We start from the raw sequence: 144,179 nt of genomic DNA, 5'->3' as shown, positions 1-144,179 counted from the left end.
AGTATTCTGGCCTGGAGAATTCCATGGACTATACAGTCCATGGGGTCACAAAGAGTAGGGCATGACTGAGAAACTTACACTTTCTCTCTGTCCATAGATTGTCTTTTCATCTTGTTTATAGTTTCCTTTGCTGTTTGAAAGCTTATAAGTTTGTTTAGGTCCCATTTATTTATTTTTGTTTTTATTTCTACTTAAGAAAACATTGGTATAATTTATGTCAGAGACTGTTTTGTCTAAGAGATTTTTACAGAATTTTAACACTAGGAAAAATAGTCACTATTTTGAGCCAAATTTTTTTAAAAATATTTAAAAATAAGTAATCAATCTCTTTTTACCCCTTAAACAAACACATTTCAGGACACAAGACCAAAGAGTCATAGAATATTCCAACTAAAAGCCCTTGAATTACCAGTTTCAGTCTTTTCCTTATTTTGTGAAGATCCTCTCTACCATCTTAACAGAGAGACCACTTAGCTTCAGCTATGTCTACTCTTGTAAACATTTTCATTATTTTTGGCCAAATCTGTGTCTCTCTGGCAGTCAGTAAACTATAGCCCTCTAGTCAAATTCTGTATATGCTTATGGCCTGCAAGCTAAGAATGGAAATCACGCTTTTGAATGGTTGAGAAAAATGAAAAGTAATATTTAATGACACAAGACAATTAACAATAGTTAAATTTGTGCCTTTAAATAAAATTCAGCAGAACACAGCCATACTCACTGCCTATTTATTCACTATGGCTGCTTACAGGCTACAGTGGCTCTTTCATTCTCTTACTTTAAAATTGGAGAGTATTTTACTTTGCCTTCACAATTTTTTCTGAATTGAGATAATTACAGATTTGCATTCAATTGTGTGAAATAATATGAGATCCCTTGTATATTTTTCCCAGTTTTCTCCAGTGGTTATATTTTGCAGTACTGTAGTTTAACATGGCTCATTATATTGACAGTGATACTGTCCACCGATAATATTTAGATTTCCTCAGTTTTATTTGTTCTCATTTGTGTGTGTGTATAAATTCTATATAACTATTGTCACTTGTAATCACAAGTTCAGAAAACTTATTATTCCTGTGTTTTTTTCTGAAAAAAAAAATTATATGTCAGTACTAAATGACTAATGATTCAAAATAAACAGAAAAAATCCAAAATTAGATTATATATTATAAAGGCTGTGTGGTCCTTGTCCATATTACTTTGTTTTCCTCAATTAATTACTTCTATTTTGGTGGACAAAACCAACAGTTGTGACTTTTGCTAAGTCTACACCTCAAATTAATAAGAAACATAATAATATTCAATAAGATTTTAAAAATATAATCTAAACATTTTCTAGCATCTCATTTATTAAGCCTTTTGCTTTCCATTAATCACAGTCTTTGTACTACTCATCATTATTTTTCTAATTTTTCCTACACTTTATTACATTCAATTTTTAAATTTTTTATTTTGAAATAGTTGTAGATATTAAACAATATATGGACATTCAGATTTTGCTAGTTTTTCCACTAATGTTTATATTTCTGTTCCAAGATTATATCCAGGCTCCACATTATATTTAGTTATTATTTAATTTGTCCTTAATTCCAGTTAGAAGAACAGAACACTTACTCAGTTTAAAAAAGCATATTTTAAAAATTATTGTTATTCAAGAAGAGTACTTTTGAAAAGAACTGGTTTGGTATTATTTTCTAACTCAACAGGCAGCTCTGTGAAGTCAACCAAAATGAATACATAAAAAATTGTCTTATTTTTAAAAATATGAAAGTGAGACCCATCTAGTGGACAAAATATTGTATCACACAATAACCAGATGCAACTCTAACTTTCTGCATGTACATATAAATCATACGGGTACACATGTAAGTCAGTCAAATATTTTCTTCTTGGATTTTCTCCTGAAACAAAAATTTTTATAAATCAGTTCATAATCCAGTATTATCTCTCTTATGAAAGGATGCATCCAGAAACTTCTACACATTGTCTTGAAAATACTAATCTCAACTCTCATTTACATATTTTTCAAACACAGCAGAAATAATTAATTGAAAAAAATTTACTTATTTACACGTGTTCTATTTTCTTCCAGGTAATGGACTTTTACAATTTTGGAAATTACACTGAGTAAAGGTCTTGGGGTTTTGTGTATATTTTCATAACTTTACATCACTCTGTGACAAATAGGATTAATTTCTGCCTGATGGCCAATCTCAAACAATGAAGTGAAAGCTACCAGCAATAAATCAAACTATTTTTACTACAGATAACTAGCCTTCCAAGTGAAATGGAACATATTCATAATTTGTTTGATAAAATGATTTGAATTCCTCTATTTAAGGGGGCAAGTAGAATGAGCTAATTATAATATATTATAATATATACTAATATATTTCCTTCTTTTGAATTGAGCACTTTTTGGCAGACAAGTAATGGACAAAAGGAAGAGAATATTTCATCTAAGACACAGGTTCTGAAAATTTTCAATAGATGCAACCACCTTAGTGATGGGTTAAGGGAAGGAACTCATGAAGCCTAAACAAAGAAGGCAAATGAAATTGGAAGCTGTTCAAGTCAAAATCAGAGGAGAATAAAATATAATTTTGTAAAAAGATAAAATTTTCCCTTAAGGTAAACGATGGAGTGCACCTTCTGGTTTCATTTACATTTATATTTATCCAGAGTAGTTTTCTCTCAGGGAAAACAATTTTTTCCTCTTTCAGTAAAATCTGTAAAATGTAAACTGTTAGATATCTGTAGACTCTTCTAGAATGCACAGCTGGAAAAACAAGGATATTTAAACCCTCAAATGGTTTGGGTCCATTTCAAGGTTTTGTTCTTGGCCTTATGAACGAACCAAAAAGTTGCCCTTGGCCTCTAAATTTGGGAATAACAATTTAAAACCCTTGAATAATGTGTTTCGTTGGTGTGTATTTTATATAAAATTTGTCCATTTAAAACATTTAGTATTTAGCAACTTTAATAAGGGACTAAAACATATATATGGATATTAATAATATTTGGTTTCTTTTCTATGAAAATGACACCTTTTCTAAGCTTACACATGAACTACAATCATATCTTTAGGCATATTGTTTTATCTGAAAGTTGATAATTTTCAATTTAATATTCCAAATGTGGTTGAAAATTAATGTTTCAATATATTTAACATATTTCATTGTACAAGATGGTTTAAAAAAAGAATCTTTATGCATAAGCACTCATACAGTAATAATAAAAAAATGATATTATCTTTTTTAACAATGTAAATCAAACCTGGCAGCTGGTGCTTGGCAGTTTAAAGAAGACCCACAAAATTATTCTTATGAATTATGATGAACAACTAAACCCAAAGCGACCCCTGGCACAACTGGCTAATAAGTTAGTCAAAGAAAGAATTACTAGCAATTATGTTTTCTGATTGCTTACCAGCTGGCAACAAAATCTGTGGTTGATGTAGTCCTATGTATGTCTGTTTTCTTTGCTAGCTTCTTGTTTTGGTGCTTAAAGCACCAATGACAAAACTTTTTACTTTTTACTTCAGAATCAGAGTCTATGTTCAGCCTTAAATATCTTCTGCTTCTGCCTTGTTAGCTCATGACTATAACTACTATAATGTGTATAAGGTTAATGTGTAAGAATCAGCTGTTGTGAAGTTTCTGTGAGCCTTTCTGGAAGCATACTTTCATGGATTTGGGAGGAAACTGGAAACTGGCAAACCAGAAGGAGAGAGGAAGACTTGATGAGATAAGAGAAAAGATATAATGTCCAAGTCCAACTTCTTTCCACCTCACCATTTGGCCTGTAGCCGCATTGGGCTTCCCTTGTGGCTCAGCTGGTAAAGAATCCACCTACAATGGGGGAGACCTGGGTTTGATCCCAGGGTTGGGAAGATCCCTTGAAGAAGGTAAAGGCTACCCACTCAGTATTCTGGCCTAGAGAATCCCATGGACTGTATAGTCCATGGGGTCACAAACAGTCAGACACGACTGAGCAACTTTTACTTTCAGCATCAGTTGAAGTAGTGGTTTTAGATCCTGCCACTTGTCTCTGCCTCATATCCTGTTTGTAACATGGGACAGAATAATATTATTAAGATATTAACTATGTCTCCTTTTCTTTCTCCCACCTGGATTTATTATTTCCCTTCCTCCCAACTCCAGTAAATAGACCTTGCCATGTTCATCTCTTCCAGGAGGGAAGCATCAAAACAAAAACAAATGCCCACAACAGCAACAAAAACAATAACAATTCTTTTAAAAGAGACTATTTGAGATTCTTCTTGGCCTTGGTTTTCAGATATTTAAGGCCTTGGGAGAATGAAGAAGATTTAAGATATAAAGATACATGAAAGAAAGATAATTATCTATCCCACCAACTCTCCCAATAGTAAGGACAAGAAATGGAGAAGACAGTATAAGAACAGAGGCTAGGAGGGATGTGAGGAATGGAGAGCGATTGATTGGGGTGCCCTCCATCTGTGGGTAGTTTCCTGAGAGGTTGACATCAAGACCCAACATAGACATCATTACAGCAAGTTCTCTAACATGTCATAGGGGCATGTATGTTAAGTCACTTCAGTCATGTCCAACTCTGTGCAACCCCATGGACTGTAGCACACCAGGCTCCTCTCTCGATGGGGTTCTCCAAAAGAAGCACCATATTAATAGCAAATAACAAACCCACTAGAAGGGGCCATGGGGGTAGGAATTTCAGTACTGAGCTTAATAGTCTGATGTCCAGTGACCACAGGCAGAAAGACAGGAATGAAATTGTTAAAGATGTGGTTTACCACCTCTTAAGCACTTGGAATTATTTAATTCTCCCAAAACTTAAACCCAAGCCCAGGGAAAGGGGTAAGGGACTAAATTGACTTACAACAATTTTATCCTACACTTATAAGATGAATGCTCAAAATAAGATTAATTTTGTTATAAAAAAGTAAAGTGTATTTCTTATACACTGAGTTCTTGCATACTTACCGATTGATATTTGCATCTACTATCAACATAGGACACAAACTCCTTGCAGTGAAGAAAGGTGAAAGTGAATGTGTCACTGCTCAGTCATGTTTGACTCTTTGCGACTCCATGACTATAGCCCACCAGGCTCCTCTGTCCATGGACTTCTCCAGACAGAAATATGGGAGTGGGTAGCCATTCCCTTCTCCAGGGGATCTTCCCAAGCCAAGGATCACACCTGGGTCTCCTGCATGGCAGGCAGATTCTTTACCATCTGAGCCACCAGTAAAGGAAGGCTTTGCACTGTTGGCAAAGGTAGCAACATTAGAGCAAAGTTGGAAAGATAAGTAGGAACACTCCAGATGAATAATGCATGAGGGGCATTTAGGGAAAAGGAGACTACACACAACACTGAGAAAGGAAAAGGGAGAATTGTATGTCTGAGTAAGATCAAGAGGTAACACATGGAACTCAGTCACCTAGATATTAGTAAGCAGAGAGCCCTGAGGATGCAAAAACAAACACAGCTGGAACATTCAAGTCCCTGTGAAGAAGTGTTTGTTTAGTTCTATACTGACAAGGATCTATGAAAATATTTTAAACAGAGGCATGGCATGAACCAATCTGATCTGTACAAAATTAATTCAGGTGGCGTGTGTAGGATTCTTTGAAAGGCAAACAGATCTGTTAGGAAGCTGATGAGAAATCATTATGGTTTAAACTGTAGGAGTGGAGATAGAAGACAGCTCAGATTTACTTGGCATGTATAATTGATGGGATTTAGAAAATTAGACATTAGTTATGAGGGAGAGGTTGATGATAGCTCCCAATTTCTGAATGGAATGTTAGTATAATTAATCAAGCAAGATAAGGAATATAAGAAAGAAATATGTAGAGATGACCAGTTGATTGTTGGAAATAGATTTTTGGATTTCTGGACTAAAAGCAGATTAGAGAAATTCCATAACCACAAAGCATGGTTTGAGTAAAATTCTACAGATTTTCCAATATTTGTGGTTTTTACCATGCTTTCGCTATTTTGCTGTCACTTTCCCTCTTCAACCTTGAATCAGCCAATGCATCTGGTATGTTCAGTGGTGCTCAAATTTGACATTCCTTGTGCCTCTCTTTGACTTCAAATTTGATCCCAATCTGCCTTCCATAGCATTGTTCCTCTGCTGATTAAACTGTGGAATCTTGACCATAATTCCCTTGCTTGAAGATTATTTGAAATTACCTTCTCCATCTTTATGGCAAGAAATAGGCCATGAACCATTTCAACAAAACAAAAAAATAACAGATTAGGAGACATTATAATTCCAGACACTATACTTGGAAAATCACCTTGTCAACAGATCAAGTTGGCATTCACTCATCATCTGAAGTGAGACACCCTGGTGGCTCAGATGGTAAGCATCTGCCTACAGTGCTGGAGATCCGGGTTCAACCCCCGGTTTGGGAAGATCTCCTGGAGAAGGAAATGGCAACCCACTCCAGTATGGTTGCCTGGATAATCCCATGGATGGAGGAACCTGGTTGGCTATAGTCCATGGGGTCGCAAAGAGTCGGACACAGCTGACTGACTTCACTTTCACTGTCTGAAGAGGCAGCAGCCACAAAGGATCAGCGAATTGCCAGATATATCAATTGCTCCCACCCTTATAGTAAGGGATAATACATATGTAGTGATGTTTTTATTCCAGGCTCATACTTTAAGTGCTTTACATATATTAATTCATTTAGTCCTTTGCCTCAACCCTGTGAAATAATTACTATTATTATCCCTATTCTATAGATGAAGAAGCTGAGATATAGAAAAATAAAACTGATTAGAATGCACAGTAATGTGGATTCAAACCGGTAGTCTAGCTTCAGAGACTTTACACTTGCTCAATATACAGTACCCATTTGCATTAGCTTTCTATTGCTACTGCAACACATTACTACAAACCAGCCTTGTCTAACTTAATGAAACTAAGCCATGCCGTGTGGGGCCACCCAAGATGGACCAGCCATGGTGGAAAGGTCTGACACAATGTAGTCCACTTGAGAAAAGAATGGCAAACCACTTCAGTATTCTTGCCTTGGGAACCTCATGAACAGTATGAAAAGGCAAAAGATAAGACACTGAAAGATGAACTCCCCAGGTCAGTAGGTGCCCAATATGCTAGTGGAGATCAGTGGAGAAATGACTCCAGAAAGAATGAAGGGATGGAGCCAAAGCACAAACAACACCCAGTTGTGGATGGGACTGAGGATAGAAGCAAGGTTTGATGCTGTAAAGAGCAATATTGCATAGGAACCTGGAATGTCAGGTCCATGAATCAAGGCAAATTCGAAGTGATCAGACAGGAGATGGCAAGAGTGTACATTGACATTCTAGGAATCAGCGAGCTAAGATGTACTGGAATGGGTGAATTTAACTCAGATGACCATTATATCTACTACTGTGGGCAGGAATCCCTCAGAAGAAATGGAGTAGCCATCATAGTCAACAAAAGAGTCCGAAATGCAGTACTTGGATACAATCTCAAAAATGACAGAATGATCTCTGTTTGTTTCCAAGGCAAACCATTCAATATCACAGTAACCCAAGTCTATGGCCCAACTAGTAATGCTGCAGAAGCGAAGTTGAATTGTTCTATGAAGACCTATAAGACCTTCTAGAACTACCCCCCCCCCCCGCCCCCCCGCCAAAGATGTCTTTTTCATTATAGGGGACTGGAATGCAAAAGTAGGAATTCAAGAAACACCTGGAGTAACAGACAAATTTGGCCTTGGAGTACAGAATGAAGCAGGGCAAAGACTAATAGAGTTCTGCCAAGAGAATACACTGGTCATAGCAAACACACTCTTTCAACAACACAAGAGAAGACTCTACACATGGACATCACCCGATTGTCAACAATGAAATCAGACTGATGATATTTCTGCATTATTGACTATGCCAAAACCTTTGACTGTGTGGATCACAATAAACTGTGGAAAATTCTGAAAGAGATGGGAATACCAGACCACCTGATCTGCCTCTTGAGAAACCTGTAGGCAGGTCAGGAAGCAACAGTTAGAAATGGACATGGAACAGCAAACTGGTTCCACATAGGAAAAGGAGTACGTCAAGGCTGTATATTGTCACCCTGCTTATTTAACTTCTATGCAGTGTACATCATGAGAAACCCTGGGCTGGAGGAAGCACAAGCTGGAATCAAGATTGCCAGGAGAAATATCAATAACCTCAGATATGCAGATAACACCACCCTTATGGCAGATAGTGAAGAAGAACTAATGGCCTCTTGATGAAAGTGAAAGAGGAGAGTGCAGAAGTTGGCTTAAAGCTCAACATTCAGAAAACAAAGATCATGGCATCTGGTCCTATCACTTCATGGCAAACAGATGGGGAAACAGTGGAAACAGTGTCAGACTTTATTTTGGGGGGCTCCAAAATCACTGCAGATGGTGATTGCAGCCATGAAATTAAAAGACGGTTACTCCTTGGAAGGAAAGTTATGACCAACCTAGATAGCATATTAAAAAGCAGAGACATTACTTAGTGAACAAAGGTCCATCTAGTCAAGGCTATGGTTTTTCCAGTAGTCATGTATGGATGTGAAAGTTGGACTGTGAAGAAAGCTGAGTGCTGAAGAATTGATGCTTTTGAACTGTGGTGTTGGAGAAGACTCTTGAGAGTCCCTTGGACTGCACAGAGATCCACCCAGTCCATCCTAAAGGAGATCAGTCCTGGGTGTTCATTGGAAGTACTGATGTTGAAGATGAAACTCCAATACTTTGCCACCTGATGTGAAGCACTAACTCATTTGAAAAGACCGTGAAGCTGGGAAAGATTGAGGGCAGGAAGAGAAGGAGACAATAGAGGATGAGATGATTGGATGGCATCACTGACTCAATGGACATGGGTTTGTGTGGACTCCAGGGGTTGGTGATGGACAGGGAGTCCTGGTGTGGTGTGGTTCATGGGGTTGCAAAGAGTCGGACACTACTGAGCAACTGAACTTACTGAATAGCCAATCTGTTATCCAGTTCTTGAGGCCAGAAGTTCAAATGGATCATAGCAGACCTCTGGAGGTCAGCCTTCCAAAAGGGTCTAAAGTCAAGTTCTGTACTCATTCTGGAGACTCTAGGGAAGAATCTCTTACATTTTCTAGCTTGCAGAAACAATCTGCCTTCTTTGGCTTGTAACCCTTTTCTTCATCTTCGAAGTCAACATAAGCATCTTTAAATTTCTTTTAAAATCTGCTTCCATGGTTATGCCTCCTTTTCTTCCTTAGATCCTCCCAAATCCCTATTACAAAGATGTGTGTGTATGCTCAGTCACTTTAGTCATGTCTGACTCTTTGTGACCCCATAAACTGTAGCCCTTCAGGCTCCTCTGTTTATGGGACTTTTCAGGCAAGAATACTGGAATGGGTTGCCATTTCCTCCTCCAGAGGATCTTCCCAACCTGGGGGTAAAGCCCACATGTCCTGCATCTCTTGCATTGCAGGGGGATTCTTTACCACCGAGACACCTGGGAAGTATCTTACAGGAACACTTGTGATCAAATTGGGCCCACCCAGATAATCCAGCATAATCTTTTTACCTGAGATTTTAAATTTTATAATATCCGCAGAGCCTTTTTTCTACATAGGCAACATGTTCCCAAGTTTCACAGATTAGTATCTGGACATCTTTGGGGAGCACTATTCTTTCTACTGTACCATCACTGACATTTTGTAGATAATGCAGATATTTCCTCCCTCAGAGACCTCAGTATAAGCCTTCTAATTTTATGAAATTATTTGGCATAAAAATAACATCCTTCTTTCTCATAGACAAACACACATATACACCCATGCATACATACTTACGTATTCATACCACATAAGTTTCCAATGTGGAGCAAGAAGTTTACCTTAAACACATGAAAAAATATTATGGATGAGAACTGGTACCCCATGATGGTCAACACTTATATTCTTACCTAGATACTCAAGGAGCACCAGAAAATTTAGTCAGCAACCAGTATGGAGAACCAACTTCTTCCATTGTTTATGTGCATGCATTTATATCACACCAGAACCCTGACAGATGCTTTGGGTAATGTATTCACCTTACACTACTATTTTTTTCCCAAAGAATTTAAAGTGATAAATTGCCATTGAAATGGAATCATAATTATAATTCTCAATTCTTCTGTTGTTAATATATTCTTACCAAAAATGGAGGGGGATACCCAAAAATTAATGGTTCATAGTTACCTGTGTTTCATTCCAGAATAGTTACACTTGAGTCACAGGTAAAAAGATACATCAGGAATCACCTCATAGTCTTTTTGGGTGGCATAAAGGTACAGTCTTTTGTGGGAGAACTGATGACAGAAGACCAAGGTCATGGATTCCTTGGACTTTTATAGCAGACTAAGCAGTTAGCTTAGAACTTCCCAGGTGATGCAGTTGTAAAGAATCCACCTGGAATGCAGGAGACACGAGAGATGCAGATTCAATCCCTAGGTTGGAAAGACCCCCTGGAGGAGGAAATGGCAACTTGCTCCAGTATTTATGCCTGGAAAATTCCATGGATAGAGGAGCCTGGTTATAGTCCATAGGCTTGCAAAGGGTCATAAATGACTGAGGACACACACACACACACACGCACACATGCAGCGAGCCGCCATTTTCTTTAATAAATCCTTCATATGCTGTGCTTAGTCACACAGTTGTGTCCAACTCTTTGCGACCCCATGGACTATAACCCGCTAGGCTCCCCTGTCCTTGGGGATTCTTCAGGCAAGAATACTGGAGTGGGTTTCAATGCCCTTCTCCATGGGATCTTCCCAACCCAGGGACAGAACCCAGGTCTCCCTCATTGCAGGCGGATTCTTTACCATCTGAGCCACCAGGGAAGCCCAAGAATACTAGAGTGAGTAGCCTAACCCTTCTCCAGGAGAACTGTCTGAACCAGGAATTGAACTGTGGTCTCCTGCATTACAAGCAGATTCTTTAACAGCTGAGCTACCAGGGAAGCCCAATAAATCCTTCATAGCCTTATTATATTCCCAGATGGCTTATAATACAGAATTACACATTTAAATAAAGTGAATAAATCTCAGACATTTTAGTGAGAATTATTTTAACTTTAGCCTCTATTTTTAGAATATTTACAGAAGATTAAAGTGCTAAACATTTTTTTCTTTTTCAAATGAAGAGGATGAATATACTTTTGAGTCATTGTTCTAGTTGGGGCCAGTCCTAGGTTAAAGCTCTTGAATGGTTTTATACCAAACTTTCCATGAATCACTCCTTAAGATTTTCATTCTTCCCATGTGTATATTCCCTGTAGTCTCCAGAAACAAGTAGAAACAATCTCCTTTCACCCTTTGTGTGTTCTTTGTGCTGTTAGAATAAAAGTAGGGGTTTTGTAAATGAGTTATATCTTGCTCATGTTACTTACACTGGCAAATTGGTACAACTCCATGTTATTTTTGACTCTGCTTCCTAGAAGCTACCTATCTATTTTAAAATATTTATACAATTATTCTTTTTTATGGATTGACAATTCCTATATACATTCATTGCTACTTAAAGAAACAAACTGTCAAATGTTAAACTTTTATATTGTTACGGTGCAGCCAGTTTTCCACATTCCTGCGAGAAACAGGTAATGCATATTAACTAAACAAAGACCCGCTTCCCTCAACTTCCATTTGATGTAAAACACTTGGATAATAGGCAAAGTAACTTTTCTCTTTTTTCTAGAACTTAAAGTTATATCTTAAATCCAACTAAGAAAATATGTTAAATTTCTTTCCTTTGAGGAAAAGAATGTACTGGGCACCGTATTGACTCTTTACGTCTGGATTTAAAAAGTGAGGCAAGTTGACTACCAATCGGCAGAAATGACTCACTTAAGTTCTTGCTCTTCTTCCAAGAGGTAACAAAACCCAATCTTAGAAATACAGCATATTTGTTTTAGCTGAAGGGGCGGTCTAGGGGTTCCCAGCGTTTTATAAACTTCCTAGTTCTACTTGCCCAAACTCAGATGTGTGAACAGGAAGGATTGTGAGCAATGCAAATTATTGCACACATGACCAGATTCTCATTAGATGCCTGTTGACTGAGTTGCTAGCTGGGGTAAGACCTGACACTGAGAATGTGGTCTGGGAAGTTCCAAGGATCGGGGATGGTTAGGGAAGCAACACAGGTAGCCAATGGAAAGTATGCTGTTTAGAGCAGAACAAAACACCAGATTGATTCTGGATTTATGTTTCAAGTATGAGGAAGAACAGGAGAGAGTTGTGATATATGTATATATATACATATATCTATATTTTATTTTTATATAAAATATAAAAAAATAAATACACTTAAATTAAAATATATATATTTAATTTAAATTTATTTATTTTAATTGGAGGCTAGTTACTTTACAATATTGTATTGGTTTTGCCATACATCAACATGAATCCGCCATGGGTATACACGTGTTCCCATCCTGAACCCCCCTCCCACCTTCCTCCCCATACCATCCCTCTGGGTTACCCCAGTGGACCAGCCCCAAGCATCCTGTATCCTGCATCGAACTTGGACTGGCGATTCATTTCTTATATGATATTATACATGTTTCAATGCCATTCTCCCAAATCATCCCACCCTCTCCCTCTCCCACAGAGTCCAAAAGACTGTCCTATACATCTGTGTCTCTTTGGCTGTCTCACATACAGGGTTAAAATACAAAAAAAAAATTATAAAAAAATATTTTATTTTTATATATTTTATTTATATTTTATATATAAAATATATATATACGTATATTTTTTTCTCAGAAGTGGAATTTCTCATTGCAAAACTGGATCACAATTGGCACTAAAAGAAAAGAAGTGGACTTGAGCATCCAAAGAATAGGATTTTAACAAATCTGAAACCTGCTCTGATACCAGCTGGAGTGTAGCTGCTCACCAGCATTGCGAATGGCTCTTCCTTTGTACAGTGCTGCGTGTGTACCAGTTCCCGGGAAGAACATTCCCAAGGTCCTCAGGACCATGTTGTTGCCTGTCCACTTGAGAATAAGTACCTGGCATCACAAAATTCAGAACATCAAATTCTCCACTATTTTTAAAGTGAAAATTTTGAATTGGGTCTAAAGTTGTTCGCGAACTGCTTGTTGAGAAACTGAATAAACATGAATTAATCCTGAAACCCTATTTAATCAGTAGTTTACTAGAGAATGTTTTCTTTCAGTCATTCACTCCACACAGATTGATTAAGCAGCTGTCCCACAGCAGACAGGTTAGCGGAGAAACACTGATGGCCCCAAACAAAGAGATCGTTTCAATTATTATTATTAATTAAAATCTTATAATAATGTGTTTTGGAAGGAGCCTTATGAAGAATTTTAGCAAACATGAGGTGTGTAACATCTCTTCTCCTGTTTGAAGAGTCAGACTCCAGACACTCCCCCCATCCCAAAGACATAGTTCATTGCTTTTGGGCCAAGTAACCTAGAACAATAAAGCTGGCAATAATTTAGAAGTATGGATCTGTTAAAACAATTTATAAGTTTGTCCCTAAAGAAATCTTGGACTAGAATAAACTGAAATCTTTTATTCTTCTTACCTGCATTTCTCCAGTGTGTGGCTATGTTGTTTTGCTAGTTTATTTACAGAAAATAAATATATTTCTTCCCATGATTTGTAAAAGTCCTTTTATAGGACTATTTTTCAAGGGAGCTGTTGTGCCACAGCTGGGACTTAGCTCTATTTTAAAAGGAAATGAGAGTTTGCTGTGTGCAGTAGTAAAACAAAGACACCTAGGTGCTACCACCCTGGCAGATTTTCCTGGAATAGCATAAAATGATGAAATAATAACATACAAGTATGGAATATTTGAGGAGATATCTGTGGCAACAACAAATGCACTCATTGTCTGGTTTCTTAACCTTTCCTCTGATATTTTTAAGCATAGTTTCTCTCATCATTTGGGATTTAGTAGGGATTTTACCATAGATGCAGGCTTCAGGATTTGTCTTGTATCCCAGAGTGTTGCCTTTGCTCTGCTATCCTCATTTAACAAACCAGCAGGGATTTTAAAGGGCTGCTCATTACTTTTTTGTCTCATCATGGAACTTCAGAGGGAATAGCAACACTCCTGAGCTAAGGAGCCCAGCCTACACAAAGAGTCAACCTCAACACATCCAGGAGGGGTGTGATGTCCGCTATTTCAGTCTTTATAGTCCACAAGTGAATGGCCAACACTCTGAGGCAAGGAACAAGTATGACTGTATGCTGATGCTTTTTCCATTGTGTGATCTTCTCAAATAATTCCCTAGTCTCTCCTTTTAAGAGGGTAGAGGGAGAGAGTAAGAGAGAGAGACTCTCTATGTCTTCATGTGGTGAGTGTTTGGTGAAGTATTTGGGGAGCATTTAGTAAGTGCTAAAAGAGTATGACTGAAGAAACGACATCTGGAGAGTACATGTCTTAATACAACTTAAGCAAAATGAATTCTGTCAGTCCTTATATTTTCATTAAAATCATTTGAATGAATGTATCTTAAGTGAATTAATATGAAAAATCAAGATAATTTACCATCTCTGTGGACTGATATAGAATACTGAATTGAATGAATCAGATCAGATCAGATCAGATCAGTCGCTCAGTCGTGTCCGACTCTTTGCAACCCCATGAATCACAGCACACCAGGCCTCCCTGTCCATCACTAACTCCGGAGTTCACTGAAACTCATGTCCATCAAGTCAGTGATGCCATCCAGCCATCTCATCCTCTGTCATCCCCTTCTCCTCCTGCCCCCAATCCCTCCCAGCATCAAAGTCTTTTCCAATGAGTCAACTCTTTGCATGAGGTAGCCAAAGTACTGGAGTTTCAGCTTTAGCATCATTACTTCCAAAGAAATCCCAGGGTTGATCTCCTTCAGAATGGACTGGTTGGATCTCCTTGCAGTCCAAGGGACTCTCAAGAGTCTTCTCCAACACCACAGTTCAAAAGCATCAATTCTTTGGTGCTCAGCTTTCTTCACAGTACAACTCTCACATCCATACATGACTACTGGAAAAACCATAGCCTTGACTAGACGAACCTTTGTTGGCAAAGTAATGTCTTTGCTTTTGAATATGCTATCTAGGTTGGTCATAACTTTCCTTCCAAGGAGTAAGCGTCTTTTAATTTCATGGCTGCAGTCACCATCTGCAGTGATTTTGGAGCCCAGAAAAATAAAGTCTGACACTGTTTCCACTGTTTCCCCATCTATTTCCCATGAAGTGATGGACCAGATGCCATGATCTTCATTTTCTGAATGTTGAGCTTTAAGCTAAATTTTTCACTCCCCACTTTCATTTTCATCAAGAGGCTTTTGAGTTCCTCTTCACTTTCTGCCATAAGGGTGGTGTCATCTGCATATCTGAGGTTATTGATACTTCTCCTGGCAATCTTGATTCCAGCTTGTGTTTCTTCCAGTCCAGCGTTTCTCATGATGTACTCTGCATATAAGTTAAATAAGCAGGGTGACAATATACAGCCTTGACGAACTCCTTTTCCTATTTGGAACCAGTCTGCTGTTCCATGTCCAGTTCCAACTGTTGCTTCCTTACCTGCATACACATTTCTCAAGAGGCAGATCAGGTGGTCTGGTATTCCGATCTCTTTCAGAATTTTCCACAGTTTATTGTGATCCACACAGTCAAAGGCTTTGGCATAGTCAATAAAGCAGAAATAGATGCTTTTCTGGAATTCTCTTGCTTTTTCCATGATCCAGCAGATGTTGGCAATTTGATCTCTGGTTCCTCTGCCTTTTCTAAAACCAGCTTGAACATCAGGAAGTTCACGGTTCACATATTGCTGAAGCCTGGCTTGGAGAATTTTGAGCATTACTTTACTAGCGTGTGAGATGAGTGCAATTGTGTGGTAGTTTGAGCATTCTTTGGCATTGCCTTTCTTTGGGATTGGAAGGAAAACTGACCTTTTCCAGTCCTGTGGCCACTGCTGAGTTTTCCAAATTTTCTGGCATATTGAGTACAGCACTTTCACAGCATCATCTTTCAGAATTTGGAATAGCTCAAGTGGAATTCCATCACCTCCACTAGCTTTGTTCGTAGTGATGCTTTCTAAGGCCCACTTGACTTCACATTCCAGGATGTCTGGCTCTAGGTCAGTGATCACACCATCGTGATTATCTGGGTTGGGGAGATCTTTTTTGTACAGTTCGTCTGTGTATTCTTGCCATCTCTTTTTAATATCTTCTGCTTCTGTTAGGTCCATACCATCTGTCCTTTATCGAGCCCATCTTTGCATGAAATGTTCCTTTGGTATCTCTGATTTTCTTGAAGAGATCTCTAGTCTTTCCCATTCTGTTGTTTTCCTCTATTTCTTTGCATTGATCGCTGAAGAAGGCTTTCTTATCTCTTCTTGCTATTCTTTGGAACTCTGCATTCAGATGTTTATATATTTCCTTTTCTCCTTTGCTTTTCGCTTCTTTTCTTTTCACAGCTGTTTGTAAGGCCTCCCCAGACAGCCATTTTGCTTTTTTGCATTTCTTTTCCATGGGGATGGTCTTGATCCCTGTCTCCTGTACAGTGTCACGAACCTCATTCCATAGTTCATCAGGCACTCTATCTATCAGATCTAGGCCCTTAAATCTATTTCTCACTTCCACTATATAATCATAAGGGATTTGATTTAGGTCATACCTGAATGGTCTAGTGGTTTTCCCTACTTTCTTCAATTTAAGTCTGAATTGGGCAATAAGGAGTTCATTGTCTGAGCCACGGTCAGCTCTTGGTCTTTTTTTGCTACTGTATGGAGCTTCTCCATCTTTGGCTGCAAAGAATATAATCAATCTGATTTCGGTGTTGACCATCTGGTGATGTCCATGTGTAGAGTCTTCTCTTGTGTTGTTGGAAGAGATTGTTTTTTATGACCAGTGCATTTTCTTGGCAAAACTCTATTAGTCTTTTCCCTGCTTCATTCCGTATTCCAAGGCCAAATTTGCCTGTTACTCCAGGTGTTTCTTGACTTCCTACTTTGGCATTCCAGTCCCCTATAATGAAAAGGACATCGTTTTGGGTATTAGTTCTAAAAGGTCTTGTAGATCTTCATATAACCATTCAACTTCAGCTTCTTCAGCATTACTGGTTGGAGCATAGACTTGGATTACTGTGATATTGAATGGTTTGCCTTGGAAACGAACAGAGATCATTCTGTCGTTTTTGAGATTGCATCCAAGTACTGCATTTTGCACTCTTTTGTTGACCATGATGGCTACTCCATTTCTTCTGAGGGATTCCTGCCTGCAGTAATAGATATAATGGTCATCTGAGTTAAATTCACCCATTCCAGTCCATTTCAGTTAGCTGATTCCTAGAATGTCGACATTCACTCTTGCCATCTCTTGTTTGACCACTTCCAATTTGCTTTGATTCATGGACCTGACATTCCAGGTTCCTATGCAATATTGCTCTTTACAGCATTGGACCTTGCTTCTATCACCAGTCACATCCACAGCTGGGTATTGTTTTTGCTTTGGCTCCATCCCTTCATTCTTTCTGGAGTTATTTCTCCACTGATCTCCAGTAGCATATTGGGCACCTACTGACCTGGAGAGTTCCTCTTTCAGTATCCTATCATTTTGCCTTTTCATACTGTTCATGGGGTTCTCAAGGCAAGAATACTGAAGTGGTTTGCCATTCCCTTCTCCAGTGGACCACATTCTGTCAGACTTCTCCACCATGACCCTCCCATCTTGGGGTGCCCCACGGACATGGTTAGTTTCATTGAGTTAGACAAGGTAACCTCGTCCAAGGTAAGCAGTAATGGCTGCGCTTTGCTGGAGCACCCTTGAAGAGATACCCCACACCCAAGGTAAGAGAAACCCAAGTAAGACGGTTACCTCATCCAAGGTAAGGAGCAATAGCTGCGCTTTGCTGGAGCACCCGTGAAGAGATACCCCACGCCCAAGGTAAGAGAAACCCAAGTAAGATGGTAGGTGTTGCAAGAGGGCATCAGAGGGCAAACACACTGAAACCATATTCACAGAAAACTAGTCAATCTAATCACACTAGGACCACAGCCTTGTCTAACTCAATGTCTAACTCTAACTCAATAGAATGAATAGCTTTTAATAAATGCTGTATAATGTTTTTCTTTCTATTAGTCCAGGATCTTGGGCTATAGCAGTTTGATTTATCACAATTAGGAAATTTGATCAAAACATTTTTTAAAAGAATCAAATTACAAAATATTAGGTGAGTTTAAAGGTAAAAATAGATAGAGTATCATGAAATAAAAATGATAGAAATATTGATAGTTATTGTTAATTAACTGAAGTTTCAGTTTTCAGTTTAATATTGATAATTATAATTTATATGACAATATATTATATAAAGCTCTTTACCCAATCTTTGGCCCATTTTATTTATTAAATTTTTATCCAATCATTGGCTCAATAAACATTAAACTAGTCCTTTCTGTGTAAATCAGGGTGGGCACTGGAACTGCAGAAAGAACAAAACAGCAAAATGCCTTTATGGAACTTGTAGTTCTAGAATTAAATGTCACATCCATTTTTCTCTCACGGTGAATGTATGAGAAGATAACTATCAGTGCCCACATTTGTCAACATGGAACTGGAAATCTCAAAAGATAAATAATTCTCTGAGGATACCCAGCTGTTAAGCTGACTACCGGGAGTTTGAACTGTTTGTTGAATGACAACACCATTCTTAGGATCTCAGGACTCCTTAAGTAGTCTGTGAAAAACCAGTGTGACTCAGATTTAAGATGAAAATAAGATTGCTTTATCACTAGTTAGCATGAACAAAAGTGGAAATATGAAGTGTTTTGAAGTACTGACAATCAAGAAATAATAGTAATTTCATTCTCTGACTATAAAGAGTCTAGTCACAAAAAGCAAAAGTTTTACGATAAATGATAAGAGAGGACATGACTAACACATAAAATACTAAAGAATTTTCCTCTTGAAGAAAAAAGGTGCATTTTCAAATAAAATTTAAACTGCAAGTTAATTTGATGTCGTCATAAATTTCATGCATAAAATTGAAAGATATCAGCCATCTTTTGATTGTCAGTCTATTCAATGACTGGTCTCTAAAATTAGAAACATATGGATGCCTGAATTTTTTAAATATTTATTTGGATTATTTTGACATTGGTCTAAATTTCTGGTGAAAGCTTTAAAGTTGGAAAAACATATTTGAAAAATTTCTCTAATATTAAAAAAACATTACCATATAACTTATGAAATTGTGAGAATGTATCATAGCAGAAATGGGGGAAAAATGGCCATTTTCATGGAAAGAGGAATGACTTGGAAAATAATATATACAAACACTGCATTTTTAGTAAAATTAAGTCCATGTGCAATGCTGTTTTCCAAAATATGGAAACTAAACCATCTTTTCTGAATATAAATTAAATGCAGAAGAGGAAAATAGTTCCCATTCTATCCCACTTCTCTTTATGGTTTGTATAAAACCAATTTTGAAGTCTTTTTATTTTATTGTAATTGCTTACTGACATTAAATAGAAGCACATTTTAATGCTTCAAGTGTTGTTGATAGTTTTAAAATAACCTTTATACAGTACATATTAACATAACAGAATTTTTGAAACCAGAACTTTTATGGCCTGACATTAGACTTGTAATTGAAGTTTGTATATTTTCTTAAATGAGCTAGAATCGTGAAATATAAGGGTTGAACTCAGTCAGGAAGGGGTATTCTATACTGTGGTTGTTGTTTTTGCTAACAGCTCCCCAATCTGAGAAACAGCAACAGTTTTTCACTCATGCTATCTGTCCAACACAGGCCATCATGGTGCATGGTTCCATTTCAACCTCCAGTCATTACAAGTGAAGAAGGGAGAAGTACAAATCATGCATTGCAGTATCTTAAATGGGCAAGGAGCATATGTCTTTTCCTGAAGAAGGGAAAGGCAACCCACTCCAATATTCTTGCCTGGAGAATCCCATGGACAGAGGAGCCTGGCAGGCTACAATCCATGGGGTTGCAAAAAGAGGGACACTACTGAGAGACTAACACATACGTACATACATATGTCTTTTCCACTAAAGTCAGTTGATATGCCACACTTCAGCCTAAAATGGGCCGGCTAGGCAGGAGAGGAGAATAGTTATAAACAGACCTAATGACTGTAATGAAAGATCTATAGAGGGAATCTTTGAGATCATCTAGGTTTTACCCATTTTACAGATACAGAAAGTTATTTCTAGCAAAAGAAAGAAGATAACTCAAAACCATAAACTAATTAATTCAGATACTGGTTATAAGCAAGGGCTTGTTTTATTTTTCTAAAGATATATTTAAAGATACATTTTGTAAAGATATATTTCATGCAAAAATTGGGCACAATAAAGGACAGAAACAGCAAGGACCTAACAGAAGCTGAAGAGATTAAGAGCTGGCAAGAATACACAGAACTATACAAAAAAGGTCTTAACGACTTGGATAACCATGATGGTCACTCAGGGAGAGCCAGATATCCTGGAGTGAGAAGTCAAGTGGGCCTTAAGAAGCATTACTGCAAACAAAGCTAGTGGAAGTGATGGAATTCCAGTTGAGCTATTTCAGAACGTAAAAGATGATGCTGTTAAAGTGCTGCATTCAGTATGCCAGCAAATTTGGAAAAATCAGCAGTGGCCACAGAACTGGAAAAGGTCAGTCTAGAGTCCAATCCTAAAGAAGGGCAATGCCAAAGAATGTTCAAACTACCATACAATTATGCCCATTTCACATGCTGGCAAGTTAATGCTCAAAATCCTTCAAGCTAGGCTTCAACAGTACATGAATTGAGAACTTACAGATGTACAAGCTGTATTTAGAAAAGGCAGAGAAACTAGCAATCAAATTGCCAACATCCGCTGGATCATAGAAAAAGCAAGAGAATTCCAGTAAAACATCTATTTCTGTTTCACTTACTACACTAAAGTCTTTGACTTTGTGAATTACAGCAAACTGTAGAAAATTCTTAAAAGAGATAAAAATATCATCACTTTAAGAATTACCTATCTCCTGAGAAACTATGCAGGTCCAGAAGCAACAATTAGAATTGGACATGGAACAACAGACTGGTTCAAAATTGGGAAAGGAGTATGTCGAGGCTGTATATTGTCACTCTGCTTATACTTCTATGCAGAGTATATCATGCGAAATTCTGGGCTTCATGAAGCTCAAGCTGGAATCAAGATTGCCAGGGGAAATATCAGCAACCTCAGATACGCAGATGATACCACTCCAATGGCAAAAAGTGAAGAGGAACTAAAGAGCCTTTTGATGTGGGTGAAAGAGAAGAGTGAAAAAGCTAGCTTAAAACTCAGTTTTCAGAAAACTAAGGTCATGGCATCTGACTCCATCACTTCATGGCAAACAGATGGGCAAAAAGTAGAAACAGTGACAGATTTTATTTTCTTGCACTCTGAAATCACTGCAGAAGGTGACTGCAGCCATGGAATTAAAAGACACTTGCTACTTGGAAGGAAAGCTATGACAAACTTAAACAGCATATTAAAAAACACAGACACTCTGCTGACAATGGTCCACATAGTCAAAGCTCTGTTTTTTCCTGTAGTCATGTGTGGATGTGAGAGTTGGACCATAAATAAAGCTGAGCACTGAGGAGTAGATGCTTTGAAATTATGGTCCTGGAGAAGACTTTTGAGAGCCCCTTGGACAGTAAGGAAGTCAAACCAGTCAATCCTAGAGGAAATCAACCCTGAATATTCATTGGAAGGAATGATGCTGAAGCTGAAGCTCCAATACTTTGGCCACCTGATGTGAAGAACTGACTCACTGGAAAAGACCCTGATGCTGGGAAAGACTGAGGACAGGAGGAGAAGGGGATGACAGAGCATGAGATTGTTGTATGGCATCACTGATTCAATGGACATGAGTTTGAGCAAACCCTTGGAGGTTGTGAAGGACAGGGAAGCCTGGCGTACTGCAGATCATGGGTCACAAAGAGTCAGACATGACTTAACAACTGGACAACAACAGCAACAAAGATATGTATGTATTGAATAGCTTCTTTGTGCCAGTTTTGAGTTAGGTAGGATCTTGAAATTAAAAGAAATAAGGATAAGTTATTGAAATAATTTTCACAAGAGAGGGACTTCAGAGTAACATCTTAGATTAAAAGTAAAGATTCATAAAAACAAGAGAGAAAAAAACCTTTAGGTGGACAGAAGAGAATCAGAAGAGAAGCATGAAATATTAATATGATAGCACTGTGTTTTCATTGAGCCACAAATAAGTTAGTTTGACTAGGTAATAAGGTACAAATGAGGGTGTGGTCAACCACAAATTCAAAAGAGACCTGATATGAGGGCAGTAGAAAGAAAGGAGTTTGAATGTTTTCTGTTATCTACTATAAGGGAAGGGATCTTCTGACTTCCAATCCAACATTATTTCAAAACTGTTTTACTACAAAATATAGCATATGAATTCATTACTCAGTTCTTTCCAAGGGAGAGGAGATTTCAGGGGCTGTATTCAGGGGTCATTTGCATGTGTTTGAGACAAGTGTGGCTGAATCCCCATCTTTTACGACTAGATTTTCTGATGTTTCACAGCCTGGGAGAACTAATAAGTGATTCAGAAAGTCAACAAGGATAGGTTCCAGATTCCCAGTCTCCAGACAGGATTCAGCAGAGTGAGAGTGGATACCCCCGAGATTATTCTACTGCCTTTGCAGGCTCTGCTGTATCCCAGAGCCAGAGGGACCAGGACCAGGCATGCACTTTTACGTGCTTAGAGGCTTCTCTCTCCCAACAACAGTCAGTGGTTGATGACAAAGGGGGAGTTGGGCCTTCATTTTCCTCAGCAGAGTCTGAGCTCTGCTGGGTTAAAGACTCTCCTCATTCCACCTTGTATTCCACCCAACCCCATGCCTGGGAAGATATCGTTGATTTTCTTGACAAGTGTGGGAAATAACCACACAGAAAAATGTTAAAATTCAGAGAAACCAGAAACTTGTTTCAAAGCCAGTGAATCTGACTCTCTACACAGATCAATATTCAAAAAAGTATGGCTCTTTTCTTTTTTTAGACTTGTAACTTTCCTTATGGTAGGCAATTCTATGTATTTGATGAAAAACCATGAATAAGCACGATTGAAAATGTAAAACAAAACAAATAGACAAACAAAAAACAAGTCCAAAATGAAACACTTCTTCAGCAACCAAAATGCCTAGACTACAACAAACTTTAACTCTGACCACATGCAAAGCACGTTGCTTAGAAACCCAGAGCAGTGGGTTTGCCCAGCAACTTCAGATCCCACCAGTTACTCCTGGGAAGAAGCTGACACGGTGACAACAGCATTAAAGAAATACAGAAATGCAAGTCATCTGTAAAGGATAAGGAAAGGAACATAAGTGGATCTAAACATTTTAGTTGTTATATGATGTTTAAGAAACTGTATAAAAATGAAGCCCTGACTCTCATTGTTTTGGTCTAAGATTCATACTGTTCATGAGGGTTATACCCCGTGTGTTATGGCTTCCACCCTTTCTGGGCAAAATCTGTTCAAACATGATGTTAGCTTTTAGTAATCAAATGGTATTAGGCTTGCTACTGGTGCTAAGTCACTTCAGTCATGTCCGACTCTGTGTGACCCCATAGACGGCAGCCCACCAGGCTCCCCCGTCCCTGGGATTCTCCAGGCAAGAACACTGGAGTGGGTTGCCATTTCCTTTTCCAATGCATGAAAGTGAAAATCGAAAGTGAAGTCGCTCAGTCGTGTCCGACCCTCAGCGACCCCATGGACTGCAGCCCACCAGGCTCCTCCGTCCATGGGATTTTCCAGGCAGGAGTACTGGAGTGGGGTGCCATTGCCTTCTCCAGGTATTAGACTTAAATATGTTCTATTGGCCTATATGTTTTATTGATCTCACAACCCTATATGTATTAAACTCCCCTTTGATTTCTCATTAGGAATAACTAGACAGATATAATAATTCCAGATTATAGAATGGATAGAGTGAGATCACCTCTTAGCTGGATTATTGCTATGTTGTACATCTGTTTCAGTGTGGGCTGGCCAGTCCTCAGATCATAGTTTACACTAATAGAAAAAAAAAATTTATAAAAAGTAGATCTGGTCTTGTCACTCTGCTGCTTAAATGTTACTGATGGTTCATCCCTAAAATCATATTAAAATCTAAATTAGTATATTATTGCTTTCTGGTAATTTGTTATATTTCCTCAGTATTCTGAACATGCAAAGCCATTTTAAACCTCCACGAGTTTGTCCCAGCTCTTGCATAGCCCTGGAATAATCATTCATCTCCTCTCAATCTGATAAGCATCCATGCTGTGCTGTGCTGTGCTTAGTTGCTCAGTTGTGTCCAACTCTTTGCAACACCATGGACTACAGACCACCAGACTTCTCTGTCCATGGGGATTCTCCAGGCAAGAATACTGGAGTGGGTTGCCATGTACTCCTTCATGGGATCTTCCCCACCCAGTGATCCAACCCAGGTCTCCTGCATTGCAGGCAGATTCTTTACCAGCTGAGCTACCAGGAAGCCTGATAAGCATCTACTCACACTTAAAAATCCAGCAATAATATTTGAGGAAAGCCCTCCTGATTTCTTCCAAACTAAAGTAACTATCAGGAGGGCTTTCTTCAAATATTATTGCTGGATTTTTAAGTGTGAGTAGATGCTTAACAGACTTCCTGGTAGCTCAGCGGTTATAGTAACTATTCGGAGAAAGCAATGGCGCCCCACTCCGGTCCTCTTGCCTGGAAACTCCCATGGGCGGAGGAGCCTGGTAGGCTACAGTCCATGGGGTCGCTAAGAGTCGGACAGGACTGAGCGACTTCACTTTCACTTTTCACTTTCAGGCATTGGAGAAGGAAATGGCAACCCACTCCAGTGTTCTTGCCTGGAGAATCCCAGGGACGGGGGAGCCTGGTAGGTTGCCGTCTATGCGGTCCAACAGAGTCCGACACGACTGAAGCGACTTAGCAGCAGCAGCAGCAAAGTAACTATTACAAATCCAATGTTCTAGATCTGGCCAAAGGAGGAGTTTAATAAATTTTGTTAACTTATGAATTAGAGTCCTTTTCCAGGACATACTTGAATCTCTGATATAAGTAATCTTCTGGTTATAATTTTAACTTCATTACATGTGAGTTACAGTCCTAAAGTAGGGGTAGTCAAAGAAATTTGCCATTTTATCATTATATAAAATCATATCTATTTGTCAACTTACATTTAAGTTTTGGAACCATCTTCCTCTTAAAGAATTTATGTCCTATCCCCAAACTGTTTCATGAAAACAGATTTCAGAATACAAATTTTTCCTTTAATGAGCATTCTGGTTTAATCCAGGTATAATAGAGAAAACTCAATTTTTCATAATTACATTAATATATGGGATAGGTTAATTTAATAAACAACATATGAGGAATCCATTTTAGTTAAAAAGAATAACAGACCATGTGATTATCTGGCAATTTTTATATTATTTGTATTCTAGGTCTTCATATTTCTCTGATTCACTCCCATTCCCCATCGAGTCTAATAGACACTGTTATTGAATCAACTAAGACTTCTTCCTTGAATTGTACAAATGAAAATTAGTTATGAACTTGTGTGTCTTCTTTAGAATGCAGACTACATGAAAGTAGGGACCTGGATATGGCAACTTGCTTAAAACTCTATCGTAGTGCTTTCCTCAATGTTGGAAATGTAGTAGTCTCTTTAACAAATATTCATTAAAGAAACAAATGCAAATATTGAATGCGCAATAAACATATTGGGCTTCCCTGGGGTCTCAGCAGTAAAGAATCTGCCTGCAAGGCAGGAGACAGAGGAGACACAGGTTCAATAACTTGGTGGGGAAGATCCCCTGGAGGAAGGCATGGCATCCCACTCCGGTATTCTTGCCAGCAAAATCCCATGGACAGAAGAGCCTGGCAGGCTATAGTCCATGAGGTCGCAAAGAGTCAGATACAACTGACGGGACTGAGCAGGCACACAATATACATATTAATTTTTCCATTTTTAAAAATAGTCAACACAAAATTTTTCCATAACGGGTTTGTGGAGACTTAATTTAATAAAAACACATAAAAATAACCAGTGCTAACCTCTCAAACATTCTTTTAAATTTTCCTACAGAAGGATGTATTGAGTACTTATTATTTGTTAAGAACAATGTTTATAGTAAAGACTGGACCAACTGGAGGTATTTCTGCAACCAACATAAGCAGATACTTGTGGATCTATAATCAGTTTTGCAGAACATGAAGATTTCCAAAGTTTATTTTGTTGCAAAATATCTGCTACTCCAAGTACTGACACAGTTTTAAAATGCAGACACACGAAACTCTACCTAATGAGTATGCAAATGTGGGTGCTTTCAAATCTCCTTTGTGTGAGGACACATGGATATCTGGCATAAAATAAGATAAAACATTTATACCCACAACATTGCCAGGAAGGGAAGATTAGGTTCTTGTGTGCTAAGAGAAGGGTTTTTTTTTTTTTTTTTTTTTTATATAGACAATGAGGTCTGAAGACAGAGAGAGAGCAAGAAAAGAGAGAAAGAAGGAGAGAGACAGAGAGAAACTGTTTTGATCTCAGTAATTATCTCCTAGATCAATGGAATTTCTATTGACATATTGATGAATAGGTAATATTCCCATCAGGTTAAAAAAAAAAGATGGTAGGATGGTGAAGTGACATTCAACATGAAGAAAGAGCATTGTATTTCTCATTGAAGAACACTGAGGTTCTACTCACTTTTTAAAACCCAGTGATAATGCTTTTTAACAAAATAAGAAATACCTGCTTCAATTCTGTCATCTAAATCAGGGAAGAATTTTATTTTGATGTCTGCAAATGAATTTTTTTTTTTTTTTCTTTTTGGAGGCTGTGTTCAAGTGCAAATCTAGTCTGCTGCTGTTGCTGCTGCTAAGTCGCTTCAGTCATGTCCGACTCTGTGCGACCCCATAGACGGCAGCCCACCAGGCCCTGCCGTCCCTGGGATTCTCCAGGCAAGAACACTGGAGTGGGTTGCCATTTCCTCCTCCAATGCATGAAAGTGAAAAGTGAAAGTGAAGTCCTCAGTTGTGTCCGACTCTTAGCGACCCCATGGACTGCAAGCCTACCAGGCTCCTCCATCCATGGGATTTTCCAGGCAAGAGTACTGGAGTGGGGTGCCATTGCCTTCTCCGGCAAATCTAGTCTAGTGATTGATAAACAAGTAGTGATGTGGGGAATGAGTTTTTTTCTTTTTTTTTTTTAAGTCACTAAGACAAGTTTGACTATTTGTGACCCATGCACTGTAGCCCATCCAGGGAATGGGTAAGAACAAGAAAAAACAGCAATATATGTTGCTCTGTTGTTTTTCACTGATATTATCAAACTTAATAGCTTTTCTCTGGTGCATTTTGAAATCTAAAAAAGTACCTATATTAGAGGCAGCTTATTAATAGGAAATTGAGTGGGGAGGTTAGAGTGTAGTTCAACAGGAGAGTGAAAATGGGGACTATTTTTTCCTTGTTTACAAAGGCATGCTGTTCACATTTTTCTGATATGAAATAATAATGATGACAGTTGGTTAACATTTTGACTGCTTACTCTCTATGTATGACCCTTTTGCATTATCTCTTTAATATTCATAGTAACCCTAAGAAGTTGGTTATATTATACTTGTGATTTTTTGAGTGAAAACATTGAGGGAGAGAATGGTTAAATACTCAGTCTCTGGTCACACAGCTAAAAAACAGTCCTCAGATTTGGACTCTAGTCTGACTGACTCAAGAGCCTCTGTTGTTGGCTTTGTTATTGCCACCACATCAGAGAAGGAGGGTAGCTAATCCCTGGGTGTGCTGAGTGACAAGATCTCAGGGAAGTGGTGTGAAGAGGGTGAGAAAGAGTTGAGGGACCTAAGTGAAGTGACCCAGGGAGAGAATGTGTATGGGCTCAGTGTGAGATCTAAAACCTATTATTTGATGAAAGTATTCTAATGATGAAGAAGCAGAGTTTACTTACATGAAATCCAGAGTCCCATTTTCCTAAAAAGAAGGTTATAAAGGGATAATTGAATGCACCATACATGAAGGCCCAGCCTACTTGACATGTGATACACCTTAACATTTCTTCCTTGACATCTTTGAAGCTGATATTTAAACTCTGCACTAAAATTACTTAATCCATCACTGTATCCTATCCATGCTACATTTTGGATGGAACTGAGAAATTATTTTAAGTTACTTAACAATTCAATTTAAAGACAGAGAAATTAAAATTAGTACTTACAAAGGAGATTCAAAAGTAATAACATCAGTTCAATTCAGTTCAGTTCAGTCGCTCAGTCATGTCCGACTCTTTGCGACCCCATGAATCACAGCACACCAGGCCTCCCTGTCCATCACCAACTCCCGGAGTTCACTCAGACTCACGTCCATCGAGTCAGTGATTCCATCCAGCCATCTCATCCTCTGTCGTCCCCTTCTCCTCCTGCCCCCAATCCCTCCCAGCATCAGAGTCTTTTCCAATGAGTCAACTCTTCCCATGAGGTGGCCAAAGTACTGGAGTTTCAGCTTTAGCATCATTCCTTCCAAAGAAATCCCAGGGCTGATCTCCTTCAGAATGGACTGGTTGGATCTCCTTGCAGTCCAAGGGACTCTCAAGAGTCTTCTCCAACACCACAGGTTAAAAGCATCAATTCTTCAGCGCTCAGCTTTCTTCACAGTACAACTCTCACATCCATACATGACCACTGGAAAAACCATAGCCTTGACTAGACAGACCTTTGTTGGCAAAATAATGTCTCTGCTTTTCAATATGCTATCTAGGTTGGTCATAACTTTCCTTCCAAGGAGTAAGCGTCTTTTAATTTCATGGCTGCAGTCACCATTTGCAGTGATTTTGGAGCCCAGAAAAATAAAGTCTGACACTGTTTCCACTGTTTCCCCATCTATTTCTCATGAAGTGATGGGACCAGATGCCATACCCCTCTCCAAATGGACCTATTTACATTGTATTCACACAAATATAGTGGAAAGTCCTGGGTAGTTTCTTAATATTTAAAGTGACCACTGAAATTAAAGCATAAATTTAGTGCAAGTCTTTATAAATTTTTAAAGAAAATTTGGTCTTGGAGGAATTTTTGTTACCAGAGAAGGTATCCATTACATTGATCTAAGGACATGAAAACTATATCTGATCTTTTCTCTATGTCATGAAAAGTTATTAGTTAACTCATGGGAATTCTCTGGCAGTCCAGTGGTTAGGACTCTGTGCTTTCACTACTGAGGACTTGGGTTCCATCACTGGTTGGAGAACTAAGTTTCCACACGCCACAGTGTGATCAAAATAATAATAATAGTAATAACAAAATAGTTAACTCATGTGTAATAGAAGTAGACCCAAGGTTATAACTTAAGCACATGGTGATACTGTAGCACATTTATGCAAATTCAGAATCCATGAAATTCCTTAGGAGTTATCAGAAATTCATTTGCTGTTTCACAGATCCGATGCATTGGGATTTCAGATTTACCACGTGTTGTCTCTATAGTTGTCTGGTATATGTTCAATAGCTTGAAAGTGAAAGTGAAGTCGCTCAGTCGTGTCCGACTCTTTGCGACCCCATAGACTGTAGCCCGCCAGGCTCTTCTGTCCATGGAATTCTCCAGGATATTCTCCAAGAATACTGGAGTGGGTTGCCATTTCCTTCTTCAGGGGATCTTCCCCACCCAGGGATCGAACCCAGGTCTCCCGCATTGCGGGGAGATGCTTTAACCTCTGAGCCACCAGGGAAGCCCTGGTTCAATAGCTTAGATAGTGTTAGATGAGGTGGTATATTATGGTGGCTGAAAGTGAAAACTCTGAGTTCTTACATACCTTGAAACACACTTGACTTACTTCTTGTTAGTTATGTGACTCTGAGCAAGTTCTTTATTCTGTACCTTAGTTCCTCCATATGTTCAAAGTGAATAGTTATGGGACCCGATTATTTGGTTATAAGGATAAAGTAAAATAATCAGCAGCCACACTTGATGCTGAATGTAACTAACTGCACTGAACTTGAGCAATAATCATCATTCAAGGAGTATCATGGCTAGCATTGCCAGAATAAGCAAATAAAAATAAAGGATCCCCAGTTAAGTTTGAATTTCAAATAAAAAATACACAGATAAATTTAGTGTAATTCTGCCCTTTGTGATATTGGAAACATAACACTAAAATATTATTTATGGTTGATACTTTATCTAGCAATCCTAATCATAATGCTGATGATGGCATTCAATGATTTAATGTAAACAGCTTTGTTTGAATATATAAATAAAATTATTGACTGGAAATTTTAAAGTGACTAATATTCATGCATTTAAATATGTTAATTTTGCTACATAGGCTAACCTTCAATCTACGTTTGAGTGTGCTAAGTTGCTTCAGTTGTGTCTGACTCTTTGAGACCCTATAGACTGTAGCCCGCCAGGCTCCTCTCTCCATAGGGATTCTTCAGACAAGCATATTGGAATGGGTTGTCATGCCTTCCTCCGGGGGATCTTCCTGACACAGGGATCAAACCTGCATCTCTTATGTATCCTACACTGGTAAGAGGGTCCTTTACCACTATCACCACCTGGGAAGCCCAACCTTCAGTTTAAGTGTATTCTTATTCAACAATAGCTAGAGATCATTTATTCAACAGCTAGTATAGACGCTACTAGGTTACTTCCATTCGTTGGTAAATGAGACATCAAACAAGAAGAAATGACCGCACAGAGTGATAGTGATCCAAATTCAAATCAGTAAAGGCTTTTACTCAGTATGGTACAGATACAGAGAGACCATGGGCTAGAGGTCTTCGAGAAATATCCTGCAAATAATGTACCATATATTATTGCTCCATGGGTAGGATAAGTCCACAATGCTGAAGACCAGACAGGAAGATGATGTGATAATAACACAGATAAATATAAAATTACAACTGTGGTAAGTACGCTAAAGGAGGTATCAATATGTGGCGCTGTAAAAGAACAGATGAATTTTGGATGTGGTCAGAAAAGTCAGGGAAGGCTTCTCTGGGGAGCAATAATAGGATTGAGATCTAAAGGATAAGAAGGAGTTAAGTAGGAAACAGAGATACAAGAATACCATTTCAGGTAGAGAGAATAGCAAGCACAAAGATCCCAAAGGGGGAGGGAGCATGATGTTCAAAGAAACAAAAAGAGGACCACTGCAGTCAGAATGCTAGAGAGGAATGGGAAGAGTCTGAAAGGTAAATACGGCCAACCCATTGGATGGCATCACAGACTCAATGGACATGAGTTTGAGTAAACTCTGAGAGTTGGTGATGGACAGGGAGGCCTGGCATGCTGGTTTCCATGGGGCTGCAGAGTCCTATACAAATGAGCAACTGAACTGAAATTTAGGCTTCAAGTTGTTAGTATTTATCCTAAGTGCCACTGAAATAATTTGAGTAGAGTGAAGGGATGATGAATATGTGTTTTTAAAGTATGTTCAGGCCGCTTTATGGAGAGTGGCTTGGAGGAGCCAATGGGAACTCTGAATGGAATCAGTAGAAAGTTTTTACTAAAAAATATAATTTAAGATAAGTCTTGGAGGATTTAAAATGAAGATGAAAAATAAGATGCAAAGGAAAAAGAAATATCTGCTTCAAATTCTGGATCCAAGAGTACACTTGTATGATTGGAAGAGGGTCCATTCAGTGATGGAAGAGAGTGTCCATTTAATGGAACATGGAAAATGTTTGTATTGATGGAGGTGGAGTAGGAGGAAATTCAAAAGCCAGTAGAAGTACCTTGTGAATAAAGGTTAATGGTTTATAGTAACCCTGTAAGTAGTGAGTAGTTACTGAAACTTTTTAGTAGAAACATAATTATGAGGAGTGCATTTATTTTTTTTTTAAAGTTCATACAGTATCAGGAATACATAATTTAGGCTAGGAAAGATAAATTGGAAACTGTGGGACTAGTTGGGGTTCCCTGGTGACTCAGATGGTAAAGAATCTGCCTGCAGTGCGGGAGACCTGGGTTCAATCCCTGGGTTGGGAAGATACCCTGGAGAAGGGTATGGCAACCCACTCCAGTATTCTTGCCTGGAGAAAACCCAAGGGTAGAGTACCCTGGTGGGCTACAGTCCATGGGGTCTCCAAGAGTCGGACATGACTGAGCGACTAAGCTCTTAGTTACACATCAGCTGCTGCTGCTGTTTTCTCGCTAAGTTGGGTCGACTCTTTGTGACCCCATGGACTGTAGCCCACCAGCCTCTACTGTCCATGAGATTTCCCAGGCAAGAGTACTGGAGTGGATTGCCATTTCTTTCTCCAGGGGATCTTCCTGACCCAGGGACTGAACTCATGTCTCCTGCATTGGCAGGTGGATTCTCTACCACTGAGCCACCTGGGAAGCCCCTACTGTAGTACGGTTACTGTAGTACGATTACGGTGAAGAGGAAAAAGTGTGATTTATAGACTTGATTTGGAGAGAATGGAAGCAGAAAGATAAAAATAATGATGAAGGAGCAAAGAAGAGGTTGGAAATTAAATTCAGTCATATATCAAGCCCAAGGGAGTAAAGAAAGAAATTCAAGGAAGTGAATTTAAGTAGTTTCCAAGGTTTATCAATCAGTTTTGCTATTATCATTTATGCTGAGGTCACAAACTCAAAGCCTTCATTTTATACAACAGCACATGTTCATTTCTTAGGCTATAAGCAGACTGTGGAGTGACTGTGGCTGTGTGCCAGGCATCTTCTTCCCTAGATTCGGGCAGAAGGAGCAGCCCTATTAAGGACATCTGGTTCTCCTGGTAGAGGAGAAAGTGTGAGGAAGAGTCATGAATTGTTCCTTAGAGCATCTACTCAGAAGCTGCACAGGTGCTTTTATTGACTAAAGAAGTCATACAGAGAATACTGATATCAAAGGGCAAAGAGTATAATCTACTTATAGGGAGGGGCCATAAAAAATGTTTAAATGAAATTAAACAATCATCAGCATTCTGACTCAGCAATCCACTTCTAGTTCCTTACCCAAGGGAAATGCAGACATAAAGCCACACAAATCTGTATGCTAATGTTTGTAGAGGCTTTATTCCTGATCATGAAGAATAGAAACAATCCTAATAGTTATCAACTAGTAAACGGAGAAATATGTGGTACATCCATACAACAGAGTAATATTCAGCAATAAAAAATCAGCAAACTACTAATGATACATGTAACATCATGGATGAATGTCAAAGACATTATGCTAAGTGAAAGAAGCCAGATTTAAATGGTTACATACCATATCACTTCATGTATATGACACTCTGAAAAGGATAAAACTGTGGGAAAAGAAAACAGACCAGTGGTTGGAAGAGACTGGTGGAGGGGGAGGCCACTGACTACAAGAGGAAACAAGGAAATTTTTGGAAGGATGATGGGAGTATTCTATATTTTAACTGTGATGGCAGTTAGACAACTGTATGTTCATCAGAACTCATAAAACTATACTCCTAAAGGGAGAAATTTTATTGTATGCAAATTATGCCTCTATACTGAGTAACCTGTATTTGTTAGTTAGTAAGAAATCACTTTTACTTCCATGAGTTACTTCATACATAATTAAAAAATGAATGGATGCCTAAAAAGAAGTAATTGATTAACAGAGACAAAGCAAACGAATGAATATGCAAATGTTCATTTATCTTCAGATTTTTTAGAGGGGGACAGTAATTCACGAATTTTGATATAGTTTCCTAAATTGCAACTTAATTACTAAATTTTACAATTAAGAAATTTAGCTCTTTATTTCCCTTTTAAGGAAATACCCTCAGCATGTAATGTATATCATAGAGTTTATGGACTGTGAGTTTTACAAGAGAAGTGGGCCTCAGTAAATAATTATAAATTGCTTTTTAGTCATTTCAATTCCCAAAGAAATACTGCATAATCTAAATAAGAAATGCTGCATTTTAATGGACATAATATTTTAATTTGGTAGTTACACAAAACTGTGTTCTGGCAGTTTATAAATTGTATGAACATGTGCAAATTCAACTGACATGCATTATTCAAGAATGAATAATTGTCCAGAAAGATGAGCAGAGAGAGAAGAATGAAATATAATTTATTTGCCTCTCTCTCACTCTCACTCTCTTTCTCATTTCAAGATAGCACAGCAAATAAAGAAAAAGAGGGAAGGATTACTTGGTTGCTTTTACTGGTGAGCCAGTAGACAGTAAAAAATAAACTATAATAGTATTGGAGAAAAATAGTTCACATCATTGTTTCTGTCCAAAATAGTCTTATATAATTTAAGTAATTCAGTCAACTAACTGGTGAACTAAGATAAATATCAGATTAATTTTTTAACTTAGTGCTTTGAAACAAAACAAAATTAAATCACACTGATTGCTTATGGGTATTTTCAGGGAGGGAAGAGGGAGGCTAAATTTATCGGTACTGATGTATTAGACACTTGTACTACAATGTACTGAACACTTCCGTGTGCTCTGATCATGAAAGATCATTTTGCAGAAAGAGATTATTGCTGATCACAATTCATGAACTCTTTTTGTGAACCCCAAGATAGCAAAGTAATGTTACAGTTCAGCATCTTTTGATTGATATGGACCAGAGACAATCAGAGGGTATGCTTTCATTTCTATCTTGATTCTAGAATCCTGTGTAGAATTTTGGTGGGAAGAGTCTTTTTCTGTTTGAAATTAGAATCTAAATTAGTTCCCTATTGGGGCAGCATTATGACCCATCCTGTCTAACCATTCAACATTCCCTAGGCATCTTTAATAAGGCGCAGTACCAACTATTTCATGCCTAATGGTGTATGTATTACAGAGGCACTGTGGCTTTTTGTCCCCCTCACTGTCACTTCTTTAATCACAAACCCTTTGAGAACCAAAGTGGTTGATTAGAAAGAGATTTAGAGTAATCAAAAATCTACTTTTATCCAAGTACTTAGCTATCCTCTCAGAAAATTTGATAACAAAACACAAGATCAATTGTTTATATTCTTTTTCATATTCTTTCCCATTATAGCCTGTTATAAGATTGGTGGCTCAGATGGTAAAGCATCTGACTGCAATGTGGGAGACCCAGGTTCAATCTCTGGGTCGGGAAGATCCCCTAGAGAAGAAAATGGCAACCCACTCCAGCACTCTTGCCTGGAAAAGCTGAATGGACAGAGGAGCCTAGTGGGCTACAGTCCATGGGGTCGCAAATAATTGGACACAGCTGAAAGACTTCACTTTCACTTTTTCAAAAGATATTGAGTATAGTTCTCTGTGCTATGCAGTTGCTTATCTGTTTTATATATGGTAGTTTATTTATGTTAATCCCAAACTGCTAATTTATCCCCCTCTCCCTCTGCTATTTATTTTGGTAACTATAAGTTTGCTTTCTATATTTCTGAGTCTTTCTATTTTGTAAATAAGTTCATTTGTATCATTTTAAAATTTTGCATATAAGTGATATCATATGGTATTTATCTTTCTCTGATTTACTTCACTTAGTATGATAATTTCTAGGTCCATCCATATTCTGCAAATGGAGTTACTCCATTCATTTTTATGGCTGAGTAATATTCCACTATACAGATGTATTATATACCACATCTTCATTTTCTATTTGTCTGTTCATGGACACTTAGTTGTGTGCATGTGTGCTAAGTCGTTTCAGTCATGTCCAACTCTTTGTCACCCTATGGACAGCAGCCCAGCAGGCTCCTCTGTCCTGGCAAGGATTCTCCTGGCAAGAATACTGGAGTGGGTTGCCATGCTTTCCTCCACGGATTTTCCTGACCCGGGGATTGAACCCACATCTCGTATGTCTGCTTCATTGGCAGGTGGGTTCTTCACAGCTAATGCCACCTGGGAAGGCCTTGGTTGCTTCTATGTCTTGGCTATTCTACATAATGCTGCTGTGAACACTGCAGTGCATTTAAGAAAGATCACATCTAACAAAAAGTGGGCAATGTTATATATTTACATATCTCCACCCCTGTTTAGTATATTTTGTATATATATATGTTTCATCCTGCTCCCAATGATAGTCACAGTTCTTCCCAACAATAAGTGATATGTAATCCATCAGTAGGCAAATATTCTGGGTGTTGTGGGCAATCAACATCATGGAGCAACCAGATAATGTTCCCTGGGAAGACTAGAATGATGTGTGCAGGTCATTACTCTCAATCACCCCAAAGTCAGCAGCAGACAAGGAAGAGATTTCCGTTATGTAGAGACTAGGCAATTGGCTGAAATTGAGTTTCTTGCCCAGCACAGCTCCTGGGCATTAGAATTGTGCTTCTCATAAGATCTTTGTTCCCACATCCTTGCCCTAAGAGTTTCTAAAAGCAGATCCACAGTAAGACCATGTTTAGAGACATTTGGCTTTTGGCTTCTTCAGGGCTCTAACTTTTCCCAACTTCCCCAAGAATTTTCACCCACACCCTTTCATTCTCTCATAAATAAATACACAAATTGTTTTTTTTTTTTTTTTTTTGCCTTCTCTTCCCTTATAATAAGACTATCAGACTCTTGGAGAGGAGCACAGTCATCTGTTAGAACAGACCCTTAAATCCATTAGCAATTTAAAAAATTATTTAGCCTTCCTTAAGGATAAAAAGAACTTTGTTTTAAGAAACATAGTGTTCTTGCCTGGCTCAAATTACAACAGGGTAAAGAAGAGGCTTCATTTTGTCCTGGGAAGGAGGACCCCTAAGGAAGAAATTGAATGGCTTCTTCTAGTGTAATGCAAAGGAAACTTGGATTTTCATATCAAAACCACAAGTTGAATGTATATATATTTTTTAAAATAGAAGAAAATCTTAATTCACTCAATTTCCTTTAAAATTGTTGTTTCCTTCTCCTATTTTCTTTTTTCCCCCTTCTTTTCCCTCTCCTGTTCCACATTTATATAAAGTATGCTTCATAAAGCAGTTCAGAAAAATTATTAGGATCCTAGGTCAAAGAGAAAAAAATGAAATTAAAGAAAAGCATCTATTGATTTCCTCTTTCCTCCAAAAAGATGAAAGACTTTTAATTTTTCAAAGGCTGCTATAAAATATCCAAATACTCACTAAGGCGCGAGGCAGTAAACCATAGCTGAAAGAATATCTGAATGGAAGTACACTATTTGAATGACTTGGTCAAGTTTTTCAACTTTTTTTTTTAATTTCTCAGCTTCTTTATCTGAAAATGAACAAACTCTGCTAGATCCTATAATTATAGAAGTCTATGAATCTTCCCCATCCGCAGCTTTTTATTACCCTTAAGCATTAAAACAGTTTGATAATGTGATATATAAAACCACTCCTATTTATTGATTTCAGGCAACTAAAATGTTGTACTAATGAGATTCAAATCTGCCCCCTTTACCCAGCTATCTACGTACATGCTTGCACTTGGACAGAATTCTTTAATGTCAGATAATCTCATACCAGGTATTTCACAATAATAATAAAACAAGGAATAATACACACACACACAAACACACACACACACACATGGTACAGTGGTCACCACTGGCCTCCTTTCTTCTCTTTCCCCTATCAAATCTGCTCTTTGCTTAGTTGTTCCTATCAAGATGTATATGATTATAGATCAAGATGTAAGATGTTAGTATTGCACTGGTATGTACATTTTAAAAGAGAACAAAGATGGAACTTTAACCTGGATATTTCAGTTATGGATGAAGGAGAGGGCAGGAGCATCGCTCTTTGGCACCCCTGAAATCATTCAGTGATGATTTTGCTGGCAGAAAATTCAATGTGTGAAATGAGAATTTTGGACACAACAAGAAGAAAATGTGTCCAAAAGTGGCACAAGACCTAGAGAAATATAAGCTGAAAGAAGATTTATATGAATTATAGAGGAAAAACCGATCTGTCAAGGTGTTCATTATGGGGTTATTTGCCAAATAACCAAGTCATGAAAACAACAATATAACAACCATAGAAAGTAATTTAAATCAAAGGCTATTCAGGTAAGAGAATTCATAGTTCTTAAAAAAGATGGTTTATAAAAACCAGAGAGCAACATGAGAAATGTTTACATATTTAAAAAGTAGTTTTAAAAATTTGATATATACCACCTAAAAAGCTACAGCAGGAATATTTATCTGCTTTATTTTGTGTACCCCTATATCCCAGGCTCTATGAATCACTCCATGAAGACCTACAAGACCTTCTAGAACCAACATCAGAAAAACATGTTCTTTTCCTCATAGGGGAAGACTGGAATGCAAAAGTAGGAAGTCAAGAAAAACCTGGGGTAACAGACAAGTTTGGCCTTGGAGTACAAAATGAAGCAGGGCAAAGGCTAATAGAGTTTTGCCGAGAACTGACTGGTCATAGCAAACAACAACAGAAGAGACAACTCTAACAATACAAGAGACAACTCTACATGTGGACATCATTAGATGGTCAGCACTGAAATCATTGATTATATTTTTTGCAGCCAAAGATGGAGCAGCTCTATACAGTCAGCAAAAACAAGACCATGAGCTGGCAGTGGCTCAGATCATGAACTTCATACTACAAAATTCGGACTTAAGTTGAAGAAAGTAGGGAATATGACCTAAATCCAATTCCTTATGATTATACAGTGGAAGTGACAAACAGATTCAAGGAATTAGATCTGATAGACAGAGTGCCTGAAGAACTATGGACGGAGATTTGTAACACTGTACTGCTGCTGCTGCTAAGTCATCTCAGTCGTGTCCGACTCTGTGCAACCCCATAGATGGCAGCCCACCAGGCTCCCCCATACCTGGGATTCTCCAGGCAAGAACACTGGAGTGGGTTGCCATTTCCCTCCCCAATGCATGAAAGTGAAAAGTGAAAGTGAAGTCGCTCAGTCTTGTCCGACCCTCAGCAACCCCATGGACTGCAGACTTCCAGGCTCCTCCATCCATGGGATTTTCCAGACAAGAGTACTGGAGTGGGGTGCCATTGCCTTCTCCGTAACACTGTACAGTAGGCAGTAATCAAAACCATCCCCAAGAAAAAGAAATGCAAAAAGGCAAAATGGTTGTATGAGGAGGCCTTACAAATAGCTGAAAAGAAGAGATCAGATCAGATTAGTCACTCAGTCGTGTCCGACTCTTTGCGACCCCATGAATCGCAGCACACCAGGCCTCCCTGTCCATCACCAACTCCCAGAGTTCATTGAGACTCATGTCCATCGAGTCAGTGATGCCATCCAGCCATCTCCTCCTCTGTTGTCCCCTTCTCCTCTTGCCCCCAATCCCTCCCAGCATCAGAGTCTTTTCCAATGAGTCAACTCTTCGCATGAGGTGGCCAAAGTACTGGAGTTTCAGCTTTAGCATCATTCCTTCCAAAGAAATCCCAGGGCTGATCTCCTTCAGAATGGACTGGTTGGATCTCCTTGCAGTCCAAGGGACTCTCAAGAGTCTTCTCCAACACCACAGTTCAAAAGCATCAATTCTTCAGTGCTCAGCCTTCTTCACAGTCCAACTCTCACATCCATACATGACCACAGGAAAAACCATAGCCTTGACTAGACGGATCTTTGTTGGTAATGTCTCTGCTTTTGAATATGCTACCTAGGTTGGTCATAACTTTCCTTCCAAGGAATAAGCATCTTTTAATTTCATGGCTGCAGTCACCATCTGCAGTGATTTTGGAGCCCCAAAAAATAAAGTCTGACACTGTTTCCACTGTTTCCCCATCTATTTCCCATGAAGTGGTGGGACTGGATGCCATGATCTTCGTTTTCTGAATGTTGAGCTTTAAGCCAACTTTTTCACTCTCCACTTTCACTTTCATCAAGAGGCTTTTTAGTTCCTCTTCACTTTCTGCCATAAGGGTGATGTCATCTGCATATCTGAGGTTATTGATATTTCTCCCGGCAATCTTGATTCCAGCTTGTGTTTCTTCCAGTCCAACGTTTCTCATGATGTACTCTGCATATAAGTTAAATAAACAGGGTGACAATATACGGACTTGACGTACTCCTTTTCCTATTTGGAACCAGTCTGTTGTTCCATGTCCAGTTCTAACTGTTGCTTCCTGGCCTGCATACAAATTTCTCAAGAGGCAGATCAGGTGGTCTGGTATTCCGATCTCTTTCAGAATTTTCCACAGTTTATTGTGATCCACACAGTCAAAGGCTTTGGCATAGTCAATAAAGCAGAAATAGATGCTTTTCTGGAACTCTCTTGCTTTTTCCATGATCCAGTGGATGTTGGCAATTTGATCTCTGGTTCCTCTGCCTTTTCTAAAACCAGCTTGAACATCAGGAAGTTCATGGTTCACATATTGCTGAAGCCTGGCTTGGAGAATTTTCAGCATTACTTTACTAGAGAAGCGAAAGGCAAAGGAGAAAAGGAAAGATATACCCATTTGAATGCAGAGTTCCAAAAAATAGCAAGGAGGGATAAGAAAGCCCTCCTCAGTGATCAAAGAAATAGAGGAAAACAATAGAATGGGAAAGACTAGAGATCTCTTCAAGAAAATTAAAGATACCGAGGGAATATTTTATGCAAAGATGGGCACAATAAAGGACAGAAATCATATGGACCTAACAGAAGTAAAAGGTATTAAGAAGTGATGGTAAGAATACACCAGAAGAACTATACGAAAAAGATCTTCATGGCTCAGATAACCACAATGGTGTGATCCCTCACCTAGACTCAGACATCCCAGAGTGGGAAGTCAGTGGACCTTAGGAAGCATCACTATGAACAAAGCTAGTGGAGGTGATGGAATTCCAGTTGAACTATTTCAAACTGTAAAAGATGATGCTGAGAAAGTGCTGCGGTCAATATGCCAGCAAATTTGGAAAATCAAGCAGTGTCACAGGGCTGGAAAAGGTCAGTTTTCAGTCCAATCCTAAAGAAAGGCAATGCCGAAGAATGTTCAAACTACCACACAATTGCACTCATCTCACACGCTAGCAAAGTAATGCTCAAAATTCTCCAAGCTAGGCTTCAACAGTTCGTAAACCAAAAACTTCCAGATGTTCAAGCTGGATTTAGAAAAGACAAAGGAACCAGAAATAAAATGCCAACATCCTTTGGATCATAGAAAAAAGCGAGAGAATTCCAGAAAAACATCTGCTTCATTGATACACTAAAACCTTTGACTGTGTAGATGACAATAAACTGTGGAAAATTCTCAAGAGATAGGAATACCAGACCACCTGACCTGCCTCCTGAGAAATCTGTATGCAGGTCAAGAAGCAACAGTTAGAATGGGACATGGAACAATGGACTGGTTCCAAACTGGGAAAGGAGTACATCAAGGCTGTGTATTGTCACATTGTTTATTTAACGTATATGCCGAGTACACCAGGAAAAATGCCTGGCTGGATGAAGCACAACCTGTAATCAAGACTGCTTAGAGAATTATAAACAACCTCAGATAGGCAGATGACCCCACCCTTATGGCAGAAAGTGAAAAGGAACTAAAGAGCCTCTTGACGAAAGTGAAAGAGGAGAATGAAAAAGCTGGCTTAAAACTCAACATTCAAAAAACCAAGATCATGGCATAGGGTCCCATCACTTCATGGCAAATAGATGGGGATACAATGGAAACAGTGAGAGACTTTATTTTCTTGGGCTCCAAAATCACTGCAGATGGTGACTGCAGCCATGAAATTAAAAGATGCTTGCTCCTTGGAAGAAAGCTATGACAAACCTAGACAGCATATTAAAAAGCAGAGACATTGCTTTACTGACCAAGGTCTGTATAGTCAAAACTATGGTTTTTCCAGTAGTCGTATATGGATGTGAGAGTTGGAGTATAAAGAAAGCTGAGCACTGAAGAATTGATGCTTTTGAACTGTGGTGTTGGAGAAGACTCTTGAGAGTCCCTTGGACTGCAAGGTCACACCAGTCAATCGTAAAGGAGATCAGTCCTGAATATTCATTGTAAGGGTTGATGCTGAAGCTGAAGCTCCAATACTTTGGCCACGTGATTCAAAGAACTAGCTCATTGGAAAAGACCCTGATGCTGGGAAGGATTGAAGGCAGATAGAGAAAGGGACAACAGAGGGTGAGATGGTTGGATGGCATCACTGACTCGATGGACATGAGTGAGCAAGCTCTGGGATTTGGTGATGAACAGGGATGCCTGGCGTCTGCAATTCATGGGGTGGCAAAGAGTCAGACATGACTAAACGACTAAACTGAATTGATGTCCTAGGCATCTTAAACAGTATCTGGCACATAGTAGGTGTTCAATAAATATGTGTTGTGTGATTTTATTGATGAGTCATTTAAAGTAAATATTGAACGGTGATATACAAATAAATGCAATGATAGAGCTACATTAGGGTGTGAAATTATGGTACCTACTTTTTCCTGATTTTTCCTAACTTCTTCCTTTTTTCTCCCACCTTGCTGTCCATATATATCCTGTTGCTATGCAGTCGTGCATATATTTCAGTCTTCCTCTACCTCAGTACATGTCTGTTTATGTTTGCAATCTGAGCATAAATGATAATTCAATGAAGTGGGAAATTAGGAATTTTTAAAAAGATGATATTTCTTTGAAAAACAAAAAACAAGGTATCATGTGATATGCACTTTTTGTAGCTACAGTCCTGTCTACAGCCAGGGACAACTACATAGCACAGAAATGACTTCTCTCTGTTTCAGTCATGAGCTAGTTTTTCCATTGTACATTTATTCCACAGTTAATAAAACAGAGCAATTCTACTTGTTTTTAATGTTCTGCCAATGAACATACTGCTAAGAACAATAAGTATGAAATAAATTGCTGTGTTTTTTTCAGAGAGAATTAGTTTCTTACCATGAAGTTTAGCCAAGTCAGGCAAATTAAACCTAAACAATAAAGCTTCAATTAGACATGTTATAATGCAGACTTATGTGTAGAGTTTCTGAGTAGATTGTAGTTATGGAAATCAACAGATATGTAACAATACACTTAACCTCAGATTTTAGTTTTATTTTAGTAGCATATGAAGCCTGGGACCAACTGCACTATTTTCAAACTCAAAATTGCAACCTATAATTGCATCCACAGCTTGATGCACATCATTGTGGATGGTTCCTTTCTGTTCCAACGTTATTTTTCCATCCATTCACTGTTTGCTTCTTCAGGAAATTCACTTGCTAGCTGCATAATCTTAGGTGAGTTGGTGAATAATTTTGGCTTCAGTTTCCTCATAAAAGGCAGGCAGTATTTATCATTGTCTTATACGAGTTGCTGCAGTTGAGTAACACATGCAGCATTTTAAAAGTTCTGGCATACCTCAGAAGTGTTAGCTCCTTTTACTGTGCCCCAGGCGCTCTGCTAGGAATTGCAGGTATGGTGATGAAAAGGATGGGCTTAGTTGTGGTTCATGGCAGCCTGTATCAAAGTGGGTATCTTCATCAAAAGACAGTTCGCTATGGCCCTCGAGTTTCTGCATGGCTTATGAGCAGAAGCACTGACAGCCTTTTGTCCTGATTATCTTCTCAGGGATGTTTATATGGAGAACAACCTTGGAAGATAAAGATAGTGTCTTCCCCCAGAGAAGAGAGCTTTGGCTTGTTTTCCACCATTAAAAAAAAAAAAAATAATAATAATAATGCCTCTCTCTCTGGGACAAAATGTGGGCAGATTTGCTTGAAGCCGCTTCTGAAAGACTGACACTTTCTAAATTTGAGATTCCTTTACTGCAACCCATTTTATGTACACATGTCACCTAGATCCTGTTATTCCTCCGTGTAATAACTGGGGTCTCAGACAATCAGGCCAAATGTTGATATTTAGATATAGCCATTAATGTGAATAATCTTTTATTTCTGATCCAGGACCTGTTTGACTTCTCCTAGCATCCAAGTTAACTTGTTAACTTGCAAGTTGGATAAAATTTCAGATTTTTCACAATTGCTGACAATCATTAGGTAAATTATCAGAAGTATATAACATGGTTGAATAAACACAAAAATGTACATACATTCTTGTGAGTGTAGGAAAATTGAGGATAGCTAAATGTTATAGGAATGTTGTACAGTAGGGTAAACTTGGTATTAATCTATTAATTTATTGAATTGACACTAAAAACCTTAGAAACAGGATAATTATCTAATTGAAACTACTAGCTGTCAGGAGTTTATGCCAGTCTTGCCTACTACTTTTTCTTCACTGCATATTAGAATAACTGGCATATAGTATAGTATATTGCATATATTATTAATAAATATGTGACTTATGAATATATTTATTAATAAATGTGTTCTTTTTACTTCTTTCCAATTTCCGTAATAGGATAGGTGCCTTTGCATGGGAAATCCGGTCCTTTGTTGAATGTCATTTTTGGAAGTTCTTCCTTACTGTAATAGTCAAGCTTCCTTATTGTATTACATTGTGATAATATAAAAAGCACAACATAGTATTGAATGGCATTGCATAATAAAAAATTTATTTCTATTCTAATACCATCATTCAATATAAATTAGGAAGCTCACCTTCCTAGAGGCTTTCTCTTTCATGAGATAAATCAGAAATTGGGGCTCTTCTGTAATGTTGTTCCAACCAGGGATAAAATGAAAATGACCATGTTGTCTCCAGTGTACTTAATTTGAACTCAACTTTCATTTCTTAAACTGAACTCATTGATTCCAGTTTCTTCCTTGGAATAAAACAGAACAACAACAGCAATGAAAATTTATTCTTTTCACATGATATAACAGATATTATAATATTTATTTCCTTTGGTCTCTACTTTTTCTAGCCTCAATTTTCACAGTTTCCATAATCAGGCCTTACATGAAATCATCCTCAACTACTTTACCATTTTGATTATTTTTCTATGGCCATCTATTAGGTAGTCCATAGCATTCAAAGAATATCACTGAGAATGGAATACATCTCAATATATTCAGATTTTTGTCAGAGAGATTAGAAAGGCCAATGCCTCTAGTCTTTCCTATTATCTCATGAGAATTATGGGATGCCAGGAGGGATAATATTTTTCAGTATTAGCAGATGCTGGCCTATCTTATTTCATTTTACCTGTTCACCTCTCCTCCCTTTAGGTCACTAGACTTCAGGTGGGCATTGCCTCGAGGAGTGGTAGCTATGGAAACTGGACAACAAATATATCAAATTCTTAACTTCTAAATTTTGATAAGAACCATGCAAGAATACTTGATGATCAAGTTTTTCCTGACTTTGATGAGATAAGAACTCTCCAGGCTAGAAGAAATAGGGAAATGTAGAAGAAGCTAGAGCATTAGACACTGGTAAAGGCATAGGAGAGCAGGTTTCAGGCACTCTGTCCACTCCCCTCCACCCTCACCTTTAAAGTCAGTTCTAGAAAAGGGAGGAGGAAAAACAGAAGTCAGTCATAAGTGAAATTGGAAAAGACAGAATTTCCCAGGCCTCTGCCCTTTCTCCGGCATGCTGAGAGAGGCAACATCCTTCAGGTGGCGAGGTGGGGTGTCAGGCTTGAGAACTCCAGGCAACTGCAGGCTCCCGTGCATGGCCTAGGGCCACAGATGCATTGCTGTCCTGCCCCTGCCACACTCCACCTTCAATAGCCTAATATTTCAGGCAGGAGTAAACAGGAACGATCTGAAATGTCCAGTGTAAACCTGAAATCATTGAATACATCCAGGAAAAGTTGAAAAATTTCTGAAGTAACTTGAGTTCACTTATACCTAAGTGAACTTATATCTAGGATTAACTTGTCTACCTTTAGGAAGACTCAGAGTTATAACAGGAAATATGTCATATCTTAGAAAGATATGGCCAACTCTTTTGCATTTCTAAGGACATAACTTAAAATATTTTGACAACCATAGATGGTTTGTTGTGAATGGACAGGTACTGGATTTTGCTTTAGAAGGTCTAGGTTGAATGAAGTCACCTTCTCTAGGTATTTGGCCCCATGAGAATTTCTCTCTTAGCAACAGTTTTATCATAAAAAACAGGTATGTATTACGACTTTCTCATGGGCAGAATGAGTGTATGAAATGAGGTAAGTGCCTAGAATATGATTTTATAGTGTATAAACTGTCATGAATTTATCACCATTAGCCTATTTCTACCAGGTGACTGTGGTCTTAAAATTAGGCTAAATTTAACATATGTGATTTGATGTTACACTTTGATATTGGATATAGAAAAACACTCCAGTTTAGTGCTTCTTGAATTTAACATGCATAGAAACCACCTGGAAGATCTCGTCACAGCACAGTTTCAGATTCAGTAGGTTTGGGATGCAGCCTGAGGTTTCCTACTTCTAACAAGCTTTCAGATGATAATGAACCTGTTGAACTATAGACCACACTTGGAGAAGCAATGCTGAAGTTAATGATGAGGTTTTGCATAGTTCCTGAGCTGAAACTAACAATATTCAATATTGTGTCTTATATTGACTTAGAACAGCTTTATCTCTCCCATCTGTTCATATCGAGCTCCTCATATTTGTAGCCTATCTGAAGCTGATTATGTCATGACCTGATTATCAAATGCTCTGAAATTACTTTTAGATTTTTAAAAATATTTATTATTCATAAAGAACATGGTGTACTTCCAGGGAAAGTATAAACAAATAGTTCAGTCCTTGAGAATTTATGGGTTTTAATCCCACAAAGTTGGCAGCTGATATGCTATTATTTCAGTTATCCACTTTTAAGAAAGAATAAAATGTATATTTGGATACTATAAGTAAAAAATAAACTGGACCAGTATTAAGACAGCAGAGGTACTATTTTATTTAGATGGTTTGAGTGCATCCGTATCCCCTCAAGATTCCAGGAAGGTGGTATACACAGAGGACAGGTTATCGTTCATGCTTTTGTCCCTCTGGTGAATAATACCACTACTGTCGAGAACACAGAACATCACTGCAGACATCCAAGATGAAAGATGTCTGTTCAATCACAAGAAAAAGTTGTAGACTAGAGACTGTGGTTTCCTATGATAGAATGGGTAAATTTATTCAGAACTGCCAAAGTTGCACATCAACTTTCTACAAAACCCTCTTTGAGACAGATTGTTTGGGTGATCATTTAATCACATGATATTTGATTTCCATATCTATTGTGAGGATTAGATGAGTTGCTAAAAGTAAATGTAAAGCATTTAAGACCTGCCAGACACATAGCAGACACTATGTAAAGGTTAACTATGATTATTATTGGTGTTATTTCTATTACTGTTATCATTATTTCTTAATTCCCCTTTCTTGATCAAGTTTCTGTTATGATTAGATAACTTCAGGAAGTCCACCCATAACTATACCATCAGGATGGACTTGACTTTGCAATCTCTCTGGACACTAATATATAAAGGATGAGCTACTATAATTTATAATAACTGGAGATGATATACATCTCCTGAAATCTCAGTGGACACTGTATTTTTCAGTTGTAACATAGTTGTATTATACTAAAGAGATTGCTTACATTAAAATCCGTAGAAAATGAAAAAAAAAGTATTTTCAAAAGTATTACTCATCAACCAAACATTTTTATATTATTCCAAACAAAATATGAAAATTAAGCTAAAAATAATTAAAGGTATATTTTCTAATATTCATACAAAAAGTCCTTTGCATTTGTGTTCTTCCTGTTTGATATTTAAAGAGACCAAAGCAAGACCATTTATAGATTAACAATCCACAACATTCACTGATGACAGAGAGTCATTCAATTCAAATTTATCTAAGCAGAGTCACAGTGTACCGACTTTTGGTGCTGTTGGAAACACCCAAGAAATATCCAACTCTACCTCCTCCATCATAGAATTTGTTTTTTGGATCTTTTCATGATGGAGGCAATTATGATAACTGAAACGATCAGATCAAAATAAAGAACAATAAAAATAATAACTGTATGCAATCAAGTCACCAAATATAAGGTGCAGGCAATACAAATTATAATGGTATAAAGAAAGTTAATTTTCAAACGTTAAGATACACTACCTAGAAGAAGTGATGCCTATGAAGTAGGTGGGATTTTGAATATATTCCAGGCATCTATAGCCACAGGGATAATAATGTTAAACATTAAAATATCCTTTCCAGTATGACCTATTTATACAGTAAGAACAAAGTGGGCAGCTGGGATGCAGCTAAATTACTCTAAGGACTTTAAATGCGTGCATACCTTTGTAGGTGTGGAACAAACACAATGCATGAAAATCTGGCAAAAAACTAGCAGCCAAACAGAGGAGTCATTTTTTTGTTTGTTTGTTTCATAAAAGCTATTGGCCTTCAACAGGGTCCAAAATGTTTTCCTTAAATACAAAGCCTCTTTTGTGCTTATACACATAAATTACCTATAAAAATCATGATTTGCCCTCGTGTTCCAGGCCGACACCTCCTGTGTCAGTGAGAGCACAGGCCATAGCCAAGGGGTTGTGGGGAGGCGCAAGGCATCATGTTTCCTCTCTGCCTTCTCTCCTCTGAATGACAGCAACATGGGCTTTTGGCTTCATTTATCCTAAAATATTTAAATCAAATTATAAAACTAATGTATTAAAAATGAGAAATAAATTCAAACCAGATTATGCTGGCTGCTGTGATTTATTAGTCCAATTGGTCTTTGTCTGTGGCTTGTTAGCCTGGTGGGTTAGAACACAGTGTTAATGACGCCAAGATCAAGGCTTTAGTCCCTCCTGGCCTATTTAGCTTTGTTCCATTCCAAGGACAGAACTGCACCCACACCAGGCCAGACTTCATGTGAATATATTCCACTTGTCACAAGCTGACAGAGAGAATGTAGTTAGATTAGTCCACATCAGCCATTACTACCAGCAAAACCAGCAAAAAAACAACCAACTCAAGGTACACATTGAACTAATGGTCTGCCATTAGCTTCTACGAGGACAAATGATCCTTTCATGGTGAAGTACATACTCTTTGCTGACTTGTTAATGCAGGCTAAGAAGTGTCTTGGTATCTGTTCATCTTATCTCACTGTTCCCAACTTGGATTCCTTTATTATTAAATCTCTATTTAAGTATGTAAATAAGTAGTACTATAAAATCTTACAATTCCAGCCAAAGTTACTAGAGGAAAAATAATCTCAACAAACTTTACACAGGGAGCCTGCTGACTGTTTCAAAACTGCATTCTAGTAGTAAACAGAGGTACAAAGAGTTTCAATGAACCTCCAGTGAGTGAGAAATTGGTGAAGCAGGTGATGATGCCATTTGCTTTATGTCCCTGCTGGATTCACTGGAGATAAAGTCTCATTTTTATTAAACAAACAAAACTAGAAGGACTGAAAATAGACTCATTATTAAATTGTAAGTAGATGAAACTTCATCCTTGGAGTCTTTACATGAGAGCTTCAACTTGTAACGAGCACTGTGTGCTCTGACCTAAATACATCATAAGAGAAGTAAATAAGACAGAGAAGTGGCACTTTATTAGATGTTTAAAGTCATCAGGAAAAAAAAATACCATCTTGAATCAGAGTACAAATAATATCTCTGTAAGAAACCCTGCCTAAGAAATTCTTGCATGGATGTTTTTAAAACAATCTGCAGAGAGAACATGCTGACTCTTATAAGCTTAGCCATTAAATCTCACCAGGCTGGAGAGAATAGAATAATGCAAAACACAACAGGCATGTGCCGTGCACAACTCTTGTATGTCCTGTGCCCTAGATTGTCCATGGATTCACAGGCCTGGCTGGTTGGCTTGTGCATTTTTAGATCAGAACTCTTAAAAGGACCCACAAATTATTTTTTTTAAGTATTTAGTTGCTCTGTAGTTTGTCTGTTTCACAACTTGCTGAGGAAGGTTTGTGACAGGGAAATAAGCTAACATTTTGAAGTTCAGCATGAGTTGATTTCTCCCCTATGAGCTTTATATATTTTATTTATTAATCCTCACACAAGTCCTATAAATATAACTATCTCCATTTAGACATAAGAAAACTGAAGTTCAGACTTTTGTCTGGAGCTAAGGCTTGTGCTCTTTTCATTCTTCATGTAAGTATCTGAAGGCTCTTTGTGACACTGATTTACCAGTCACCCCGCAGCACAGCCAGCCCCTGCTCACTTGGTAAGGAGCTCAGGCAGCTGGTGACTTTCCTGATCACTGTCCCCTATAAGACTTGCTGTCCTGTCCACCTGCCTACTCTGGCCACTCTGCTGTATTCTCTTCAAAGTCTCCATTTCCTACAACTAAGGCCACATTTCTGGTAATATCAAAGGTTATTCGATTTTCTTCTCTAGTTTTATTGAAATAAAATTGACATAAATCTGTAAACGTTTTTAGAAAAAGGAATCCTTCTACATTGCTGGTGGGAATGTAAATTAGTGCAGCCACCATGGAAAACAGTTATGAAGTTTCCTTAAAAGAACAAAAACAGACTTACCATATGATTCTGAAGTCCCATTCCTGGGTGTATATCCAGAGAAAACTCTAATTTGAACAGGGACATGTACTCCAATGTTCATCGCAGCACGTTTTGCAATAGCCAATATATGGAAGCTATCCAAGTAACTATTGACAGATAAATAAAGGAGATGTGGTACATATGCATAAGGGAATATCACTCAGCTGTAAAAAAAATATGAAATAATGCCATTTGCAGCAACATGAATAGACTGAGAGATGCTCATACTAAGTGAAGTAAGTCAAACAAAGGCAAATGTCATATGATATCACTTATACATGAAAAAATAGGCTCGCAGACGTAGGAAAAAACTTATGGTTACCAAAGGGGAGGTGTTAATTTCTAGGATTGTGTCCAAATTTTTGCAACCCCAGGACTGGAGACTGCCAGGCTCCTCTGTCCATGGGATTCTCCAGGAAAGAATACTAGAATGGATTGCCAGTTCCTCCTTGAGGGGTTCTTCCTGATCCAGAGATCAAACACTCATCCCTTACGTCTCCTGCATTGGGAGGCAGGTTCTTTCCCACTGGTGCCACCTGGGAATAACTGAATCGCCTTGCTATACAACTGAAACTAACACAACATTGTAAATGAACGATACTTCAATTTAAAAAATGTTTAAAAACTGTATAAATTTAAAGTGTAATATGTAATATGACTTATGTACATCGTGAAATGATTACTATGGTAGGTTTCGTGAACACTCATCATCTCATATAAATACACTAAAGAAATTTAAAAAAGTATTTTCCTTGTGATGAGAACTCTTAGAGGATTTACTCTCTTAACAGCTTTCAGATATAATGTCAATTATCTCTACATTGTTGCACATTACATCGCTAGTACTTACTTATAACTGGAAGTTTATACTTTTTGACTACCTTTATCTAATCCCACCTAGCCCCACCCCAACCTCTGGTAACCACAAATCTGATACTGCTTTTAATAGATTATGAAAAGAACCAAATAGAAGCTAAAAATTAATAGGACTTTTCAGGAAAAAAAAAAAAAAGCTTCTCAATTCTACCGAAGGAGGAAATTTTGAAGCTACTTCTTTAATCCCTAGCAATTAATTTTTTAAATGCACTTCAGAACTTTCGGGAGCTCCCTACCCACGTCTTTCCAAACCAGTTCTTAAAGCCAGAAACTCAGGTTCAGCAGGAAATTTTAATTAAATTGACCCATTAGACAAATAATTGATGAAGGAAATTTCTGTGAGCCTTATTAATTCTTTTATCTATCTTTTTATCTCTCTCACAACACAAACACATAAAGTTAAATATAAATATAGACCATTTTGTCAGACTTAGTGCTCATTAATTTTTATATAAAGTATGGTATGATGATAATTTTTTAAAAAACATGTGTTTTGGAATCAGACCTGGGGTCAAATCCTGACTAGGCACTCACCAGCTAGGTAATCTTTAAGCTATTTAATTTTTCTGACCTTTACCTTTTTCATATCTAAAATGGTAACACTATCTAATTTATGGGATTTTTGTGAAAATTAAATGAGTAAGAGAAAAAGAATCTTAGCATAAATGCCTGGTTCATTGCAGGTGCTCATAAAATGTGAGTTCCCTTTTTCATCATCTTCCCCATGAAGACGCAAAAATATTGATCCATATAAACCTACTACATTATTCATCTTCTCATAAAGCACATGCTTTACATCATCTAACAATTCTATAACGTATATTTTGGGTGGTGAAACATCTACTGCTAAACAAAGCCTATCCCTATAACTGTGACAATATTGAACCTCAAATGAAATTATCCTTTCATAAAGCATACAATCATGATTTCATTAAGTGTGATATAGTAGTGAATATGAATGAAACATGGGCTTCCCAGGTGGTGCTAGTGGTAAAGAACCCTTCTGCCAAGACAACAGAAGTAAGGGAAGTGGGTTCAATCCCTCAGTTGGGAAGATCCCCTGGGGAGGGCATGCCAACCCACTCCAGTTCTCTTGCCTGGAGAATCCCCCTGGACAGAGGAACCTGGCAGGCTATAGTCTATAGGTCGCACAGTCAGACACAACTGAAGTGACTTAGCATGCATGCATGAATAAAACATATATATTTTATTTCTTCATGGATCATAGTGAGGAGACAGGAAAAAAAAGAGGGGGTTAAAAAAGCCTATATATGAAAATAGGATAAATACTAGGAAGGGGATGTGAGCAGGCTGTTATTGGAGAGAATAGTGGGGGCAGAATGGGGGTGCACTTTAAATTGAAAAATGTCTTTGAGGAAGCATGTTTAATCTAAGCTCTAGATGGTAAGTAGGCCAAGTGGGGGGAAATTTTTTCCAAGGAAAGGGTGCATGCAAAGACTTAGGGAGAGGGCTCATTGGACGGAAGCAAGTGGTAGGATGACATGTGCTAGAACAAAATTGCAGACTGGATAGGAGGAGATGGGTAGATATGGTACAGGTTAGCTGGCAGAGGCAGAGAGAAAGAAACACAGAGAGAAAGAGAAAGAAGGGAAGAGAGAATTCATGATAAAAAAAAGCATTATATTCACCAGTGAGTTAAAACTTAGTAGAGCTAGCTGGATTAAGAGTCAGATGGGAGACATGAATCCTTTATTATTATTCCTTGAGTTGGTCTAAATTCCTACTTGGCTTCCCTGATGTCTAGGACTGTAAAGAATCTGCCTGCAAAGCGAGAGACCCAGGTTCAATCCTTAGGTTGGGAAATCCCCTGGAGGAGGAAATGGCAACCCACTCCAGTGTTCTTGCCTGGAAAATCCCATGGACAGAGGAGCCTGGCAAGCTACAGTCCATGGGGTAACAAAGAGTGGGAAACACTTTCACTTTCTCTTATATATATATATAAACCCTAACCATATATATATATATATATATAAATATAATATATATCTTAATCTGAGTATGATATTAGCATTTAAAGATTGGTTTATGTATTTTTTAAAACGACATGGTTCCTAAACATGGATCAATTTTTCATCTGGTGGTCAACTGAAGAAAAGGCAAATTTTTCAATGCTGGAGGTTAAATTGTCTGTTGAACTTTCTGAGACACAGTATATGTGATTTTGCAGGGGTTTGAAGAAATTTTCAATAATAATTTGGGCCATGCATAGTTTCACTTGCTTTATTTATTGACTTTCAGTTCAGTTCAGTCACTCAGTCATGTCTGACTCTGCGACCCCATGGACTGCAGCATGCCAGGCCTCCCTGTCCATCACCAACTCCTAGAGTTTACCCAAACTCATGTCCATTGGGTCAGTGATGTCATCCAACCATCTCATCCTCTGTCATCACCCTCTCCTCCCACCTTCAATCTTTCCCAGCATTAGGGTCTTTTCAGATGAGTCAGTTCTTCTCATCAGAAGGCCAAAGTATTGGAGTTTCAGCTTCAACATCCGTCCTTCCATTGAACTGATTTCCTTTAGGATGGAAGGGTTGGATCTCCTTGCAGTCCAAGGGACTCTCAAGAATCTTCTCCAACAGCATAGTTCAAAAGCATCAATTCTTCGGTGCTCAGCTTTCTTTATAGTCCGACTCTCACATTCATACATGACCACTGAAAAAACTATAGCTTTGACTAGATAGACCTTTGTTGGCAAAGCAATTTCTTTGCTTTTTAATATGTTGTCTAGGTTGGTCATAACTTTCCTTCCAAGGAGTAACTGTCTTTTAATTTCATGGCTGCAGTCACCATCTGCAGTGATTTTGGAGCAGAAAAAAATAAAGTCAGCCTCTGTTTCCAGTGTTTCCCCATCTATTCGCCATGAAGTGATGGGACCGGATGCCATGATCTTAGTTTTCTGACTATTGAGCTTTAAGAACCGTATAAGATATATTTCTATTCCATGAGTCTTGGGCTCTGGGCTAGATGCTAATTTTTGTAAGTAACTTGCATATAGAGGTGATTTGAAGATGGATGAGGGGATAGAGTAATATGAGGAAAAAAAGCCCAGAAAAAAAAACTAAAAAACTCGGTATTTTGAGTTTAAGTAGAGGAACATTTACTGAAGGAGACTGAGAAAGAATAGCCAAAATATAAGAAGGCAGATTATCAAAGAAGGGCATAATGGTAGGATGTCAAGAGAAGAGGTAAATTTAAGGAGGGATTAATCCATAGTGTCAAAATTTACAAAGCATCAATTAGGATGAAGTTAAAGACATAAAGTTAGAATTGTTAACATGATCATTACTGGTGACATTAATAAACTTTGGTGGGGTGATGAGGCAGAAATACGATTGTATATGGGTGGAAGAGTGAATAGAAAAGGAGAAAGTGGATTTTTGAGGGTTGGTAATGGTGGATAAAATAGGAGACAGTAGTTATAATAAGATGTGGGTCAGCATGCCAGAGGAACACAGTGAAGTTGCTGGGCACTGAAGAGAGTACCCTGAAGGCAGGTGATCTAAGATGACAACTGCGTAAGTGGTTTAACTGTTTTACATGGGACTTTTGATCTTCTGTTTTTATGTCTATTCTACTAGTATTATCAGCATCACCTTTTGGTCCAGACAACTAGAGTCCCTCCTTGGCCCCTGAGATTTAGAGAGCCTCACTGGTTCCTCTCCTATCGTGCCTCTCCTCAGAGGCAACGGTAGGGCAAAGGGGACATGCCCACCGAAGTCCTCTCTTCTAGCCTCCCCTGCCCCCCATTACACTGGTGATTAGTTTCCTACTGCTGCTGTAACAGATCACCGCAAACTCAGTGACTTAAAGCAATGCAAATTTATTGTCTTATAGTTCTTGGGGTCTGAAGTTCAAACTGGTGTGGTTGGCAGGATTGCATTTCTTCTAGAGACCCCGGGGGAGCCTACTTCATGACTTTTCCAGCTTTTAGAGGCCATGTACTTCTTGGTTCATGTTCCTGTTCCATCTTCCAGGTCAGAGATGGCCTGGAGAGTCTTTCTCACTTCCTGTCAATAGGACACTGACTCTTCTGCCTCCTGCCTACCCTCTTAAAAAGACCCTTGTTATTACTTACACTGGGCTCACTCATATAACCTGGGATAATTTTTCTATCTTAAAATCCATTCATTAGTAGGCTAAATTCCACTGCAATCTTAACTCTCTTTTGCTGTATAAGATAAACATATCCATAGGAATTATTCTGCCTAGAACACCTATGTTTTTGTACTCAAGAGTTGACAGCTTCATGAGTAGATGAACCAAGTCTACTTCCTCAGAGCCATACTTCCCAGAGCAGGATGCATTATCAGTGGGCTCAGCTGAGGCCAGAGGGCTGGCCAAGAATCAACTCTTTATACCCTAGGAAGAATGTTTGGATACACATGCTGAGCCATCTAACACGTGCACTGCAGATCTCATTTGTTTTCTCACACTAAGACTCTAAGCTAAAGACAAGCCTAGCTGTCATCCTTCTAAAACAAAAGGCAGCCCCCGCTTTGCCCTATCTTATCCCAAGAGGTATTGGGGAGATCCACTTCAAGTTATCCCTCCAAAAGAAACTGGTTTGCAGGGTTCACCTCATTAAATTCCAGCTGGAAAATTTGGAAATATTCTGGGAAATTTGGTGGGTGGTGCCAAAAATACAGTGACTGTAAATCCCTGACTCAGAGAGTTGGAAACATTAAAGGCCATCTAAGTATTCTATTGGTGGTTTCCCAGCTGGTGCAGTGGTAAAGAACATGCCTGCCAATGCAGGAGACACAAGAGATGTGGCTTCATTCACTGGGTTGGGAGGATCCTCTGGAGTAGGAAATGGCAATCTGCTCCAATATTCTTGCTTGGAAAGTTCCATAGACAGAGGAGCCTGGCGGGGCTACGTCCATGGGGTTACAAAGAGTCACATACAACTGAGCATACACACATACAAGTATTCTATTAGAGCCGCAGTGGCTGGGATATAAAACAGTCGGAGGATAAACACCAGATAGGCTTGAATTTCACGTCACTCAACCAGAAGAGGAGTGGGGCAGACTGAAAGAAGAAAATAAAGATAAACGAGTAATTTTTGAGAAACTTGAACTCAGAAATGCAAATCATCAAATTCCATCCTATTACTATGTTATTCCAAATAATTGTGACACCTCTGCATGACAGATATGAAAATGAGTACATCATTGGTCAGATTGAAATCTCTGGTCTGGATGACTCACTACTGTCAAATGCAATCAGCCTACATTCCCCCCAACCCACTCCTTTTTCACAACTCTAGGTTCACCAAAAGATGATCTCATCTAGAACCTCTGCTTATATGCACTAATGAATATGTACACGTATGCACACCCACATATATATGTGTGCATGTAAATATATATATATATATATGCATGTGTGTGTGTGCGTGCATGTGTTTGTTTATATATATTATTGTGGGTGGTAGAAAACTGAACTAAGAGTCCAGAGACTGGGACACTTTGATTTTAGTTCTGCCTCCATTTCCTGTCACTCTTTGTGACCCCATGGACTGCAGCACATCAGGCTTCCCTGTCCTTCACCATCTCTCAGAGCTTGCTCAAACTCATGTCCATTGAGTAGGTGATGCCATCCAGCCATCTCATCCTCTGTCCCCCTCTTCTATCTGCCTTCAATCTTTCCCAGCATCAGGGTCTTTTCTAATGAGGAGGCTCTTCCCATCAGGTAGCCAAAGAATTAGAATTTCAGATTAGCATCAGTCCTTCTGATGAATATTCAGGATGGATTTCCTTTAGGATTGACTGGTTTGATCTCTTTGCAGTCCAAGGGACTCTCAATAGTCGTTTCCAACATCACAGTTCAGAAATATCAATTCTTTGGCATTCAGCCTTCTTTGTGGTCCAACTGTCATACCCATACATGCCTACTGGAAAAACCATAGCTTTGGCTAGATGGACCTTTGTTGGCAAAGTAATGTCTCTGCTTTTTAATATGCTGTCTAGGTTGGTCATAGCTTTTCTTCCAAGACGCAAGTATCTTTTAATGTCATGACTGCAGTCATCATCTGCAGTGATTTTGGAGCCCAAGAAAATAAAGTCTCTCACTGTTTCCCCATCTATTTACCATGAAGTGAAGTGACTAGATGACAGAATCTTTCTTTGAATATTAGGTTTTAAACCAGCATTTTCACTCTCCTCTTTCACTTTCATCAAGAGGCTTTTTAGTTTTTCTTTGCTTTCTGCCATAAGGATGGGGTCCTCTGCATATCTGAGATTATTGATATTTCTCCCAGCAATCTTGATTCCAGCTTGTGCTACACCTAGTCCAGCATTTTGCATGATGTACTCTGCATATAAGTTAAATAAGCAGGATGACAATATACAGTCTTGATGCACTCCTTTCCCAATTTTGAACCAGTCTGTTGTTCCATGTCTGGTTCTAACTGTTGCTTCTTGTCCTGCATACAGGTTTCTCAAGAGGCAGGTAAGGTGGTTTGGTATTTCCATCTCTTGAAGAATTTTCCACAGTTTGTTGTGATCCACACAAAAGCTTTAGCATAGTCAATGAAGCACAAGTAGATGCTTTTCTGGAATTCTCTTGCTTTAGATCACTTGTTTGCTTATCTTTAAAAGATGTTGTAAACTAGGTGATCTTTTTTATTCTTTTCTATTCTAAAACCCTAAACTTCTACCTAGGGGAAGTCAGACATATCTTCTCTCCTACAAGGACTCCAACTTAGCTTTCCTTAATAGGAATTATCCTACCTCTCTGTCTGGGCATAATTTATCTTCATTTTCTTCTATCAGTGCAGGATAGGGAGGAAGAAAGGCACCAAAACATATATATTGCATTATAGAAAATTTTGCCAAACACCTCCAGACTTTTGAGCCTATGACATTAGTGTCCAAGAACTACGTCTTAGTCATACATTAAATATTTGCAACATACTAAACAGAGGCTCTACGGGACACAAGGAAGATGCAGAAATTGGAGCATGAACATGTTCGAGCTAGTTCTGCCTTTATTTTCTAAGTCAACAAATAGAACCTGAAAACCTCCTAAATGTTAGATATACAAGATATATATGATTCAGCAATACTCTAGTGGAGGAGACATAGCACACATATAATTGTACAAAATAATCAGTTTTAGATATATTATCTGAAGATAAAGTTAGAAGTGTTAAGTGACTATACTTCTTCCTAGAAAGGGAGGTCTCAATTCAGATGGCTGAATGGACAGTTGCAGGAGATGGTGACATAGGTAAGAGCCAAAATCTGAATGTTAAACAGTTGGGACTGCAGACTGTCAAGAGCTACTGGGGAAATTTTTTTAAAAAGAAGGGCAAGCATCATTACTTTGTTGGATTTGCAGTGACTGGAACGGAAGAGAATGGACAAATGGATCAGAAGAGATTTGAACCTGGGGCCTGGAAATCAGGTAGGTGCCTCTTGCAGGATTCTGGGTGAGAGATCTCCCAGTGAACTAAGAATCATAGCAGCAGAGATAAAGAGATTAGGGGAGAGAGTCAGTAGAAAGGTATAAATGGGGATGAAATGGACTCCAAGACCATATGTGGAGGCTGTGATGTTGGATGATACCCAGATTTCCAGCTCAGCAACTAGGATGGGAGTTTCAATACCTGAAATGGAGATCAAAAGAGGAAGATCAGGTCAGGGCTATGGGGACAATATTAGTGCTATTATGACTGAGGTCCTACAGAAGATCTGTATGGAGCCATCTGGACTGAAAAGATGAAATTTGAAACAGAGAAGATTGGTATGACCAGTGGTTTTCAACTTGAGAAAAAGCAGTAATAAGTATTTTAAATAAATTTGTATATGTCTTACTTATTGCCACCCTATTTATCTAACTTATACACAGACCACATCATGAGAAAGGCCTGGCTAGAACACTTATAAGCTAGAATCAAGATTGCCAAGAGAAATATTGCCAACAGCCTCAGATATGTGGATGACGCCAAAGAACCTGTTGATGAAGGTGAAGAAGGAGAGTGAAAAAGCTGTCTTAACACTAAACATTAAAAAAAAACTGAGATCATGACATCCAGCCCCATCACCTCATGGCAAATTGTTTCTGTTTTTCAGTCACTCAGTCATGTCCAAGTCTTTGCAACCCCCATGGACTGCATCCCATCAGGCTTCTGTCCTTCACTGTCTCCCAGAGATTGTACAAATTCATATCATTGAGTAGGTGATGCCATCCAACCATCTCATCTTCTGTTGTCCCCTTCTGTTGTCCCTTCTCCTCCTTCCTTCAATCTTTCCCAGCATCAGGGTCTTTTCCAGTGAGTTGGCTCTTTGCATCAGGTGGCCAAAGTATTGGAGCTTCAGCTTCAGCATCAGTCCTTCCAATGAATATTCAGGATAGATTTCCTTTGGGATTGACTGGTTTGATCTCCTTGCAGTCCAAGGAACTCTCAAGAGTCTTCTCCAACAACACAGTTCAAAAGGATTACTTCTTTGGTGTTCAGCCTTCTTTATGATCTAACTCTCACATCCATACGTGACTACTGGAAAGACCATAGTATTGACTATAGGGACCTTATATTTCATGGAAAATAGAAAGGGGAAAGGTGGAAGCAGTGACAGATTTCCTTGGGCTCTAAAATCACTGCAGATGGTGACAGCAGCCATGATACTAGAAGATGATTGCTTATTGGCAGGAAAGCTATGACAAACCTGGACAGTATGTTAAAAAGGAAAGACATCACTTTGCTGATCAAGGTCCATATAGTCTTTCAACTAGTCACATATGATTGTGAAAGGTAGACCATAAAGAAGGCAGAGCACCAAAGAATTGGTGTTTTTGAACTGTGGTGCTGGAGAAGACTCTTGAGAGTCCCTTGGACAGCAGGCAGATCAAACCAGACAATCTTAAAGGAAATCAGCCCTGAATACTCACTGGATGGACTGATGCTCAAGCTCCAATCTTTCAGTCACCTGATGTCAACAGCTGATTCATTGGAAAAGACCCTGATGCTGGGAAAGATTGAAGGCAGAAGAAGAAGAAGGGGACAGAGGATGAGATGTTTGGTTGGTATCACTGATGCAATGGACATGAACTTGGGCAAACTCCTGGAGATGGTGAGGGACAGGGACCTGGCGTGCTGCAGTCCATGGGGCTGCAAAGAGTCAGACATGACTAGGCAACTGAAGAACAACAACTGATAGGAATATATCCTCTGTTACAGAAAGCACAATGTCTAAGTGATGAAAGCCCTTAATAAATATATTCTTAATTTTCAAGTAATCAGAGAATGAGCAAGTGAATAGGAGCTACTATGAGTAGCTAACAGTTCCTATCCAGTCACTACAGTTTGTATATTTGAGTGTATGAGGGAGGGCATGTGTGAGGGTACATGTGTTTATATATTTGTGTGTCTGGCTAGTTATATATAACCATACACACATTTATATTTATAATATTATAAAAATTAATAATGTAAACAGTATGTTAGTACTATACATGTGTATTAGTCTGCTAGGGCCTCCATAACAAAACATCACAGACTGTGTGGCTTAAACATAGAAATTATTTTGTTACAGTTTTGGAGGCTAAAAATTTAAGATTAAAGTACCCTCAGAGTTAGTTTCTGGTGAGGCTTCTTATCCTGACTTGCTTCTCACTAGGTGTTACAAGCCTGCCAAAGCAGACAGCCCTCTGGTATCTCTTTCTCTTCTTATAAACACATCAATCCTAGATTAGGACCTTGTGTTCATGACCTTTATTAACCTTAATTACCTCCTGATAGACTGTGTCTCCAAATACAGTCTCATTGGGCGTTAGGCTTCAGCATGGGAATTTTAGGGGGCCACATCTGTCCGGAACATCAGTACAGTTGACATCCAGATTAACTTCTCAAAGGCTAGTTCCTGCAAACAAAAAGAGATTGTTCTGTGTTACATATAGAGGGAGGGATATACTCGGTCAGAGACTTTGCTTCTTTACAAAGTAAGTATAATTCTTTTCTACTTTACTTGATTATATTGAAATACAATTATATTGGAGAAGATTGTAAACCACTTGCAAATAAATCTTTAAACAACAGCTGGATGTAGGTTTAATCGCGTGTCACTGTTTGTTATTTTATGGAAACCAGGTTGAAAAGGCCAGAAGAGGTTGACATCCCACAGGAGGTCATACCGTGAAGGTGTAAACTTAAAGCGGAGATTGTAGAGAACCGGGCTGCATTCTTGGCATGTGCGCTCTTGCAAGGAAGTTAGCACTTATGGTTATATTTAATGTAGGAGCTAATCCCACTTCATTTTGCGCCTGCTTTGTTTTACCTCTCAGTACACTTGGCCTTCATTTAGCCTCGGCCTCTACGTTGGTGTTCCCTGTAAAATCTCGGTGCTGGGAAGCCCTCGCCCCGGCGGCCAGGTGACAGGAGATGGGCTGGGAATCCGCGGAGCTTTTGTAAGGGCGTGGAGCCTCTCGCATACCATTCCCTCCCACCATCACCCCACTGCCGGGAGGCGGAGAGGGCTTCCAACTTCGCTCCAATCCGCGGCCGGTCCTCCCCGGGGTCCCCCTGCTGGGCGACCGGCCCGCCACCGGCCGAGTTGGAGGAACTTCGCCGAGCTCCGCGTCAGACCCGGAGAGGAGAGCGCTCCCTCTCCTTCCCGGCCAGCTCCCTCCCATTGCCCCCGCCTCCTGGTCCTCGCCCAGCCGGGAGCGCCGGTGATAGGACGAGCCCCGGGCGTGCATTGTGTATATGCAAACCAGAGCCCGGCTCCCCAGGTCTGCCCAACCCCGGCCGGCGCTCCGCAGCGGCTGGCGCGGCGGTGGGCGCCAGAACCCCGCACTGTCATGTCCCCGCCGCGCGGCGGGCCACTGCGTCCCCGAGTCGCTATATAAGCGCAGGCCAGGGGACACCCAGAGGGGCTGAAGATGAGGGTGCCCGCGCATGGGCCCCCGCTAACTGCCAACTCCTCCCGAGCCCGAGCGGCGCGCGGAGCCCGCGGCCGCCGAGGACCCGTCTTGGCCGCAGTAGCAGCTGGAGCTGCGACAGAGGCGGCGGCGGAGCCCGTCGCTCCAGCTCATAAAGCCGCGGCCGCAGCCCCGGGGCCGCCGCTGCCCCGGCTGCCATGAGTTGTGCGGAGGTGATGTATCACCCCCAGCCGTATGGAGCGCCCCAGTATCTGCCCAACCCCGTGGCAGCTGCAACCTGCCCCACAGCCTGTTACCACCCGGCGCCCCAACCTGGCCAGCAGGTGAGTCACCGACCGGGCAGCCTGCCGGGGGCGGGGGCGAGGGGCACGGAGAGTATCGGTCTGGGGCTCCCGCGACGACGTCCCTCTGGGATGGGTGGCGCGGAGGATGCTCTGAGAGTTGCGGGAGCGCCCTTGAACAGAAAGCCATCGGAAGAGAAGAGCAGAGCAGAGTTTCGGGAAGGACGAGCAGCCAGGTGGCCGACGGGTGGGGATTCCAAGTGAGAAGTTACCTGGCTGGGGGCTTCAGTGAGCTGTGGTCATAGCCACCCTAGCTCTTAGGGCTCAGTTCTTTGAAGCTCACCAAGGGAACCTGTTTTAAGAATATGTGAGTAATCTTGTTTCCTTTGAAAAGGTGGAGTGTACTAGGGTTTTCTTGATTAAGAGGATGAAATGTGTCACTGACACAGGGAAGGCTATCCGGATAGTGAGCCCACGGAATGTCTGTTCTGGGACTTTTTTGGTGGAACTTGGGTCTAGCGTGATATTCGTCAAATTATATTAGAAGTTCTCTGTAAAGTCTGTCTTCTCCCATACTGTGACTTAGGGGGCAAGTATTGATCCCCAAATCCCTCATCTATTTTTAATTCCATCAAAGCACAGAGGTGCTATGGTTCAGTCTATTGGACAGAACCCTCTCCTTTCCCAAGCCAAGAAGTAACCTTGGATCACTGGATGCTGGATCTCCACCATGCCAAGAGTGACTGAATGCTGTTAGATAAGAAGGGTTCAGGAACTAGGGAGATGATAGCGTTCCTTTAGAAGGGAGAATAGGGTTCTGGGGAATTTAGCACTTGGTATCTCTGGATGTTCCTTTCTGGATGTCACAGAGTGTCAAGGGTTAGTCAGCCTACATAAAGCACATACGTGAGCACGTGGCCAGGGTGTACCAAAGTAGGGTCCTCAGACTCTGGGAGTTAGGCTGGGTTGGTTTGGTGAGACTTAAAAAAATGCTATTTATATACTCTGAGGTGGAGATACCTATCAGGGATCTAGGTGCGCTTTTAATAATAACATCCACAGTGTTTATTGATTTTTTTTTTGTTTGTTTTTTAGTTTCTTAAAAACCCTGTGTTTTATTGTGGTCTTTAGGGTTTGGCTCTTTAATTAACCTGGTCATTTAAAATATTTCCTCTACTTCTGTCTCTTTACTAGATTTATTGTGCTACTCTTTGGAAAGAAATGATAACTTCTGTTTATAATTTAGGGACTGAAATTCAGCTGATTCTGGAAGGGTACATACTCTAGATTCATCTGGTGAACAGTATGAGCTTAACCAGGACAACTAGGGCAAAAGAGGAAGGAGCCTCACTCCGTGGCTTTTTTTTTTTTTTTTTTTAATATTCATCAGCTTCAGCATTTAAAAGCAAGATTACTTTTAGGGAGGGGAATGGGAAAGCTTTGTAATTTGTGGTCAAGGGTAATAGGTTAAAACATTTTGGTTAGGCTCTTTGTTTACATTCTTTGGCTTTAATATAAAAGATATAGGTAATGGAGAAAACCATTTAAATCCAAGTCAGGCAAGGGATGCAGAGAGACATTGGATATCTGTTTTGTGTGTTTTATGAACACTCTGTTTCAGATGAACCACCCTCTTCTTTCCTTTCTTCCACTGCAGACACTGTAGAGGCCTTCAGTTATCAATTGGAACATAGATGAGCAATAAACTCAAACTTTACTAAGCATTCATAAAGGTATTTTTCCCCATCAAAAGTAACTTTAGCAGATTACTTTTGAGTAAGATTTTATTTTCTAGAGTTGTGGAAATAGTTGCATTAAAATATGAATATTTAGTGAGGGTTAGAATTGGAATAATTTTTTGAGCTAGAAAATAAAGTTTGGTACCAGAAAAATTGTAAATAACTAATCATGAAATATAGTTTTTAATAAAAAATGACTCCGATGTCTTATCTAACTTTTGCAGTAGCCCCGGAACCCAGTTCCCAAATTGCATTCTTTTGCTAAGACCATCAACAAATCAAAAAATAAGCTTTCTTTTTCACTTGAAATGTCTACCTTGATGAGTATCATATATTAGTAAATAGTAATTTCTGCTACCCTTTGGGCTTCTGTAGATATTGTTTAAGTAGGCATTAGGCTGAGTTGAGCTTAAGAACTTTGTTGAGAAGTGTGCTTGAAATTTTTATGTTGCTTTTACTGCATTGGCTTGTTTGAGATTATTTTGTTTTGTGGAGTAAAGAAACTATCTGACTATAACTGGCTAGCAAAATAAAAGATAGTAGTGTAACTCCTGTTCTTTTACTGTCAGGAGTTTATTTTGATGACCTATATTTTCTGTTTGAAAAAGGATTAAATCAGGAAATTGTTATCAAGCTGACAACATTTTTAGACTCTGTGGTGTGTGGGTGAAGTGGGACTAATATTGACTTGTCCTCAACATAGTCATCTGAGAATACATATTTTGGTTGTTTTTGCATTCCATAAGTTTTTATCATTATTATCCATGAAGATTGTTTTCTCTGCACATGGAAAGTGACCCCTAGTAGCATCTTGCATGAAAGACAAAAATAAGAGCTACAAGCCCTACTACATTAAAAAAATTGATTTGTTGAGGCCAAGAAGCAGAAAAAGTGATAGAGTGACAAAGTTTAAACATCATTTAGAAAAGGTTAGAAAAGATAGCATTAAAGTTTTGCTGTAACTTCTGTATATTCAATTATCGTAGTGTATCTTTGTGATTTTTCCCTCAAAGCCATGTAGCTCTGAAGTCCTTGTAAATTATTATGCCATAATGGTTTGTTACACTGGATTTTAAACTTAAGTATATTTTCCTTTTAATGTATGATTATATAGCAGAAAATTCTTTTTGAAATAGTAGAACTTCATACTCCAGACGCATGTACTCTCAGCTTTTCCCCTAACAGCACAGAGTATGTTTGAAATCTTAAGTTTTATTTTTTTTATTTGAACATACTATACATTGTTGGTGGGTAATAGGTTAGCACCTTATGTAAATATACCTGTAGAGTCAATTTTATAGTCCTTGACGTTACTTCCTAGAAACTGCATGGCTGTGAATACATTTTAGCGTGGTTTCTAGAGCCAGGATTTGTTGAGGGCTGCTAAGCTCTCTGGTCCCTGTGCCCACCATTTCTTCCTAGCTCGAAAGTATCAGCCCCTACTATCTCCTCAGGAGAACTCTTGACCCCGTCTCTCAGCACATGATCCAAAGGCATGATGACCCTGCAGAACATGTACAGAAAGGAATGTACTTCCATCCTAGTAGTGACAGTAGGAAAAATGGAAAAAAATAAAAAACAAAAACTCAAGATACGTGTCAGGAAAAATTGAGGGAAATAATGTGAAATCATAAATTCCCTTCATACACTGGATTCCTCATCTTAAATGCGGGCAATCTGCGGTTGTCTAAAATCTCCCTCCCTCTCCCCCCATTCTTTCATAATGTTAACATTAGGGAGATACTTAAAGCAGAGCTTTCAGAACTGGGTAGTTCATAGACGAGGCAGTGAAAACAGAGGAGAATAGCCCTTGTTCACTAATTGTGCATAAGGGTTTTTAACAGTCACACTTTGGGCTTCATATATGAGTATATTTAATCTCCCCTCTTCCAGGGTGACAGCTGGGTGACTATACATGCATGCTTCCACTTAAGAGAATTAAAAGTCTTGGGAGGCAGAACTCCAGTTCTAAGTTTGTAAGGGATTTTTCAAGCTCTTTCTCTGGCCTCTGCCACTTTGGTTAGGTCATAAAAATCTTTCCGAGATTCTGTTTGTTAGGAGAAAAAACCCTGGAAAACACACACTTCAACCCCTCCTTTTCCAGATGGAGAAATGCATGTTTATAGGGCTGAAATACCTGACTAAAGATTTCAAAGCTAATGGGTGACAAAATTAGGACCACTGGATGCCCTGCTCCCTAGGATAGCATCTTTCCACCATACCATGTGGTCCCCTGTCTTTTTTTTTCTTGCTATTGTGCAATAGACTTATTTTTGTCTTTAGTGCTCCAAATCAACTTTTTGATAAAGAAGATTAATACGCAGTAGATTCTTTGGCCTTGGGGCTTGAAATTCTTTCCAAGTCCTTGGTAGTGTACGTTTTTAGTTTAGGCATTCCGAAGTCCTTTTGCAGCATTTGTATAATGCTAATGACTTTTGCTATCCATGTTGCATCCTTTGTTGATGAAGCAGAATATCAGTTAGCAAATGAACATGTATTTATTTGAAAATAATATTCAGGAAGTGGTATTAACAGTCAGCTTTAGGTACCTTATATATCATTGCTATTCCAACATAAGTTTAGATTCATTAAGAGAAAAGCATATAATTACATTCTAAATAGTTTCAATACACAGGCCTCTTATTTAAGTGGGAGGATCTAATTTTCTTGCAACTGTAAGCAAGGACTTAAGTGGATTTGTAAGAGTTCATACAGGACTTCTTTGAGAAAGAACAGCCTCTCTGATTCCATACTACACAAAATAACTTGACTGTAGAGACTGAGAAGTTTCAAGTGCCTCAGAGCTTTATGCTCCCAATAACTTTCTAGCCAGAAAATTCAAAGCCAGAAGGAAAATTAAACTTTAAACTAACTAAACTGAACTGTTGTCTCTGGCAATCAACCAAAATGGAGATTACAATACCGATAGTACAGGCAGGCTGGAAAGCCATAAATTCACATGCAGTAAGGCTTCATTCACCAGAAAACCAAATGCCAGGACAAGGAAGCATTCTGTGGAAATTTAAGTTAAGGATATTTTCTCTCAATGCATGGAAGTCCTTCTTTACCTAGTGCTTGGTAGAGGCTCACATCTCACAGAGTTGGAGAAGACCAGGAGATGATAAAGGGAATGAGGGTGATCAGGAGGTAGAATGATCCTTCATGGTACCTCTTTTCGCAACTACAGAAGAGATGTTGTGCTGACCCAGTTTGGCAATATGTACATTTCTATCTTATATCTTTCTGTGCAAAGGGGGTTTTCAGTAAGACTAAAAATATTATGCTCAGCTATTATACAGAGTGAAGGCAGAAAGAGAAAAACAAATATTGTATATTAAAGCATATATATGGAATCTAGAAAGATGGTACTGATGAATCTATTTGCAGGGCAACAATGGAGATGCAGACATAGAGAACAGACGTGCCGTCACAGGGAGTGGGGAAGGAGAGGGTGGAATGAATGGAGATAGTACCATGGAAACGTGTACACCACCATATGTAAAATAGCCAGTGGGAATCTGCTGTATGACTCAGGGAACTAAGACCCAGGCTCTGTGATGGCGTGGGAGGTGGGAGGTGGGAGGGAGGTTCTTGGAGGAGGGGACAAAAATGTATACCTACGGGCTGATTCACATTGATGTATGGCATAAACCAACACAATATTGTAAAGCCATTATCCTTCAATTAAAAATAAATAAATTAAAAAACAAAAACAAAACAAAAAATATTATGTTTGGAATGCTTAAGTCACATTCTAAAGTGAATTTGAGAAGTTAAGTGACTGCTGTTCTAAAACCTGGACACTTAAATTGAATCTCATTCTCATAGGCTGTATTTCCAGTTGGCTTTAAAAAGAAATCTCAAAACTGATAAATCTAGTAATATATAACAATTTATGGTATTATCTCTAGGAAAAACATTTTCATTCAAGAAACAAAGCTCTCTAATACTTAAGTTTCCCGACTCTGGCAGAGACCAGTGAAGAAAGTAATTTTGGTCAAAACTTTGCACTGAATCTTTCAAAAAGCACCTCTTTCAGCAGCTGGTTTTCTACTTCAGCTATTCATTTAGGAAGACCCTAAGAATGCCTTGAACCATTAGATACAAACATTTGCTGCTAGAAGTAAGTCATAAATGCCATATTTATAGATATTTCAGCAGATATCAGATTTATGCTAGTAATTTACAAGTATGATCTAAACTAGGGTAACTGAACTATTTTTCACTTGTCTCCTACTTTAGTAAAGAAGAAAAAAAAAAAAAAAGGAAAGGAAGAAAGGCCTGAAGTGAACAGGTGTCCTTTTCTCTTAAAACTGTATTATTTTAGTGTGCCGAAACACTTGTCCTTAGTGGGTAGGGTGAGAGGATTCGAAGGATGCCTCCTTTCCAGTTCCTGTGAAGACAGCTAAAGGAATTACCCAAACTAATTCCTAGGAATTGAGCTAGATGACCTACGTCTGCAAAAGAATTAGTCTTCACTGATCTGTAGGTTTTTTTTGGCCAGTATCCTGAAAAATCAGAAGAGGCAGCCAATGTACGAAACAAAATTAAGTGTGAATTTGTCTAGAGCTCCAGCATGTTGCTTATTAGGATAGAGAATTGTACAAGCTCTCTGAGATAATCAAGTCAAAATTCCTCATTTTCAGAAGAGGAAGTTCAGGGCCAGAGGTTTTGGTTCTTTACCCAGATTTATGGACTAGTTGTGGTCAAATCTCCTTAACCATTCCAGTTCTTCTTTCTGCTGTGTTCCCTTCCCATCTGGGCTTCCTTAGAAGCAAGAAAAGCAATTAGTAATTTACCCAGTGTTACTGTCTTATTTTCTCATATAAAAATTTTTGAATATTAGCTACTTGGAGAAATTAGACAATTAGCCAGGTAGATAAACCCTCAAGTTCTCTTTATCATTTTCCTTACAACCCTCTCTCAAATGCTTTGACTATCATTTTTGTGGCTCCAAGTCTTTGCACAATGACTGACACAAAGTAGGAATTAACTGACAATTCCATGAACAATAGATAAATTTTTAAAAGTGAAATCATACCCTAAATCTAGTAATGGGATTATATAAACATACCAGAAATTTATATGTCAGAAATGTTGTTTCATTCAAAGCAGTCTGTTTGAGAGAGAACACATACCCTCATGATGTGATCATTGCTTAAAACATTTTGGGAATGCAAATTTTGAAATTCTCTCTCAGCCTGTGGCACATTTTTTTGAACATCTTCAAAACTGGAAAATGTTCATCCTTTAAGGGGGTGGGTTTGATTTTTTGATAATGACCAGAATCATTGAGCAGCAAGTGTGCTCATAAAGAGCCAGTGTTATTTTTGGTTTGCTTCTCCCACTGTTAAGAAAAATAAAAACAAACACACAAAGCTAGCAAACAAATCTTGAGGTATGAATGTATGTTGTAAATTGACTCTGCTCATATTTCCAAAATAGTATTTTCAGAAAAACTTTATTTTGTTTCTAACTTGCTAAGGGGACAACATATTTCTAGATATAGAAGGGCAGGTTCCTCTAGGTATACATATATTTTGAAAAACAATGCTTTATTTAATAATCATATTTTGATACATTTGCATTCCTAATTTTTAAATGTTATAACTAACTTTTGACTTTTCTTAGCATATGATACCATGCTGCCTGTGGGCTTCTGTTTGTTTATTCAATTAAATATTATATAGAGGCTCATTTTCTTTAATCTGTTTTCTTGGCAGATGCTTTCTAGTCAGATAGAAATAAGTTCTAATCCCATCCCTGCCATTTACTAGTTAGATGCTGGCCAAATAAATCAGCTTTTGCATATATAAATTGAGAATAATTATTTAGACTGAATATTTGTGCACCGGTGAGAGTTAGTGAAACAAAATACATCAAAGTTCTGTGAACTATCTTCCTTATCCTGATCCTTATCCTGACCTCCCTCCACCTGATTCCCCCTCCTCCACATAGACTAAGGGCCAAAACATCAAGTCTCTCTGAGATAGATTTAAAAATCTGTTATTCAAGTAAATTCAGAAAAATATGATCAAAGAGAAATGCACTACTTTATGGGATTTATAGTTTTGAAACATTGACTAGAGGCTAGTGGTCCTTTCTTATAGGCCCTAACCATGTCTGTCAGGATGAGAGAATCATTGCCTTAGAGAAGAAAGTCAGTAGAGATTTTTTTTTTAAGTTATTTCCAAATATTCAGTGATTCATTAAAATATTTTTGTTTCCTTAGGAAAAAGTTTCCACATACGCACAGTAATCATTTGGCATTTGTAGGCTTAAGCCTTGGGGACTTAGTGGTATTTGGCTCCTGACATGGAAGCCTTTCTCTTGTCAGACAAATCCTTTCTCCGGCACATTCCTGTGTGAGTTTGTCTCTGTTGTGCCTGATGGCAGTCTGTGAGGTGGTTTGGTATGGTTTGCACTGCCTAGCCAGACTTCCTTCACACTGCTGCTTTCAAGTCTTTCAAAGTTAATTCTAACTTTGTGGCTGTTAGCTCAGTCATTGTTTCATCTAACTGAGGGTTATTTTACCTGAAGAAAACTTGTTATTATTCTGCCATGAGGGGTACATTCAATAAGCCAACTTGTAGTCTTTGAAATTCCTTCTGATGACTTATTTTTGTTAACAATTCTTAAGTGTCTAGTAAGAAAAGCATGAATACTTCTGACAGACTGGGCTATTTTTAGGGAGTGATAGTGCATTTTAAGAAAAATATGAACCACATTGCCTTTCAGCCTGGATTCAGGAAATCTATCTAGGTTCTGATGATTTGAGATTTATTTTCAACGGTTTGAATTTTGTATATTCTTTTCAAGAACAAAGATCATGCTAGGGAAGTTTCATTCCAAGGAGCATACACCAAGTAAATATAGAATATGCCAACAGCGTATATAAGTAACATACTTAGATTTTTTTGTTTTTGAAGGCAAAGAATTGATTTATAGTCACAGAAGAACAGATAACAGAAGGTAGTCAGGGCTTAAGAATCAATGGGAAGGAAGATTAGAAAGGTGTGAATGTCAGCATGTGAATCAATTGCTGTTTTAATTTTGTGTTCCCATTTTCCTCATGATCACACTTAATGTTCAAGAAATGTGTGTAAGTTCAGTGTTGGCATTTTAGGAAGCTATCTGGCTAATCAGATACTTTAGAATTCTTATTTTAACCAGTGATGTTGATGGTGAGGTCATAAATGTGCTTGTGTTGTAAATGTAAATATTTAATTGGTTCACTAAAATTAGTGAAAATTTATACAACTCTATCTCAAAAAAAGTGAAAGAAGTGACAATAAATATGCTTTATGTCTTGTCCATTGGTCAATAAATCATAGGCTCCTTTTCTATTCTATTTGTTTGATAGTCTCCAGCAAATTCATTTAATTAGTAGAAGATCTGCCCCAAAAAGCTAGGAGAGAGAAAAAATAATTATTTTACAATTATCCAAGTGTATTTAAATAAAAGCATATAATATAGATATTTATGTAGTATTGTGTGTATTTGAAAGGAATATTCCAATATATATTTATATAAAACCATATATATATATGTATATTATATATAGGAAATATAAAGATTATAGAGAATCAATGCATCCATTGACAGAGAATTGACAGATAAAAGGTATTTTGATACAATGGAAGATTTTGCTTATCTTTTCCCATTTCATAGTGAAAAATGTGTAAATTTTAGATTAGTTTATTTGTATCCAATCACTTAACAATTGGGCAAAAAAGAATAGCATGAAATTATATAGCAGTTAGAAAATTGTGCAATCTTTACTAGACTGAAAATGTATAGTTTAAATTCAACTGCCAGCAATGTAAAAATTAAGATATTTTATTATCATCATTATTGATCATAATACTATGTTATATTTGCATACAAATGGAAGCTACATTTGTATTTGATTTGCAGTTAAGTCTTTCACATATAACTTATTTTATTTAAATGTCAGTTGCTAATTGGGATAAAATAAACACTTGCCTTTCTTTGGATAATTAACATAGCCAGCCATTCTTTCATTTAAAGAATAAATGTTAAACAAATGAAACAAGGAGATGCAAAGCCTGACTCTCACAAACTGATTCTGTGCTGAACGTTAACAGAGAGGAAGAAAGCGATTTAATGGATAATACTGAACACTTGTGGCAGTGAAGCCACTCTGTAGTAGTTTTAATTTTTTTCCCCATATAAAAACAGTGCTTCTTTCTAACATGCCTGAGAATTCGGCAGAGTGTGTGCATTTGCTTAAAACCGTATAACTTCGGTAAATGCACGTGTGAATAGAGAGTGCCATCAAGAAATTATACTATTCGTTTAACTTCATAATGGAATTTATAGTCAGGAGTAACTTTAGAGGTCAGTTAGTTCAATATTCTCATTTTATATATAACATGTTACTATGGTGTTTTTATTATTGAAGTTAAACATAAACATGTTCAAATCTATGCAAAATAGATTGTAAGAATTTTGTAACCACTCAGTCATTACCAATCACTTATTAATCAGCAAGGCATGTTCACTCACAGGGAATGAATTTTCTATTCATCATGAATCGATAACCCTACTGAAACAAATTTTAAATAAAAAGGAATATATATGTATGTATGTATGAATATGTAGGTATACACACACACACACACGTATATATAATAGCCCTAAATAATAACCAACAGCTTGTAATGTGCCTGAACATTTCAGAGCCTACCTCACATAAGAACAACATATTCATTGCTAGGGAAAAGGTTCAGTTTTTTGAATGATACGTTTATAATCTGTGGCTATAGATTTTGAAGCTAGTAGTTACCATTAGAAACATTAAGAGTCTGGGTTATGTGTTTCGATAACATTTGACAATCTATGCTTACTGATATTCTAGAATGATTCACTTCTTATCTACTCACATTCACTTTCCAGCATCCATTTTTCTCTGAAATAAGAACAATGGTATAACAAATGGTCAGGTTTTGTAGGTATACAGATGGTAGGATGCTCATTTTGTCATTAAAATAATGAATTTTATAATTTTGTAGCATTATCTTTTTATATATATAGTAAAATTGTTGATTATAAAAGCGATAGGTACTTGATGGAAAATATTTGGAAATATTGGAAAGCAGGAATAAGAAAATAACAACTACAAGCCTACCACCCAGAAAAAGAATACAAAACATAACATTTTGGTGATTTTTTTCCACACTACATATCCTTCCCTGCCCTCCTCTGACACACGTGCACACGCACGTGTACATCTGTATATTTTTTGTATTCATTCTGGGCCCACACTTGTACATTCTGTGACCTTTTGCAAGGTCAAAATAGTAACAATAACAATAAAATAAAAAAAATAATAAAACAATAATAACAATGTTTGTTGTAGGATTATAAAGATTAAATGGGGTAATAAATATGAGTGTCAGTCATAATATAAACTATGTCTATAGCTATGATTATGTTATTTTGAAAATATTTTAAAATTATCAAGTGTTTTTCACTTTGAAAGCCATAGTAGCCATTGCTAGTACTTGTATTATTTTCAGTAAGTCATCATAATACCTTTTTCCCCTCCTTTTATGATAATGGTGGTAAGTGGAACATCTAAAAAATATGTTCCATGCAAAATGGATCTTCACACAGGCTTATTTTGTCATTTTAGTTTGATTTTTGAGAAATGAGTTCAGCACATCTGCCAAATCCTTTTATAAGATGCTACATTCCTGTTTTTATTTTAGTGTATTTCATTTATGAAAAGCTCTTTTCTTCTCCACCCCTCCCCCAGGCAGTGAGGCCTCCTTCTCTATTCCTCCCCATCCTGAACTATAATGTTGCTGTACATTAAATCTTTAAAATAGAAAATGGGAACAAAAGTGGAAGGGATCTGTCACTTTCTTTTTTAAAAATTCCTTCTTTTGGTATATCTAGGTTAAAAAAAAAAACAAAAAAACACACACAACTGCCTTTCACAGTCTGAGAATATGCCATGGGATAAAGGACATTTTTTTCCCCACCAAATCTGAAATAACCGTCTTTTTTTCAGGGTGGGAAGCCGAAAGCCGGTTTGGGGAAGGGGGTGGGGGAGATGGAGTAAAGCAAATGAAGAAGAATCAGTTTGCGAACATATGTTAATATTTAGAGTCTTTTTTTTTTTTTAAGTGAACAGTTAACTAGTTAATGCTTTTTAAATTTTTTTTACAAACTGTCTTTGATACTGTGTTTTGTTTATTCCATCCCAGAAGAAGTTAGCGGTATACAGCAAGATGCAGGACTCTCTGGAAGTCACCCTTCCCAGCAAACAAGAGGAGGAGGAGGAGGAGGAGGAGGATGAGGAGGAGGAGGAGAAAGACCAGCCTGCCGAGATGGAGTACCTTAACTCTCGCTGTGTCCTTTTCACTTATTTCCAGGGAGACATTGGGTCAGTAGTGGATGAACACTTCTCAAGAGCTTTGGGCCAAGCCAGCACCCTTCATCAAGAATCTGCCATTTCAAAAAGCAAGATGGGGCTAACCCCCTTATGGCGAGGTAAGAATTCCAGAGCAGATGCTCTCCAGGCCACTGGCTGTGTTTCGCAACCGTCTGTACCAGGTTCCAGCTGGAGACCTGCCCCTGGAGGACGGATATCCACTCGCTTTTTAATTTTTAAGGACAGCAAGGAATTTCTTTCAGACAAACAGCTGGATCAGTTTTGTCACATGTGGAATGCAGGGTTGGAAAGGATGCAGTCACACCCCTTAAATTCCTCATGGAAAGTAGTGATGCAACCGGCCTGAGTTTATAGTGGCAGGACTGAGCTGCGAAGCACCATTCCTTAAGCCCCGATGGCCCAATTTGGATCTCTAAATAATGGGCGTGCCTGGATCAGCGTTTAAAAATTAGCTCTTGCTCATTCCACTAGGTGCTATGTGGTGACATAGCAGAGATCTGAGTCTGCCCCAGGAATACAGACTTTGAAAGCCTTCTGTGTTTGCTTGATGGCTTACTCTGTCCCACTCTGTTGTGATGTTAACTCTTTGTAGTGTACAAAACAGATATCAGTGACTGTATCTGCCTGATTTCTGCTTTTTTTTTTTTTAACCTCAGTAAAGCAAAGCAATAGATTGGGCTTCTTCTCCTTTATTTCCCTCTCCATAGAGGTCACAGAAGTGTGTTCAAATCTTATTTCTGACTCACAGAAAATGATCGGGTGACAACTTAATTGAGATAATTACAACATTAGAGAAAAAACAATCCATCATTCCAATGATCCTTTTAGAGAAATGCATTATGAACTTTTCTTCTGAACTCACCTGGTTCCAAGAAGAATCTAGTGAAATGGTTCTCAAAGTGTGGTCTCCAGGACTGGGAACATGAGCGTCGCAAGGGAACTTGTTAGATATGCAAATTCTTGGGCTAAGCCCCAGACCCACTGAATCAGCAACTCAGAGGTAGAGTAACCTATGTTTTAACCGGCCCTCCCAGGGATTCAGGTGCAGGCTCAGGTTTGATAGTTGTAGATCTAGTGCTGTGAAAATCACAGATTGCCACCTCCTAACTCAGACCTTTGAATCAGACAGAGGGTCCAGAAGGAGGCTCTGGGAGTTACTGTAACAAGTGCCCCAGGCTATCCTGTGATGAGGAAAGGCTGGACACCTGTGTTAGGGGCGGGTGAGAGGTGATGTGTGGCCGCTTCCTTCTCAGCATCAGTAGAAGGGTTCGTACTTGCCTGTCTGCCTGCTTTTCCTTCCCTTTCCTCCTCTTCCCCTCATTCTATCCTTTCACCATCCCTCCCTTCTTTTCTCCTTCCTTCTAGTAAATATGAAAATGTTAATATACACAGAGACTCTAAAGAGGAAGGTGGAATCCACACTCAAGTGACCTAGACCTCAACATAGGTGAATTGGGAAGCATATTGCTTACTTGATTAATAACTATGGACTTACCAAAGAAACTTAGTCATTCGAACACTAAGATGCTAATAGAACCAATGATGTCCTATTAGATAGCACATTGTGAATACTTTTTAAAACCATGGAGGGTGAAATTAGGAAAAGTTCAGTGACCTAGCTGGCTTTAATAAAGTGTTTGATATATCAATAATAAATGCTATCATGACAGCCAGTCCTGGGAAAGTGAGTGAAACTGTCAGTCACTCAGTTGTGTCTGACTTTATGCAACCCCGTGGACTATAGTCTGCCAGGTTCCTCTGTCCATGAAATTCTCCAGGCAAGAATACTGGAGTGGGATGCCATTCCCTTCTCCAGGGGAAAATGCAATGCCTAATTCTTTTAGCATACTGACATATGCAGCCCAGTGACCACTGAACTTGGAATATAGGAATGAAAGTTCCAAATTACAAATAGATGTAAGAGTGATTGTCTAAAGTATCATAACCAGAGTAGTTTTAAGTGAAGTGTTGCGTAAATGTAACAATGCTACAATTCATTGTTTTCCCATAATCTGCCTGACTTAATGGAGAGGACCTTTAGAAAGATGTCAAATTTTAGCATCGAAAGGGTGGATAATGGTAGTGTTTTTAGTATTATTAGAATTTTCTTGGCGTTATCTTGAATTTGGCCTACAAATCTGTCTCCTGTTTCATTCATTGACATTGACTTATGCAGCAGATATTTATTAAGGTCCTGCTATGTTCTAGGTAGTGGGAATATATCAGTGGACAGGAGAGTCTAAGCTTGTACACTCATGAAGCTTTCTAGTAGAAGAGACAGAAGTAAATATATCAATATATTGAGATGCAAGGTATTGTTTTACCTTGTTTTATTTAGGGTGACAATAGATGGTCTAAGATTTTTATTTCAGTACATACCCAAAGTAAATAAGAGTGCTTCTCATCACACAGATGTCTAGAGGAAGATTACTGAAGACAGTGCAAAGGATCTGAGGAAGGACTGAACTTGAATGTTCAATGAGAAGTCAAAATGCTGGTGTAAGTGGAGTGAAAGGAAAAGGTGTAGGTAGAGACCAGAATTTTTAGAGCTTTGTAAGTTAGTTTATCAGAATAGCACAGGCAAGCATAGCATGCTTTTCAATCTTCATCTCTCCCTCTTCAGCTAAGACTATATGTGTCCTGTTTAGTTATCTCACATCATTTCCCCAATACTCAGGATAATGCACTTCTATATGAAAAATATGGAATATAAATTGAATGATCAAGTGATTAAATTAAATGAACCAAATTCATACTATGTACCCAGGATAAGAAAACAAAAAAGTCCTTAATAGAGAATTTATAGTAATAAGTTGTAAGAAATCTTTGGGTACAGTTTTATTTATAAAATAAGGGACTTGAATTAAGGGATTGTTGTGTTTCTCCATGAAGTTGTGATTTCAAATGTATTACTTACTATCCAATTATAAATAAAACTTTGTCATAGTTGTGAATTGGTGTTTTTAGTTAAGTGTACATAAGTTGAATAAGATTCATAGGAAATTTCCAACATAAAATTAAGAATTTGGTGACTATGTTATAGAAAAATGTAATAGGGATTCCCATATCTGGTGAAGAGAGTTGCTTCAAACATTAACTGCCAAAGCAACACCAGTTTGCATAATGCTGTCTTTGGTTGGATTATGTTTGTTTGGGGTTCAAAATTGGACCTTATTATTGCTTGGTGGCAATGTTATCCTCGATGCTCAAAGTATCTCTGAGAGTAGCTTCAACTATAATATGTGTGTATTATTACTCATCTCCTATTGTTGTTGTAAAGATTTTTTGATGATATATATGAATAATTTAGCATAGGGCTTGATGCAAGGCATTAACTGAAGGTCAGATGACTTTTCTCTCTTAAGTAAGTTTTCACTCATTTGGCACACAGAAAACCAACCTTCTGTCTTTATTCAGAAACATTGTTTTCTGGAAGTTTGTATTCCTGACAAAAAGCACAGTGTCTTGAACATACTAGATACGGAAGGCTATTGACAATTTTGATGGCCATGGCAGTAATACTTTATGAGGAGCTGTTGACCAGCTGTATTAAATTAAAGGGTCTAATTTATGGCATGAGGTTTTTTTTTTACAGTGCTGCACAAGTGCTGTAGTGCTTCAAAGGAATTTAAAATTGAATTGTGTTTGATTGCCGAATATATTTCCACAGTAAATCTTCAGGCAAGTGATAGAGTGTCAGCTAATGATGGAATCGTGGTCATACTTTGAGCTTGTATCTTGATGGACTTAGGAAAGTCCTCTCTAGATGTTTTGTGACTTTTCCTGTCCTTTCCAAAGGAAATATTTGTCCTTTATTAGGCACAACATCACATGAACTACCTCTTCTCCCACTATATCTTCTAATGGATTATATAGGGCTTCTCAGTTAAGAAAACCTAATGAATCTGATTGTCTCATCCCATCCAAATAGAAACATCAACTTCAAATATATCTATTCCCTGATTTCAGTGCTTAAGTTTTATTACAGAAAGTGTGTATGTGTGTGTTTGTGTGTGTAGGAAAAGGGAGTAGTTAAGTCAAGACATAGCCAAATAGATCACTGACTTAAAAACTATGCTGAATGGTAAACTTGATATTATTTTTTCTTTTTATGATTGCAAAGTAAATATATTCTGCATAATTGATCTACACAGTATCTTCTTGGAGCAACGTTCTCATAAGAAAGATCTCTCAAAATGAGCACTAAACTCAGAGAGCAAAAATAAAGAAGGGGAAGGAGGGCCTGTCTCTTGGGTCAGCTGACACAGGGAAGGAGAGAGTTGAGCAGCCTCTCCAGGAGGCCATTGGAAGTGATTACTGTGGGGAAGTTTAAAATAAACACTTTGGAGAAAATTGAGGCCTGGTTTATCTCAGTTACTTGCCTTCAGGGATTATGGGCATCTGATAGCACCCCATGAAATTCTCATTTTAGAGTCACAAGGACTATTTTAAGCAACTCTAGAACAAAATAAGTGGAGTTCAATCTTTGTACATAATAGTAATGCTTAATTACTGAGTGACAGGTAACACTGGAACACATATCAGTTCACCTCTGACCACAAAATTTATTTTTATAGAAAGTAGAACAAGAGGAAGAAAATTGTAGACTGAGAATGGAGAAACATTGCTTTTCACTAAGGTTAATTAAAAAGGTAAATATTATCTTTTAGCATGGATGTTTTCAGTCAGTATTAACTCAAAGCATATGTTTTCTGGAAATTTTTAAGATCTTCAGTTCAGTTCAGTCGCTCAGTAGTGTCCAAGTCTTTGTGACCCCATGAATCACAGCATGCCAGGCCTCCCTGTCCGTCACCAACTCCCCAAGTTTACTCAAACTCATGTCCATCAAGTTGGTGATGCCATCCAGCCATCTCGTCCTCTGTCATCCCCTTCTCCTCCTGCCCCCAATCCCTCCCAGCATCAGAGTCTTTTCCAATGAGTCAACTCTTTGCATCAGGTGATCAAAGTATTGGAGTTTCAGCTTCAACATCAGTCCTTCCAATGAACACCCAGGACTGATCTCCTTTAGAATGGACTGGTTGGATCTCCTTGCAGTCCAAGGGACTCTCAAGAGTCTTCTCCAACACTACAGTTCAAAAGCATCAATTCTTCAGTGCTCAGCTTTCTTCACAGTCCAACTCTCACATCCATACATGACCACTGGAAAAACCATAGTCTTGACTAGACGGACCTTTGTTGGCAAAGTAATGTCTCTGCTTTTGAATATGCTATCTAGGTTGGTCATAACTTTCCTTCCAAGGAGTAAGCGTCTTTTAATTTCATGGCTGCAGTCACCATCTGCAGTGATTTTGGAGCCCAGAAAAATAAAGTCTGACACTGTTTCCACTGTTTCCCCATCTATTTGCCATGAAGTGATGGGACCAGATGCAATGATCTTAGTTTTCTGAATGTTGAGCTTTAAGCCAACTTTTTCACTCTCCTCTTTCACTTTCGTCAAAAGGCTTTTTAGTTCCTCTTCACTTGCTGCCATAAGGGTGGTGTCATCTGCATATCTGAGGTTATTGATATTTCTCCTGGCAATCTTCATTCCAGCTTCTGCTTCCTCCAGCCCAGCATTTCTCATGATGTACTCTGCATATAAGTTAAATAAGCAGGGTGACAATATACAGCCTTGACATACTCCTTTTCCTATTTGGAACCAGTCTGTTGTTCCATGTCCAGTTCTAACTGTTGCTTCCTGACCTTTTAAGATCTTAGAAACCCATTTTTCATTTTAATATAGTCTTCATTTTTGGTGGCTCAGACAATAAAGAATCTGTCTGCAATGCCAGAGACCTGGGTTCGATCCCTCGGTTGTGTAGATCCCCTGGAGAAGGGAATGGCTGTTCACTCCAGTAATCTTGCATGGAGAATGCTATGGACAGAGGAGTCTGGCGGTCCCCAGTCCATGGGGTCACAAAGAGTCGGACATGACTGAAGGGCTAATACTTTTACTTTCTTTTTTTCCCAAAATTAATAAAATATTTTTTTAAATTGTTTAATTTTCTCTTGCATAAAATATTTACCTTTAGATTTTTTTCAGAGAAACTGAATGTTAATGTAAAACATATCCCAGCTACTGTGAAATTGAAAAGTACCATGTTAAGCTCTTTTATGTCTCTCAGACATATTTCTGTTAAAAATCACACCAGTGAGATTACTGGGTATGCATTGGGTAGGTTTATTAGACAATTTATTTTTTTTCCTTTTTGTTGTTTAGAAATAGGGTATGTATGTTTGTGTGTATTTTCTAATCCCAAATGCAAACTGAACCAAAGTATATCTAGACATTTTGTACGCGTTAGACTCAGTGTGAACGTCATCCAAATACTGTCATTGAGCCCAAAGTCACCATAGAGTGTTAATATCACATAGTTCTGAATTGCTGAAAAGTAATATTGCGTGGAAATACTGTGTGCAGTTTTTCATAAGCTTTTTCATCCAAAAAATGTGGCTGTGATTAAATACTTGTAAGCAAAGAGTCATGTAATGAAAAAAATTTACATACATATGAAATAAGCGTACTGATTCCCAGGCATGAAACAAAGAATATCATCTGTTTCTTTGTATCAAGAATTTCTTTTTAAACAATCAAGATACCAGATAGTGATTTTGAAATGTAGACTTGCCTATAAACATATTTTCAATTCAATATCTTTTCATTTATTTGTAGAATGCAACATTATTTTTTCAAAACACTGCATTGATCTCTGCAAACTTTATGTTAATCTCAGGAGACACACTGACTGGCAAAGTACTAAAGTTGCTTCTAATTTGATTTTTCCCTGGCACATTCTAAAGCTTTGTTCAGCCTTTATGGGGTGTGTTTTTTAGAACAGACTTCTACTTTCAATGATAACATGTTCACTAATCACAATACAATATGTAATAAATAGGATAATATTTTTGTAAGGAATTTTTTCATTATTTATATTTCTTCATGCATATCCAAAATGTGTAAACATCTGTACCATATATTAGGTCCATGGACATGAATGAAAGAAACAAAAGGAAAGCATCCAGGAAAATGGCATATACTCTCTGTGCTTTTGACATTTTAACGGGAGATATTAATAAGGAAACTCTATCTCTGGCACACACCTGTGGGTTGAGTTCAGCTGTTATTATGGGATTCTGGTCCCACAAGAGATAAAACTTATGAGCAGAATGAAGCGTTTGGTACCAAAGATTGGATCTCTGAGAGCAAAGGAGCAGGTCGGTGGCGGCAAAGCTGCACTATGTAATATAAGAAGCCTCTACAAGCTCTTTCATGAGTTTTTTTTTTTTTTTTTTTTTTAAACTTTACATAATTGTATTAGTTTTGCCAAATGTGATCTATTTAGGCATTGTCCTCCTCTGACATATGAAACCTGGGTGCCAATGACAAGAAGGAAAATTGTGTAAGGTGTAGGAAGAAAATTCAATTTGCGTTACATGACGGCAGTGCTAAGTCACTTCAGTCATTTCCGACTGTTTGCGACCCCATGGACTGTAGCCTGCCAGGCTCCTCTATCCATGGGATTCTCCAGGCAAGAATACCCAGAGTGGGTTGCCATGCCCTCCTCCAGGGGATCTTCCTGACCCAGGGATTGAACCCATGTCGCTTGTGTCTCTTGCATTGGCAGGCAGGTTCTTTACTACCAGTGCCACCCAGGAAGAGGATATATGATGGACATTTGTAGAATATTTCTATGAGTTTTGAACTTTAAATGTTGACTGCTTTCACTGTGAGTATGATAGAAATATTCTTGAAATTGAATTTTCTTCCTACACCTTACACAATTTTCCTTCTTGTCATTGGCACCCAGGTTTCATATGTCAGAGGAGGACAGTGCCTAAATAGATCACATTTGCCCAATGCCAGTAGGCTTGACTCTAAGTGCTATTTTCTAATAGATTGTGATTGTGATAAAACTAAGTCATCCAAGTAAAACTTTGCCAGGTTTGCTGGAAGCTTTGAAGAATAGTTTGCTTTTCATCCTTTGCCTCTACAAGATCATCATCATTTATGTTTCCTCAAGGATTTGAGATCCAAGGAGATTCTGGGCAGGGGCTGGGGGGAGACTTGAATTGAGACACTGAAAAGTTGTCTATCTGTGGATGGGGTGGATGATAGCTCTGCGGTGAGGCTGACGGGGAGAGATAGGAAGAGCTTACAGTGTAGTGACTTAGCCTTTAGTGAAGCTAAAGAAAGAAAATATTTGAAACAACCCAGTGATATCCTAACTATGTTCATCAAAGTACATATATGGAAGTTGAGTCAAGTTACTTAAAATTTCCCTGAGGTTAAAAAAAAAAAAAAAACTATGTCCTGAAAGTTTATGAAGAATGTGGACATGTCTGACATGTCCATGTTCTTACTTCAGAAACTTTTATTTCACATAAACTTTTTCATATAAACTTATTTCACAGTACTTCTTGGGATATCCTTCATTTCATGGAGATATCTAGCAAGGTTCTTTTATGTGGAGCCCAGTATAAAAATGCTGTTGTACTGTACATGCATAACTAATGTACTAACAACCTTATCTTTATAGATAGAAATAATCCATAGGACATGTCACAGAATGGTTAGAAGCATGGGGCCAGAAGATATTTGGAATTAAATGAGCTCAAATGCCTTATATTTGATTGGAAGACACTAAGCCACAAACAAGGCAACAGATCACTTTGGTTCCTACAATAAGAGAGGATGACTGCTGGATACCAGCTCTCGACCTGGGCTCTCCAGACTCCCAGGCCAGGGCTTGCTCAGTTACCTGTGCTGGACGCAACAGGCTACGGCTGGAGTAGCTATTTCTCTAAACACAGATCTTACCATAACCCTTCCTAGGAACTATACTCCATAAAAATTAATTTAAAAAGTAAAAACAAAACTCTTTTTAAGCTCACTGGACCTCCTCAGGATAGTACCCATATTTAGTGCATGGCTTGTAAGGCTATGAAAAGCCAACCTAGGCAGTATATTAAAAAGCAGAGACATTACTTTGCCAACAAAGGTCCATCTAGTCAAAGCTATGGTTTTTCCAGTAGTCATGTATGGATTTGAGAATTGGACTATAAAGGAAGCTGAGCACTGAAGAATTGATGCTTTTGAACTATGGTGTTGGAGAAGACTCTTGCGAGTCCCTTAGACTGCAAGAAGATCCAACCTGTCCATCCTAAAGGAAATCAGTGTTGATTGTTCATTGGAAGGACTGATGCTGAAGCTGAAGCTCCAAAACTTTGGCCATCTGATGCAAAGAACTGACTCATTTGAAAAGACCCTGATGCTGGGAAAGATTGAAGGCAGAAGAAGAGAAGGACAGAGAATGAGATGGCTGGATGGCATCACCAGCTCAATGGACATGAGTTTGAGTAAACTCCAGGAGTTGGTGATGGACAGGGAGGCCTGGCATGCTGCAGTCCCTGGGGTCATAAAGAGTCGGACACGACTGAGCAACTGAACTGAACTGAACTGTAAGGCCATACCCATCTGGGTCCTTCTTGGACCGTAGTATGTTTGCCACCATCTGCCCACTGAGTCCTTTTTTGATTCCTCAAATGCTGCTTTGTGCAAGTATGTGTATTTTGGCCTTTCTCCACACACTTTTTCATTAGCCTAAAACACTCTTCCCTAACTCTTCATATGGCTAGCCCTCCTGACCCTTTTGTGCTGTTACTTTCTAAGCCAGTTTCAATGCCCTGTCTGTGTATTTCCCCTCCTGAGAGCACAATCTAAGTTACATTGCTCATGTCTATATATTTCTCTGTTCCCTTCCAGATGTGACTGAAGATGGCATCTGTCCAATCATCCCTAGTCACCCAATGTTTCACACATAGTAGGACATCTATAAATATGTCATGAACTTTGAGTGGATAAATTGAAGCAAAGCTTGGAATTGTTCTCTCTCTTGCTTATTTATCTCCAAGTGCTATTTTTTGATAACATTCCCCCCTTCTCAATATCTCCTCCAATCCATAACCCACCTGAATCTCCTCCACTCATGATTTCCACAGAATTTTCACCAAATTCTAGGTGTTCAGGTTATAGTTACAAGTGTGCTGACTTGTGGCAGGCACAGTTGTGATGAGTGACAGCCATTCCTTGCCTCAGCTTCTACATCTCTAAAATGCGGATAATAACAGTAACTACCTCATAAGTTTGGAGTGTGGACCCAATGAGATCAACCCATGAAAAGCTCCTGGCCTTGTATCCAGTACTGGGTCACTGACATTAAATGTAAACTATTATTATTTTCAGTCTAGAAACTCCCAGACCTCTACAGAAAAACTAAATGGGAATACATCTTTCTTGATGTAAAGTGAGTGCTGGCAAGTATCCTTAAGTATGATCTTACTTCCCTTTGTTTTGGCATTAAAATGGTTAGTTTGAGTGAAAATTGTATTTGCCTTTAAAAGAAGTTGGTAAACATCATTTGCAATCTACCTGAATCATGTCCATGGCATAACCTTTTTTTTTAACCTTTGATGTATGTACCCGTGACCTCTGCTCAGACCTAACTGCATTAACACACACAGGAGAAAGCGAAGTTTTCCAGTCCTAGACTCGTCCACCTAGACAGTGACCGCCTAAACTAAGCCAGCAACACTAGGGACTCATTCATCATCTGGGCCCCTGCGCATTGGCTTGGCGTGAAGAAACCTGTGTCTGGTATCATTACCTGGTATCATTCACCTCCGTGTGGGGAGAAAAAGAGTGCATACTCATTAGCTTGCTTGAGAATACTGGACAAGTAGAGGCAAGTCTATCCCAGAACTGAATCTTATGTAAATAATGTTATTTTTCTGTCTTCTCAGACAGCTCAGCTCTCTCAAGCCAGCGGACTAGTTTCCCGACTTCCTTTTGGACCAGCTCTTACCAGCCCCCACCCGCACCCTGTCTGGGGGGCGTTCATCCTGACTTCCAGGTCACTGCACCCCCGGGCAACTTTACGGCCGCCGACCCCAGCCCCTGGCCGGGACACGGGCTGCATCAGACTGGCTCTGCCCCTCCACCTCCAGTGTCGGAGTCCTGGCACTACCCGCTGGCATCTCAGGTGAGCCCGTCCTACGGGCACGTCCACGACGTGTACATGCGGCACCACCCCCCGCACGTGCATCACCGCCACCACCACCACCACCACCACCATCACCACCACCCTCCTGCGGGCTCCGCCCTGGATCCACCTTACGGGCCGCTGCTGATGCCCTCCGTACGTGCGGCCAGGATTGCCGCGCCCCCGTGTGACATCACAAAGACAGATCCAACGACAGTCACCACCGCTACCTCAGCGTGGGCCGGAGCCTTTCACGGAACCGTGGACTTAGTGCCTAGTGTGGGCTTTGATGCAGGTGAGCCCGGCGATTTCCTCCTTTCTATAGAACGAAGAAAAATGCCTGAGACGAATCACTGAGAATGGAGGGTGTTTTAAACATTATGAAGTATTTTTTTTTTCTCTTACAAGGAAAGTTAAGCTTTGTCCATATGGTTTTCAATTCACCGTTTTGCAAGAATTCCTGCATTCCTGCAGAAACTGGTGTGACTACCTGAAAGAGGTCTCAGAGCTTTTCTCCCATTTCTTAAGCTAGTAATCTGTGTATTTGAATTGGAATCTCTGGTACCTTATGTTTACAAAGATTTAAGCACATTGGTTAAATCTCCCATGTCTCCATACTCTCTAAGGGTGATGTGTAATGCCTGACAATTCAGATCTAGTATGTTTCAGTAATTTTCCCTTCTCCCTTTTTGTCAGATCTTATTTATGATTTATAAACCAAACTACTTTCTGAAATGCAATTCATGGAATATAATCATGGTCTTTGAAAAGAACTAGGAAATAAATTTTAAAGGAATGGATTTCTCTTCTCTTCCTACCCCTTTCGTTCCTCTTCATTTGTCTTTTGTTATTTCCCTCCTTCCTTCCCTTCTTTCCTTCCTCTTCCTCCTCTTTCCTTTCTCCCTCTCTCTTATTTTAAAGCATCAAACTTAAGACACTACTCCAAAATTTATATTTAACAGATTTGGGGAAAAAATAACAGTAAGGGAAATATTTCTTCAAAGGACATTCAGCTCCTCTCTGGAATTCACTAGGTCTGAAAACCATGGTGTTAAATGCTTGAGCTTGGTTTTTTGAACAGACTACTTATATTAATAGTGTTATTTGTTCCAAGTTCAGAAAAATCACAAACATCAGAGGCTAAAAAACAAATCAAGTCAGTGATTATATCCCCAGAAACTACATTCTAAAGATAGCCACCACCACCTCTAATCCCAGGTTCTTTTCTGAGAATCCTTGTGAAAAATTAGGGCTTTCTTTCCAGAGGTTTAAGGAAACACACTTTTAAATTTTTTATAAGTTTTAATTATTTCCTTATTTTCCCTGGAAATGAGAAAACTCACTCTTTTCATAGTGTTCCTTAGTTTTCCTCTTAGTGGTGTTGTTCAGTCACTGAGTCATGTCTGACTCTTTGCGACACTATGGACTGCAGCATGTAAGTTCCTCTGTCCTCCACTACCTCTCTGAGTTTCCTCAAATTCTTGTCCATTGAGTCAGTTATGCTAACCATATCATCTGCCACCCCCTACTCCTTTTGCCTTTGATCTTCACATCATAGGGTCTTTTCCAGTGTGTCAGCTCTTCCCACCAAGTAGCCAAAATATTGGAACCTTCAGCATCAGTCCTTCCTTATTCTTCATGTGTTGTTCAGTTGCTCAGTCATGTCCAACTCTTTTGTGACTCCATGAACTGCAGCACACCAAGCTTTCCTGTCCTTTACTATCTCCTAGAGTTTGCTCAAACTCATATCCATTGAGTCAGTGATACTATTTAACCATCTCTGCTGCCTCCTTCTCCTCTTGTGCTGCATCTTTCAGATCATCAGAGTCTTTTCCAATGGGTTGGCTCTTTGCATCAGGTGGCAAAAGTGTTAGAACTTCAGCTTCAGCATCGGTCCTTCCAATGAGTATTCAGGGTTGATTTTCTTTAGGATTGACTGGCTTGAACTCCTTGCAGTCCAAGGGACTCTAAATTCTTCTCCAGCACAACAATTTGAAAGGATCAATTCTTTGGCACTCAGTCTTCTTTATGGTCTGGGATTCCCAGGGAGCACTAGTCATAAAGAACCTGCCTGCCAATGCTGGAGACATAAAAGACAGGTTTGATCCCTGGATTGGGAAGATACCCTGAAGGAGGAAATGGCAATACACTCCAGTATTCTTGCCTAAAGAATTTCATGGACAGAGGAGCTTGGCAGGCTATAGGATCACAAAGAGTAGGACAAGACTGAAACGACTTAGCACAGCACACACTTCTTTATGGTTCAACACTCACATCTAATCTGTACATGACTACTGGAAAAACCATAACTTTGATATATGGACCTTTGTTGGCAAAGTGATGTCTCTGCCTAGATTTTTGATATGTTGTCTAGATTTGTCATAGCTTTTCTTACAAGGAGCAAGTGTTTTTGAATTTCATCACTGCAGTCACTCTCCACAGTGATTTTGGAGCCCAAGAAAAACAATCTGTCATTGTTTCCATAGGTGTTTCCCCATCTATTTGCCATGAAGTGATGGGACCAGATGCCAAGATCATAGTTTTTCGAATGTTGAGTTTTAAGCCAGCTTTTTCACTCTTCTCTTTTACTCATCAAGACACTATTTAGCTCCTCTTTCCTTTCTGCCATTAGCATGGGATCATCTGCACATCTGAGGTTGTTGATATTTCTCTCAGCAATATTGATTCCAGCTGTGATTTATCCAGTCGGGCATTTCACATAATATACCCTGCATAATATACTCTGCATATAATGTATAGCCTTGATGTATTCCTTTCCCAATTTTGAACCAATTCATTGTTCCATGTCTGCTTCTATTACTTCTTGTCCTGTGTACAGGTTTCTCAGGAGGCGGGTAAGGTGATCTGATATTCCTGTCTCTTTAGTATATTCTTAGTGTACAAGATTTTAAATCTGAATGCCAATTCACAGCAGAGAACTCCACAGAGTAACAAATGCTCAGCATCCATTTATGTTCATCCTAACCTAAGTAGAACATCCTTATCTTGATTAACTGGTTCTCCACTAAGCTTTTCGATGTTGGTCATTGCCTAATGTCTCCAATCTCTGCTTCCTGTTTAGTCTTTGGGTTCAAGCTGCTTTTCTAAACTATCAGGCAAGAACTTGGTTCTTCCTCTATGTAAGAAGAGAATGTGATGCAGATAACCACCACAGGTTTGCCTCCATCCTTTGCCACATACTAGTAGTATGAACTCTTGAGTCATTCGATGCCTTGGGCCAGATAGAATGAGAGTCCCAGTGAGTTAGCTACCATCATTGGCAGCCAGTCTCTGGAGGCTCTCAATTTCCCAGAACCTGTGTGGCCAAGGTTAATAATGCTTTTAGAAGCAAAAGGAACATTCTCTTCTTTCTTAGTTTGGGCTGCTTCAGCAGAATACTATATACTGGGTGTGGTTAACAACAAATATTTAGTTCTCACAGTTAGTTCTCTGGGAAATCTAAGACCAAGATGCCAACACATTCAGTGTCTGGTGAGGGCCCACTTCCTGAATCATAGAGACTTTCTTTTCAATGTGTCCTCATTTGAGGTGGAAGGGACAAATGAGTTCTCTGCACTCTCATTTATAAGGACATTAATCACATTCATGAAGACTCTACCTTCATGACTTAATCTCCTTCTGAGGGCCTCACCTCTAAATACCATTACATTGAGGGATAAGATTTAACATGTGAACTTTTCAGGGATATAAGCTTTCCAGAAGTAGATGTGATTGCCTTTGCTTTCTGTTTCTGTCACTGATTACCTACTTTTGTACTTGTTAATTTTGATGTGAGCCTGATTCACTGACTCATTGTTTAGAATTTTGGCTTGAAATAATCTCTTTGGAATGAAAAGTCATCCTCCTACCTTCAGGAAGTAGGAGAAGATTTTCATTCTCTATAAAGAATCTAGAGAGAACCCATGTGGATATATTATATAATAGTTCTTAATGCTGAGCTATGAATTAATATGTATTGAGTATCCACTATATAAGATATTGCCAGAGATATTATATATATTTATATTATAATAAATATATATACTATATTAATTTATATATTATAATAAATAAAATATATAAATAACATTTTATTATTATATATTATATAATAATATATTAAAATTATATATATATATATATATATAATTGCTTGTAATTCTTAAACTAAATCTAAGATGGATCTTCTCCAGTTCAGTTACTAATAAGGAAATGGCTCGGTTTTCCTATTTGAAAACATCTTCCTAAATCTCAAATGCCCAAGCTATATTTGACCCCAAATCTGCCCCAAACTAAGGCATTGCTGGGGTAGCATCTGCCTTTTTATGTAGGTGAATGAAACTATTGATTAAAACTGTTATATTAGACTGTAAATGATTAATATTAAGGAATGAAGATTTACCTATAGGACATATGTAGTGCTCCTCTTTGTCATTGTGGGTTTAGGATGATGATCATGAGTCATTCCTATCCATAAGTTTAACCCAGTTGAACAAAGACAAGGGAATCAAGAAGATAAAGGTAAAATCATAGCATAATTATCACCTGTGTGTGTTTAGTCACACAGTCGTGTCCGACTCTTTGTGACCCCATGGATTGTAGCTTGCCTGGCTCCTCTGTCCATGAGATTTTCCAGGCAAGAATATTTCCGTGGGTTGCCGTTTCCTCCTTCAGAGGATCTGCTGACCCAGGGATCAAACCCACTGAGCCATTGCATCAGTACAAATTTAGGCCAAATTAGAGATCTTAAATTAGGCTTACTACTACAATTGAGCTTCCTAGAAGCTTCATTTAAATTTAGATTCTGGTAGATCCCATCCTACCGAAATATTCTCTTCAAAGAAGAGTCCCATAGACATCTTCCTTGTCACACAATTTAGAGCCTTGTTACTGTGAAAAGCGATAATGATTGGTCAGGTTTGCCACAGAAAAGTATAAACCGAGGCATGCCTTACCTTACACAGGTAGCAGAAGGAGCATGCCTCTCCCTTCATGTGAGGTCTGACCCCAAAAAGAGAGGATGGAAGGGATGAAGCCTTCAGGACTCATTTTCCTCTCCTAAACTCAGGCATCATATCAAATATCGAATCTCTCTTCTTTTAGGAAGGGTTAGAAGTGTTTTCAGTCAGTTTCCCCAAGAAACAGACTCTAAGACACAATTTTGCTTGTAGAAAATTTGTGTAGTATTGTTCTCAGGACAACATCTTTGTACAATAAGAGAGAATTAACCAGGAGAAGTCTCACAATGAATAAGTTCAACTGAAACTTAATGGATTCTACAGGGAGTTCTGGAGCTGGGATGACTTTTTAAAATTATCCTGCCTTAAGTCAAGGTGGATGGACTTTTATGTTCTCACTTTGATCAGTTACTGTGTGTATTTGCCCTTGGAAAAATAGTCAGTACATTAGGCAAGGTGGCCTTGTTCAGCTGAAGGCAATTCCCAGAGAGAGACAACTGAAGGCTCTATGCTGTGAACATCAAGAAAATGAATATCTCAACACAGGATACAGAGGGATCTGGCAGTCCCCAGTATCCACAAAGAGGGACAACAGAAGGGCAGTAGCTACTCTTCCACTTATCTAACTACTTGTTAAAGAACAGAAGTTTCTATATCATAAGCCCAAGCTGGAAAAGGTAAGATTGTTGAAAAGAAAGAGAGTCCCTGTACATAATCTGTGCAAGGTTGACCTAACCATGCCATGCAAAACAGCTCAGAACTCAACATCTATATCAGGTGGTTACTGAGCAGCTGTGAAAAGAGCCTGCATTCAGGTGATATAGGGATGAAACTTTCCAAAGTCTAGATTCTTAGGCCACCAAAGTGTAGGTCATTTTCACATTAGGAGGCAAATAAACTAATCCAACCACTTTTTGAAAGGTATTTGGTAAAGGATACACTTATTTCCTCAGGAGGGAAGAGGTTTAATAATTATAGGTACATTTTTATTTTGCAGTCATTTAATGAAATTGAATGACTAGGAGGTTGAATATTATGTAATGCTTAGTGACCTAAGAAAGTTTTAGAGTACCTTGTATGGTATAATCCAAGGGTCAGTAAAATTTTTCTGTAAATGGCCCGATAGGAATATTTAATGCATTGTGGGGATCACACTGTTTTTGTTGCCACTTCTCAACTTTGCTTTCATAATATAGAAGCTACCACAGACAAAAAATGAATAAATGATGTACCTATGCCCAATTAATCTTTGATGGACACTGAAATTTGAATTTTGTATGCTTTTTGTATGTCAATGAAAATGATACTTAGTTTTTTCATTCCTTCTTTTTTTTTTTTGGTTTTTTGAATGTTGACTTTTATTTTTTTTATTTTTTTCCTTTTTTTAAAATTTTATTTTATTTTTAAACTTTATATAATTGTATTAGTTTTGCCAAATATCAAAATGAATCAGCCACAGGTATACATGTGTTCCCCATCCTAGACCCTCCTCCCTCCTCATTCCTTCTTTCTCAACCATTTAAAATCCAGTCTTCCATTCTTAGCTCATGGATTATGTATAAACAGATGGTGGGCCTGATTTGGTCTATGGGTTATAGTTTGCTGACCTCTAGTATATATAGTCCCATGCAAATACTTTTTAATCTATCTATATACATACATATGCATGTATGTGCCCGAAAGTATATACCCCAACATATAATGGTCATTGCTGCTAGTAATTTGTGTGCAACATGAGCTTTGAAGTGAAACTGCCTGGTTTTATAAGCTTAGCTCTGTTCCTTGGTAGCTACAGAATTTGGGGCAAATTTTTAAATTGCTTGGTGCCTTTAATTTTTTATCTTTAAAATATGTCTCATTGGATGGTGTTGAGGATTAAGTAAGTTAATGAAGTTAAACATTTAAAAGATGTGACCTGCACATAATAGATACAATATAAATTCTAGCTACAAAAGAGAAAGTGATCAGACCCTCATTCATTTTAGCTTTAAAAAATTTATTATCGAACAGTATTTCACCTATCATATACTTCAGCATGTTAAAGCCTACAATTCAGTGGGTTTTAGTATGTTGATGATGTTCTACAAGTATCTCTATATCTAATTATAAAGCATGTCTGTTACCTCCACAAGAAACCCATAACTGTAAGGAATCAGTCCCAATTTCCTCCTTTCACTATCCCCTGGAAATCACTAATCTACTTTCTGTTCCTATGGGTTTTTTTCACTGTGGAAATTTCATATATAGAGAGTCATACAGTATGTGGTCGTTTCTGTCTGCCTCCTTTCCCTTAGCCTGGGTTTTCAGGATTTGTCCATGTAGCATGTATAAGAACATCATTCCTTTTTGGGGTAGACATTAGTCCATTGTATGGATATACCACATTTTGTGGGCTTCCCAGTTGGTGCTAACAGTGAAGAACCCACCTGCCAATGCAGGAGACATAAGAGAGATGGGTTTGATCCTTCCCTCAGTTGGGAACATCTCCTGGAGGAAGGCATGGCAGCATACTCCAGTATTTTTGCCTGGAGAATTCCATGGACAGAGGAGCTTGGTGGGCTATTATCCATAGGGTCACAAAGAGTCAAACATGACTGAAGTGACTTAGCATGCACGTATGCCCCACATCTTGTGAATTCATTTATCAATTTTTTTTTCCTACTTTTTGTCTAATAAGGATAGTGCTGTAATGGATACTCATGTACAAGTTTGTGGGTGAACATATATTTTTAATTTTCTTGGGTATGTACATACATAGTAGAACTATGGGGTTGAGAGAACCTCACTTTATTTTGATACCTATTTCTTAAAGATATAAAGAGAATATACTTTAACTGTAATTAATTTTTAATTAATTAAAATTAATTTTTAATAGATTTATTACAGAATATTGTAATATAGTAATAAAATAGAATTCTGAGGTTTGGTAATTCTTCTCTAAGAATAAGGAGAGATAGTCCATCTTTTCTGAAGGGCCCAAGGTAAGGTGAGGAGAGTGAGGTGCCGCAACACAGAATATAAAGAGATATTCACTTTCTGGGGCATGCAAGCACATAAATCCTTAAATTTTGCCTCAACCTGCCCTGGCCCTACTTTCGCTATCACTTATTGCTCCCTCTGTTGAACGGATATTACATAGAGATCTCTTGGAATGATCAGTGTGTTGATATAATCGTAGAGCATCTCTGTCTTCCCTCCTTGTGCAAAATACCCTTCTTTACCAAAAGGCTGTTATCAAAATCTCACATAAAACTCTCCTCTTTTCCTTAGCAATCACAGAACTGGGTTCGGTTCCTTGAGAACAGTGGTTTCTAAATGAAATGAGAGGCTTAATTGAAAAACAGAAAGATTTTTGGTGAAATGAATTTGTTAACATTGCCTTCTCTGTACATCCCATTGAGATCAGAACTCAGTTTACTATATAAAAGGCTATTATCCATTCTCTAGTAAAGAAACATTCTTTAGTAAAGAAACATCTTAAATTTTGCTTAATAGGAGATCTTCCACCTGACTTTCTTTGGGGCACATTTTGTTTTTAGCATACTTATGAACTTCTCATGGAATGCTCTTTGGGAAATGCTATTACTGTTTTTTCATCATAAAAGCCATGTGGTTTTCAACTTCTGCTAGTAACTTTCACCTAACATGTAGCTACTGTGAAGAGGTATGGTTTAGAAAGGGTAGATGGGTTTGAAGAAAATACCTAGAAAGGTAAACTGAAGAAGAGAGGACTCAGGATATGGAGGATTAAATTCAGTAATCTCAGAGTGTTGTATGATACCCTTTGTATGTCAGGAAGAAGAGAGTTAAATGTGGAAATATTTGTGATTTTGATACAATGTATTATTAGATATGTATATATGAATGCAAGAATATCATGCTCAGATTTTTTAATGATGACATTAGGTAAATTCTGACTTACAATTCATCTTTTAGTGGCCATAACCAAAAAAATGCATCTTATGGAAATGCTGTCATATTTTCTGTTATTAACAACAAGTTCTCTGATGTAGGACATAAAATGTTGCATATTTCAGCCAGTTTTAATTGATTTTTCAAGTAAGATTTGTTAATGAGGTCTTTTTTTTACTGAAATACAAAGTTGAATTTATTTGTAGGTTCCATTTCATCCACTGTATTTAAATTTACAGAAAGGAAAAAGAGTCATGCTTTGTGACTTTTTTTCCTGTAAACACAAGCTGCTCAGGGCTTGAGATGGTTTTCATCTCTAGATTCACAGATTTATTTTTCTTAGCATCCCTCATGTTATTTTAGCTCCAATTTTGTTATAATTTTTTTTTTTTACTTTGAGGAGTGTCACAATAATTCTATATAAAATATACATAAACAGCTTAGAGTTGAGGCATACATGTTCTTTTGCTAATGTTTATTTAGGTAGCTTAAAATTTAATAAACCAAACAATAGTCAATAATATTCTGTAGTATATCACAGGTTCAAGAAATCTGGAGCTAAAAGAGAATTAACATATATTTATGTACTTTCTGGTTTCGCAAACATTTTGTCATATAAGCATTAACTGTGTGTGTGTAGCCTTGGGTGGCACTAGTGGTAAAGAACCCACCTGCCAATGCAGGAGGCACTAACGTGACAGGTGTTCAATCCTTGGGTCGGGAAGATCCCCTGGAGGAGGGATGGCAACCCACTCCAGTATTCCTGCCTTGAGAATCCCATGGACAGAGGAGCCTGGAGGGCTATGGTCCATGGGGTCACAAAGAGTCAGACACAACTGAAGCGACTTAGCATGATGTGTGTGTGTGTGTGTGGGTGTGTGTGTGGGTGTGTGTGTGTGTCTGTGCGTGTGCATGCAGTTGTCTCTGGCTCTTTGTGACCCAATGGACTATAGACTGCCAGGCTCCTTTGTCCTTTGAATTTTCCAGAATATTCCAGACAATAATGAATATACCTTCAGATATTGAAATCAAGATTACTTATGATAGAATGGGACAGAGTTCCTCCTAGACAGAGAAAAACTGTAACTGCAATAGTTAATAGATATGAAAATTTCTTGCTAAATGGGAGTTATGAAATTTTCCAGGAAAACTCAGGAAACTACTTTTCTAGTATTCTCACAAATTTTGAGGCATGTAGCAAATTATTTCTGAAGAGAGTTTCATACCGATGGGCTTGATTAACTTGGGTATAGATATACTCTGTTAAGAAAGAAACCTGGAAAAAATATTTTTGAACTCCTAAATTGTGATAGTGGATAGGGAGCATTGGACAACAATAGGGAAGTGAGAAGTTCACAAATGACCTTATCTTTTTTTTTTATTCTTCATAGACACTTTGTGTCTGAAAATATTATGAGTAAAATCACCTTAGTTTTCTGAATTTTTTGTGGTATAAGACCTGTAAACTACATATATTTGTATGTATAACTATAACTTTATAGTTATATTTATATTTATACATATGTATATATATTTATACATATATATGCAGTGCTGTGCTTAGTCGCTCAGTCGTGTCTGAATCTTGTGACCCCACAGACTGTAGCCCACCATGCTCTTCTGTCCATGGGGATTTTCCAGGCAGGAATACCAGAATGGGTTGCTATGTCCTGCTCCAGGCGATCTTCCCAACCCAGTGATCAAGCCCAGATCTCCCGCATTGCAAGCAGATGCTTTACTGTCTGAGCCACCAGGGAAGCCCACATATATCAAGTTTAATCTGAATTTCTTATCTGAATATTTTGTGAAAAAGACATCTTTCATAAATGACAAAATGTATTTTAATGCAATCTAAATTGTAATTATTGCTCACAATTATTATATAGTGTTTCCTTAGAAATAAGCTAGTTAAATTACTTTTATTTGCTTAGGATCAAGGTGGTCAACTTGCTTAATACTATATGGATGCTTTACATTGAAATCCATTAGAAATATAAATATCTTTGTTTTATCAGATGCAGGAAATAAAAGACCAGGGTAAAAATAGTTCACTTACTAGAGTAGCAAATGGACAAGCAGTTTCTGTCTGTGAAAGAGAAATGGATATCAAGTTACCACTTGCTCTTTCATCTAGCCTGTAAGTTACCATCTCTCTAGATCACATCTCAAAACCATGCTTTCTTGAAGGTGGGTCTGGTGCTGTCAAGCCTGGGCAAAACTTAAGCATGAAAGTTCTCAGAATAACCTTGCTAAGCTATTTTAACATCTCATTTTAAAATGTCACAAATTTTGGTATTTGGATCACGAAGGATATCAAAATCATGGAGCTTTGCATAAAATAACCTCTTTGAATTTGTTTCTCTCTATAGATATTTATATTAGATGCTTCTAAAGATATTTATATTAGATGTTTCTCTCTATAGACATTTACATTTATGAAAAAAGACTAAAGGAAACCTAAGACATTTGAATATTTACCTGATAACATAATACTCCAATTACAAGCTTTACAGTGAAAGAGAGATGTATTAAATTTGGAGAGAAATCATCTCAGTTCAGTTCAGTTCAGTTCAGTTGCTCAGTCATGTTCGACTCTTTGCAACTCCATGAACCGTGGCACACCAGGCCTCCCTGTCCATCACCAACTCCCAGAGTCCACCCAAACCCATGTCCATCGAGTCGGTGATGCCATCCAACCATCTCATCCTCTGTCGTCCCCTTCTTCTCCTGCCCTCAATCTTTCCCTGCATTAGGGTCTTTTCAAATGAGTCAGCTCTTTGTATCAGGTGGCCAAAGTATTGGAGTTTCAGCTTCAACATCAGTCCTTCCAATGAACACTCAGGACTGATCTCCTTTAGGATGGACTGGTTAGAATCCTTGCAGTCCCAGGGACTCACAAGAGTCTTCTCCAACACCACAGTTCAAAAGCATCAATTCTTTGGTGCTCAGCTTTCTTTATAGTCCAACTCTCACATCCATACATGACCACTGGAAAAACCATAGCCTTGACTAGATGGACCTTTGTTGACAAAGTAATGCCTCTGCTTTTTAATATACTGTCTAGGTTGGTCATAGCTTTCCTTCCAAGGAGTAAGTGTCTTTTAATTTCATGGCTGCAGTCACCACCTGCAGTGATTTTGGAGCCGAGAAAAACAGTCAGCCACTGTTTCCATTGTTTCTCCATCTATTTTCCATGAAGTGATGGGAATCATCTAGAGCCACAGTAATCATTAACAGGATAGTATTAATTATATAAAAATATTAAAGCACTAAGACAGTTTTCAGTATAAAGAAGAGAGTGCATTAAAGCAACATATATGATAAAGGCTCAACTAAAAGCCATGTCACTCCTTCCTACTTTACCAGTTCTTTGGAGCATAGTTATTACTCATTTAATACGTTTATGAAGGTTGTGGGGTTGGTGATTTATTATAATCTTTCCTAACATTATTAATGATTTTTACAAATAAGGAAATTAATGAATTTTATTTAATAGTGTCATAAAATAGAATAGACAGAGAAGCTTACTTCTAATCATTTGATTTCAGCAGGGAGACACATTAAATGGTTTTTTAATATAGAAGCCAGCCCTAGAACTATGTGATTTTTCAGTGACAGCTGTGCTGGTCGATAGAGATTTACAGATTTCTGGATACTTACCTTGAAGGCATTATCTTAATTAGGATAACTAAAGTGTCACAAAGAAATAGTTGTGGATTAAAGAAAATACTAGGAAGAATATTTGTAAACTAATACTTCCTGTGGACTTTTACTATTTTTTTGACAGTTTATTATGACCTGATACATAAAGACTCTAGTAATTAACAGCTGATTGTGCCACTCTTTCTGCAAACCTTTGTTTTTCTTTTGGCCTGTGGCATAAGCCTATTTTCCACTGAAAGGAAAAAAAAAAAAAAAAACCGAAAGTATGTTACAGTATTTACACACTCTTGAATGGTATTAGCTGTATAAGGCACATGTCCAGAATGACAGTTCCGTGACCAGAAGGGTAATGGAAACCGTCTTTGAGATGCATGTAGAATGCCAGTAGATCCCAGCCAGAGAGTGAGATCTGCATTAAAAGTAGCAGGATGGTGAATCAGAGGGAGAAATACATTCCAGAGCACTGCTGTCAGTTTCCAGCATCCAGGGCTAGATTCTGCAGGACCTTAATGAAACTCCCCTGCTCTCCCAGAGTGCTGTAGATCTTCCCATTCTCCATCCTGGCCCTTCATCCAGAGGGGTGTGTGTGTGTGTGCATGTGTGTGTGTGCGTGTGCGCTTAGGCATGTCCTACTCTCTGCGACCCCATGGAGTCTCCTCTGTCTATAGCATTTCCCAGGCAAGAATATTGGAGTGGCACTGCCATTTCCTACTCCAGGGGATCTCCTGGATGCAGGGATCAAACCCATGTCTCTTGAATTTCCTGCACTGGCAGGTTGATTGTTTACCATGGAGCCACCTGGGAAGCCCATCCTTAGGATGGTGCCATAATGTTACAATGCCCAAAGCATGGAGGTTTCTTCTCAGAGATTCTCTTCCAATCTTACAGGACAAATGCAGACACATTCTGAGAGAATTCTGAATGTTTTAAGGTGCATTTGTATAATACAAATAAATGCCTCTGTGTGTGTGTGTGTGTGTGTGTGTGTAAATCCTTGTAAAAGACATCTTGGTTAAGGGAAAATGCTATTTTCATATATTGCTGTTACAAAATTAGAGAAGTGTAAGTTTTTTTTTTAAGTAAACTGAAATATGTACTACAGTTAAAAATTCTCCTAAATTTTGACCCAGCATTCTCCTCTTGTGAGTCTGTACCACACAAATACAAGCAGCAGCATGCGAGGACAGGTACAAAAATGTTTATTGTAACGATGTTCATAATATCTCGGAAGTGGAATCAAGTGATTGCCATTAAGAGGGGATCTATGAGTGAAGCACGTTTTGTGTGATGCTGCTGACTAAAAAAAAAAGATGAAGAAGCACATTTAGATGCCCTTTTCTTAAAAGGACTTTTTGATATGGACCGCTTTTAAAGTCTTTATTGAATTTGTTACAATACTGCTTCTGTTTTATGTTTTGGTTTTTTGGCTCCAAGGAATCTTGGGATCAGGGACCCAACCTGCAAACCCTTCATTGAGAGGCAAAGTCTTAACCACTGGACCACCAAGGGAAACCCTATATGCCTTTTTTTTTTTTTTTTTTTGGAAAAAACAGATGGCAAGAAATCCTGTATGTGTATTTATGCATTTCAATGAAAGCAGAGAAGACTAGTTTGTTAATTTGGGTTTCCTTTTGGGACTGAAGGTATTGTTGTCACTAATGTGGTTTAAGGAGGAGAGAAGGAGAAATTTATAAGAGAAAAATATGTTTGAGTGTGTGTGCCTATGTGTATTCCTGTGTATATATGAGAAAGAGACAAGGAAAAAGAGGAGAAATATTGATTTTTATGAATAACTTACTCTTCCTCCAAAACTTAGGGAGCTAAGATGAAGAATTGATGGTAAAATGATGGTAAATGTATAGGGAACATTAATCTTTGCAATGTTTATGGAAAAAGCAGAGGGCCAAAAAATAGATTCCTGGACCTGTATTTTATTTTAGCTATATTGTGCTGAGCAAATCTCAAAATCTCTCCACTCTTCTTTCTTAGATGCAAAATAGAGATGATACTTCCTACTCTGACACAACCAGGAGATTCCAATGCACTAATGCACATGGCTGTGTTTTCTAGATTGTGACATATAGTGCAGAACTAAAGTTCTCGTTATTCTTCCTACGTATGGTACATTTCAAACAGAAACACAAAGTCACACTGGAGATGTGAGGCATCATGCATGATAGAGACACAAACTTTAAATTCTTCCATCACTTCCTGTTTCTAGTTCAATTTATTTCTGTTCTTGAAGAATAGCTGTAATATTTGTCAGAGCCAAATTTCCCAGTAGTGGTGTCAGCTGGTGTTGGCCATACAATGAAAACCGGGTACTTTTATATTATTGGGCAGATTATAAGAAAAGGGAAGACAAAGAATCAAGTAAATAAGGATTTGAAGGGTCATCAGAATATTTTCACATTTTAAAATATAGTTTTCTCCATCTGGAACTCTCTACCAAGTGGTTCTGTTCAGTTCAATTTTGTTGTTCAGTAATGTCTGACTCTTTGCGACCCCACAGACTACAGCACACCAGGCCTCCCTGTCCATCACCAACTCCCGGAGTTTACTCAAACTCATGTCCATTGAGTCGATGATGCCATCCAACCATCTCATCCTCTCTCATCCCCTTCTCCTGCCTTCAATCTTTCCCAGCATCAGGGTCTTTTCAAATGAGTCAGCTCTTCATATCAGGTGGCCAAAGTATTGAAGTTTCAGCTTCAATGAATATCCCAATGAATCAGATCAGATCAGTCGCTCAGTCGTGTCCAACTCTTTGCGACCCCATGAATCACAGCATGCCAGGCCTCCCTGTCCATCACCAACTCCCGGAGTTCACTCAGACTCACGTCCATTGAGTCAGTGATGCCATCCAGCCATTTCATCCTCTGTTGTCCCCTTCTCCTCTTGCCCCCAATCCCTCCCAGCATCAGTCTTTTCCAATGAGTCAACTCTTCCCATGAGGTGGCCAAAGTACTGGAGTTTCAGCTTTAGCATCATTCCTTCCAAAGAAATCCCAGGGTTGATCTCCTTCAGAATGGACTGGTTGGATCTCCTTGCAGTCCAAGGGACTCTCAAGAGTCTTCTCCAACACCACAGTTCAAAAGCATCAATTCTTCAGCGATCAGCTTTCTTAATAGTCCAACTCTCACATCCATATGTGACTACTGGAAAAACCATAGCCTTGACTAGACGGACCTTTGTTGGCAAAGTAATATCTCTACTTTTTAAAATGCTGTCTAGGTTGGTCATAACTTTCCTTCCAAGGAGTAAGCATCTTTTAATTTCATGGCTGCAAGTCACCATCTTCAGTGATTTTGGAGCCCCCCAAAATAAAGTCAGCCACTGTTTCCACTGTTTCCCCATCTATTTGCTATGAAGTGATGGGATCGGATGCCATGATCTTAGTTTTCTGAATGTTGTGCTTTAAGCCAAATTTTTCACTCTCCTCTTTCATTTTCATGAAGAGGCTCTTTAGTTCTTCTTCACTTTCTGCAATAAAGGTGATGAGAGATTACTAAAAAATATATCCTATCTCACTATGATTATGGATTGTTGGGATATTTGTTCTTGTCACTCATAGACTGAAAGGAAATTTTATGTGCAGAACAAGGAAGTTAGACTATGCATGTAGTTAAATTCACTGAAACTCCATTAATAAAATATTCGCTATCTTCAAAAGTTGTGAGTAAAATGTGTTCTTTTTCCATTCTAGTATTAATTTTATAAACAAGTTTCTATGGGTAGCTATATAAATTGGATGGCATCCCTTGCTTTCTGAAATGTTTTCTTAAAAATTGCAAGCAAATGTGTGCTGCACAGTTTTCTTTTGTTTTCTTGAAGGAGTTGTCATCAACTCCCTGTCATTGGGATTGGCGATTTTGTCAAAGTACACAATGTCTTCCCGAGAGAAGCTTATTTGCTTGCCTAGGAGGGGAGCTATAGAGGTTGAAAAACTGTTTAATTATCACGTGATTCCAAATAAATAACCACTCTAAGCATTAAAAGGCTTGTTTCAGAGGTCAGCATATTTCATATCAGCAAATTATCTTTTCATTACTGCTTCCCTATTTACTGTATCACATATAGCGGTACATCTAAAAGAACCAGCTCCTATGACAAAATCTGTTTCGTAACTTGTATCCAGGCAATTTTACATTAATTTTGAATTAGCCTACAAAGATTCTATACAAAATTTTATGTGGCTGGTGGAATTGACAGGTTCTTTTTATTCACTTTCTGGCTAACTCTTCTCTTATTCTATTTATCAACAATATAGTGTTTCACAAACAGTTGTCTGTGGCCAACATGTTCTGAATTCCTTGGCAAAAAGATGACCAAAAAAATTCTTGCAAGAGACAGATGAAAGGCCAAAATATGCCATTTGTTTGTTTGTTTGTTTGGTTGGTTACAGCCTGATATACTAGGGATTTAATTTTTGTCGACCACAAGCATGCGTTATAATGCTTATTTTCATAGCTGCCTTGTTTGAGCACTATCAGATGACACTTAGCATCTTCACAGTCATTGAAACCCTATTTATGTTTGCTTGGATTGGACAGAGGTTTCTGGAATATGTCAGAGAGCACGCTTGTGTTCATGCCACAGAGAAGTGAGATGAAAAATTACTGATGTCAGTGAAGAATTGATCTATATGCAACATGTCTCATTCTTACTGAATATTTTCCAATATGGTTTGATTTAATGGGGGGAATGATTACTTAAACTAAGTAGGCATAAAAGATACATTGTACTTCTGCAGTTAAAATGTGAGAGTCCTTAACTAACTCATAGTTTCAGGTAGAATACTTGCTGTGTTGTGTCCTTAATTAAGGTTTTATGGATAAGTAGTGGACCCAGATTACCTCTGCCTCTGGTTGGATTATCTATTTTCTGGATCGTAAAGCTGTCACTGCATAACCTAGAAACCTTTTTAAAGATGCATGTTTGGCTGCATTTGTTATCCAGCAGATGTCTGGATAGTTAGAATCTCTTGAGAGTATTATAACTTGTGGTTTCAGTTACAATAAATGATCTAGGCGTTTCTTTTTTTTTCTTTTTTGGTCTTGTTCCTCTCCAGTTCTGGGGGAAAGTCTGTAGAAGAAATTACAGAAGGTATTTTATTTCACTCTTCCCCATTCCTTTTTTCCTTTATTCTTTGTCTCTATCTTCAAAGTTACTTTTTATCTGCTTTTGAAATTGAGGTCACTGACTTGGTGAGCAGTGTCTACACAGCATATTGCGCCTCCTGGGCCCCAGCTTCTCTCAGCCAAGAGGTTATCACACTGACATGTTTTGAGCATGGTAAATTGGTGGTATGATCAAGAACTCTACTCAGTGCTCTGTGGTGACCTAAATGGAAAGGAAATTCAAAAAAGAGTGGATAATGTATATGTATACCTGATTCACTTGCTGAACAGCAGAAGCTAATACAACATTGTAAAGCAACTATACTCCAATAAAAGTTTAAAAAAAAAACACAAAGAACAACAATAACAAAAGAACTATCAACTCTATGATTTGTATTTTATATTTGTCCTAAAGGTCAGTTGTAGAATGACTAGTTCAGATTTGTAATTACATATCCTGATGCTTAAAGTACTTGCCAGTTCCCTCCTAGCTGAGCGTTTGAAGTGCAGGAATCTGAGGAATTGGATATCAGTAAGGGCAAAAGTTGGAGAGTCAGTGCACGAGTTTGTGGTTTTGGAGGGAGGAGGGTTCTGAGAGGGCAGACAGACTATGTGCCTGCCGCTTGGGCCAAGAGCAGAGGGAGACACCTTGCCACTGAACTGCTAGTCACCTGCAATCTTGGCCTCAGGTGTGTGGGTCCCATGCTTCTTCCAATAATGTAATAAATTATGGTCTACCAGTAACATCAAGTTCAATGGGCTTTAAATTTCTCCTTCTCTTTTGAATCTGAATTAAAGAGATTTTGACAGGTTTAGACAGCTTTCACCTCACTGTTTCTGACAAGACTACTACGTGGACATTTTAAGACAATTCTAAATGTACCTAGGAAAATACCTCTACACACTGAGAACGCTCCCTCTGCTAACAAATGATTATGCATTCATAGTTAGGTATCTTTTGTCATTGTTTTAGTGTGTAAGAGTTGTAATGATACTTGGATAATTGTAATTGAGTTTAACAATAAGTTTAATCTTTGGTCTGGTTCAAGAATACATTCTTGTTTGTGATGACTTTTAAAATAATTATTGTCCAAAGTTTAGGTAGTAAGTATGGAGGTATTTAGTGCTCATTAAATTGGCCAAAAATGTGTGTGATACATGAAAAAAAATACTAATATACCTAATATACAAAAGGCATTTAGAAATCAATGAGGAAATTATTTTGTTATTAATCAAAGCATAGAAAGTCAGCCAAAAGATAAAACACAGAGGAAGGAATACTAAATCACATAATGTTCAGCTTCACAAGAACTGAAGGAAATGCAAATTGAAACACTTAGATACATTGAATCTATAATAATGATAATAGTAAAAATATGAATATTGATGCAAACTACTGAAACATTTACCACTCACCATGAATTATGTAAGTGTTTATGTAAGTGTAAATATATTTATACACTTGGGTTCAGTGATTATACAAATGTATATTCAGGAAGCTATCTCACCTACCAAAATAGTCACATAAGTAACAAATATATTTTTATATACACACACACTGTGTGTGTGTATATATTCAAATTATGCATATCTATATAGAACTGAGTAATTTATGGTATAGGGAAGAATGAATAATGTGCATATTGAAGAATTAATATTCTTCAAAAGAGTTGATCGACATATCCTGACATGAAATGGTTTTGAAAGTCAATATTGCTGGTGAAATAAGCATTGTTGTCACATAGGATATATGTGGTGTATGTACGTACATCTGAAGTATATTCAGCAAGTTGTGTGATGACAGGGTACATTATATAGAACTTTTACTTTCTAAATACTTCATAACTTGATCTTTAAACAACAAATCTATGATATTTTGAGGGTTTTTTTTTTTTGAAGTTTGAAAAACAAATGAAGGGACTTCTTCCTGATGCTTAAACATGATCTATCTTGATATTTACCTGCAATGAAATCAGTTCCCAAATTGAATAGCTTTCCACTCTTATTTTTACCCCTTCATTAGTGTTAAGGTATGTACTATCCCCATTTAGATCTTATTTAAACATTCTTCATTAGTGTTTAAACTGATTGCCCAGGTGCTCAGACAAATGAAGTTGTATGATAATTGTCAGTGATAATTTTATAAAGTAGAAGAAGATAATGTGACTGTCTCTCACATCACGTAGTTTGTTATTTTGCAGTGTGTCGGTGTTAGATGTTAGGCTGTTGGTGAAGGCTGGGTATTTTGATATAGCAGCCAATACAGCACTGTGTATATTTGTATTTGTGATAATTATGGCTTTTCTCTATTAAAGCAAGGATGAAGCAGGTATTCATGTTTTAAATGTGGAAATAAACCACCAGCGTCTTTTAACATCAGTTCAGTTCAGGTCAGTAGCTCAGTCGTGTCCAGCTCTTTGTGACCCCATGAATTGGAGCACGCCAGGCCTCCCTGTCCATCACCAACTCCCGGAGTTCACTCAGACTCACATCCTTCGAGTTGGTGATGCCATCCAGCCATCTCATCCTCTGTCATCTCCTTCTCCTCCTACCCACAATCCCTCCCAGCATCAGAGTCTTTTCCAATGAGTCAACTCTTCGCATGAGGTGGCCAAAGTACTGGAGTTTCAGCTTGAGCATCATTCCTTCCAAAGAACACCCAGGACTGATCTCCTTCAGAATGGACTGGTTGGATCTCCTTGCAGTCTTTTAATATAGTATCAAGCATTTTGATCCACAGGGGTTTTCTAGATGCCTAATATCTATGAAACTAAATATTTCGTTTCAGTATTTTCTTTACTTTTCAGTCATTAAATATTCCACCTGCACATCCAGGTTTTATGTTCCTATTTTTCTTCTCTTTTTATCAACAGCATATTCACCAGTGCATGGTTACCACATTACCTCTTTTATCTCCAGCAATAAAATTAATTGGAATCATATTAAAGTTACTTAAGAGTGATAGTGATGTTGTCAAAGGATTATTCTTCTTTTGAAGTAGGAAATGCTTTTCTAGTGGATATGACTGATGATCACATGGTCCTAAAACTCAGATGTGCTGGAGTATAACATTTTCAGTAAGCCAGTTTATTATTTACTTCTACCCAATAGCAGAAAAGTTAGCTTTTCAATTCATTTTCTCTAAATTTATTTTATTCAAGTATAGTTGATTTACAGTGTTGTTAATTTTTGCTATACAGCAAAGTGACCAAGTTGTATATACATTCTTTTTCATATTCATTTCCATTACGGTTTATCAGAGGATATTGATTATAGTTCCCTGTGTAATAATTACTTCACCAATTCTAAGTATTTGTAGTCCAGCCCAATGATTTCTTCATTGCTCAGTTTAAAACACTGTTCCACTTCTAGGTGAATCCTCTTCTCAGATGCTTCCCTCACTCTCTCCCTAGGGATTGCCTCTGTTTTCCTGTTAGTCATATGGTGAACATTGTTGATTAAGTGGTTGCTGTCTCTTCTTAGCTTTGTCATTTCATTCTTATCTTGCTTTTGTTTGCAAACATATCCCCTTCCCCACCATTTCTCTGTGCATTCCCCATACAGTGCTCCACTGATGACTACGTCATTCGGCTTCCTAAAGTTTGTGATGCCTCTGAGGTGCTCAGCTAGGGTGGCTCATATCATTTTTTCTGCCACGGGGTACCCACATCACAGCTATGGGATAAAGAGGCAGGCCTGCCAGAAATCTCTCTGAAGCAACTTCTGTATCTTTGTTTGAGGAGCCCATGAGAACTTTAAGATTTTTTTTTTCATCAGACACCTAGGACTTGAAGGAAACAAGGGAGGGGGAAGTTTCTAGGCTTTCTCTGCTTAGGCACACCCTGCTGCCATCTCCACTTCCTTATTCCCAGAGGTCTTTTGCAAGAGAAGAAATCTGTGAAGCAATAAGCTCCCAAAAATTTCAGCTAGAAAATGAGTTACAATGCCTTGTTACATAGATTCTTCAAATTTTAAAGGGAAATCCAAATATGATTTCTTTTAACCAAAACTTCTAAAGGAGATCAGTCCTGGGTGTTCTTTGGAAGGAATGATGCTCAAGCTGAAACTCCAGTACTTTGGCCACCTCATGCGAAGAGTTGACTCATAGGAAAAGACTCTGATGCTGGGAGGGATTGGGGGCAGGAGGAAAAGGGGACGACAGAGGATGAGATGGCTGGATGGCATCACCGACTTGATGGACGTGAGTTTGAGTGAACTCTGGGAGTTGGTGATGGACAGGGAGGCCTGGCATGCTGCGATTCAGGGGGTTGCAAAGAGTCGGACGCGACTGAGCGACTGAACTGAACTGAACTGAGCCAAAACTTCTTTCCTACTCCTAAGTATTCAATGTATCTTTCCTATGTTTGTACTTCAGTTTTTCTATTCCTGGATTTGGTTTTTCTTTTTTCTTTTGATGGTCAGGTGGTGATGGTATTGGAACTGAAGCGAGGAACTGGGTCTGTGGGCTTGTGTTTTCTTTCAGGTTTATCTCCTGACTTGATCTCAGACTCTCAAACTCTGAAGTGAACAGTGTGATATCTTTGTTCTTTGGTCCCATTTCTGACAAACACCTGATGAGTCAGATGGCCACCCTACGTCTTCAGTTTTCATACTGTGGCAGTTTATTTGGGTGGGGGCAGGGAGGCGTAGTTACACATCTATTCATACAACATGTCCTATTACACGATCTGGAGTATAACAAAGGACTGTGTAATCATCTTCTGTGACTTAGAAAAACTTTGCAAATGTATAGTTTAAAAAAAACACAGTTATTTTATTAACACTGGTATCAGTTCTGATAAATCAGGGTGTTTCTAAATAGTGCAAAAATCAATATTTAAAATGTATTGACTTTTCTTTGAATTGATTTAATGAAAGGATTTTGACTCCAGGAGTTGCAAGAATACAGGCTGGTGTCACAACCTACAGACAATATAATCCACAAAAGGGGAGCCATATACATTGTGGTTAAAACTATTGACTCTGATATCAAACCACAAACATTCAGTCCTGGTTCTACCACATAATAATTGGCATAACCTCTCTTACTCTCACTTTTCTTATTTGTAAAATGAATATATATATCCATTATATATATAGCGTGATTGGAAGCATTAAATATTTCACATAAAATAGCACAATGTCTAGTGTGTTCAGCCCTAAGAAAGTGTTTGCTAACATTATCATTGTGATGTTTATTTTACTTTCACTGAAAATATCACAGAGTAAACAACCTAAAACAGAGTTACTAATATCAAGAGATAAACATGGGTGATTTCAGCAAGCCAGTAAGTACATTTCAAAATGTGTTGTAAACTAATTTCATATAGGTTTGAGTTTGAGGAGTGAGAAGCAAAAAAAAAAAAAAAAAAAAGCATGAATAGTAGCAAAATAATAGTAGAGTGTTTTATGTTCTTGTAAGAAAATTTGGGGAACCCCCAAGTATCTGTAGATCATGTAAGGATCATGGATTAAAGATTTATGCATCCAGTCCCATCACTTCATGGCAAATGGAAGGGGAAAAAGTGGACAGGTTTTCTTTTCTTGGGCTCTAAAATCACTGTGGGGGCTTCCCTCGTGGCTCAGCAGTAAGAATCCACCTGCAATGCAGGAGACACAGAAGACTTGAGTTTGATTCCTGGGTTGGGAATATCCCGGGGAGGAGGGCGTGACAACTCCCTCCAGTATTCTTGCCTGGAGAATCCCATGGACAGAGGAGCCTGGCAGGCTATAGCCCATAGCGTTGCAAAGAGTTGGACATGACTAAAGCAACTGGAGCACAAAATCACTGTAGACTGGGACTGCAGCCATGAAATCAAAAGATCATTACTCCTTGGAAGGAAAGCTATGAAAAAACCTAGACAGCATATTAAAAAGAAAATACATCACTTTGCCAATAAAGGTCTGTACAGTCAAAAGTATGGTTTTTACAGAAGTCATGTGTAAATGTGAAAGCTGGACCACAAAGAAGGCTGAGCACTGAAGAATTGATGCTTTCGAACTGTGGTGTTGGAGATGACTCTTGAGAGTCCCTTGGACTGCAAGGAGGTCAAATCAGTCAATCCTAAAGGAAATCAACTCTGAATATTGATTGGAAGGACTGGTGCTAAAGCTGAAACTCCAATAGTTTGGCCACCTGACGTGAAGAGCTGACTCATTGGAATAGACTCTGATGTTGGGAATGTTTGAAGGCAAAGGTGAAGCGGGGTGGCAGAGGGTGATGTGGTTAGATAGCATCACTGACTCAATGGACATGAATTTGAGCAAACTCCAGGAGATTGTGGAGGACAGAGGATTCTGGCATGCTACAGTTCATGGGGTTAAAAAGAGTGGGACATGTCTTAGTGACTGAACAACAACAAGACCACATTAAGAATCATGAGTTAATGATTTTGTCTCCTTTCACCACTGGGAAAACTCAGTGTACTGACTGATTCTTAAATATTTTAATCTTCCTTCAACAAGTGTTTAACAAGAAAAATCATATCCCTGTTACAACTTACTAGTAGTAGAGACTTTTGTCTGTGGTTGTTCCTTTTCTTTATATTTACTTTGAAATTTACAGGTATGGATACTTGGTAATCAAAGGAAAAGTTGTATTTATGTCCCATCAATGAGAAGAAATTAAGCCAAAAGGACAACATTAGCCATTTAATATGTTGTAGGCCATAGGTGAACTGAGTTTTTTAAGGTTTGCTTTGGAGTAATGCAGACTTGGAAACACAGTTGAAGAGCAAGAGTTATTCCAACCATTAACTCTGATTAGAATATTTAGGACTATGTTAAGTAACATAATTCTTGTCCACAGAAAAAGGCTAACATGATTTTGGTGGAGTCATCTCTTTGCAAACTAGGGATTGCTTTTATTTAAGAAGAAAAAAAGACACTCAAACCACTTGATGATTCCAACACTATTCATGACTTGCAGTGCTGACATTCTATAGATTGATGGGGTCTTCAAGTGTGGAAAATACTGAGTCATACAGAAGATGAGACGTTTTAATAATGAAAAAAATATTTATGCAGTCAGCAGATTGTCGGTTAAGGTGGTTTAGATTATAAAAGTCACCCAACGGAGACTTTGTCAGGTTGCAAATTATTCTGACCACAAAATTATTTGAAACTGAATAAAGCAAACTTAGAGTGAGTTGATATGCCCCAGATCCTTTTTATTTTTTGTCTTCCTCCTCCTCTTCTTTTGAAATGGGAAAGGGAAACTGTGGCCTGTCTGTCTAAACATAATGCTAGTACACGAGATAAAACATAAGACGGCACCAATCATTTGGCATTCAGAAAGAGCTGCTTTTTCCCAGTATACAAATGCTATAAAACCAAAGATGGTGCCTTGTGGTTCTATGAGGTGCTTCTTTGGCTCCTTTTTGTTCTTTTTCATTTTATGTAATTTGTTTAGTATAGTGTCTTAATGACTCCCATAATGACTGACTAATTGTATCTGTTTTGTAATGACATCCATTGCTTTACACAATTATTTGACAAGTTGAAAGACAAGAAATAAAATCACTACAGATGCTTTAGTGGGGCTTTCCTGGTGGCTCAAATGGTAAAGAATCTGCTCACAATGTGAGAGACCTGGGTTCGATCCCTGGGTTGGGAAGATCTTCCAGAGAAGGAAATGGCTACCCACTCCAGTATTCTTGCCTGGAGAATTCCATGCACAGAGGAGCCTAGCGGACTACAGTCGATGGGGTCACAAAGAGTTGGACACGACTGAATGCACACACACAAATATTTTCTGAAAGAAGAGGCAATAAAAATAAGTAAATTTAGTTCACTGCCTTAGTCCAAAAGTATCATCTGATGTTTGCTGAAAAGTGTTAACTGAAACGCTGCCTAAATATGCCCTAGAGATTAGTTGTATCCTTTTTTTCCCATGTCAGTAACTTTTGATATTAGAAATAAGAAAGCTTCACTTATATTATTTTATTTATTATTCATACCTACTCTAGTAAGATAAAGGCCACAGTAAAGAATGTGTACTGTGCTAATGGCACTGCTCCAGTCTAGAGTTTTCTTGGTCACTTAGTATTGGTTGGCTTTTTGAAACTTGTGAGCTCAGTTGCCACTTTGGTTTCTGTATCTAGTGTATTGTAGAAAATGCCCAGTCTCAAGTGCTACACATATTGATACTTTTCTATTTCTCACAACTTTTCTAGGTCTACAGCATCAAGACAAGGGCAAGGAATCACCGTGGTACTGAAACACACAGTATTATCAAGTTAAATTGGAGCATGAATCCATGGTCCCACTGGGAAAAGATGCTGCCAGGGACTGTCATTCTGCAGTGGGACATATTAGATGTGGAAGGAAAAGAGGAAGTGCTATCCAGCTGACTTTGGTTTGGAGCCTTTTCTTGAGAAAGCAGAATGAGTCCTAGACATTGAAGAAAAGCATTTTTGTTTATTTCTTTCCCTCATCTGAGCCTTTGCCAACTGTGCAACTCTCTCTCTTTCTTTTTCTTTTTGTCTTGCTTTTATCAGTATATGGTTTAATTTTTGGTTTGACTTTTTTTTTCCTTCTTTTTGAACCAGTTACCTTGTCAGGAAAAGATGAACCACAAAGAAAATGTTCATTCTTTCAGGAACACAATTTTGTATTTCTATGTTCTTCTATTTTTGTAAAAATACAGGAAGTTTGATTTAGCATTGATAGGCTATTTTTGAGGGATTTTTTTTTTAATATTGTAAAAATTGTTAAGTTCTGTTTAAAGAACTTGCTCTCAGAGAAGCACTGGCTAAAGTGTTTAAAATGCTCGTCTCTAAGATGTCTGTGATATGCTCTGTGCTCTAAGTTACCTCAAATGTTTGATAGTTTCTCCTTTTTGCGAAAGTAGCACCATAGCCAAACCAATATAGTATTGTTTTACATTAAGTCTCAGTGAAGATTTAATTCCATGATAGCTTACTTAGCTCTGAGTTACGTGTGTAGCTTGAAAAGGAAGATTTTTAATGATCACACTAAATAAAAGCTATTCATTACTTTGATTTCTCCCAAAGACTGCTTGGAGGTTGACTAAGAAAGTTTTCATAAACTTTGGATTAGATGGAGAATTATCTTTGTAGTCCATCCAACTTTGATAAAATGGAACCAGAATTTACAACCAACTACTGGAGAAAAAAAAAACAAAAAACATTTAACCATGCTATCTTTGAGTGCCAGTGACTTATTTTTCTTGTTTATAATGATTAATTCATGACAATTTTAGTCATATTTTAAGTGAGTTTTGCCTGAAGATAGTTTGAAAGGATTCTATTTGGGAAAGTACTAGACACATGACAGAACCTTTCATTCAGTGGCTGTTTCTGAGAGTTTGATCCATCATTATAAGTTGAAGGATAATGTATTGCATGTGTATAGTTTAAATAGGTTTTTGCGAGTCTTATTTGTTTAATTCTGGTTTTAATTGATCTGATTCTTTTTAAGAAAAGAATTGGGAGCAAGATAAATTTTTATACTATAATTACTGAAATTAATTTAATAAGCAATTTATTATTTGAAATTTATTTCTGGGGACTCAGGATTCAACTTGACATGTCCCTCAGGATCTAAATAAGAAAAGTTGGGATTATCATTAAAATACAATTAGGAAAAGATTAAGGTTATCAAATAGCAGTTATTGATATTTTAAGAACTTTCAATATAAAGTCCATTCTTTCGGACGCTTTCAGAGTTGGGTCATGTTAAAAAAGTAGTGTTACATAGATGTTTTAGTTCGTTAACAATGTTTCTCAAATTTTTCCCATCCCTGTCCTCATCCATGTGAAATTAAATGTTTAGTGAAATATCTTTTTCCATCTTAAATAGGATAACTTATATCTGTGAACATTTTAGGTATAAGAACAATGCAGTCTGCTTAGCTAGGCAAAATTCCCATGGATCATTTTCAAATTTCCCTATTGTTCCATAGTCTTCTTTCCTGGTGCATCTTATTAGTTATAAATTTATACCCTCTCTTGTATTTTCATCACTATATTTCTTCTTAACCAGAGTCCATTTAACAGGGTATACACGTTTACCTAATGTGAGGTCCAAACTTAAGGAATCGTCCACTTACTAATGATTTACTAAAGATATGAACTTAGATTTCTAGGGAGTGGTTTGATTAAATTATCTACATTTTGATCTGCAGTTTAATTTGATATAGTTATTTGTGCTCTGCCTTTATCTGTGTAGCACAAGGTTTAATGCATCTTTAAATTGGTTTTATTTTGTATCCTCCTGAATTCTTAAAGGCCAGTATTCAGCAGCTCCCACAGGATGGCTCAGTGGGGATGATTTATTTTTCTCTTCTTCCCTTGGAACCTGTTAATTTTGCAGTTTCTCTTAGAATTGTATGGTACTCCAGTTCATTCCGATCTCTCAATTGGATTTTCCCAATTTTGAGAAGAAATATATCAACTCTCTGCTTCTTTCCTTACTCTCTAGTGAACTGAGTTGAAGGAGAGAGAGCTGACAGATAGCTTCACCCTAAATTTAGGATGACACTGCGCCCTCTGTCATTCCTGGTAGCTATCTGGTAAAATATTCCTTGGCTCTGAGGACCCAAGAAAAGTTAGGGACCTAAATTCTGCTGTACACAGGAGAGATTTGTGAATAAGATCCCCCATTGAAAACAGGCCCAGGTGGTGTTGGCACTTTGCAAAGACTGGATCCTTGCATATACAAGGAGTGGATCAAAATCTAAGTCAAAGAAGAATGGATGTGTCTCTGTGATTGTCTGGCGTGCATTTGTTACCATTATATTACCATAACCACCAGATGTCATACAAGGGATGAGTTGTAATTTAGTATGATAGTCTGAGTTTAAGCTTAAAATGCCATCATTCTCTGGATGGATTTTCTCCCACCAAAAAGATGCAGTAATCTTGGAGGTTTCCAGACTGTGTTATTGAGGGCTACCATTTCCCTCTCCAGTTTCATTTGGAAACACTCCGCTTTTGGTTATTTCACAAATTAGTCTTTATTCAAGCTTTCTAAAGATCTGTGAGCTAGACCCTAGGAAATTATCTCATTGATTTTCCATCTAATCTATGTTTTGACCACTGAACTATCTTGATCTGAGGAACAATAAAATAGTGACTAGTTAGATCCTAACAGGTTATTTGGTTCCTCACTGTTTATTTGAAAAGCACCTCTAAATGTTTAAAAAATCAATGTTTCATCTTAATAAGGTTAACAATCCCTTCTTAACTTCCCCTTTAATTTTTCTCCCCTCTCTTTCATCTTAAAGTTATGTGCATTACTGTTTTAAGCAAAAAATAATGGGGATTGCTCTACATTTTGCCATGAGAACAAGTGGATTGCAAGTAACTGAGGAATTAATTTCTTTCATGTTGTAACAACCTTTAAAAAACAAAACAAAACAATTCCAGGCACTGGCATAAAAATGTGCCCTTATGAAGCTCCTTATTTATTATGCAAATAGCAATCAGATACTATATTTTAAGAAACTGCATTCTGTCCCTTACGGAGTACCCCTTCGTTACATAATATATGCCAAATTAAGAAAATGGGTCAGTGACACTGCTGCTGCTGCTGCTAAGTCGCTTCAGTCGTGTCCGACTCTGTGCGACCCCATGGACTGCAGCCCACCAGGCTTCTCCGTCCATGGGATTCTCCAGGCAAGAACACTGGAGTGGGTTGCCATTTCAAATCTCAATGTTACATGCTATCAATTAATCAACATGTTTCATAGGTATTTATTATTGATGATAGCTAAATTTTTAATATAAGAATTTTTAATAATACCAAACACACCCTTAAATGAAGACTCAAACCAAGACAAGATTTTTGATCATGATCTACCTTGGTCTCTTTCCTGACAGAGACATTATGATAATCTTCATTGTGGCAGAAGCTGAAGTCCACTCCAGTATCTGTTACTGGTTCCTACACATAGATACAGCCATAAATTTTTTGATCACAGGAATCATGGTAGAAACTTGAACAGCATTGAGAACCCACCATCTCCAATGTGCTCTTCCTCATGATTAAAATAGCTTACACTGTTATCAACTAAGGAATCTTTAGGGAAAACTGGCAGCCTAGAGATTGTGGTCTTTTCAGTCCAGGTGCACCCATTTAGTGGTCTTTGTCGCCCTCCTGACAGAGGCAACATGATGATCTTAATCAGAGCAGAAGCTGAAATCAGCTTGTAGGATCCATTATGACCCACATGTATTTATACACAGGAAAACCAGCAGAGACTAAGCAGTAGAAAAGGACAGTATTTATGTTACAATTCCGACTGGAGGATGAATAGAGAAGCAATGAATCAATGAACAAAAATTGACTTGGACATTAGGTCATTTTCTGAATTCTGGCTTAGCCACAATTAGATGTGTGTTTTGGGGCTTCATTTATTTATCTCATGAGTAAAGTAGGATAATAATACCTAACTGGCAGGCTAGGAAGGTTGAAAATTATATTACACACACACACACACACACACACATACACTCAATAACATGGCTCATAGTAGACATTCAGTCAATGACAGATTCCTCAAGTATCTGTCAGTTGAGTAAGTAAATCATCAAATTGAGCTCCCAAGTGTCCCTTTTCTTTATATACCCATATCTATAGCAAATTGATATACAGCTGTGCTTTTATGTAAAAAATTGTTGCAAGAGAATCTTTGTCTTCTACTAGATGTTGATGATAAAATGTAAATTTCTTAATTATTTCTGATATTTTAATGTGCTGTTTATGAAAGAAAATAAATTAACTTCTTAGTGGTATGTAGGTCCAACTCTGAGTTTTCTTACGTTTCAGACTTATATTCATCCAGAACCCTGTGATTATTGTCTCCAAAGTGAAAGTGACAGTTTCATGAAATTACCAAAGTTTTTATTTTGTTTCATTATATTTTGGGCTTTTTTAGCACCTAGAATAAAAACATCTCCTTTGAAGTTATCCGTTTTTTTAACTTGGAGGAAAAATTGCAAAATATGGTGGAAAAAAATTTTTCCGCATGAAAAGAGGAGAAAAAAAAAAAACAAAAACTCTTTACAGTCTCAGTCAGCAGATTTATTTGACTTGAGAAAAAAGAAACAACTTCATTGGAAGCAGATGTTGACACTGTGTCAGTTGTTGAAGATGGAAAGGGTTCTCTTGAGCCATTGTGGTTACAAGGGAGGTATCGATGGCCGTTAGAATTCTTGGGATTGAGCATCTTCACAGCAGATAGGACAGTGCAAAAGCCAAAACTATGATACCAAGACTGAAATCAGCCTGCCAATTTTAATTTACCGGACCCTAAAGACTCAGTTGTTTTATTTTTTCCTCCTCCAGAATAAAAGTCATATCTTTCAAAAGATTTAAGTGGATTTTGAGAGAGAAATTAAAAAATGTTCTCTAAAAACATGGCCCAAGAGCCCTTTATTATTAAAGATTAAAACTAATATTCAAGTCATTTTAGAAGAATCAGGGTAAAAATTTGGTTTAATGGTATATGTTGAAGAAATAATCTCAAAGACATAGAGAGCAGACTTCTGGTTGCCAAGGGAGAGATGAGGTGAGGGAAGGAAGGATTGGAGCTTGGGATTAGCAGATGGAAACTAGTACATTTAGGACTGATAAACAACAAGGTCTTACTGTGTAGCACAGGGAACTGTATTCAATATCCTGTGATAAATCATAATGGAAAAGAACATGAAAAGGATATATACATATATATGTGTGTGTGTATATGTGTATATATATATATATGAACTGAGTCACTTGGCTGTACCACTGTACTGAAAAAAGTAACACTGTAAATCAACTATACTTCAATATAATTAGAAAAATAATGTGTATTGAATAAGGATATGTAAACTGTGCACAAATGGAAGGCTCTAGAAAGTGGGGAAAAGGTGAGGTCCACAAAGGAACCTCACATCCTAATAGCTCCTCAATGTTAATTAATTGGTGACTTGATCTCAGAGATTGGGCACAGAACAGACTTTCAGAATTTTTCAGTAGGTTTTTTTCTTTTTAGTGCTCTCTGGGAATTTCCCTCTGTACACTTTTCCAAAGTATAGCAATAGTCATAATTAAAATATCTTAATTCTGTCATTTCTTTTATTGTCCATTGTGTGTGCTTGTTTGAAAAATATTTTTATGGTTTCAAAAAATTGATCAAACTAATGTTCTCTTGAAATTGCAAATTAATTTGATCCAATTCAATTATCCAAATCTTCTTTTAAAATTTTAAGAAATGATAAGTAAAATTTACCAATTCTCTTGTGTAAATAAACAGCCACAACTTCTAGAAAATGACAGGTCATCATCAGTTAGTTAGCTTTCTTGTTAACAATTTTTGGACTACTAAATTTTGACCTAAGAATAACTCTTTTAGAATACAATATCCTTTAATTAGTTGTTTGGTATATGTATGTGAACTCTTCTGTGATATCTTTTTATATTGATAGAGCTGTACATTTTTTTCTTTGCTATGACTAGGGCAAAAATTAATGATTATTTACACACTTGATTTAATTTTTTAGACTGTTTACAATCTTAGATACAGTATCTGATTTAAAAATCACTATTCCATACATGTTTCTGGATACACAATTTAGGGAAGGGTTTTTATGTGAATTCTTTGTATCATTTTAAAGTTCGTGTATTGAAAGGGAAAACATAGACTCTGTTTTCATCACATAAATTTAGATCAGGTGAAAGCTTTTGTAAAAATACATAGTACAATGAGATTTATATTTGTCACTTGATTAAGTGAACTGAAAACATAATAGAAATGTTATCTTAGAACCGTTAAATAAAAAAAATTCCAGATGTATTAGTTTGATGAGCAATTTTATGCTATCTTCCTTTTTACATGCCCAGAAAGAGAAATTAATCTTAGCTCTATTGTCATTCTTAATTTAGAAAGAATATATAACTCATAAAATTTTAGCTTCACAAGCTAACTATAAAATCATATATATATATATTTGTTGTTTTTCATCGGGATGCCGGAAGAGACATTTTTGTATTTCTATTCTCTCTTCAAATAGATCTCATAACTATGTGTTGATGATATAAAATAATGGAGGACTTTGTAGTTAAAACAAATGTCATCTTCAGTTCAATAAATAATGTGAACTCAATGCTTATATTTTAATGTAGCAGTTTGGTTTTGTCCACATTTCTTGACAATTAACTAAAGCCCTCTGTTTTTTTCTTATTCAATTAAGCAACTTACAAGTATCTTTAGAAATTAAAACACCTTAGGTGTTGTTTTTTTTGTAATGGGGTTAATTTTACAGCCAAGGGATTTATGTGTGGTGGTGAGAATTGTATGGTTAGAAAACAAGGGTTGTAACAGAACAGCAAGTGAAATGGGCTATATCAATTACATAATAACAGGCTTGGGAACTTTTTAATACAATGCTTCTGAAGTTATCAATTAACTCTTTAGCAGAGGTGTTCTTTGTTGTTTTGCTTTTGCATTTGTTAATGTGGAACTTGCTGTAAGTCCTGTGGAAAACTTGGCTGACAATTCATTGACATTGAAGAAATACGCCTAGAAAGGAGAAGTCCAAGACCTTATATTTTTAAAGGAAGCTAGAGGTTCCCTTGGAGAAGGAAATGCCAACCCACTCCAGCGTTCTTGTCTGCAGAATCCCAGGGATGGGGAGCCTGGTGGGCTGCCGTCTATGGGGTCACACAGAGTCGGACACGACTAAAGCTACTTAGCAGCAGCAGCAGCAGCAGAGGTTCCCTACATGGGCCCTCTATTTTCTTGTTAAATAAATTTTTGATATGTAAATGCAAAGCTTGGAGATCAGTATTTCAATTAGTAGACATTCATCACCACTGGTGAAAATAACATGACACAGCCTTCTTAACTGTTTACCATATTCAGACTAGACAAGTGTAATGAATTTTCTGTGGTTACTGTAAAAAGTTACCACAATCTTAATGGCTAAAAGCGACACAAATTTATCTGGTGGCTCTAAGTCCAGTATCCAGTACTGATCTCAGTGGGCTAGAAGCAAGATGTCAGCTGTGTTCTTTCAGCGAGAACTATTTCTCTGATGTTTCCAGAGTCCTTAGCTCATGGCCTCTTTCTTCCATCTTCAATTCCAAGAACCACTGGTCAAGTCCTTGTCATATGATATCACTCTGACCCTCTCTTTTGCTTCCCTTTTACAAGTTTAAGGACCTTTGTAATTGCATTGGCCCTGCCTGGATAATCTAGAATAGTCTCTCCATCTCAAGTTCTTCATTTTAACAAAAGTCCTTCGATGTGAGGTAACATATTCACAGGTTCTAGGGATTAGGAAGTGAACATTTTGAGGGTGTTATTCAACCTACCATAGTTACTATTGGATTTCAGTTAATGGTTATCAACGTTTTAATCTAAGAGGGTTTAATGTATCACTGTAAATAGCAAGGCGTGTTCCATGTTTTCAGTGGTCATTTGTGTAAGGATTCATCTACATTCACTTAAATAATTGCATATAAAGGAAATTCTTGTTATTTCAAATATTTATGTGCTTCTTATAGTGCCTTGGAATCCAAAGGGTTATATTGTGTTTATGTCAGAGAGGCACTCAGGGGGGTGGAGACCAGGACATCTGGTGCAGATTCTTCCTAGCTGAAGTGTGTTTTCTCTGGGGACAATCATCTACCATTTAATTGTTTTGCTTCCTTTTTTGGGAATATATGCCCATCCTGTGATGTCCTAAGTCTCCAAGCATCTTATTTGACCTGTTTATACTCATTTGACTAGCTATCCATATATGACTACATTGACGTGGTAAAGCTTTTACATTCCTGTCCAGATTGAATCCTTCCATCTGTTATCAGTTAAGCCGTGGAAAAACTGTTATGGAAAGCAAATATGTTTTGATACATTTAATGTGTAAAGTAGGAACCTAGATTCTGGAATGCTGTTGATCAATAAATGAACTAGAATCTCTTCAAAACAACACTTAAGCCCCACTGTTTTACTTTCCATACCAAGTTTGGCTGTGGCTGAATGAAGAACACCAGCATTGATCTTTGCTTTGCACTTGTACAAGAGACTATTTGTAGGGAGCCAAATATAGCCACAGAGGATTTAATATCTTGCCAAAAAATACAGAATCTGTTCCCCTTTAAGCACGACACTCTATCCTTTTCTTGTGGATCTTGCTAAAAGGAAAATATAACTTTCAACTAGCCCATTCCTCTGCTAGAAGTTCCCTAATCTTTTTCAAATGGGCTATGTGTGGTTTTCAGGAGATTTATGGTTCAAAAGAAAAAAAAAAAAAGGCTATATGAGAAATCCATTCAGTGTTATCATTTTTCTTACAAAAAACAACCCCTAAATCAAGAATGAGAGTAAACAGTAAGGAGGAAAATCACACTTTCGTGGTTTCAGGACTAACCAAGGATCACTGGGTCGTCTTTGTGTTTCATTTTGTATTGAAACAAAAGTAATAATAAAAAATTGGCTTCAACCAACCAGGTGCTTTAGAACATGGATGTTTCACACTGACTGTTGTCTGATGGGTAAATGAACGAGTCGAACTTTCTCTATAATGTGGGTAACGACAGTGCCTGTTCAGTCTCTTATGTTGTATATATAGAAATTTGAAAGCAGTGTTGCAAGTATCACCAAGAAAATAAATTTTGCACAGTGACAGCTTTACCAGACATCTCCGTGTGGGATTTAAAAAAAAACACAAGGCTATTTGGAAATACTTTGTATATGTAAATATGCAAAATATACTGATGAGTGCTAACAGCTGTATGGTGTACGCCCTTATCTTTGAGCAGAATATTTTGGTGGCAGCAGTTATTTTTTTCCATCTTTACTTGCCATTTCCCCTTTTTGTCTCCACCCACTCACCCATCCATTACCTCCTCTTAAAACACACTTAACACCCTTCCCCCCATCCCTCCACACTGCTTCCAAGAGTCATTTGAGTAGATTCCCACTGGAAAAGGCGGGTGGTGCCTTGAAGGAATGTGTGACTTGTACTGTGTTGTAAAGGTTGAGCTTCAGAGAACTTGCTTGCACTTGCTCTGACACCAGCCCCGCACACAGCCCAGACACTCTGCAGGCCAGATTCCATTAAGGCTCGTCATTGCCCAGGGAGGGAAAGTCCTGTTGAGAGTGGCCTTCCTGCCGTGAAGATTCCAAAGATCAGTGTAATCACTTTAAGTGTGTGTTATCAAGTTCTGTAATATCAAGACGCTCATCTATTTATGAAAATAAGCATATGCCTTTCAGTCCAAAGCCTTAAAAGGGAGGGAGGAAGGACTCAACAGAAGTTAAAAATGAAAGTCACTTCTTACAGGATTTTGACAGGTTTGGAGAGGAGAAAAGGTGACAGATGTAAAAGGAGAAACCCTGGGTCCCTAGGACCAGTTCCATGAAAAATGTATTGATATTGCTGAGTCCCAAATTTCCAGTTTCTCTGTCAGTTGAAGATCAAATGAAATAAAAGATGCAAACTGCTTTGAGAAAACTAAAAGTAGATACAAACAGACAGGAAATAATATTTACTATAAGTCCTCTATATACCTTGACCATTACATGAATGTATCTCAAGGAATTTTCACAAATAGCAACATGTAGATAGCATTATTTGTGAGGCTGTTAGCAATATTTTTAAAATGGGGATTTGAGTTTTAGTGATGCTGGTTAAGAGCTATGTATCCTTGAACAATTTCCTCAGCCTTTTTTAAAATACTTTCTGTGTTCACCCATAAGATGAAGATATTTAAAGTAACTATATCATAGAGTCATGAAGATTAATAAAGTGTGTAAATAGTTTAATACCAGGTAAACACTATGGATTTCTTATAATCTTATTTTTCTCTAATCTGAGTACTTGAGCCCAAGGGCACTTAGCCACAAGTAAAAGTCAGGATTCAACTCCCTCAAATAGAATCTTAGAACAATACACTGCTCCAATGTTTTTGCCATTGTCACATCTAAATGTATTTGTTGTGAACATATTTTAATCATCTCTTAGCCAACTGGAATAAAGAGTCAGTAGGAGGAACTAAAAATGTCCAGAAATAGCTAAGTTCTTTAAAAGAGTGAGAGTAATGTGGCTTTCAGGAGCCAAATAGAGTTCCGACAGATGTTGCAATTCTGGAGCATTATTTGTAATTTGGGAATACAGAATCAATTCACTCAATATATTCTTCTGGTCTGAAGGACACTGATTATTTTTCTACTTAGATCAACCTCAAGTCTCAGTAAAATAGTGAATAATGGGTTAGAAGAATTAAACTTTTATCTGCTGACATCTTGTCATAGTTTTCATCTGAAGGTGTCAACTCCCTAATCTCTTTAGGGATGAGCTCTCATTCACTGTGCTGAAAGAATCAATGTTACATTTTAATCCTGATTGTTTAAAATAATTCAGGTTATGTTTATGCAGTATTCTCATTTTTCATAACCTGAGTGTATGTTGGGTCAGGAGTAATGGTGGTAAAATAAATCATTTTAAAGTACACAGTATCTTAACTTGCAGATTCTCTGTTAGAAAGCTAAGAAATTACAAGATTTGGTTTTGATCTTTTTTACTCTCTGTTAGTTGTTTGATATGTGGAAAGTACTCTTCCTCATTAGTTAAAAAAAATGCTAACCCCTACTTTGTAAAGTAGACATGTGGATTAAATGAGATAATGTATAAATGCCTAATACAGACTTCTCAAAGGGGTATGATTTCCTGTATCAGTTACAAATGGCAGCAATTTACTAGGCCTTTTTAACAAGGACATTTACATCAGTCACCCCACTGAATCCTCACACAACTTTCCAAGGTGGGTTTTTAATTCCCACATTACAGAGGAAAAAGCTGAGTTATAGAGATTTTAGATCACTTTCCAAAGCAAAATTAGGATTGTATCCTCTGTCTGTATACTTACAAAACTCACATCTTTCCCACTGCACTGGTTTGCTTCTCAATCTACCTAAAGATTAAAATTGCGTGCCTGCTGTTTGCTCGTGTTCACATGCAGAATATAAGAATGAGTATAAACACGCTACTCTGGGTGATGGGATGCTTGGCTTCTAAACAGCTTATATTGCAAACTAGCTGTGCTCCCTGAACTAAATTACTGCACAGCTAATTTCATGACTGAGACACTATGATGAATAATCCAAAGTCTAGTCAAATTTCGCATCAGAAATCAGATTATCATAAACTTGTGCAAGAGCGAATTAATTCCTGTTTTCACCCTCCTCCAAATCCCATAAAAACAGAACAGGAAAATATCCCTCTCCCAGAACCCAAGAACTTGTGTGTACATCTGTGTACAACATTTTTTTCAACTATATATACTAAAAATACTAATAAAAGTAAAACAAAGTACTGATTTCAATCCCTAGAGGCTGTGGTCTTGAAGTATGTGTGTGTTAAATCTTTTCCCTTTGACAATTGTCAGTGAACGTAGCGTGTGTACTGACTGTTTGAAATAAGCCAAACTACTCTCCTATTAGGCAGTGCACATTCATAAAAACAAGTCTTAGAAATGTCAGCTCTTTCATGGAAATGTTCTTCTGTGCAACCACTGCTCATTACTCTCTGCAGTACAACTGGGCCTGTGAAACTTCTGAACCTCTGTTTTCTGGCACCATGATGATGCCCTTAGACTTGTCAACAGTCTCTGATGTTGATCTTTTTATTGCACTTCTCAGAAGAGGCTTTTACCTGTTTTGATTTCTTTGGTTGCTCATAATAGCTCTTTCCTGCCTCCACGTTGCTCAGTTCTGGCTCCTGGTTTCAGGCTGTGCTGAAACCCAAAAGAATTATCTTGGAAAGTTATTCACCTAAGGACTGATTTATGATCTTTTGGGCCTGAAACATGAAAGTAGGGGGTTAGAGGGACTCTTTAAAGAAAATACAAAATGATGCTAAATTACATATGAAAGTGAATATTTAGAATGAGAAAATACAACTAATAGATTTTGGAAAAACTGATAAATACCATAAACACAAAACTTAGAAAAATGATGGAAATTTGTATTAATACCTGCTTAAGACTCAAGTGGCTTCCCTGGTAGCTCAGACAGTAAAGAGTCTGCCTGCAATGCAGGAGACCTGGCTGGATCTTTTACTTTCACTCAAGACACAAGCATGGTATAGCATGCTACTCTTCCAACAGCTAGCCAATTGCCACATTTCAAAAATGCTCCTTTTTCAGTGCCTTCTTGTACTTGGTAGTAGAAACTTCATGGGCCCTGCTCATAGAGTGATAAGCTCTCAGCACCTAGAAACAGCACAGTGAGAGGCTGAAGTATTCCTAGGAACCACTGATGCATTCTCTCTCTCTATCTCTCTTTAGTCGCTAAGTCATGTCTGACTCTTGCGACCCCATGGACTGTAGCCTGCCCCCATGGACAGCTCCTCTGTCCATGGGATTCTCCAGGTAAGAATACTGATACAGTAGGGCATGGTTATTTATCTTTCCCTGGAAGTGTTTGAGAATACTATGAATATATACCATTCAGTCCAAATCCAAACTGTATATCTACCAACTCAATTTTCACTTAGCTTAATTCCCACTACCCCACTCAGGGAAAGTGTAATAGGGACATCTGAGTTTAGAAAAAAGAAAATATTCTGAAAAAGTTGTGGTTAAAATAGCTTATTTTTGGAAAAATTGCAAAAACATATGTCAACATAAATGCTGGGATCCATCCCAAGTCATTGGAGTGGGCCCTGAAGCTTTAGCTTCTTTAGCTTCAGGGCACATCTGTCTGTGTACATGCCACTTCAACAAGTCCCCCACATGTCATCCTTAAAAGACTATTGGTGTGTGGCTTTGCATTCTTTTCAGTTATTGTGATCTCCTTCATTACTTAGCATGCATCACGACTTCCTTTGCGTATCATTAAATAATTCATGGCCTCCTTTTCAAAGACTTTTCTTTCCATTCCCATCACAAGATGCTGACCATCCTCAATTGCTGTCTTTGACTTATTCTGAGGTAAGCTGTGATGGAAACACCTTCATGCCTTGGAGAGGAGGTCCTGCTCACTTGTGGACAGGTGTTCATACCATGGATCGTCTCTGAGAGACCAGATACTAAAGGACTCGAGGACAAAGTGTGGCTTCGAGTAGAATTCTGAGGGGGCCCTTTACACCACTCTGAAGCCACCATATGGTTCTCTCCATGGCTGCGGCATGTGTTCCAGGCAACACAGCACTGCCATTTCCAGGATGAGCTCTGACACTGGGAATTGGCCCAACGGCGCCTGAGGTTCCGGATGTTTCCTTCCCCAACCTTCACACCACACAGAGGACTCAGGTGTGCTGTGTGGGGCATCTCAAGCTCAGCGCTACTGAGAATGAGCCTGCAGGAGCAGCAGCAGCAACAACAACACACTTGTTAAAGATGTCATTTCATGGGCCCTGCCACAAACTTGCAGAATCATAACTTCTTAGAGGGGGGCCCTGATCCTCAAGAGATTTTCATACACTTTAAAGCAGCTTCAGAAGAAATACCGTTAAGTGGTTCCTATTAATTTCCCGCTAGGATCACAGTTTTGAGAAACATCATCACTTGTGCCCTCCCCCTCAGAGTCTGTCGACTGATCTGGGTGGAAGCATCAATGCTATTTTAATTACATGATTAATTAAATCACATAATTTAATTACGTGATTTAGAGTGATTCTAGAGTGAGGCCAGGGTTAAGCACGGAGGCTACTGGGTAGATCTGTGAGGGTTGCATCCAGCCTTTGGTCCAAGTTGGGGGTGACCGTATCAGCTCTGCATGCATTTGGAAGGGGCAGGTCAGTGTAGCCCACATACTTCACGTTGGAGCTGAAATGTTAGGTGTCTGTGGGAGGGGAGAGGATGTGCAAACAGGAAAGAAAGCAAATCACAGTTTGGTTTTCCTGTAGGAGCTCCTTGTTCCTGAATTTCTCCTGAGACAAAAAGCTGGAAAAACTGGCATCTTCAGCGTTTCAGGGTCCTCCCATTTCTGGATGCAGTGGGAGCAGGTGAAGGCATTGTGCTGATGCTTTTGAAGGTATGTTCTCAAGATGCAGATGTGACTCCTCAACTCAGCCTTGCCTGAGACCACAATCCATGGAGGGGGAGAAGGAAGGGTAAATGGGAGGCTCACAGGTAAATGCCCTGTCTCGGGTCAGAGGCTGTCAGCTTTTCCTCCTGAAGTGCCATAGACTGAGGATCTGCAAACATTTGATTCTCTGCCTCTCCTGTTCCTGCCTAGCAAGGTGGTTTTCAATTACTTTTTTTAAATTGAAATATAGTTGATGTAAAATATTATGTTCAGGTATAGAATATAGTGATATACAATTTTAAAAGTTATATTCCATTTATAGCTGTTATAAAATATTGGCTATATTCCCCATGTTGTATAATATATCCTTGTAGCTTATTTTATACATAATCATTTTTACTTCTTAATCCCCTACTCCTATATAGCCCTACCCACTTCTCCACACTGGTAGCCACTAGTTTGTTCTCTATGACTCTTTTTCTTTATGTTCACTAATTTTTTTTTTGATTCCACATATAAGTGATACCATACAGTATTTTTCTATGTCTGACTAATTTCATTTAGCATGATGTCCTACAAGTCCGTCCTTATTGTTTCAGAGAGAAACATTTCATTCTTTTCTTTTTTATGACTATAGTACTGTATGTATTTGCCACATATTCTTTAACCAATCATCTGTCAATGGGCATTTTGGTTGCTTCCACAAATGAAGAATCGTATATAATGTTGCTATGTTCAGATATATACCCAGGAGTGGAATTGCTGGGTCGAATGGTACTTACCTTTTTAGTTTTTGAGAATCATCCATTCTGTTTTCCACAGTGTCTGTACTAATTTACATTCCTACCAACAGTGTCCAAGGGTTCCTTTTCTCCACATCCTCGCTAAGGCTTATTTGATATTTGATGACAGCCATTCTGACAGGTGCAAGGTGATAGCCCATTGTGATTTTGATTTGCATTTCCCTGATGATTAGGAATATTGAGCCTTTTCATGTGCCTGTTGGCCATCTGCACTTCCTGTTTGGAAAGTGTTTATTTGGGTATTCTGCCCATTTTGAAATTGTATTGTTTGGAGTTTTGATGTTGAGCTATATGAGCTGCTTACATATGTTGGATGTAAACCACTTATTAGTCACATCATTCGCAAATAGTTTCTCTTCATTCAATAGATTGTCTTTTTCTTTCATTGCTGATTTCCTTTGCTGTGCAAAAGCTTTCAAGTTTAATTAAGCCCAATTTGTTTATTTGTGCTTTCATTTCCCTTGCTTTAGGAGACAGATCCAAAAAAATATTACTACAATTTGTGTCAAAGAGTGTTCTGCATAAGTTTTTCTCTAGGAGTTTTATGGTTTCTGGTCTTACATTTATGCCTTTAATTCATTTTGAGTTTATTTTTGTATATGGTATTAAAGAATATTCTAATTTTATTTAGCTGTAGTTGTCCAGTTTTCCCAATACCAATTATTGAAGAGACTGTCTTTTCTCCATTGTATATTCATTCATGTGTCCTTTGTCATGGATTAATTGACCATATATACCTGGGTTTATTTCTGGGCTGTTTTGGATTTGTGTTTTTAACAGTTCCAGTTCCTATTTGTTGTAGTACACTAAACTATAAAGTAAAAAGATGATAAGAGAGTTCCATCTTGAATAGCCAAGATTAAAAAAGGCTTCAGTTTGAGAGAGGGAGGCAGAAGCAAAAGCTAAAATTTTTTGGAAGAAATTCAACATAGGCAAACAAGGAGAAAACAGTTTAAAAGATGACTCTGAACTGAAGAAATTTGTGTGCAAATAACCTGAAGCTGATAGCAGTAAGGAATGAGTTATCCCCTGGATAAGCCAGTTTTGTTTACCTTCAAAAATAAAACATAAGTGTTTGTAATGTTTGTACCGACTCATAATTATGAAGAAGAACTATATCACATGCTCCACCCTCGCCAATGAAGTATTACTATCAGTTCAGTTCAGTTCAGTCACTCAGTCATATTTGACTCTTTGCAAACCCATGGACTTCAGCACGCTAGGCTTCCCTGTCCATTACCAACTCCCGAAGCTTACTCAAACTCATGTCCATTAAGTCAGTGATACCATCCAACCACCTCATCCTCTGTCGTACCCTTCTCCTTCCACCTTCAATCTTTCCCAGCATCAGGGTCTTTTCTAAGTGAGTCAGTTCTTTACATCAGGTGGAGTACTGGAGTTTTAGCTTCAGCATCAGTCCTTCCAATGAATATTCAGGACTGATTTCCTTTAGGATGGACTGGTTGGATCTTCTTGCAGTCCAAGGGACTCTCAAGAGTCTTCTCCAACACCACAGTTCAAAAACATCAATTCTTCGGTGCTCAGCTTTCTTCACAGTCCAACTCTCACATCCATACATGACCAGTGGAAAAACCATAGCCTCAACTAGATGGACCTTGGTTGGCAAAGTAATGTCTCTGCTTCTTAATATGCTGTCATAGCTTTTCTTCCAAGGAGCAAGTGTCTTTTAATTTCATGGCTGCAGTCACCATCTGCAGTGATTTTGGAGCCCCCCCAAAAAAGTCTGTTACTGTTTCCATTGCTTCCCCATCTATTTCCCATGAGGTGATGGGACCAGATGCCATGCTCTTAGCTTTCTGAAAGTTGAGCTTTAAGCCAATTTTTTCACTCTTCTCTTTCACTTTTGTCAAGAGGCTCTTTAAGTCTTTTTCACTTTCTGCCATAAGGGTGATGTCATCTGCATATCTGAGGTTATTGATATTTCTCTTGGCAATCTTGGTTCCAGCTTGTGTTTTATCCAACCTGATATTTCTCATGATGTACTCTTCATATAAGTAAAATAAGCAGGGTGACAATATACAGCCTTGACATACTCCTTTTCCGATTTGGAACCAGTCTGTTGTTCTATGTCCAGTTCCAACTGTTGCTTCTTGACCTGCCTACAGATTTCTCAGAAGGCAGGTCAGGTGGTCTGTATTCCCATCTCTTGAAGAACTTTCCACAGTTTGTTGTGATCCACACAGTCAAAGGCTTTGGCATAGTCAACAAATGAAACATTAGTGAAAGAATGCTTTCCTAGATTATCTGGGAAAAAAATGGATTCCCAACCTGGCTCTGTCACCAATAATTTATGTACTTATGGAAAGATTGATAAATATCCTTGCCGTATTTCTCATCAGTGAAATAGGGGAAACAAAACTAGGTGACCTCTAAGACTTCTGGGCTTCCCTGGTGGCTCAGACGGTAAAGCATCTGCCTGAATGTGGGAGACCTGGGTTCGATCCCTGGGTCAGGAAGATCCCCTGGAAAAGGAAATGGCAACCCACTCCAGAACTCTTGTCTGGAAAATTCCATGGATGAAGCAGCCTGGTAGGCTATAGTCCATGAGATCACAAAGAGTTGGGCACAACTGAGCAACTTCATTGGTTCACTAAGACTCCTTCTATCTCTAAATGTTCTCTGTTTCTATAGGCATTTAAAAAAAAGAAATATAAAGCTATAATGCTAACCTAGTTAGACATCACCATTAATATTTTCCTGGGGTCAAAAAGTTTTGAAAAGAATAATCTAATTGGAAAAGTTTGTCAACTTCTTCAGAAGTTAATGGAAGGCTGAAATATAAAAATTCAATAATGACAATGTGTACACAGCAACACAAAGAAAAATTCCAAGTCTCTTTGCAACAAAATGCCATTGGTGTTTATGTAATCTTAAGACAATAAAAGCAGGAGAGACAAAATTCTCTTAGGAATTTGACATTCCAGAATTTATATTTCTATCACAGCTTGTCCTTTAAGGAGCCAATGTTCAAACCTGTGTACAATTAGAAGTTTTGCTCATCCCATGCGTTCAGTGTGCTGGATTGATTTATTCAATGATTGGAAACTAGGAATGTGGAATTAAAAAAAAAAAACATTTGCAGCATTCCTATAAGTAATTATGTACAACACAATAAATAAAATTATAGATATAAATCACTAAAGATGACTTGTCCCTATTTATTTAGTTCTATCTAGTTTGAAAAACAAAATCTTTGTGGTGTGTAAGCCTAATTTTGGAGAAGGCAATGGCACCCCACTCCAGTGTTCTTGCCTGGAGAATCCCAGGGACAGGGGAGCCTGGTGGGCTGCCATCTCAGGGGTCGCGCAGAGTTGGATACGACTGAAGCAACTTAGCAGCAGCAGCAGCAGCAAGCCTAATTTTAACAATCCATGTTGGCATCTATGACTTCCACTGGAAAATTAATAATAAAATTTCAATAAACACTTTCTTAGATTTTTATTTTATATTGGTTTATAGTTGATTTACAATGTTGTGTTAGTTTCAGGTATACAGAAAAGTGATTCAACTATAAATATACATATATCCATTCTTTTTCATATATGCTATTACAGAGTATTGAGAAAAGTTCTGTGTGCTGTACAGTAGGTCCTTGTTGGTTATCTATTTTATTAATAGAGGTGTGTATATGTTAATTGCCAAACTCCTAATTGATCCCTATGCACCCTTTCCCTTTGGTAACCATAAGCTTGTTTTCTATGCCTTTGGGTCTACTTCTGTTTTGTAAATAAATTCATTTGTATCTTTTTTCAAGATCTCACATGTAAGTAATATATATTTGTTTTCCTCTGTCTGATTTACTTGACTTAGTATGATAATCTCCAGGTCCATCCATTCTGCTGCAAATGGCATTATTTCACTCTTCTTGATGGCTGAGTGATATTCCATTGTATGTATGTACCACATCTTCTTTATCCATTCATCTGTCGACAGACATTTACATGGCTTCCGTATCTTAGCCAGTATAAACAGTACTGCAGTGAGTAGAGGGGTGCATGTATCCTTTCAAACCGAGTGTTGTTCCAGGTGTATGCCTAAGAGTGAGATTGCTGGATCATAGAGCAACTCTATTTTTAGTTTCTTAAGGAATTTTTGCACTGTTTTCCAAAATAGCTGCACTAATTTACATTTCCACCAGTAGGGTAGAATGGTTTCCTTTTCTCCACACCCTCTCTGACATTTATTGGTTGTAGGCTTTTTGATGATAGCCATTCTCACTGGTGTGAAGTGATGTCTCATTGCAGTTTTGATTTGCATTTCTCTAATTAGCAATGTTGAGCATTTTTTCATGTGCCTCTTGGTCATCTGTAAGCTTTCTTTGTAGAAATGTCTATTTAGGTCTTATGCTCATTTTTTGATTGGGTTATTTTTTTGTTTGAGCACTGAGCTGCATAAAAATGAAAGTGTTATTCGCTTAGTCATGTCTAACTCTTTGCAACCCCATGGACTGTAGCCAGCCAGGCTCCTCTGTCCATGGAATTCTCCAGGCAAGAATACAGGAGGGGGTTGTCGTTCCCTTCTCCAGCGAATCTTCCCAACCCGGGGATCGAACCCAGCGTTTCCTGCATTGCAGGTAGATTCTTTACTGTCTGAGCTACCAGGTATAAGCTGTTTGTAAATTTGGAGATGAATCCCTTGTCAGTAGCATTGTTTGCATATATTTTCTCCCATTCTGTAAGTTGTCCTTTCATTTTGTTTATGGTTTCCTATACAGTGCAAAAGCTTTAAAGTTTAAGTCTCATTTGTTTATTTTTGTTTTTCTTTTCATTACTTTCAGAAGTGGATCCAAAAAGATATTGCTGTGATTTATGTCAAAGTGTGTTCTGCATATGTTTTCTCCTAAGAGTTGTAAAATATCTGGTCTTACATTTCGTCCTTTATGATATTTCGAGTTTATTTTTGTGTATGGTTTATACAGTCTTCTAATTTCAATTTTTTATACATAACTGTCCAGTTTTCCCAGCACCACTTACTGAAGAGACTGTATTTTATCCATTGTATATTCTTGCTTCCTTTGTCATAAACTTATTGACTTTAGGTGTGTGGGTTTATTTCTGGGCTTTCTACCTTACTCCAGTGATCTGTAAGTCTCTCTTTGTGCCAGTACCATACTACTTCGACTACTGAAGCTTTACAGTCCTGTATGAGGTCAGGAAGTCTGATTGCCCCAGCTGTTTCTCTTTCTCAAAATTATTGTGACTATTCAGGGTCCTTTGTGTTCCCATACAAATTTTAAGATTTTCTTTGGTTTTAAATGTACAAAAAAAAATCATTGGTGATTTGATAGGAATTGTGTTGAATCTATAGATTACCTTGGATCATACAGTCATTTTGACAATATTGATTCTTTCAATCCAATAACATGGTATGTCTTTCCATCTGTTTGTGTCAACTACAATTTCTTTCAGTAGTGTCTTATAGTTTACAAAATACAAATCTGTTGCCTTGTTAGGTAGGTTTATTCCAAGGTATTCTATTCTTTTTGATGTGATGATCATTGGGATTGTTTCCTTAATTTCTCTTTCTGATCTTTAGTTGTTAGTGTATAGAAATGTAACAGATTTCTCTGTGTTAGTTTTGCATCCTGTAAATTTACTGAATTCATTTACTGCTTCTTTTCCAGTCGGGATTCCTTTTTCTTTGTTTCTTCTCTCACTGCTGTAGCTAGGACTTCCAAAACCATTTTGAATGAAAGGGGCAAAAATGGCCATCTTCGTCTTGTTCCTGATCTTAGAGGAAATGCTTTCAGGTTTTCCTCATTGAGTACAATGTTAGCTGTGGGTTTGTCATAGATGGCCTTTATTTTATTGAAGTAGTTTCCCTCTATGTCCACTTTCTGGAGAGTTTTAATTAAAAATGGGTGTTGAATTATTTTATCAAAAATTTTTTTGCATCTATTGAAATGGTCATATGGTTTTTACCCTTCAGTTTGTTGATGTGGAGTATTACACTGATTGATTTGTGAATATTGAAAAATCCTTGCATCTCTGTGATAAATCCCACTTGATCATGGTGTATGATTCTTTTAATGTATTGTTGAATTCAGATCACTAGTATTTTGTTAAGGATTTTGAAGTCTATGTTCATCAGTGATATTGGCATGTCATATGCTTTTTGTGTTATCTTCAGTTTTGGTATCAGGATGATGGTGGCCTCATACTATGAGTTTGGGAATGTTTCTTCCTCTGCAATTTTTTGGAATAGTTTGAGAAGGATAGGTGTTAGCCCTTCTCTAAATGTTTTATAGAATTCACCTGTGAAGCCATCTGGCCCTGGACTTGTATTTGTTGGGAGTTTTTAAATCATAGTTTCAGTTATGTTTTCTGTTTCTTGCTGGTTCAGTTTTGGGAGATTGTACCTTTCTAAGAATTGGTCCATTTTTATAGGTTTTCCATTTTATTGACATATAGTTGCTTATATCATTCCCTGGTGGACTCAGATGGTAAAGAATCTGCCTGCAATGCTGGAGACCTGGGTTCACAGTCCCTTGGTCGGGAAGATCCCCTGGAGAAGGGAATGGGAATCCTCTCCAGTATTCTTGCCTGGAGAATCCCATGGATACAGGAGCCTGGCAGGCTACAGTCCATGACATCACACAGAGTTGGACACGACTGAGTGACTAACACTTTTGCTTTCATTTTTGATCTCTTATGATCCATTATATTTCCTTTTTCATTTGTAATTTTGATTTGAGCCCTCTCCCTTTTTTCCCTTGATGAGTCTAGCAAATGGTTTACAAATTTTATCTTTTCAAAGAACCAGCTTTTCGTTTCACTGATCTTTTATATTGTTTTCTTTGCCCCCTCAGGGAGCCACAGTTGCCGTCTCCACCTTCCCAGGACACCCTGTAGCTCCAGCGGGTACATGTGGCCCAGTCTCCTATCAGCAGGCACATGTGGCCCAGTCTCCTATGAAGTCACTGTTTTTTCCCCTGTGCCCATTTTTCCCAGTGCACATAGGACATTGCACCCTCCAGGAGTGGAATTTCTGTTTCTCCCAGTCCTGTGGTGTTCCTGTGTTTAAGCCCTGTTGGTCTTCAAAGCCGAGTGTTCTGGGAGCTCCTCCTTCTGATGCCAGAGCTTCATCCTGGAGAGCCTGACGTGGGACTTGGAACTCCTATAGGAGAACCTCTGTGATATAATTATTTTCCTTTTGTGGGTCACCCACTCATGGGATATGGGATTTGATTGTATTGTGAATGTGCTTCCCCTACTATCTTTTCTGGTCGTCTCCAGTTTCTTTTTTTTCCAGTTGTTGTTCAGCCGTTTGTTGTGATTTTGGTATTTTTGTTGGAAAAGGTGAGCTCACGTCCTCTACTACACTACCTTGCCCTCAGACCCCAGACTCAATTAACATTTGCTAGCCATTTAATTCCTTGTGTTCAAATTTCATGTAATTATCTATAGTCTTTCGCCATTTCATCAGGAAGAACAATTATCACCATAACCTAAAAACTACCACCTACTCACACTGCCATCTCTCATGAGGGATAGACCAAATTAAATGGATCCAAGTCCTTTGTCCTAAAAACATCCTCATCCAACTTGGCCTATCTCAACTGTGTTTCTGAGTTTCTATCACGTTGTCTTTATCACTAATTTGACCAAATCTTCTTTCTTTCACTTTTCAAAGTTAAATGCTTCAGTTCAGTTCAGTCACACAGTTGTGTGCGAATCTTTGCAACTCCATGGACTGCAGCATGCCAGGCTTCCCTGTCCATCATCAGCTCCCAGAGCTTGCTCAAACTCATGTCCATTGAGTAGGTGATGCCATCCAACCACCTCATCCTCTGTTGTCCCCTTCTCCTCCCACCTTCAATCTTTCCCAGGATCAGGGTCGTTTCAAATGAGTCAGTTCTTCGCATCAGGTGGCCAAAGTATTGGAGTTTTAGCTTCAGCATCAGTCCTTCCAATGAACAGTCAGGACTAATCTCCTTTAGGATGGACTGGTTGGATCTCCTTGAGTCCAAGGGACTCTCAAGAGTCTTCTCCAACACCACAGTTCAAAAGCATCAATTCATCAAAGCTCAGCTTTCTTTATAGTCCAACTCTCACATCCATACATGATTACTTGAAAAAACAGCCTTGACTAGACGGACCTTTGTTGGCAAAGTAATGTTTCTCCTTTTTAACATGCTGCCTAGGTTGTTCATGACTTTTCTTCTAAGGAGTAAATGTCTTTTAATTTCATGGCTGCATTCACCATCTGCAGTCATTTTGGAGCCCCCCAAAATAAAGTCTGTCCCTGTTTCCACTGTTTCCCATCTATTTGCCATGACGTGGTGGTACCAGATGCCATGATCTTAGTTTTCTGAAAGTTGAGCTTTAATACAAATTTTTACTCTCCTCTTTCACTTTCATCAAGAGGCTCTTTAGTTCTTTGCTTTCTGCCATCAGGCTGGTGCCATCTGCATACCTGAGGTTATTAAGATTTCTCCCAGCAATCTTGATTCCAGCTTGTGATTCATCCAGCCCAGCGATGATGTGCTCTGCATATAAGTTAAATAAGCAGGGTGACAATACTCAACTTTGACTTACTCCTTTCCTGATTTGGAACCAGTCTGTTGTTCTATGTCCAGTTCTAACTGTTGCTTCCTGACCTGCATACAGATTTCCCAAGAGGCAGGTCAGGTGGTCTGGTATTCCCATCTCTTTCAGAATTTTCCACAATTTGTGATGATCCACACAGTCAAAGGCTTTGGCATAGTCAATAAAGCAAAAGTGGAGATTTTTCTGGAACTCTCTTGCTTTTTCAATGATCCAACACATGTTGGAAATTTGATCTCTGGTTCCTCTGCCTTTTCTAAATCCAGCTTGAACATCTGGAAGTTCACAGTTGAAGTACTGTTGAAGCCTGGCTTGGAGAATTTTGAGCATTACTTTGCTAGCGTGTGAGATGAGTGCAATTGTGCAGTAGTTAGCATTTTTTGGCATTGCCTTTCTTTGGGATTGGAAGGAAAACTGACCTTTTCCAGTCCTGTGTCCACTGCTCAGTTTTCCAAATTTTCAGGCATATTGAGTGCAGCACTTCCACAGCATCATCTTTTAGGATTTGAAATAGCTCAACTGGAATTCCATCACCTCCACTAGCTGTGTTCATAGTGATGCTTCCTAAGGTCCACTTGACTTCACATTCCAGGATGTCTGGCTCTAGGTGAGTGATCATACCACCATGATTATCTGGGCCATGAATATCTGTTTTGTATAGTTCTTCTATGTATTCTTGCCACCTCTTCTTAATATCTTCTGTTTTTTTTAGGTCCATACCATTTCTGTCCTTTATTGTGCCTATCTTTGCATGAAATGTTCACTTGATATCTCTAATTTTTTTGAAGAGACCTCTAGTCTTTCCTATCCTATTGTTTTCCTCTACTTCTTTGCACTGATCACTGAGGAAGGCTTTCTTGTCTCTCCTTGCTATTTTTTGGAACTCTGCATTCAAATGAGCATATATTTTTCCTTTTCTCCTTTGCTTTTCACTTCTCTTCTTTTCACAACTATTTGTAAGGCCTCCTCAGACAGCCATTTTGCCTTTTTGCATTTATTTTTCTTGGGGATGGTCTTAATCCCTGTCTCCTGTACAATGTCATGAACCTCCATCCTTAGTTCTTCAGGCACTCTGTCTATCAGATCTGTCCCTTGAATCTATTTCTCACTTCCACTGTATAATCGTAAGTGATCTGACTTAGGTCATATTTGAATGGTCTAATGGTTTTCCCCACTTTCTTCAATTTAAGTCTGAATTTGGCAATAAGGAGTTCATGATCTGAGCCACAGTCAGCTCCCAGTCTTGTTTTTGCTGACTGTATAGAGCTTCTCCATCTTTGGCTGCAAAGAATATAATCAATCTGATTTTGGTGTTGACCATCTGGTGATATCCATGTGTAGAGACTTCTCTTGTGTTGTTGGAAGAGGTTGTTTGTTATGACCAGTGCACTCCCATGGCAAAACTCTATTTTCCTTTGCCCTGCTTCATTCTGTACTCCAAGGCCAAATTTGTCTGTTACTCCAGGTGTTTCTTTACTTCCTACTTTTGCCTTCCAGTCTCTTATAAAGAAAAGCACATCTGTTTTGGGTGTTAGTTCTCGAATGTTTGTTTCCCCTCCATTTCTTACTCCTGGTCAACGTCCTAATGCATACTTAGTTGGTTTTCTTTCTCTTTCCTTCTTTCTAATTCTAGGTAGATTATCTGCAGGGGGTTGATGCCCTTTTCACTATGCAGTGATAATTGTTCAGTGTAACCAGAGCAGTTCACTCCAAGGTGGAGGGGGAAATATTTTCTCCTCCTAAGTGAATTGCTCTGTTCTAGAAAGGACAACAGCATTTGTTTATTTGTAGAGATTGTTTGCTCTCAGATCTCTTTCTAAACTCTCCAGTATTTCACTCAGTATCGTAGGAGGAGTGACCCCCAGCAATGCCAGGAGAATGAGGAATGAAACCAGGAGTTTGGGAGAAGTTGGGATATTTCTCCCTCTCCTGCTCTGCTTTGAATAAGATCTCTGGCAGCAGCTATGTCTCCAGAGATGACTATGGCTTCTCTATGGCCTCCATTCCTGCCATACTTCCAGGTAATGCTGGGTATCCTTGTCTCAGGCTCCTAAGGGAGTATTAAGATACTGATTCCCAGTTACAGAGGAAAGTGGCTTCCTATTGTTACTAACCTCTGGTTTGTTTCACCATATCCTTAGCTCTTCCATCAACATGAAACCAGTATCTTGCATTCAGTTTGCTTTGAGGACCCAGCGTGATTTCTGTTTGCTGCTGCTACTGATGCTGCTAAGTTGCTTCAGTCGTGTCCGACTCTGTACAACCCCATAGATGGCAACCCACCAGGCTCCCCCGTCCCTGGGATTCTCCAAGCAAGAACACTGGAGTGGGTTGCCATTTCCTTCTCCAAGGCATGAAAGTGAAAAAATAAAGTGAAGTCGCTCAGTCGTTTCCGACTCCTAGCGACCCCATGGACTGCAGCCTACCAGGCTCCTCCGCCCATGGGATTTTCCAGGCCAGAGTACTGGAGTGGGTTGCCATTGCCTTTACCTGGTTGAAATGTGGCAGAGACAATTTTACCTATAAGGAATAGTCCTAGAAAACAAACCCTCAAGAAAGGATGGGGCTTAGAGTTGTTCACGTGTTAGAGCATAAATGTAAGAATGACATTTTTGCAGGCAAAAAAGGGGACTTTTAGTAATCCATGGTATGCAATAGCATCAAAACTATTTGAAGTATCAGGGCTCTAAGAACTAAACAAACTGCTGAACTTGTCCACCATGGCAATAATGGTTATAAATATTGTAATTGAAATTGTATTGTATTGTATTTGAAACAGCATTGAAGGCCTTTCCAAAAAAAAAGAAAAAGGTTAACTCAAAATTTTGAACTCTTAGCTCAAAATTCTGATAAAAACCAAAGAACATCATAACAGTATTAAATGGATTTTTAAATTTGTAGACATGGTTGAAGATCAGGATTAAAGTCTTATGGTACAGTTTGGAGGAATTTAAAGGAAGTTGGACAGGAAACTTTACCAGTTTTATTAATGAGGAAGGAGTGATTTCCTCAGACATGGACAGAAATATTTGTGTGTTCTCAGAGAAAGTTGGAAACCCTGGGCCTCCAAAATTTAATAAATCCCATAATTGAGCCCCCAAATTCATTTGCCAGTTGAAACAACTCCCTTCCTCTTTTGGAGGAAATTAGCCTTCTTTCATAAAATACCCACATCATACTTCGAAAACTGGAGTCATTTATTGGGTTACCAATAAAACCCAGGGAGAGAATCATAATTATTTTGGGAGAAGGAGGCTTACAGAGCACACAGATGCAAAGGAATTGCTTATATTTACCATGTGAAAGCTAAGAATCATGTACGTGAATTGACGTTGAGCGTGATGGACTAAGAGGTAGAATAGAAAATTAAGTAGGCTGTATCTATCAGATGCAGGATTTAATGGACTAACTCAGCTGGAAATGACGAACCGTTTGCTTGGTTGACTGACTAAAGCATGGATTCCACAAAGGGCTATGTTTTATGAGGTCAAGATGCCAGAGTTTCCCTGTAATCATTTAGAGGAAGGAATCCAACAGGCTTAATCTAGTGATGTTACTATAAAATTACCATATGCAATTTGCTTTCTCTCCTTTTGACAATGTTAACTGAAAGTTACAGAAAACACTCCCAACCCTGGGGCATTAGGAAATGAATTATGAAGGGAGAAGCAGAATCCTTTCAAACTTGGTGTTAGCTGTCATGGATAGACTGGGTATGATGGTAGAATCTGCCACTGAATTAATCTACATGATTTTAATGGGAATGATAAAATCCCAGAGTGACAGAAGCCAGTTGACAGTACTTAACCATCAGAGATAAGAGCAACTGCCATTCAAAGTGTTTTAAAGTCTAGGGATCTGGGGCATGGCTGATTGATTACCGGGTCCTAGGAAAAAATATAATAAAATACAAATATGGGGAACAAAATCTTTCATCATTGCCATAAGATGTTCTCCCACCCAATTTCTCTACGCTACGTCATCTATAAACCAGAACCCCTTGACTGAAGAAGCGACCAGGCCCTCTTAAGGAGGGTCTTGCAACAGTTACGTGTACAGACTGTAAGGCATCCTCTAAACACCAGCCAGTAGGGTAAATAGTCATTTTGTCTGTGACTCTGCTGGAGAAAGAGAAAAACCCCAGACACTGACTGTGAGTTGACCTTAATCCCTGTGGACCTGAAATGCCACGATGATTCACTGAAGCTTATGGTGACCAGTAAATAGAGGTTTGGCCCAAGTCTATTTCAAAGTAAGCCTATTGAATCTATCCTTTGGTTATATTCCCAGTTCCTGAAAACTACATAGTTCGGTAAAGTAGATGAAGAAAATAACAGACTTCAGTTCAGTTCAGTTCAGTCACTCAGTTGTGTCCAACTCTTTTCGACTCCATGGCCTGCAGCACGCCAGGCCTCCCCGTCCATCCAAAATGACAAATTTGGAAGACCCTGAACTAACCTGTCCCATGGACACGCTGAATCTATACCTATATACAGGGCAATTCATCCTGAAGACCTGAGGATTGGTTGAATATCTTCTGCACATTCAATTATAGACCACATAAAGAAGGAAAGACCAGTCACAGACACATTATCTATGGGAATCGCACCCCTGATGGGGCAACATTCAGTAGGGAGGGCTATCAGTGAGGGACCTGTGTGCAGACTTGCAGGGCCTGGGGCACAGTATAAAACCCAAAATTTGTTTTCATAAAAATAGATAACATATTTCATAAGCAGATTGTCTTAGCGTCCACATTGGTTCCTCCTCCAGCACCATAATCCATACAATTTCAGAGCACCTTACTCTCGATCATACATCCCACACCTCATTACTTATAACTGAGAAAACCTATTTCAGTGTGAGAGAAGACAGTAATCCACATCCACCAAATGTACTTAACTCATGTACTGGCTGATTCAGCCGAATAGTGGAATGACCAAAGATTCAATGTGAGGGCCACCTGGGAGATAACACCTCTGAGGTTGTTTGTGCTGTTTTACAGACTTTGCTGGACTTGCTCTGAAATAGTGACATGGTGCTAATGTTATAGAGTTCACTGGTCTGGGAACTAAGAGAAGTTGGAGAGACCCTTCATATTATACTTGACAAGATAAGAATAAATGTGATAAATTCAGTAAGAGTCAAGTCTAGATTTTCTCTCCCCCTTTTTTCAAAGATCTGACTCCTAGTGCTAAGAGCCAATACAGAGACAAGAAGGCCTTTAACTTATATGCACATTTCTGGCATGCAAGACTTTCCCCAGGGCACTGAGTGCCCTGATTTTTATGCATCCCCTATGACATTCTAATTGAGCCCAGAGGTATCCTGACATATTTTTTGTTTCTTAATGAAACTAGACTTTTCCTATCTTTTCTAAGGCTCACCTGTGAATCTGCAATACAGTCTGGTCTTGGGCTTGTTTGCCGTCTTGGAATGCTCTCCCAGTCATTCATCCTCCTCCTCGTCCTGCAGGCCCTCTTTGGTTGAACAGTGACCAGCATGCATTCAGACCATCTCCACCATGCCTAAGTTCTGAAACAATAGTTCAGGAGACAGTGTGCACTGTGCTACTTCTCCCTTGTGAGTTATTCTCCAACAAATGCTATGTATACTTCTCTAGTAAATACTACATGTATACTAGAAGTACATGGGTTCCTTGTGGTATGTGTTTTGATTTCCTTGCAACAAAAAACATACTTGTAAGGTTTTGCTTTGCCTTCATGTAAACTTGTGGATGCTGTTTTGCTAGTTATCTTAGTTCCTAATACAGGAATATTTTGATCCAAGGGATATAATTATTTGCTTATACTGGAAGTAGAGACTAACACCTGGCTATTTTGAGCTCCTCATTCTGCTGAACCATCAGAGATAAAAAAGGATGGTTACAAAATGTAGGGGAAAATAGACTGCTAATAATTTGTCACAGGAAGAAATATGTATGGAATTGAAGGGATTCCTAGGGTGCATCTTATTACTTCTGTATTTCATAGTAAAGATCAACAGAAGATAACATAAAACCTATAAAAGACAGGCCTTAGGAAATCAGACCCTTCAGAAAAGTAGGTTTGATAACCCCAGTAAGTAATGAACCTGATCATCCAAGGTATAGGCTGAGGGCAAGAGTAATACAATTATGAAAGTTAAATTACATAGCTTTCTAGTTGTAGTACTCCAAAGACATGGTACGATTAATTCAAGTTACACTCAGAGTGTTTGGAGATATGGTTACTCCAACTTTTTTCTTGATCCTTGAACTTAGATCTCAGGAGAGAGACATGAATCAGACATGGATTCATTTCATAGGAGCTCAAGATATATAAAATAGGAAAGCGTACCAAATTCTCTTTCTTTCTTATTCCTTAGACTTGTAAGGAAAGGTCAGTATGATTATGTCAGCTTCATCTTTGAAGCAACTGCTTTTTACTCTACATGTATAAGAAGTCTTAAGATCTTAGTCCTTTTTATTAAGACCACCCTGAATGAACTGTGGGTGTGTTAGTCACTTAATCATGTTTGACTCTTTGCAATCCCATGGACTAGGGCCTTCCAGGCTCCTGTATCCATGGAATTCTCCAGGCAAGAATACTGGAGTGGGCTGCCATTTCCTTCTCCAGAGGACCTTCCTAATCCAGGGATAGAACCCAGGTCTCTTGCATTGCAGGCAGATTCTTTACCATTTGAACCACATTTCAGGGCTTAAATGAACTGAATGAACTGGCCCCATATTTAAAAAATCTCATTACTTCTTCTGATTTTCTAGACACCAAATAATTAGCTTTACATACTCTTACTTTGACTATATTTTGTGATTTTTGATTTAGCACAGGTGATTTCCCCAAGCTTGATTATTTTTTTTAAATTATGAGGAAAAACTATTCTTCCCTAAATTAGGGAAAATCTTCCTGGGCCAGAATAACCTATCAGCCCTTGTCTCATGGGTGGGACTTGGACATGAATGAAATTTTCATTTTATTCCGTCTAATAAGTTCACATTTCTTTTAAAGCAATAGTTAAGTTCTAATATCAGTTCTTCAGTCTATAAGTACAGAGCTTAAAGTAGTTACATTCTTATTGTCATATATAATTTATCTTAATATTTTATGATTAGCTATTAAGAATCTGCCTGCAGTGTAGGAGAGCCAGGTTTGATCATTGGGTGGAGAAGATCCCTGGAGGAGGGAATGACTACTGACTCCAGCATTTTTGACTGGAGAATTTCATGGAAAGAGGAGCAAGGTGGGCTACAGTCCATGGGGTCACCAAGAGTTGGGCACAACTGAATGACTAACACTTTTACTCTCAGTATTTTATGTGCTGAGCCATATATAATTGCATTGTAGAATCTTTATAAAAATTCACTTTTATGGCTTAGTGGCTGTATATATTAATATATTTCTCCTGATTAATAAGTAATTCATAGCCTATATTTTGGAGAACAGAAAATGCTATTCACATATAAAATATTACTGTTTCTGCAGGTAGTATCTTTAAATTGTCACCGAATTAATAAATGCACACTACTTAGAGCTAACCACACACAGTGTCTGTGCAAGTCATCCTGCTTTTGATTTTTGTCTTTAAAACTTGACTTTTTGCAAGTTTCTTCTCAATGTGTTGAGTCTAACTTGTCAGATATTTCATTAATGGAAATAGGTCTTATTGAAAAGAATTTTGGCATTGTTTATCTCAAAAGATTTTTTTCATATTAGTCTTTGTTACTTTACTTTCTCTATTACCTTTGTAGAATGAGTTGAGATTATATGAAAATTTTTATGAAAAGAATATTTCATCTTTTTAACTGAACATTTCTTGACTGTAAGTGATGTTTTAGGTCCCCATTTCCAGTGTTATTATTAATGTAGGTAACTTGTTGAAAATAACTAACTGTGACTAACTAGATTATTGCAAACCAAAGTAAGTTCCTTGAAATGCATTTTTAAACTAACATTTAGAATGACTATTGTCAGAAATATAGTTCAACATTATAATCTCAAGAAAGTATAGGGAGTTAATATATTTCTGAATATTTTTCCTTAGGTCTAAATATACTCTCCTCTAAACTTTAAAGGAAATTTACTTTGGGGAATTTAAACATGATTTATCCTTTCAATGAGAAAATATGTGATTGACTTAGTTCATGATATTAAATATGATGAAGCTCATTGACAACGGTCTAGCATTCCAATGTGTTCCAGTCACAGTTCTATGCATCACTAGTATTATAATTATGAAAGTTGTTTTACTGGTACTTGAACTATTCTTCTAAGTATCATCAGAGATATTGAAACTGATTTTTAAAAACCCTATTCTAGTACAATTTCATTATCTAAACATTCTGATAATTGAAGAATAATGTTCTTCAAATACTGACAGAATCCCAATCTGCAGTCACATTTGAGTGACAGTGGAAATGGTATTACAACTTTCTGAACTTAAATTTATAAATTTGTTCAGATAAAAGGATTTATCTTGAATATTAAAATGTGCTCTCTAACTAAAAACACCAAGCCCTTTTAATACATGTTAGTGTCCCTAAAAATAATTAAACCTACTATAAAGAGTTTTAAAATAAATTTTATCTGTAGTAAAA

The 144,179-nt window shown here is 38.2% G+C and overlaps 1 protein-coding gene across 4 annotated transcripts; it reads left to right on the top strand.

Moving 5' to 3' along the window:
* Positions 1 to 61,973: 61,973 nt before the first annotated feature.
* VGLL3 (vestigial like family member 3) lies at positions 61,974 to 120,876 on the top strand. 4 transcript variants are annotated; one of them, XM_027552015.1, is made up of 4 exons: positions 61,974 to 62,423; positions 74,359 to 74,641; positions 85,344 to 85,877; positions 111,410 to 120,174. In XM_027552015.1, the coding sequence occupies exons 1-4, from the start codon at positions 62,298 to 62,300 to the stop codon at positions 111,451 to 111,453; spliced, it is 987 nt and encodes a 328-aa protein (XP_027407816.1). In that variant the 5' UTR covers positions 61,974 to 62,297; the 3' UTR covers positions 111,454 to 120,174. The 4 variants fall into 4 exon arrangements, with proteins under 4 accessions (XP_027407816.1, XP_027407951.1, XP_027407741.1 ...); XM_027552150.1 differs by having other exon boundaries at positions 61,978 to 62,423; positions 74,524 to 74,641; XM_027551940.1 differs by having other exon boundaries at positions 61,979 to 62,423; positions 74,356 to 74,641.
* Positions 120,877 to 144,179: the final 23,303 nt, after the last annotated feature.

The sequence above is a fragment of the Bos indicus x Bos taurus genome, chromosome 1 (genome assembly GCF_003369695.1).
Source record: "Bos indicus x Bos taurus breed Angus x Brahman F1 hybrid chromosome 1, Bos_hybrid_MaternalHap_v2.0, whole genome shotgun sequence".
Lineage (NCBI taxonomy): Eukaryota > Metazoa > Chordata > Mammalia > Artiodactyla > Bovidae > Bos > Bos indicus x Bos taurus.
The sequence above is the reverse complement of the archived record's forward strand: the minus strand, read 5'-3'. Positions and strand labels throughout refer to the sequence as shown.

Excerpts from the sequence above, each read along its gene's own strand:
- VGLL3 (XM_027551940.1), top strand. The coding sequence starts at position 62,298 with ATGAGTTGTGCGGAGGTGATGTATCACCCCCAGCCGTATGGAGCGCCC. Across the intron at positions 62,424-74,355 it reads CGCCCCAACCTGGCCAGCAG|AAGAAGTTAGCGGTATACAG; the intron begins GTGAGTCACCGA and ends ATTCCATCCCAG. Across the intron at positions 85,878-111,409 it reads TAGTGTGGGCTTTGATGCAG|GTCTACAGCATCAAGACAAG; the intron begins GTGAGCCCGGCG and ends CAACTTTTCTAG.